Genomic DNA, 119139 nt, shown 5'->3' on the forward strand with positions numbered 1-119139 from the left:
AGAGAGACGGAGAGGAGAGAGAGAGAGAGAGAGAGAGAGAGAGACAGAGAGAGAGACAGAGAGAGAGAGAGAGAGAGAGAGAGAGAGAGAGAGAGAGAGACAGAGAGAGAGAGAGAGAGAGAGACAGAGAGAGAGACAGAGAGAGAGAGAGAGAGAGAGAGAGAGAGAGAGAGAGAGAGAGAGAGAGAGAGAGAGAGAGAGAGAGAGAGAGAGAGAGAGAGAGAGAGAGAGAGAGAGAGAGAGAGAGAGAGAGAGAGAGAGAGAGAGAGAGAGAGAGAGAGAGAGAGAGAGAGAGAGACAGCGAGAGAGAGAGAGAGACAGCGAGAGAGAGAGAGAGAGAGAGAGAGAGAGACAGAGAGAGACAGAGAGAGAGAGAGAGAGAGAGAGACAGAGAGAGAGAGAGAGAGAGAGACAGCGAGAGAGAGAGAGAGAGAGAGAGAGAGAGAGAGAGAGAGAGAGAGAGAGAGAGAGAGAGAGAGAGAGAGAGAGAGAGAGAGAGAGAGAGAGAGAGAGAGAGAGAGAGAGAGAGAGATGCAATGCAAACTGATTCAGAGTTCATATTATCAAAGTACTATTTTTCCTCTCCCAGTAGAGCATGCAACTTATTTGTCCTTTCGAGGTGAAAAGCGGACAGTCACCTTATTGGATAGCATTTACCCACAAGTCATTGCTTCTCCAATATGAAGCAGTACATTGGTTGTGCCAGTCAGTCATCTAGTTACCTCCTCAGTTCTGTTTATTCCTGTGTGGAACAGAAAGATCCTCTGCCTGCTTGGATATTCCTATGTGGAACAGAAAGGTCCTCTGCCTGCTTGGATATTCCTATGTGGAACAGAAAGGTCCTCTGCCTGCTTGGATATTCCTATGTGGAACAGAAAGGTCCTCTGCCTGCTTGGATATTCCTATGTGGAACAGAAAGGTCCTCTGCCTGCTTGGATATGATGTTTGTTAACAGTTCTTCATCTCCTCCTAAATCATAATTTTCTGCATGAATACCAATTGGTTCAAGTTACTGCACACCACTGTCGTAGTGCCAGTTACACTGTGCCAGCCTGCTCTGGGGGCAGAGGATAGGTCTACAGGCCCTAAATGATGCCAGTCTTGTGCCAAGCATGGTAGATCTCAGGCCAGACCCCCGGTCCTAAATCATGCCGGCCAGGCATGGTAGATCTCAGGCCCAGACCCTAGGGAGGAAGGAAGGGTCCAGGACCTAGATCATGATGGCCAGCCAGGGAGCGAGGAAGAGTCCAGGTCCTAGATCATGCCAGCCAGCCAGGGAGGGAGGAAGAGTCCAGGTCCTAGATCATGATGGCCAGCCAGGGAGGGAGGAAGAGTCCAGGTCCTAGATCATGCCAGCCAGCCAGGGAGGGAGGAAGAGTCCAGGTCCTAGATCATGATGGCCAGCCAGGGAGCGAGGAAGAGTCCAGGTCCTAGATCATGATGGCCAGCCAGGGAGGGAGGAAGAGTCCAGGTCCTAGATCATGATGGCCAGCCAGGGAGGGAGGAAGAGTCCAGGTCCTAGATCATGCCAGCCAGCCAGGGAGGGAGGAAGAGTCCAGGTCCTAGATCATGATGGCCAGCCAGGGAGGGAGGAAGAGTCCAGGTCCTAGATCATGGTGGCCAGCCAGGGAGGAAGGAAGAGTCCAGGTCCTAGATCATGGTGGCCAGCCAGGGAGGAAGGAAGAGTCCAGGTCCTAGATCATGATGGCCAGCCAGGGAGGAAGGAAGAGTCCAGGTCCTAGATCATGGTGGCCAGCCAGGGAGGAAGGAAGAGTCCAGGTCCTAGATCATGGTGGCCAGCCAGGGAGGAAGGAAGAGTCCAGGTCCTAGATCATGATGGCCAGCCAGGGAGGGAGGAAGAGTCCAGGTCCTAGATCATGCCAGCCAGCCAGGGAGGGAGGAAGAGTCCAATGGTTCCTAGGAGACACACGATGATAAACATCCACAGGAAGATACGGTCGATCACCATGGCAACGTACTTCCAGTCTTCCTTCACCTGGATGGAGAGGAGAGAGAGACATGAATGAATGGTAACACTTTATAGTTGATTTAGTGCAACGATCGTGATGGTTCAGTTGAACAATCTTTGTAATTAATGTTCTACAAAAAATAGCAGCTATCTGCAATATTAGTGCTACAAATACTACCCTGTTCAGCTGTGTTACTGTCTGTCATAACCAGTATACAGGTGGGCCGGCACCACCAAAAGGTTTTCAGGAACAGGGTGCTTATCTGGGTATCTAGACACTGTAGATTCTTGACATTTCAGAAATAGAAAGATCAAAAGGATCTGCATGTCATAACCACTCACACTAAAGTCTGGTCTGTTGTGTTACGCCATAAAATCACTCACACTGATACTACATCATAAATACTCACACTAAAGTCGGCGTCCTCTGCCCTCAGGTGGTCTGCAATGTAGTGCAGCCCCTCCAGAGCCCGTATCACGCTGGGAGACAAAGGGAAATCTATCCCTCTAGACTCTGACACCAAGTTAGCCGGTTGCTGGGTTGGGTTAACCCTTCTATTCACCCCTCCTCCTCCTCCTCCTCCTCCTCCGACCCCCCCATCCAGGCGGTTCTGGGGCTGCCCTGCCCCTGGGGGTGGATGGTTCTGCTGGGGCGGAGGGGTGGAGCCCGGAGGTCTGGGTGACGGAGGACGGAAGGAGAAGTAGGAGGTCAGCGCCCCCAGCTCCAGGTCCTCATAACAGGGGGTCCGTCCCCGGGGGTCCTCCCTGGTCCCCCCTCCGTCCCGGAGCCAGCTGGCTGAGGTGCTGAGGCAGGGAGGAGGGCCTAGGCCTGGGTGAAAGAAGGAATCAATTTGAGACATTTGAAATAGGGCCGGTTTCCAGGACACAGATTAAGTCTAGTCCTGGAATTAAAGACATGAGTGGTTGTTAGTGTAAGACTGAGCTCAATATGTGTCCGGGAAACGGGGCAATAGAGTTGGCTCAGCTATGGGAGTACATAGATTAAAATCAGAAAGAAAAAAAGCTGAAAAATACAGTCTAGTGATTTATTTCCATTGTGGTCCTTATTGCTACCAGGGCCCTATCCACAAAGCATCTCAGAAGAGGTCCTGGGAATCCTGTTAAAACCTGTTTTAACACAAAAAAAACACCAAGCTCAGAGTAGGTTTTAGGATGATGTTAAGACCAGTGGAGGTTGCTGAAGGGAGGACGGCTCATAATAATGGCTGGAACGGAGCAAATGGAATGGCATCAAACACCTGGAAACCATGTGTTTGATGTATTTGATACCATTCCACTGATTCCGCTCCAGCCATTACCACGAGCCCCGTCCTCCCCAATTAAGATGCCACCAACCCCCTGTGGTTGATCCTTGTAATCACGACAGTTTGAGGTACCGCAAAAGATGGTTATGACGCTCTATGACATTGTTGCAAATAATGGGGAATAACCAATCCCGATGAGGCATCGCCAGCTGCTCTAGAGCACTCAGATAACCACAGTGAATGTGACGGATCCTTCACCGTAGGGAAAACAGCATGACGCTGCCACTACCATGCTTCACCGTAGGGAAAACAGCATGACGCTGCCACTACCATGCTTCACCGTAGGGAAAACAGCATGACGCTGCCACTACCATGCTTCACCGTAGGGAAAACAGCATGAAGCTGCCACACCATGCTTCACCGTAGGGAAAAACATCCCCACAGCATGACGCTGCCACACCATGCTTCACCGTAGGGAAAAACATCCCCACAGTATGATACTGCCACTACCGTGCTTCACTGTAGGGATGGTGCCAGGTTTCCTCCAGACGTGACACTTGGCATTCCCATTCTTCTCTGCAGATCCTCTCAACCTCTGTCAGGTTGGATGGGGAGCGTCGCTGCACAGCTATTTTCAGGTCTCTCCAGAGATGTTAGATCGGGTTCAAGTCCGGGCTCTGGCTGGGCCACTCAAGGACATTCAGAGATTTGTCCCGAAGCCACTCCTGCATTGTCTTGGCTGTGTGCTTAGGGTCGTTGTCCTGTTGGAAGGTGAACCTTCGCCCCAGTCTGAGGTCCTGAGCACTCTGGAGCAGGTTTTTTCAAGGATCTCTCTGTCCTTTGCTCCGTTCATCTTTCCCTCGATCCTGACTAGTCTCCCAGTCCCTGCCGCTGAAAAACATCCCCATGATGCTTTCACCACCATGCTTCACCGTAGGGATGGTGCAAGGTTTCCTCCAGACATGACACATGGCATTCAGGCCAAAGAGTTCAATCTTGGTTTCATCAGACCAGAGAATCTTGTTTCTCATGGTCTGTTAGTCCTTTAGGTGCCTTTTGGCAAACTCCAAGCAGGCTGTCATGTGCCTTTTACTGAGGAGTGGCTTCCGTCTGGCCATTCTACCATAAAGGCCTTCTTGGTGGAGTGCTGCAGAGATGGTTGTCCTTCTGGAAGGTTCTCCCATCTCCACAGAGGACCTCTGGAGCTCTGTCAGAGTGACCATTGGGTTCTTGGTCACCTCCCTGACCAAGGCCCTTCTCCCCCGATTGCTCAGTTTGGCCGGGCGGCCAGCTCTAGGAAGAGTCTTGGTGGTTCCAAACTTCTTCCATAAAAGAAAGATGGAGGCCACTGTGTTCTTGGGGACCTTCAATGCTGCAGACATTTTTTTATACCCTTCCCCAGATCTGTGCCTCGACACAATCCTGTCTCGGTGCTCTACGGACAATTCCTTCGACCTCATGGTTTTTTGTTCTGACATGCACTGTCAACTGTGGGACCTTATACAGTCAGGTGTGTGCCTTTACAAATCATGTCCAATCAATTGAATTTACCACAAGTGGACTCCAATCAAGTTGTAGAAACATCTCAAGGATGATCAATGGGAACAGGATGCACCTGAGCTCAATTTCGAGTCTCATCGCAAAGGGTCTGAATACTTATGTAAATAAGGTATTTCTGTTTTTTATTTTGAATAAATTTGCAAACATTTCCAAAAACCTGTTTTTCGCTTTGTCATTATGGGGTATTGTTTGAATATTGATGAGGAAAAAAAGTAATTTAATCAATTTTAGAATAAGGCTGTAACGTAACAAAATGTGGAAAAAGTCAAGGGGTCTGAATACTTTCCGAATGCACTGTTGTGTGTTATTTTTTTTTTTACTGCAACTGTCAACCACAGGAGGACTCAGGAGCCCTCTCTCAATGAGTACTGCTTGCCTGCTGCTGATCATCAGATGGGGGAGGTAGCGGGGCCACGTGGGTAACTGGGGGGGGGGGCTGCCTTGATTGGGTAACCGATTAATAAAAAAAGTAATAAATAAACTGCATAATAAATACATGTGATTGGTCAATTGTGTGAGTCAGGGGCTGGGCCTAAGCCCATAGGGGGCCCAAGAGGCAAAACAATATTAATAAACAATTACATTATTATTATTATTGTTATTATATATTAAAAAAAAAGTGGATTAAGTTTTATCACAATCACATACAAGTAACTGACAAAATAAAGGAAACACCAACATAAAGTGTCTTAAAAGGGCGTTGGGCCACCACGAGCCAGAACCGCTTCAATGCACCTTGGCATAGATTCTACAAGTGGACCTAAATCATGCCAGGGAAATGCACCCCACACCCTTACATAACTTTGTATCCCTCGTTTACTCAAGAGTTTCCTTTATGTTGGCAGTTACCGGTTGCCTACAGTCGGGAAGGCCGCAATTTGTGCAGTTTAGGCAGCAGGCGCCAAATATACAGCTTGTTGCGTTGTGGCCATAGACCTATAATCCATAGAAGGGTTTTGGAACCTCTTACCCTGGCAATTTGAGTGTTAAACTCATGGGTACACTAGCAATGGCTGCCAGTCCTGACTGTTAAACTCATGGGTACACTAGCAATGGCTGCCAGTCCTGACTTGAATGGGAACTGCCATCTGCGGCTGTTGGTTTGCCTTTTGCAAATTTCAAAATAAAAATCGCAGGAAAAACATACAGTTTGGAAAAGCGAATGCTTACTGCTGAAAAGTGAAGACTATAGAATATTAATAACAAAATATTTTGCAACAATTCCTACATTTATGCCAACAGCAGCACTGGTTTTCAGAGTAGCTCATCTTGAGATTTGCCAAGAGGCGCCATCCCAGTGAGTAGTAGTGGTGGTTTCATCGTCATCATTAGGTGGAAATTACATTTGATTATATTTAATAGCCTACTGTAGCCTGTAATTTACACTGAACAACAATATAAATGCAACACGCAACAATTTCAAAGATTTTACTGAGGTACAGTTCATATAAGGAAATCAGTCAATTGAAATCAATTCATTAGGCCCTAATCTATGGATTTCACATGACTGGGAATACAGATACGCATCTGTTGGTCACAGATACCTTTAAAAAAAAAGGTAGGGGCATGGATCAGAAAACCTGCCTCATGCAGCGCGACACGTCAGGCTGTTGAAGTTCCTGGATATTGGCGGGGACTGGAACAGGCTGTCGTACACGTCGATCCAGAGCATCCCAAACATGCTCAATGGGTCACATGTCTGGTGAGTATGCAGGCCACAACTTGAGACATCTGTAGCATTGTGTTGTGTGACAAAAAGGTATTGTCTCCAGCACAAGGTGCACCTGTGTAATGATCATGCTGTTTAATCAGCTTCTTGTTATGCCACACCTGTCAGGTGGTTGGATTATCTTGGCAAAGGAGAAATGCTCACTTACAGGGATTTAAATAAATTTCTGTACAAAATTTGAGAGAAATAAGCTTTTTGTGCATATGGAATTTTTTGGGATCTTTTATTTCAGCTCATGAAACATGGGACCAACACTACATGCTGCGTTTATATTTTTGTTCAGTGTACTGTGTATATACAAGGAGTATAGAAAACATTAAGAACACCTGCTCTTTTCATGAAAGAGACTGATTGACTTATTGATGTCACTCGTTAAATCCACTTCAATCAGTATAGATGAACGGGAGGAGACAGGTTAAAGGATTTTTAAGCCATGAGACAATTGAGACATGGATTATGTGTGTGTGCCATTCAGAGGGTGAATGGGCAAGGCAAAATATTGAAGTGCCTTTGAACGGGGTATGGTAGTAGGTGCCAGGCGCACCGGTTTGTGTCAAGAACTGCAACGCTGTTGTATCAAGAATGGTCCACCACCCAAAGGAAATCCAGCCAACTCGACACAACTGTGGAAAGCGTTGGAGTCAACATGGGCCAGCATCCCTGTGGAACGCTTTCAACACCTTGTAGAGTCCATGACCCGACGAATTTAAGCTGTTCTGAACAAAACAAAGCCCTGGGGCCCATGATTTCTTAATCCGGCCCTGCTCGCCACCCTTCATCTACTCTAAATCGCTTTAGCGTGTAGCTTCAAAGAGACAACTTAAAATAATGTGATTATTTATTAGCCTAGTGGTTATAAGTACTTAGGCATATCATGTGAATTAGGCCTCACGTGAAATCATTTTCAAAAAGCGAGAGAAACTGATGCATGTAGGTGTAGATTATTTCTGGGTTGATCTATGGTGCAGGAACCACTGACTCGCTGACTTTTTCTACTATCAAGACTCCTGCTGGTAAAAATGTATGCACACATGACTGTAAGTCGCTTTGGATAAAAGCGTCTGCTAAACGGCATATTATTATTATATTATTATATAGGGAATAGGGTGCCATTTGGGACACAAAGTCTAGGGACGTATTTCCATTATGGTCCTCGCGATTATCACCACCTCACCTGGTGGTCTGGCGGTGATGGTCCGTCCCTGACGCCGTGCCACCGCTGCCCCCTGCTGGAGCAACAACAACCTGCATCTCCTTCCGTCCGGCGCCGGCCGCCTCATGAACAGCCACCTGGGGATCAGGTCCAGGAAGACAGAGTGGACCCAGCGAGGCATCTTATGGGTCCCCGGGGAGCGGTGGTGGACGTTGAGGACAAACACAGTGATGACGATGGAGAGAGTGACGAAGATCATGGTGAAGAGGAGGTACTCTCCAATCAGAGGGATGACCAGGGAGGTGGACGGGATGATCTCTGTGATGAGGAGCAGGAAGACGGTGAGGGAGAGGAGGACGGAGATACACAGGGTGATCTTCTCCCCACAGTCTGAAACAAGAAGGAGAAACAAATATACTTTATTTATTTAAATCAGAGAATGGAAATGTGTATTTTTGCTCACATTCCAACCCCCCAAAACACACACACACACACACACACACACACACACACACGTCAGCAACACTGGTCTATCAGTTTAGACCCCTTCTGTTTTTCTAAGGCTGAGCAGGCAGAGAGAGAAATTATCATAAGTTGTATTTTAGTTTAACCACAGAATATCATTTTTTCCCCTTCTATTTTGCAACTAAACAGAACGTTTTGTTACCATGAGAAAGTTTGCCTTTCCCAGGGGTAGGAGGTCTGGAGTAGGTTACTGCTGGCTCTGTTCTACCTGAATGTGATTTAGTCCCAGGTTTAAATCCGTCCCTGATTAGAGGGGAAGAATGAATAAAAGCAGTGGAACTGTCCACTGGGCAGACCACAGCATTTCAACGTGGAAATGTTGGTTGAGACGTTGATCAATGAGATTTCAACCTTTCTTCACCCACTCAAAAAGACAGCCAACAGTTTTTATTTTTGAAAACTATACTCAACTAATAATCAACTACATTTAAATATAGGTTGAGAACATATTGTGATCAAATTTGACCAAAACACACCATGAACTCAACAGGGATTATCACCAATCCATGAAGTGTGTTGATTCGATGTTTAGAAGTAGTTGCCATTTTGTGATGAAGGCTTCATTACATTGAATAAGGAGAAGAACCTGAGATTAGAACAGGAAAACAATCTGTATCAACCAGGACCTCTGATGTATGCACACTCTTGAAAAGCACCGTGATATGTAGAATACAACAACCTGATACGTAGAATACAGCACCCTGATACGTAGAATACAGCACCCTGATACGTAGAATACAGCACCCTGACACGTAGAATACAGCACCCTGATACGTAGAATACAGCACCCTGACACGTAGAATACAGCACCCTGATACGTAGAATACAGCACCCTGACACGTAGAATACAGCACCCTGATACGTAGAATACAGCACCCTGATACGTAGAATACAGCACCCTGATACGTAGAATACAGCACCCTGATACGTGGAATACAGCACCCTGACACGTAGAATACAGCACCCTGATATGTAGAATACAGCACCCTGATACGTAGAATACAGCACCCTGATACGTAGAATACAGCACCCTGATACGTAGAATACAGCACCCTGATACGTAGAATACAGCACCCTGATACGTGGAATACAGCACCCTGACACGTAGAATACAGCACCCTGATACGTGGAATACAACACCCTGATACGTGGAATACAGCACCCTGATACGTGGAATACAGCACCCTGATACGTGGAATACAGCACGCTGATACGTAGAATACAGCACCCTGATACGTAGAATACAGCACCCTGATACGTAGAATACAGCACCCTGATACGTAGAATACAGCACCCTGATACGTGGAATACAGCACCCTGACACGTAGAATACAGCACCCTGATACGTGGAATACAACACCCTGATACGTGGAATACAGCACCCAGATAATGTATGTAGAATACAATTCTACTCATGGTGCAGAATGTATCTTTCAGACTTAAGGTCTATACTACTGTTGGCTATTGTCATTCTGTGGAACACAATAAGAGGAGTAATGTGGAACAGCATTGTGGAAACCTTGTCAAATATGTTATGCAAAACATTTGTCAAAGTCAAGAATGGTTGAAATAAATGCATTGCACCACAAAAGAAGAACTCTTTCAGTGGAGGCTCCTCAGAGGAGGAAGGGGAGGACCATCCTTCTCAGTGAATTTCATAAAAATAAAACTATACAAAATATATTAAAGTCACCATATTCACGTCACACTGTTTTGCAATGAAGGTGTACAGTATCCTCAACGGCACTCTGTAGGGTAGCACCATGTTGTAGCTGGAGGACAGCTAGCTTCTGTCCTCCTCTGTGTACATTGACTTCAAAACAAAACCTAGGAGGCTCATCGTTCTCACCCCCTTCCATAGACTTACACAGTAATTATGACAACTTCTAGAGGACATCCTCCAACCTATCAGACCTTTTGCAGCATGAACTGACATGTTGTCCACCCAATCAAAGGATCAGAGAATGAATTTAGTACTGAAAGCATAAGCTACAGCTAGCTAGCACTACAGTGCATAACATGTGGTGAGTAGTTGACTCAAAGAGAAAGACAATAGTTGAACAGTTTTAAACAAATTCATTTCTTCAAAAATGAAGGAAGAGCAAGAGAGAGACAGAGAGGGAGAGAGACAGAGAGAGCAAGAGAGAGAGAGAGAGAGAGACAGAGAGACAGAGAGGGAGAGAGACAGAGAGAGCGAGAGAGACAGAGAGACAGAGAGACAGAGAGACAGAGAGAGCGAGAGAGAGAGAGAGCGAGCGAGAGAGAGACAGAGAGACAGAGAGACAGAGAGACAGAGAGACAGAGAGACAGAGAGACAGACAGACAGACAGACAGACAGACAGACAGACAGACAGACAGACAGACAGACAGACAGACATGAAGAGCGTCTGCAGGTTTTTGTTTTTTTCCATTCAATGAAAGACCTAGACAACCAGGTGAGGGGAGTTCTTTACTAATTAGTGACCTTAATTCATTAGTCAATCAAGAACAAGGGAGGAGCGAAAACCCTGCAGACACTCCGCCCCCTGTGGAATGAGTTTGACACATGCTGTTGGATGATTGTCCTAATATTTTCAGTAGCATGTTATTTTTCCAGTAGACCTAGTATATGATCTTTCTCTAATTTCAGCATCCTCAAGCCACTTTGAACAACATAGCCTATTGCCACTGAGAATGACCACAGCAGTCAATACTTTGCAAGTGGCTGACCGCTGATGCATTCGATCAAAAAAAAGAAAAACAGTGATGCTGGGGTAATAATTAAATAACCAACGTTCTAGTAACAGTCCATTCCGAATAATAGCCAATGTATGCTTGATCTGGAAATGCTATCCTGAGGCTCCGTATGGAGGGTGTGATGCAATTGCGAAGCCTCTGGAGGCTTGTGGAGGCCAAATCGAGCTCCATTCTGTGACGCCAAGCGCCTCCCAAATTCTGTAACAATGCGGAGGGCTTTGCATAGTTCCGCTTGGCTCTGCATTGACATGATTGGTTGACAGTAGGTGGGGGCGGTACATCCTGTATAAACACAAACTCACTTCCTTGATAACTTCCTTCACAATAGCTCTGCCCTGACGTCTGCGGAGGCATGATGTCAGATAGACCATGCATTAAGGCTTATGACACGAATATGACATGAATATATATTTTACATTTTAGTCATTTAGCAGGACGCTCTTATCCAGAGCGACTTACAGTTAGTGCATACATTTATGTATGAACCCACAACCCTGGCGTTGCAAGCGCCACGCTCTACCAACTGAGCTACACGGGCCATATATCAGTTAACAGTAGGCTATAACCACTGATTAATCGATTCAAGTTGGAATTTCAGCAATATAATAATGAATATGTTGATTTGAACGAGGGAGAAAGATCCCAGCTATATATAGGCTAGATGATGATGATGATGATGATGATGATGCATTGTTAGATAGGCCTACAGTGGATTGATGCATATAATTACTATTGGAGTGTATAATTGGTGTTTACATCAAATTTAATCAAATTTAATAAAAAATCGGAATATATGCTACAGTTGCAAGCAGAAGGCCTATCATGTAAGAGGAAGACACTTCTTTTGAACCTAAAATAAAATAAAATCGAATCAAAATTGTATGAGTAGACCCTCCTGCAGCTGAGAGGCTAAAAGGCGCTGCATGGTCAATCTGAGTCCTGCATTGACCATGCAGCATTTAAATAGTGATATGGCCTCTGCAGACGTCAGGGCATTCATACTTCTTGCGCTTTGAGGAGCAGCGCAGAGCTGTTGTGATGGAAGTTGGCAAGGAAGTGAGTTTGTGTTTATACAGGACCTCCCGCCCCCACCTACGGTCAACCAATCATGTCAATGTGGAACTATACGGAGCCCTCCGCATTGTTACAACATTTGGGAGGCACAAAGCGATGGTACAGAGCTCAATTTGGCCTCTGCAGGCTCCGCAATTGCGTCACACCCTCCATATGGAGTGTCCGACCACATTTTCTAATCAAGCATAAATTGGCTTTCATGGTATTATAATAGCCTGCAGATGAACAGACGTTAGTCAGGCGTTGGTATCACCACATGTAAGGCAGACGTTCAATGGTAGGCGACAGCGTAACAGTGTTGCTTTCCTCTCTCTCTCTCCTCGCCCCTACCTGGGCTTGAACCAGGGACCCTCTGCTCACATAGACAACAGTCACCCTCGAAGCACCGTTACCCGTCGCTCCACAAAAGCCGCGGCCCTTGCAGAGCAAGGGAAACAACTACTTCAAGGTCTCAGAGCGAGTGACGTCACCGATTGAAACGCTACTAGCGTGCACCGCTAACTAGCTAGCCTTTTCACACCGGTTACAACAGCATAAGACGCAGAGGTCACGCAGTCAGGGCCAAAGTAGTGGAAGACTGATGAGGTTTTAATGGGTGTAGGGTTAGTTGGTAGGGCAATCTTTTCACAAAGTGTAATGAATTAATACTACAGAATAGTAGGCTGATACACAGCCAACACAGCAGGTGGCAGCATGCACCTATAACATTTGTTTGCGAACTTCCATAATACCAAAGAAGAAGAAGAAGAAACAGAAGAGGAAGAAGAAGACTAGTGACAGATGGAACAATGAGAGAGATATTTCATGGATGTATAAATGTCAAACATCCGGTTGGCGTTTCCACTCACTACCAAACACTACCAAACATGGTGGTGAGATGAAGCCCAGTGCCGGCAGTGGGAGAAGATGGCGCAAAATGGTTTTGGCCGACATTCTGCTAATTTTTTCATCAATGAAACATTTTAACTCAATAAAGTTTTCTGTTTCCAAAACTAGAATCTGTTATGAATAGAGTGGACTAAGTTTAGTAAACTTTACCCTTTTCCAAATGTTCTAAAAAATTGCGTTGTTTAGAAAGACTACAAGGGCATATTTAGTTAATGCACATGCGCTCTTCACATAGTAGGCGTTCCCTAACGGAAATATGCAAATAAATGCTAGAACACACCAATAGGCTCTCGCTAACTCGTGCTTGGCTCTGCCCACCTCCTTGCATTGGAAACAACAGTCTGTGGTCTATTTTGGGTTAGTTATTAAAAATGTTCGCTTTAGTCAGGCGGTTATATGACGTTCAGCGGTAGGCGACGGTAGCCCATTCGGCTAATTATTGGCATTTTTTTTTTCCTCCACCTGCGATAGCTACAGTTTACCTGGGAGACAAGACAACTGGTGAACCTCGCCAGTTTCAAAGATATAGAAGAACACTGGCGCCTTCTAAACACAGTCCGCGAGACTTCCTTGTTTTGGATTTACTATTGCGCACTTTGAGCGTGTTCCTGATCTGATTATTTGCTGGTTGTGGATTACAAAACGGATCACGGATAAAGTTTCATGAGAGCGGACGCGTCTTCCAAACTCCGGTGAGATCCGTCCGTTTTTGCCGATAACGTTTTGATCATCCTATACTACTATTTTATGAGGAACTTATTATTTAAAAATGTGAAAATAATAATAGGGATGAATTGAACTGAATGAACTAAACAGAATATAAAAGGGAAAAGAAAGAAGACTGATAAATTATTAATTTCCTTGTTGGGCGAGTGCCAATTAACTAATATAGGCGAATGTGAACTTAACCAAAACAAAAACGATTAAATAAGGTTACTTGGTAATTAAAAAGGTTAATTTAATATTTAATGAGACTTGCGAAAGCAAAAGTCCCCACTTGAAATGATCAAAAACAATACAACTGTTTTTAGAAACCACATCAACCACATTTTCTGTCAACTTTTGAAAACAACGGAAATGTTGACCACTTTCCCAACAACTTACACAACTTAGTGTTTGAAATCTTGGTCCACTTTTCTGCTATTTAAATGTGAAATCGGAATATAAATAGTTTATACCATTCAAATGATGCAGATGTTTTAGTAACCACACTAATTACATTCATGTAGCTAACTTCCCACTGTTGAATTAACTGGCGTAGAACTTTCAGAAATGTCCACCATTCTATTACCCAGGCAATGTGACTGGACACAAAATCAACTACTTTGACCAATTTCCCAACAACTTACATAAAAACGCTTATAGGGTAATGACATCTTGATCTACTTATCTGCAGAACATATAAATATTAAAAAATCTAAATGATACAGATGTTGTATGAACCGAATCAACTACATTTTATCTCAACTTATAAAACCAACTGATATTATGACCACTTTCCCAACAACTTGGACAAAAACATCTTTTTATCTTTTTTTTTTAAAGAGCTGAAGCAAGTCCCACAATTGTATTTCATGTAAAATTACCATCTAGTTGTGTTTGTAAAAAATGATGCATTGAAATTCTGTTATTTGTGGGTTTTTGTTATTTTCTTATTTCTGAAGCATATAATTTGTGTTGAGCAACATGTTTGTGTTGAGTTTATTTAAACACATTATTTAATTGATAAATCACCTACTACATTCCTGTTGTTTTTTCGTGCTATAAATCCTCTTAATAAGTAATAATAATAAGCCATTTAGCAGACGCTTTTATCCAAAGCGACTTACAGTCATGCGTGCATACATTATTTTTTTTTGTGTATGGGTGGTCCCGGGGATCGAACCCACTACCTTCGCGTTACAAGCGCCGTGCTCTACCAGCAGAGCTACAGAGGACCACAAGTATATTAGGGGTGATTGTTATCGTGCGACATGACCCTTCAGTCAAGAAATGTACTAGAAGACAAATAATGCGAAGTCATCACAATGCATAGGTGTTCACACTGTTCTAACTGGTCATCATTACTGAAAGTTACACAAAAAGTAACATTTTTGCTTGTACTTCGAAGATATCATGGTGCTGTATAGAGACGTAATTGTAAATCCATTTGAATTCAATTACCTTTTGACAGCATGCCTTTTGATTTGAACAAAACTTTCCATACATATTTGCCCATTTGTAGAATTGATCAAAAAATGACTTTTTTGACATTTTACATTACATTTACATTTTAGTCATTTAGCAGACGCTCTTATCCAGAGCGACTTACAGGAGCATTTAGGGTTAAGTGCCTTGCTTAAGGGCACATCGACAGATTTTTCACCTAGTCGGCCCGGGGATTAGAACCAGCGACCTTTCGGTTACTGGCACAACGCTCTTACCCACTAAGCTACCTGCCACCCTTAGTGCCAAAACATTCAAGAGATAAAGATGCTCAAAGTTGACCCATTTCACATACCCCACCATACCATAAGATACCCATGTCTTCATCATGGATAAAATAAAAACGGTTGAGATTGATATGATTTAAAAGCTTACAAAACAGGGTTTTCAAACTATTCTATAATTTCTGGACAAAAATGTTTAAATGTGCTTGGTGGTATCACCTCAAGGCATACTATAAAAGCAGGCGACAGTGTGCCTTATTTGGCAATGGTCTCGGTAAGTGGAGTGTGCCAATATATTTAGCATGACGCTTCCTTGCCTATATATTTAGCATGATGCTTCCTTGCCTATATACAGTGGGGGAAAAAAAGTATTTAGTCAGCCACCAATTGTGCAAGTTCTCCCACTTAAAAAGATGAGAGAGGCCTGTAATTTTCATCATAGGTACACGTCAACCATGACAGACAAAATGAGGAAAAAAATCCAGAAATCACATTGTAGTATTTTTAATGAATTTATTTGCAAATTATGGTGGAAAATAAGTATTTGGTCAATAACAAAAGTTTCTCAATACTTTGTTAAATACCCTTTGTTGGCAATGACACAGGTCAAACGTTTTCTGTAAGTCTTCACAAGGTTTTCACACACTGTTGCTGATATTTTGGCCCATTCCTCCATGCAGATCTCCTCTAGAGCAGTGATGTTTTGGGGCTGTCGCTGGGCAACACAGACTTTCAACTCCCTCCAAAGATTTTCTATGGGGTTGAGATCTGGAGACTGGCTAGGCCACTCCAGGACCTTGAAATGCTTCTTACGAAGCCACTCCTTCGTTGCCCGGGCAGTGTGTTTGGGATCATTGTCATGCTGAAAGACCCAGCCACGTTTCATCTTCAATGCCCTTGCTGATGGAAGGAGGTTTTCACTCAAAATCTCACAATACATGGCCCCATTCATTCTTTCCTTTACACGGATCAGTCGTCCTGGTCCCTTTGCAGAAAAACAGCCCCAAAGCATGATGTTTCCACCCCCATGCTTCACAGTAGGTATGGTGTTCTTTGGATGCAACTCAGCATTCTTTGTCCTCCAAACACGACGGAGTTGAGTTTTTACCAAAAAGTTCTATTTTGGTTTCATCTGACCATATGACATTCTCCCAATCCTCTTCTGAATCATCCAAATGCACTCTAGCAAACTTCAGACGGGCCTGGACATGTACTGGCTTAAGCAGGGGGACACGTCTGGCACTGCAGGATTTGAGTCCCTGGCGGCGTAGTGTGTTAGTGATGGTAGGCTTTGTTACTTTGGTCCCAGCACTCTGCAGATCATTCACTAGGTCCCCCTGTGTGGTTCTGGGATTTTTGCTCACCGTTCTTGTGATCATTTTGACCCCACGGGGTGAGATCTTGCATGGAGCCCCAGATCGAGGGAGATTATCAGTGGTCTTGTATGTCTTCCATTTCCTAATAATTGCTCCCACAGTTGATTTCTTCAAAGCAAGCTGCTTACCTATTGCAGATTCAGTCTTCCCAGCCTGGTGCAGGTCTACAATTTTGTTTCTGGTGTCCTTTGACAGCTCTTTGGTCTTGGCCATAGTGGAGTTTGGAGTGTGACTGTTTGAGGTTGTGGACAGGTGTCTTTTATACTGATAACAAGTTCAAACAGGTGCCATTAATAGAGGTAACGAGTGGAGGACAGAGGAGCCTCTTAAAGAATAAGTTACAGGTCTGTGAGAGCCAGAAATCTTGCTTGTTTGTAGGTGACCAAATACTTATTTTCCACCATAATTTGCAAATAAATTCATTAAAAATCCTACAATGTGATTTTCTGGATATTTTTTTCTCAATTTGTCTGTCATAGTTGACGTGTACCTATGATGAAAATTACAGGCCTCTCATCTTTTTAAGTGGGAGAACTTGCACAATTGGTGGCTGACTAAATACTTTTTTTCCCCACTGTATGTAGCATGATGCTTCCTTGCCAATATATGTAGCATGATGCTTTCTTGCCTATATATGTAGCATGACGCTTCCTTGCCTATATATTTAGCATGATGCTTCCTTGCCTATATATTTAGCATGATGCTTCCTTGCCTATATATTTAGCATGATGCTTCCTTGCCTATATATGTAGCATGACGCTTCCTTGCCTATATATGTAGCATGACGCTTCCTTGCCTATATATGTAGCATGATGCTTCCTTGCCTATATATTTAGCATGATGCTTCCTTGCCTATATATGTAGCATGACGCTTCCTTGCCTATATATTTAGCATGATGCTTCCTTGCCTATATATTTAGCATGATGCTTCCTTGCCTATATATGTAGCATGATGCTTCCTTGCCAATATATTTAGCATGATGCTTCCTTGCCTATATATGTAGCATTATGCTTTCTTGCCTAGAAGACTGATGTTACACCAAATAAAAGGCAGTAAGGTACATTTCGGCATATGACCAAATTCTAAGTTTTTGCTTACCGTTTCATACACATCCATGTGCTTTTCCGAAGAAAAAAAACATGTTGGCTATGAGGATTATACGTTTATATTTGTAGCTACATCCATCATAACAAGAAATACACTGCCCTCTGTAATTATTGGGACTTCTTTTGGCTCTATACTCCAACATTTGGGATTTGAAATCAAACAATGACTATTAATAACCCCTCTTTTTAGGGCACCAAAAGTATTGGGCCAAATTCACTTATGTGTATTAAAGTAGTCAAAAGTTTAGTATTTGGTCCCATATTCCTAGCATGCAATGATTACACCAAGCTTGTGACTACAAACTTGTTGGATGCATTTACTGTTTGTTTTGGTTGTGTTTCAGATGATTTTGTGCCCAATAGAAATTAATGGTAAATAATGTATTGTCATTTTGGAGTCACTTTTATTGTAAATAAAAATGGAATGTTTCTAAACACCTCTACATTCATGTGGATGCTACCATGATTATGGATAATCCTGAATGACTCGTGAATAATGATGAGTGAGAAAGTTACAGACCCACAAAAATCATATCCCCAAGACATGCTAACCGCTCACCATTACAATAACAGGGTGTATGATATTTGTGCGTCTGTAACTTTCTCACTCGTCATTATTCACAATTAATTCAGGATTTATCCACTTGAACCTCCAGTCATTGTATCATTTCAAATACAAAGTGCTGGAGTACAGAGCCAAAAGATTACAAAATGCTTCACTGTCCCACTAATTACAGAGGACACCGGAGATAACCACTGTGACTGACTGGTAGCGCAGTCTGCTAAAATAGTTGGCTCATAGTTCTATGGTTGTGGGCTCATAGTTCTATGGTTGTGGGCTCATAGTTCTATGGTTGTGGGCTCATAGTTCTATGGTTGTGAGTTCTAATCACACATGGGATGGACTTTGTTCTTTTTCTCCAAATCCTTTATTTACAATACAGTGATCCCTCGCCACTTCGCGGTTCACTTATCGCGGATTCGCTATTTCGCGGATTTTCATAATGCATTTTTTTTTTTTTTTGGTGCATTGTGCTCTGCATTCTGATTCGCTAAAAACTCACTCCCGCTTCTTGTATCAAAACATGCTACGAATTGTGCTATCATTTTGTCGTCTCGTGCAGTTATGTGTACGTACATAAAACAGCTTGGCAAATTTACATTAAGTTGGCCAAATTATCTTGTAATTTCGAACATCTCCTAATGAAATGGGACCCTTTGATGAGCCGTTCGTTACAGTTCTCCAACGTAATCGATGGTGGCATGTCGGTGTACAAGGATCTTTTTGCAAAGAAGAAAAAAGAGCGACAACAGCTGCCTATCACTATGTTCTTCTCCCGAACAAACACACCTGCACCGCGGGCTTCAGAAGAAGAGAACACTGCAGAGCGCAGTCAGGATGCAGCGGCCCAGTCTGAAGAGCAGTGAAACGGCCTACACGTGAGTCACTGTATTTGTATACATGTAATAGTTGCTAATTGTAAAAAAAAAAAAGTTTTCTATTTCGCGGATTTCACTTATCGCGGGTCATTTTCGGAACGTAACCCCCGCGATAAACGAGGGATTACTGTATTCTAATTCTGCGAAGTTAAAGCATAGGCTACCTGTGAGAGGGGTCGCCCTGGTAGTAGTTGAGTTAATTTGATCAATGGAAAAAGAGCTACTGCGTATTTACTGCAATGCGGGATCGGATTGAATTCCTAATCTTAAATTGTTCAAGGTGATAATTGCACGTTTCTTCCCAACACAATACCGCTTTTAAAATGTGAGTCCACATATTAAATATGTTCTTTGCGCCCCGTGCGGGATTCAAATTTACAATCGCAAGTGGCAATAGATGTCAGGAATTTAGCACCTTGCTACTGTGAGCTAATTGTCCAGAGCCATATTTGCTGGCGATGCACATATCAGAGCGTACGCTTTAGTGAGGAAGTGTTGGGATCAGGTACAACTACATTCACCCACCCCCAAAATGAATATTTATGAGCAATTCGTCCCACCCACAACTTCTCACCTGAATGCATTTCTATAAAAATGTGAAGGGGTTGGGCAAAGGTTGAAATTGGGGGTTGAGAGTTTCCCTTAAATATGCACTTTGCAGAAATCACTCTGCTATTTCCTGGTTGCTAAAAATCGAATAGTTCGCCTAATTTCTCAGTTTGTGAAAACACAAGCAAGTATGGTGTAGAGAATCATTGTACCATCTAAACCGCTGTGAAATATTTTTCCCAAAACGAAAAATATTGTAATTTCAGCTGTTTGAAGCTGGTGTACAAAACCGAAAGTAAAAGACACAAAAATAAAACATAAGAACAGGAAGCATAGAAATAGCTCACATAGAACAGATCTACCGCTTCTTAAACTTGCTTTCAATGAGAATGACAGATCTATAACTCACATTTCTATGTGAATTTGGCCAGGTTGCCCAAAAAGTTACATACTGCAGGTATAAAAAAAAAACATGTATATATTTGAACCTTTAACATCAATTATCTAAAAACGAGTAAACTCAATCGTTTTTTTATATTCGTATATATTTTATATAGACCCTATTTTACATCATCTAAGGTTTTTTGTGTTGTGCCCGCCATCAGTTGAGACACAACATGCTCTTGAATACAGGGTGGGTGTCATGTTTGGGCTGATAAATGTACTAAAATGGGAATACAATTGAAATTTCAACTTTCAAAATGGTACCACAAAGAAGGCTGGAGGGCCACATATCTGATAATGTTGAATTGAATGGAAATATCAGTTTTAATTTATACTGTCAATCCATCATAGGAAACCTATTGAAACCATAGAAATATAGATAATAGAATATACATTAAGTTGACATTCGATGGTGGGTGGACCTGCGGTCATCTTTGTGGAAATAATTAGAAGTTACAATTTAAATTCCATAAAAATGTCAATGGTGTACCAGCTAAATTGAAGTGGTCTGAAGGGATAGATCCGTTCTATGAATTACATTTCTATGATTGAAATTACACCCACCCTGTATTGAAGAGCATAGTGAGTCTTAACCGATGGTGGGCACAACACAAAAACCTCAGATTATGTTTTACTACAACATATGCAAATATGAAAATCGGAGTTTATGCGTTTTTAGATAATACGTTAAAAGGTTTGAAAATGACATTATTGCATTTTTTCCTAGAAATAATAAAGTAGTTTGACAAAACAGTTTTTAAGCTTTTACATGATCGCAAACTCAACCGTTGATATTTTCCAGTGATGAAGACATGGCTATCTCATGGTGTGGTGGGGTATGTAAAATGGGTCTACTTCGAGCACCTTTAATCACCTGAATGTTTTGGCATTCATCTCCAAAAGGTCACTTTCTGACCACTTCTTCCATGGGCAAACATGTATGGAAAGTGTTGTTTAAATCAAAAGAGATGTTGTCAAAAAGTGATTGAATTCAAATGAATTTCCCCATAGGGTATTACTGCACAGAGATCACACAGACCGAGAGAGGTGTCATGGCTGTGGACAAACATAATAGACTTCTGATGGAACTAGTGATCACTGCTCTTCTCTTGACTGGTAAGTTACATAATGTTATGGGGGGAAAGGAACTAGTGATCACTGCTCTTCTCTTGACTGGTAAGTTACAGAATGTTATGGGGGGAAAGGAACTAGTGATCACTGCTCTTCTCTTGACTGGTAAGTTACAGAATGTTATGGGGGGAAAGGAACTAGTGATCACTGCTCTTTTCTTGACTGGTAAGTTACATAATGTTATGGGGGGAAAGGAACTAGTGGTCACTGCTCTTCTCTTGACTGGTAAGTTACATAATGTTATGGGGGGAAAGGAACTAGTGATCACTGCTCTTTTCTTGACTGGTAAGTTACAGAATGTTATGGGGGGAAAGGAACTAGTGATCACTGCTCTTTTCTTGACTGGTAAGTTACATAATGTTATGGGGGGAAAGGAACTAGTGATTACTGCTCTTCTCTTGACTGGTAAGTTACATAATGTTATGGGGGGAAAGGAACTAGTGATCACTGCTCTTCTCTTGACTGGTAAGTTACAGAATGTTATGGGGGGAAAGGAACTAGTGATCACTGCTCTTCTCTTGACTGGTAAGTTACATAATGTTATGGGGGGAAAGGAACTAGTGATCACTGCTCTTTTCTTGACTGGTAAGTTACAGAATGTTATGGGGGGAAAGGAACTAGTGATCACTGCTCTTCTCTTGACTGGTAAGTTACATAATGTTATGGGGGGAAAGGGGCTTAGACTGTCATTTCAACAACATCTCAAACACTTGAGTCATACATTCAACTCAACAGAGTGAGTTTCATTGTTCACTATAAGCACCTGTCATGGTTTTATTTGACTACAGTTCAGAATTTTATTTATTTAATTATGTATGTATTTAGTTAACACAGTATTTGTACAGTGGCTTGTGAAAGTATTCACCCCCCCTTGGCATTTTTCCTATTTTGTTGCCTTAAAACCTGGAATTAAAATTGATTTTTGGGGGGTTGTATCATTTGATTTACACAACATGCCTACCACTTTGAAGATGCAAAATATGTTTTCTTGTGAAACAAACAAGAAATAAGACAAAAAAACAGAACATGAGCGTGCATTAACTATTCACCCCCACAAAGTCAATACTTTGTAGAGCCACCTTTTGCAGCAATTACAGCTGCAAGTCTCTTGGGGTATGTCTCTATAAGCTTGGCACATCTAGCCACTGGGATTTTTGCCCATTCTTCAAGGCAAGACTGCTCCAGCTCCTTCAAGTTGGATGGATTCCGCTGGTGTACAGCAATCTTTAAGTCATACTACAGATTCTCAATTGGATTGAGGTCTGGGCTTTGACTAGGCCATTCCAAGACATTTGAATGTTTCCCCTTAAACCACTCAAGTGTTGCTTTAACAGTATGCTTAGGGTCATTGTCCTGCTGGAAGGTGAACCTCCGTCCCAGTCTCAAATCTCCAGAAGACTGAAACAGGTTTCCCTCAAGAATTTCCTTGTATTTAGCGCCATCCATCATTCCTTCAATTCTGACCAGTTTCCCAGTCCCTGCCGATGAAAAACATCCCCACAGCATGATGCTGCCACCACCATGGTTCACTGTGGGGATGGTGTTCTCAGGGTGATGAGAGGTGTTGGGTTTGCGCCAGACATAGCATTTTTCCTTTATGGCCGAAAAGCTCAATTTTAATCTAATCTGACCAGAGTACCTTCTTCCATATGTTTGGGGAGTCTCCCACATGCTTTTTGGCAAACACCAAACGGGTTTGCTTATTTCTTTCTTCAAGCAATGGCTTTTTTTCTGGCCACTCTTCCGTAAAGCCCAGCTCTGTGGAGTGTACGGCTTAAAGTGGTCCTATGGACAGATACTCCAATCTCCGCTATGGAGCTTTGCAGCTCCTTCAGGGTTATCTTTGGTGTCTTTGTTGCCTCTGATTAATAACCCTCCTTGCCTGGTCTGTGAGTTTTGGTGGGTGACCCTCTCTTGGCAGGTTTGTTGTGGTGCCATATTCTTTCCATTTTATAATAATGGATTTAATGGTGCTCTGTTGGATGTTCAAAGTTTCAGATATTATTTTATAACCCAACCCTGATCTTTACTTCTCCACAAACTTTGTCCCTGACCTGTTTGGAGAGCTCCTTGGTCTTCATGGTGCAGTTTGCTTGGTGGTGCCCTTGCTTAGTGGTGTTGCAGACTCTTGGGCCTTTCAGAACAGGTGTATATACAGTGGGGAGAACAAGTATTTGATACACTGCCGATTTCGCAGGTTTTCCTACTTACAAAGCATGTAGAGGTCTGTAATTGTTATCATAGGTACACTTCAACTGTGAGAGACGGAATCTAAAACAAAAATCCAGAAAATCACATTGTATGATTTTTAAGTAATTAATTTGCATTTTATTGCATGACATAAGTATTTGATCACCTACCAACCAGTAAGAATTCCAGCTCTCACAGACCTGTTAGTTTTTCTTTAAGAGGCGCTCCTGTTCTCCACTCATTACCTGTATTAACTGCACCTGTTTGAACTCGTTACCTGTATAAAAGACACCTGTCCACACTCTCAATCAAACAGACTCCAACCTCTCCACAATGGCCAAGACCAGAGAGCTGTGTAAGGACATCAGGGATAAAATTGTAGACCTGCACAAGGCTGGGATGGGCTACAGGACAATAGGCAAGCAGCTTGGTGAGAAGGCAACAACTGTTGGCGCAATTATTAGAAAATGGAAGAAGTTCAAGATGACGGTCAATCACCCTCTGTCTGGGGCTCCATGCAAGATCTCACCTCGTGGGGCATCAATGATCATGAGGAAGGTGAGGGATCAGCCCAGAACACGGCAGGACCTGGTCAATGACCTGAAGAGAGCTGGGACCACAGTCTCAAAGAAAACCATTAGTAACACACTACGCCGTCATGGATTAAAATCCTGCAGTGCACGCAAGGTCCACCTGCTCAAGCAAGCGCATGTCCAGGCCCGTCTGAAGTTTGCCAATGACCATCTGGATGATCCAGAGGAGGAATGGGAGAAGGTAATGTGGTCTGATGAGACAAAAATAGAGCTTTTTGGTCTAAACTCCACTCGCCGTGTTTGGAGGAAGAAGAAGGATGAGTACAACCCCAAGAACACCATCCCAACCAAGAAGCATGGAGGTGGAAACATCATTCTTTGGGGATGCTTTTCTGCAAAGGGGACAGGACGATTGCACCATATTGAGGGGAGGATGGATGGGGCCATGTATCGCGAGATCTTGGCCAACAACCTCCTTCCCTCAGTAAGAGCATTGAAGATGGGTCGATGCTGGGTCTTCCAGCATGACAACGACCCGAAACACACAGCCAGGACAACTGAGGAGTGGCTCCGTAAGAAGCATCTCAAGGTCCTGGAGTGGCCTAGCCAGTCTCCAGACCTGAACCCAATAGAAAATCTTTGGAGGGAGCTGAAAGTCTGTATTGCCCAGCGACAACCCCGAAACCTGAAGGATCTGGAGAAGGTCTGTATGGAGGAGTGGGCCAAAATCCCTGCTGCAGTGTGTGCAAACCTGGTCAAGACCTACAGGATACGTATGATCTCTGTAATTGCAAACAAAGGTTTCTGTACCAAATATTAAGTTCTGCTTTTCTGATGTATCAAATACTTACAGTGGGGAAAAAAGTATTTAGTCAGCCACCAATTGTGCAAGTTCTCCCACTTAAAAAGATGAGAGAGGCCTGTAATTTTCATCATAGGTACACGTCAACTATGACAGACAAAATGAGGAAAAAAAATCCAGAAAATCACATTGTAGGATTTTTTATGAATTTATTGGCAAATGATGGTGGAAAATAAGTATTTGGTCAATAACAAAAGTTTCTCAATACTTTGTTATGTACCCTTTGTTGGCAATGACACAGGTCAAACGTTTTCTGTAAGTCTTCACAAGGTTTTCACACACTGTTGCTGGTATTTTTGCCCATTCCTCCATGCAGATCTCCTCTAGAGCAGTGATGTTTTGGGGCTGTCGCTGGGCAACACGGACTTTCAACTCCCTCCAAAGATTTTCTATGGGGTTAAGATCTGGAGACTGGCTAGGCCACTCCAGGACCTTGAAATGCTTCTTACGAAGCCACTCCTTCGTTGTCCGGGCTGTGTGTTTGGGATCATTGTCATGCTGAAAGACCCAGCCATGTTTCATCTTCAATGCCCTTGCTGATGAAAGGAGGTTTTCACTCAAAATCTCACGATACATGGCCCCATTCATTCTTTCCTTTACACGGATCAGTCGTCCTGGTCCCTTTGCAGAAAAACAGCCCCAAAGCATGATGTTTCCACCCCCATGCTTCACAGTAGGTATGGTGTTCTTTGGATGCAACTCAGCATTCTTTGTCCTCCAAAAACGGCGAGTTGAGTTTTTACCAAAAAGTTCAATTTTGGTTTCATCTGACCATATGACATTCTCCCAATCCTCTTCTGGATCATCCAAATGCACTCTAGCAAACTTCAGACGGGCCTGGACATGTACTGGCTTAAGCAGGGGGACACGTCTCGCACTGCAGGATTTGAGTCCCTGGCGGCGTAGTGTGTTACTGATGGTAGGCTTTGTTACTTTGGTCCCAGCTCTCTGCAGGTCATTCACTAGGTCCCCCTGAGTGGTTCTGGAATTTTTGCTCACCGTTCTTGTGATCATTTTGACCCCATGGGGTGAGATCTTGCGTGGAGCCCCAGATCGAGGGAGATTATCAGTGGTCTTGTATGTCTTCCATTTCCTAATAATTGCTCCCACAGTTGATTTCTTCAAACCAAGCTGCTTACCTATTGCAGATTCAGTCTTCCCAGCCTGGTGCAGGTCTACAATTTTGTTTCTGGTGTCCTTTGACAGCTCTTTGGTCTTGGCCATAGTGGTGTTTGGAGTGTGACTGTTTGAGGTTGTGGACAGGTGTCTTTTATACTGATAACAAGTTCAAACAGGTGCCATTAATACAGGTAACGAGTGGAGGACAGAGGAGCCTCTTAAAGAAGAAGTTACAGGTTTGTGAGAGCCAGAAATCTTGCTTGTTTGTAGGTGACCAAATACTTATTTTCCACCATAATTTGCAAATAAATTCATTAAAAATCCTACAATGTGATATTCTGGATTTTTTTTTCTCATTTTGTCTGTCATAGTTGACGTGTACCTATGATGCAAATTACAGGCCTCTCTTATCTTTTTAAGTGGGAGAACATGCACAATTGGTGGCTGACTAAATACTTTTTTTCCCCACTGTATGTCATGCAATAAAATGCAAATGAATTACTTGAAAATCATACAATGTGATTTTCTGGATTTTTGTTTTAGATTCCGTCTCTCACAGTTGAAGTGAACCTATGATAAAAAATTACAGACCTCTACATGCTTTGTAAGTAGGAAAACCTGCAAAATCGGCAGTGTATCAAATACTTGTTCTCCCCACTGTATACTGAGATCATGTGACAGATCATGTGACACTTAGATTGCACACAGGTGGACTTTATTTGACTAATTATGTGACTTCTGAAGGTAATTGGTTGCACCAGATCTTATTTAGGGGCTTCATAGTAAAGGGGGTGAATACATATGCACGCACCACTTTTCCGTTATTTATATTTTAGAATTTTTTGAAATTAGTTATTTTTTTTCATTCCATTTCACCAATTTGGAGTATTTTGTGTGTGTCCATTACATGAAATGAAAATCCATTTAAATTACAGGTTGTAATGCAACAAAATAGGAAAAACGCCAAAGGGGGATTAATACTTTTGCAAGGCACTATATTTCAGCATGTAACTGTACAAAGGAAAAAAACGAAATGTGTACAAAAATAAACTTTTTCTATCCAGGTGTCAGTGGTGACTGTCTGTACTCCAATGTGGGAAATGATGTCAGTTTGCCGTGTGCCAACGTGGTTTATCCAAACTGCTCTTCAACTACATGGCTCTTTTGGAGATCTCCGCAGCCCATCACTGAGTTGGTTCGTGGAGGACAGATTAGAACAGAAACCTCGGCGAGAGCTGAGCGACTGAGGGTGGAGTCAGACTGCTCTCTCCACGTTCAGAATGTCAGAGCTGAGGATGCTGGACAATACCAGTGTCTACAATACCTCACAGAGGGTGGACCAGAACACGGAGAGGTCGCTTTTGTGAATCTGATTCTTCTAACCAGTGAGTATTACCGTTTCAACCCAGTGGGTTTTTAGTCAAAGGAATACTTTAATACATGTATTGCATGTAACGGTTAAGTTAAAATATCTTATTTTCTGTCTTAGTGTCATTGTCCACCCCAGTGATAGATCTAAAGCCTGATCGACCGGTGACCTTAAGGTGCGTTCAAACCACCTGGGCTGGAACTGGAAGCTGTTTCTTATATGATAGACTGAGCTGGGTGGATGAGGCCGGTACCGAGCTGCAGGGGGACTCCAGATACCAGCTCACAAAGACGACTGACTGTGACATCACTCTGACTGTGACTCTCCAGAGGAAAGACAACAACAGGAAGTGGAGGTGTCAGGCGGAGAACCATGGAGAAGTGAAGACCTTCCAGGACTTCACATTATCAGGTAGACGTTATCACATAGATATCTCCCATTTCATCATCAACTAGTCATAAAAATCAGCCTTTGACTGCAAAATGGGTTGTCCGTATTCCAGAGAAGGGTGGTGAGGGGAGGACGGGCTCATAATAATGACTGGAGTGGAATGTTATCAACATGGGAACCACACGTTTAATGTGTTTGATACCATTCCGTTCCAGCCATTACCGTGAGCGCCGTCCTCTTTATTTTAAGTGCCACCAGCCACCACTGATATTCACCTACTTTCTAATGTGACCAACAGGCCCAAGTCCTGCTCCCTCTGTGAAGCCAAATCCCACTTCTCCAGGTGCACTTGGTAAGATGTTATTTAGTAGATAGTCTGAACAACCAAAGTCTTCATTTATGCACAACTAGAAATTATCATGTTCAAAAAGGGGAAGCTTTTCTCAGCTCATGAACATCATTCAGGGATAAAAGGCGGCAGGTAGCTTAGTGGTTAAGAGCGTTGTGCCAGTAACCGAAAGGTCGCTGGTTCTAATTCACCGAGCCGACTAGGTGGAAAAATCTGTCGACGTGCCCTTGAGCAAGGCACTTAACCCTAATTGCTCCTGTAAGTCGCTCTGGATAAGAGCGTCTGCTAAATGACTAAAATGTAAAATGTAAAAGATTGTTGGTAATTAGCATCCTCTAGTGGCTGCTTTGTGTTAAACACCTTGCTTTACATTTTTCAGCTTTCAGACCTTCCTACTTCTCACTTAAAACAGTTTCTGTGTTGAATACATCAAGGTTTGTGTTTGATCACTGTCTGTCCTATTGTCCAGGTACCACTGACGGTGTCCAGTTATTTATCGACATAGTTGTCTTTGTGGCACAGACCATCATGGTGCCAGGTACCAGTAACGGTGTCCAGCTGTCCATCGACATAGTTGTCTTTGTGGCACTGACCGTCATGGTTGCCATAGTTACTATTTACAAAACCAGGAAGAACCGCCCACCAGCAGGTGAGAATAACAGGGATTGGTTCCTTTTTGAGCATTAGATAAATTACATTAACTGATTTATGTCCTTCAGATCTGTGAACCGAAATAGAATCAGGTCATAAATAGTCCTTTGACGTAATAATCTTGTCCATATAAACCCCTTTCAACAATTTCATCTTTAAAGGTCTTCTATAGAATGAGTGAATGGTCTGTCATGTTGTCTGATGTGCGTGTTGTTGTTTTGTTCTCTGTATAGAACTTAAAGAAAGCCTCCGGTATTGAGCTTCAGGTCTGGAGGAAAGACCCCATGTTCCCTACTCTTCTCCCAGTGCTGGACTAAGACTTCTAAACTGTCTGTAGCTTTATTGATCGAGTAAAATAGGATATAAATGTTTTTACAGTTGATGTCCATCTGATAGATTTTTATTTCGCTTTTTAACGTACCTTTTTTTCTTCTTGCGTGCAGTATGGATGCAGACATTTATTATGCCATGTTTGGTTGATGAAATAAACGTTTGGTTTTTAATTTCTGTCCATTGTGAATGGTCAGCTTAGAGAAATTCATTTGTTTTAATTGCATATAACATTTTATTGAATTTCTGTAACTGTTACTAACATAAACAAATAAATATACAATATGTATGTCAAATCTGGACTATTTTCAGTTGTAACAACCTGTGATGTTCCAACACCTCCACTAGATGGGGATGTTAGCTAAAATTGAAACAGTTTTGCTTCCGTTTCTCTTGCCCCAACCTAGGCACGAACCAGGGACCCTCTGAACACATTGAACAACAGTCACCAACAAAGCATCGTTACTTATCGCTCCAAAAAAGCTGCGGCTCTTGCAGAGCAAGGGAAACATCAAATACTTCATGGTCTGAGCGAGTGACGTCACCGATTGAAACACTAATAGCGTCACCGCTAACTAGATAGCCGTTTCACACCGGTAACATTCCGAATATTTACAGCTTCCCTCTATTAACCTACTTAGACCTACCTGAGACCAGGACCTACCTGAGGGGCGACAGAAGACCAGGACCTACCTGAGGGGAGATGGAAGACCAGGACCTACCTGAGGGGAGACCAGGGCCTACCTGAGGGGAGACCAGGGCCTACCTGAGGGGAGACCAGGACCTACCTGAGGGGAGACCAGGACCTACCTGAGGGGAGACCAGGACCTACCTGAGGGGAGACAGAAGACCAGGACCTACCTGAGGGGAGATGGAAGACCAGGGCCTACCTGAGGGGAGACCAGGGCCTACCTGAGGGGAGACCAGGGCCTACCTGAGGGGAGACCAGGGCCTACCTGAGGGGAGACCAGGGCCTACCTGAGGGGAGACCAGGACCTACCTGAGGGGAGACCAGGAGACCAGGACCTACCTGAGGGGAGACAGAAGACCAGGACCTACCTGAGGGGAGACCAGGAGACCAGGACCTACCTGAGGGGAGACCAGGACCTACCTGAGGGGAGACAGAAGACCAGGACCTACCTGAGGGGAGACCAGGACCTACCTGAGGGGAGACAGAAGACCAGGACCTACCTGAGGGGAGACCAGGACCTACCTGAGGGGAGACCAGGGCCTACCTGAGGGGAGACCAGGGCCTACCTGAGGGGAGACCAGGGCCTACCTGAGGGGAGACCAGGGCCTACCTGAGGGGAGACCAGGGCCTACCTGAGGGGAGACCAGGGCCTACCTGAGGGGAGACCAGGGCCTACCTGAGGGGAGACCAGGGCCTACCTGAGGGGAGACCAGGGCCTACCTGAGGGGAGATGGAAGACCAGGGCCTACCTGAGGGGAGATGGAAGACCAGGGCCTACCTGAGGGGAGATGGAAGACCAGGACCTACCTGAGGGGAGATGGAAGACCAGGACCTACATGAGGGGAGACAGAAGACCAGGACCTACCTGAGGGGAGACCAGGACCTACCTGAGGGGAGACAGAAGACCAGGACCTACCTGAGGGGAGACCAGGACCTACCTGAGGGGAGATGGAAGACCAGGACCTACCTGAGGGGAGACCAGGGCCTACCTGAGGGGAGACAGAAGACCAGGGCCTACCTGAGGGGAGACAGAAGACCAGGACCTACCTGAGGGGAGACAGGAGACCAGGACCTACCTGAGGGGAGACCAGGACCTACCTGAGGGGAGACAGAAGACCAGGACCTACCTGAGGGGAGACAGAAGACCAGGACCTACCTGAGGGGAGACCAGGACCTACCTGAGGGGAGACAGAAGACCAGGACCTACCTGAGGGGAGACAAGAGACCAGGACCTACCTGAGGGGAGACCAGGACTTACCTGAGGGGAGACAGAAGACCAGGACCTACCTGAGGGGAGACAGGAGACCAGGACCTACCTGAGGGGAGACCAGGACCTACCTGAAGGGAGATAGAAGACTAGGACGGTGAGACAGGAGATGAGCAGACAGGGGATGATCAGGTTGATGGTGTAGAAGAGAGGCAGCCGTCTGATGATGAAGAAGTATGTGATATCAGGGTAGATCTCATGACAGCAGTCGTACTTCTTGGTGTTGTATGTTCCCACTGCGTTGATGATGGCCCACTCCCCACTCTCCCAGTAGTTGTTCAGATCCACAGTGTTCTAGGGGATAGAGATCAACCGTCCCACTCTATAAAAGGCTTCATATGGCATACATAAAGGCATCACAAGAACTACATAGATGCTTCACAAGTCATCTATAAGCTTATATCATACTGTATAAATATAGTGGTTCAGATCCACAGTGTTCTAGGGGATAGTCAGACTCCTTCCCTTTTTCCACATTTTGTTACTTTAAAGCCTTATTCTAAAATGGATTAAATAATTGTTTTCCATCAATCTACACACAATACACCATAATGACAAGGCGACAACAGGTTTTTAGAAATGTTTGCTAATTTTCAGGTGCATCCTGTTTCCATTGATCATCCTTGAGATGTTTCTACAACTTGATTGGAGTCCACCTGTGTAAATTCAATTGATTGGACTTGGAAAGGCACACACCTGTTTATATAAGGTCCCACAGTTGACAGTGCATGTCAGAGCAAAAACCAAGCCATGAGGTCGAAGGAATTGTCCGTAGAGCTCCGAGACAGGCACAGATCTGGGAAATGGTACCAAAACATTTCTGCAGTATTGAAGGTCCCCAAGAACACAGTGGCCTCCACCATTCTTAAATGGAAGAAGTTTGGAACCACCAAGACTCTTCCTAGAGCTGGCCGCCCGGACAAACTGAGCAATCGGAGGAGAAGGGCCTTGGTCAGGGAGGTGACCAAGAACCCGATGGTCACTCTGACAGAGCTCCAGAGTTCCTCTGTGGAGATGGCAGAACCTTCCAGAAGGACAACCATCCTGCAGCACTCCACCAATCAGGCTGTTATGGTAGAGTGGCCAGACGGAAGCCACTCCTCAGTAAAAGGTACATGACAGCCCGCTTGGAGTTTGCCAAAAGGCACCTAAAGGACTCTCACACCATGAGAAACAAGATTCTCTTGTCTGATGAAACCAAGATTGAACTCTTTGGCCTGAATGCCAAGCGTCACCTCTGGAGGAAACCTGGCACCATCCCTACGGTGAAGCATGATGGTGGCAGCATCATGCTGTGGGGATGTTTTTTAGTGGCAGGGACTGGGAGACTAGTCAGGATCGAGGGAAAGATTAACGGAGCAAGGTACAGAGATATCCTTGATGAAAACCTGCTGCAGAGCGCTCAGGACCTCAGATCGACGACGACGATTTAATCAATTTTTACTGTCACTTTACTTGAGTCATTTTCTATTAAGGTATCTTTTTATTTTACTCAAGTATGACAAATGGGTACTTTTTCCACCTCTAGGTATAGCCTGCATGATGAGATTATTATTATTATTATTATTATTATTATTATTGACAAAAGAGCGAGATTTGTCAAACAGCAGCCAAGCATCAATGATCACGTCACCAGAATAAGACCCTCGAGTTTTATTGGAAAGGAGCATCAAGCTCATCACTGTGCACTTTCACCACCTTGTGAAGTTCATCATAATTTATTTCATCTGTAGCCTAATAAACTGCATGCTTTCCCGACGAGTCGTAGTGGGAGGACCACACGTCATCGCGTGACTCCCAAGTTTACTTTGATATGATGGTTATCATATCAATATTTGTACATAAGCCTTTCCACCGACATTTCTCACATAATTAATTTTACAGACACAAAGATCCCACCTTTTTTGTTTTGTTTACATTTGGAAAGTTTACCAAGAAATGTTCTGTTTCCGTCAGGCCTGTCATTAAACGTTTTATCCAACATGTACTTTACACGCAGTTTTTATGCATGTAAAGTGATAGCATATAAAAACTAAATTACGACAGCTGTGATGGAAACAGGAAGTTGCGGTACAATTTTATAAATGCAGACAGACAATTTGTTTGTTCGACATGGTGGGGTGTTTTTGTGTCGGTAAAATGTATTATGCGAGAAATTGCGGTGGAAATGCCTTTTATGCGCAAAAATTGATATAATAACCATCGAATCGAAGTAAACTTGGAGTCACGCAATGATATGTTGTGTGTGATGATACGGTATGGTCCTCCCACTACGACTCGGGAAAGAATGCAGTTTATTAGGTTACAGATGAAATAAGTTATGATGAACTTCACAGGGTGGTGAAAGTGCACGGTGATCTTGATGCTCCTTAACCAATAAATATTGAGGGTCTTATTCTGCTTACATGATGATCGATGCTTGACTGCCATTTGACAAATAAAAAAATTATTGCGATTATCCATAATCATGTCATCATGTAGACTATCCTACCGCACTGTATCTGCCAGCTGTTGGCTAGAGCGCACGTGCCAAGACCAGAGTGGGCAAATTTGCTATTTAACGCAACAGTTTTTGTGACAAAACTATCCGTAGAAAATGCGATGGAAACACATTGAACTTATTTGGTACTTGAAAACTTAAATGAAAAAAGTACATTATGTGTACACTACGTCATCACGCACTGATTTATAATCGACAAGTCTGTTTGGTGGAAACACCACTGGTGGGAAAATGGTCATTTTCTTTATGCGGATTCTAGAATATTAACATGAAAATCTGTCGCCAATTGGATGTAAACTAAAGCTACTGACAGCAATGGAGTTAGCAAAAACACAAAACAGATCTAGAACTACTGTATAAAAACTAAACACTGTACATACATCTTGTACAACACATTTACAACATTACTTGCTTGCTTGATTGATACAACCCCCCCATACCTCAATGCGTTCCAGGTCAATCTTAGCTTTATCGTAGGTCCAGGAGCCAAACTTCATCTTACAGTTCTGCTGGTCAAAGGGGAAGAAGGTGACGTCTATAGAACAGGAGGACTTATAGATGGCCGGGGGAACCCAGCGCACCTTCCCGTTGTGAAACAGGTGGGCCTTGGTCATGTGGGTCACGGCGAACTCACCGTCCGCACTGGAGGCAGAAGAGGAGAACAGAACAGAGGTTACTGAAGCAATTGTAAACGAAAGGGCGTGTTAAACTATTTTTTTTATTAGCACGGCTGTGTTGCTGTTGTAGATCAATGGCATCGTTACCAGCCAAACCCTCAGGTCGTTCGTTCGATTGGCACCGTTTGTTCTGGCAGGTTGCTGTGGGCAGGCACCGCTAGTGCTGCTGCTGACAGTGATAGCGCTGTCCGTGGTGCTGAATTTACTGCCTCGATCGTCTTGCTCATTAAGCAGAAATACACTACAGGCTACACTTGTAGCCTACTGCCGGACCAAATATCCAGAAAGGGGAATAATTGTAATCATAACACTGACTATTTATTTATAAAATCACCCACTACAAGCTTTTCCCCCTTTCTAGTTAATTCTAGCCAACTACACAGCTAACACAATTACTTCAAACTTCATTTCATTTTACCTGTTCTTCTATTGTCATGTCTTTGACATCTTTGTCTTTGACAGAAGACACACAAGACCACTGATAATCTCCCTCGATCTGGGGCTCCACGCAAGATCTCACCCCGTGGGGTCAAAATGATCACAAGAACGGTGAGTGGGGAAAAAAAGTATTTAGTCAGCCACCAATTGTGCAAGTTCTCCCACTTAAAAAGATGAGAGAGGTCTGTAATTTTCATCATAGGTACACGTCAACTATGACAGACAAATTGAGAAGAAAAAAAATCCAGAAAATCACATTGTAGGATTTTTTATGAATTTATTTGCAAATTATTGTGGAAAATAAGTATTTGGTCACCTACAAACAAGCAAGATTTCTGGCTCTCACAGACCTGTAACTTCTTCTTTAAGAGGCTCCTCTGTCCTCCACTCGTTACCTGTATTAATGGCACCTGTTTGAACTTGTTATCAGTATAAAAGACACCTGTCCACAACCTCAAACAGTCACACTCCAAACTCCACTATGGCCAAGACCAAAGAGCTGCCAAAGGACACCAGAAACAAAATTGTAGACCTGCACCAGGCTGGGAAGACTGAATCTGCAATAGGTAAGCAGCTTGGTTTGAAGAAATCAACTGTGGGAGCAATTATTAGGAAATGGAAGACACACAAGACCACTGATAATCTCCCTCGATCTGGGGCTCCACGCAAGATCTCACCCCGTGGGGTCAAAATGATCACAAGAACGGTGAGCAAAAAATCCCAGAACCACACAGGGGGACCTAGTGAATGACCTGCAGAGAGCTGGGACCAAAGTAACAAAGCCTACCATCAGTAACACACTACGCCGCCAGGGACTCAAATCCTGCTGTGCCAGACGTGTCCCCCTGCTTAAGCCAGTACATGTCCAGGCCCGTCTGAAGTTTGCTAGAGTGCATTTGGATGATCCAGAAGAGGATTGGGAGAATGTCATATGGTCAGATGAAACCAAAATAGAACTCTTTGGTAAAAACTCAACTCGTCGTGTTTGGAGGACAAAGAATGCTGAGTTGCATCCAAAGAACACCATACCTACTGTGAAGCATGGGGGTGGAAACATCATGCTTTGGGGCTGTTTTTCTGCAAATGGACCAGGACGACTGATCCGTGTAAAGGAAAGAATGAATGGGGCCATGTATCGTGAGATTTTGAGTGAAAACCTCCTTCCATCACACGTGGCTGGGTCTTTCAGCATGACAATGATCCCAAACACACTGCCCGGGCAACGAAGGAGTGGCTCCGTAAGAAGCATTTCAAGGTCCTGGAGTGGCCTAGCCAGTCTCCAGATCTCAACCCCATAGAAAATCTTTGGAGGGAGTTGAAAGTCCGTGTTGCCCAGCGACAGCCCTAAAACATCACTGCTCTAGAGGAGATCTGCATGGAGGAATGGGCCAAAATACCAGCAACAGTGTGTGAAAACCTTGTGAAGACTTACAGAGAACGTTTGACCTGTGTCATTGCCAACAAAGGGTATATAACAAAGTATTGAGAAACTTTTGTTATTGACCAAATACTTATTTTCCACCATAATTTGCAAATAAAATCATAAAAAATCCTACAATGTGATTTTCTGGATTTTTTTTCTCATTTTGTCTGTCATGGTTGACGTGTACCTATGATGAAAATTACAGGCCTCTCTCATCTTTTTAAGTGGGAGAACTTGCACAATTGGTGGCTGACTAAATACTTTTTTCCCCCCACTGTATATATCCAGAAACATTATGCTGATGTATGGTTTCGCCAGTATCGGAAAATGTTGTCTGTCTTGTCCTGACAAGTTCATATGGGCCGGTGGAGAGCGCTATTCAAACTTGAAACAATGCTGCAAAGGTCGTAGAGGCAGACGGCAACTTTTGTTCAATCCCTCGTTGTTGCTAAGCAATGGGTAATAATGCCTAGACGCGTTTTCCAGTGGAGATGAAGTGAATGAATTGCCTGGCTGGGCTGATGAGACAGTGGATTCTAAGTAGAACATAAAACAATTGCTGTTGTTGTTGTTGCATGTCTTAGAACGTTTCTCAACCAATAACAATGCTTGTTTGAACCAACCTGTTGTAGAAAGTTAGAGATGGTTTGTACAGTACAGGTGTTAAACATTGAATTATGGTAGCTATTAGATTAATAATCAAACCACGATAAAGATTGTTTTTAGATTATTTGTGAAACTATCAGGGCTAGCCAATACATAACTCTGTCAATCTGGTAAATAGTCCATTGTTTGCTAATTTAGCTCCCTCAATACTGTTAAAGCCACTTCCCAGCTAGCATATTTGGTTGTTTGGAAGTTGTGGGAACATACATTTTTGGTTTCCCATTGGTTCTGGGAATGAAGCCATACATTTTCTGACCGGTAAAACCGAAAAGTATTTCAAACATTTTGAGAACGGAAGTGAAAATGTTGCCTGTTCTGGGAAAGTTAATTTTGAAATAGAACCATAAGGAAGCCTGTAGGAAAACGTTATGCTGAAGTACTGAAATTCCAAAAAAAGTATGTTGTTTCTTAACGTTCTCTGAACTATTTGAGAACATTCCCAATCCAAACCAGTTGGAGAATGTTCCTACAACATTACCAAAATTGAAATGAAATGTTAAATCGAACTTTTAGGAAACATTCTGTTAAGGTAATGAAATACCAAGAAAATGTTATTTTGTCAAGTTCCTTAAAATGTGCTGAGAATGTTCCAAAGCCAAGCAACTATCCTGCACCATTCCCAGAACGTTGTGGGAAGGTTGTATGTAAAATAACTATAGGACAACCACGCTTTCACCAAGCCCTAAGAAACATATGGTTCTCAGAACGTTATGCGCTAGCTGGGATTTGAAATTTCAATGTGACAGGAACCTCATCAGCGCTTCACAAATTATTTATTTACACACACACAAAAAAAAAATGACTCAGAGACATTATTTTGGTAGCGCGTTATGATCCTCCAGGAACAATCTCCTGAACGTATCTCCTCTGTTGCAGTCTGTAATTGATCTCCTCCTCTGAAGTGCTACGATCATCCCCTGATCATGGCTTTAATATGCACTGCTAATAGCTGTCTCTGGAGACATAATGATAAGACTATCATTACATCTTTCTCGAATCCCACACGCATGCTCTCACACACACACACACCTTTTTAATTTCACTAACTGATAGTGATCATACAGAGGAGCTTGATGAGATGGAACCCAGTCATTAAACATTAGGAGTTTAATCTGAAACTTTTAGCCGTGAAAGTAGAATTAATTTAGGTGAGGAGAAAACTGTTAGGAGGGCTAAACATCAGGATAACATGGCAGTATATTACTGGGGAGGATCAGGATAACATGGTAGTATAGTACTGGGGAGGGCTAGGATCAGGATAACATGGCAGTATATTACTGGGGAGGATCAGGATAACATGGTAGTATAGTACTGGGGAGGGCTAGGATCAGGATAACATGGCAGTATATTACTGGGGAGAGCTAGGATCAGGATAACATGGCATTATATTACTGGGGAGGATCAGGATAACATGGCAGTATATTACTGGGGAGGACTAGGATCAGGATAACATGGCAGTATATTACTGGGGAGGATCAGGATAACATGGCAGTATATTACTGGGGAGGATCAGGATAACATGGCAGTATATTACTGGGGGTGGCTAGGATCAGGATAACATGGCAGTATATTACTGGGGAGGGCTAGGATCAGGATAACATGGCAGTATATTACTGGGGAGGGCTAGGATCAGGATAACATGGCAGTATATTACTGGGGAGGGCTAGGATCAGGATAGCATGGCAGTATATTACTGGGGAGGATCAGGATAACATGGCAGTATATTACTGGGGAGGATCAGGATAACATGGCAGTATATTACTGGGGAGGATCAGGATAACATGGCAGTATATTACTGGGGAGGGCTAGGATCAGGATAACATGGCAGTATATTACTGGGGAGGATCAGGATAACATGGCAGTATATTACTGGGGAGGATCAGGATAACATGGCAGTATATTACTGGGGAGGGCTAGGATCAGGATAACATGGCAGTATGTTACTGGGGAGGGCTAGGATCAGGATAACATGGCAGTATGTTACTGGGGAGGGCTAGGATCAGGATAACATGGCAGTATATTACTGGGGAGGACTAGGATCAGGATAACATGGCAGTATATTACTGGGGAGGATCAGGATAACATGGCAGTATATTACTGGGGAGGATCAGGATAACATGGCAGTATATTACTGGGGAGGGCTAGGATCAGGTGTCACGCTCTGGCTCCGGGACTTTGTATTTTGAGCCAGGGTGTGTTCGTTTTCGTTGTGTTCTGTTTTGGTTGGTTGTGTATTTGGTATGTTTCCTTATTTGGTCAATGACTCCCAATCGGAGGTAACGAGTGTCAGCTGTCGGCTCGTTATCTCTGATTGGGAGCCATATTTAAACTGTCTGTGTTCACCTTGTGTTTGTGGGATTTTGTTCGTGTGGTTTCTTGTTGTACCATAGACGTCACGGTTTCGTTGTTTTGTTCGTGTGTACGTTTAAATAAATAATATGTTCGCTACCAACGCTGCGCTTTGGTCCTACTTCATAGACGATCGTGACAGAAAATCCCACCACCAAAGGACCAAGCAGCGTGTCCAGGAGCCAAAGGTCTGGACATGGGAGGAGATTGTGGATGGAAAAGGGTCTTGGACTTGGGAGGAAATCCTGGATGGGATGGATCGACGGCCATGGAGTGAAACAGTGGAGAGGCGACAGAGAGGAGCAACGGCGTCAGCAGGGCCATCGTTGGAGGGACGAGAGGCAACCCCAAAACATTTTTTGGGGGGGGGCACATGGCTTGGGCGGCTGGGCAGCAGGAGGCTGCCACAGGGAGACGTAGAGAGAAGGCTACCGGATTACGGGAGCCATTGGCGAGTAGAGGGAGGGAAGTAGTTGAGGCACGGCGTGAGAGACTGAGGTGTGTTACCAGTCCGGTCCGGCCCGTTCCTGATCCCCGGTTAAGGCCAATGGTGTGTGTTCCCAGTACGGACCGGCATGTTCCTACTCCACGTACGAAGCCTACGGTGTGCGTTGCCAGCCCAGCCCGGCCTGTTCCTGCTCCACGTACGAAGCCTACGGTGTGCGTCGCCAGCCCAGCCCGGCCTGTTCCTGCTCCACGTACGAAGCCTACGGTGTGCGTCGCCAGCCCAGCCCGGCCTGTTCCTGCTCCACGTACAAAACCTACGGTGTGCGTCGCCAACCCAGCCCGGCCTGTTCCTGCTCCACGCACAAAACCTACGGTGTGCGTCGCCAGCCCAGCCCGGCCTGTTCCTGCTCCACGTACAAAACCTACGGTGTGCGTCGCCAGCCCAGCCCGGCCTGTTCCTGCTCCACGCACAAAACCTAAGATGTGCGTCGCCAGCCCAGCCCGGCCTGTTCCTGCTCCACGTACAAAACCTACGGTGTGCGTCGCCAGCCCAGCCCGGCCTGTTCCTGCTCCACGTACAAAACCTACGGTGTGCGTCGCCAGCCCAGCCCGGCCTGTTCCTGCTCCACGCACAAAACCTACGGTGTGCGTCGCCAGCCCAGCCCGGCCTGTTCCTGCTTTACGCACAAAGCCTACGGTGTGCGTCGCCAGCCCAGCCCGGCCTGTTCCTGCTCCACGTACAAAACCTACGGTGTGCGTCGCCAGCCCAGCCCGGCCTGTTCCTGCTCCACGCACAAAACCTACGGTGTGCGTCGCCAGCCCAGCCCGGCCTGTTCCTGCTTTACGCACAAAGCCTACGGTGTGCGTCGCCAGCCCAGCCCGGCCTGTTCCTGCTCCACGCACGAAGCCTACGGTGTGCGTCGCCAGCCCAGCCCGGCCTGTTCCTGCTCCACGTACGAAGCCTACGGTGCGCGTCGCCAGCCCGGCCCGGCCTGTTCCTGCCACTCGCACCAAACCTACGGTGCGCGTCGCCAGCCCGGCCCGGCCTGTTTCTGCCACTCGCACCAAACCTACGGTGCGCGTCGCCAGCCCGGCCCGGCCTGTTCCTGCCACTCGCACCAAACCTACGGTGCGCGTCGCCAGCCCGGTCCAGCCCGTTCCTGCTACTCGCACCAAGCCAGGGGTACGAGTCGTCGGCCTGGTCCAGCCCGTTACTGCTACTCGCACCAAGCCAAGGGTGCGAGTCGTCAGCCTGGTTCAGCTCGTCCCTGCTACTCGCACCAAGCCAAGGGTGCGAGCCGTCAGCCTGATCCAGCCCATTCCTGCTACTCGCACCAAGCCAGGGATGCGAGTCGTCAGCCTGGTGAGGCCCGTTCCGGCTCCACGCATCAAGCCTAGGGTGCGTATCGTCAGCCAGGTCCGGTCCGTTCCTGCCTCACGCGCCAAGCCAGGGGTGCGCGTCGTCAGTCCAGATCCTACCAGCTGGGTCAAATCGGACCGGGGGCGCTATGGGGGGATTGAAGTAGGGTGGTGGTCAAGCCCGGAGCCGGAGCCGCCTCCGAGGAGCAACACCCACCCAGCCCTCCCCTATTTTGGGGTTTTGAGGCGCGGTCGCAGTCCGCGCCTTTAGGGGGGGGTACTGTCACGCTCTGGCTCCGGGACTTTGTATTTTGAGCCAGGGTGTGTTCGTTTTCGTTGTGTTCTGTTTTGGTTGGTTGTGTATTTGGTATGTTTCCTTATTTGGTCAATGACTCCCAATCGGAGGTAACGAGTGTCAGCTGTCTGCTCGTTATCTCTGATTGGGAGCCATATTTAAACTGTCTGTGTTCACCTTGTGTTTGTGGGATTTTGTTCGTGTGGTTTCTTGTTGTACCATAGACGTCACGGTTTCGTTGTTTTGTTCGTGTATGCGTTTAAATAAATAATATGTTCGCTACCAACGCTGCGCTTTGGTCCTACTTCATAGACGATCGTGACATCAGGATAACATGGCAGTATATTACTGGGGAGGATCAGGATAACATGGCAGTATATTACTGGGGAGGATCAGGATAACATGGCAGTATATTACTGGGGAGGGCTAGGATCAGGATAACATGGCAGTATATTACTGGGGAGGACTAGGATCAGGATAACATGGCAGTATATTACTGGGGAGGGCTCGGATCAGGATAACATGGCAGTATACTACTGGGGAGGACTAGGATCAGGATAACATGGCAGTATATTACTGGGGAGGATCAGGATAACATGGCAGTATATTACTGGGGAGGGCTCGGATCAGGATAACATGGCAGTATATTACTGGGGAGGGCTAGGATCAGGATAACATGGCAGTATATTACTGGGGAGGGCTAGTATAACATGGCAGTATATTACTGGGGAGGGCTAGGATCAGGATAAGATGGCAGTATATTACTGGGGAGGGCTAGGATCAGGATAACATGGCAGTATATTTCTGGGGAGGACTAGGATCAGGATAACATGGCAGTATATTACTGGGGAGGATAAGGATAAAATGGCAGTATATTACTGGGGAGGACTAGGATCAGGATAACATGGCAGTATATTACTGGGGAGGGCTAGGATAACATGGCAGTATATTACTGGGGAGGGCTCGGATCAGGATAACATGGCAGTATATTACTGGGGAGGGCTAGGATCAGGATAACATGGCAGTATATTACTGGGGAGGGCTAGGATCAGGATAACATGGCAGTATATTACTGGGGAGGACTAGGATCAGGATAACATGGCAGTATATTACTGGGGAGGATCAGGATAACATGGCAGTATATTACTGGGGAGGGCTAGGATCAGGATAACATGGCAGTATATTACTGGGGAGGATCAGGATAACATGGCAGTATATTACTGGGGAGGGCTAGGAACAGGATAACATGGCAGTATATTACTGGGGAGGGCTAGGATCAGGATAACATGGCAGTATATTACTGGGGAGGACTAGGATAAGGATAACATGGCAGTATATTACTGGGGAGGGCTAGGATAACATGGCAGTATATTACTGGGGAGGGCTCGGATCAGGATAACATGGCAGTATATTACTGGGGAGGGCTAGGATCAGGATAACATGGCAGTATATTACTGGGGGAGGGCTATGATCAGGATAACATGGCAGTATATCACTGGGGAGGGCTAGGATCAGGATAACATGGCAGTATATTACTGGGGGTGGCTAGGATCAGGATAACATGGTAGTATATTACTGGGGAGGGCTCGGATCAGGATAACATGGCAGTATATCACTGGGGAGGATCAGGATAACATGGCAGTATATTACTGGGGAGGGCTCGGATCAGGATAACATGGCAGTATATTACTGGGGAGGGCTAGGATCAGGATAACATGGCAGTATATTACTGGGGAGGGCTAGTATAACATGGCAGTATATTACTGGGGAGGGCTAGGATCAGGATAACATGGCAGTATATTACTGGGGAGGGCTAGGATCAGGATAACATGGCAGTATATTTCTGGGGAGGACTAGGATCAGGAAAACATGGCAGTATATTACTGGGGTGGATCAGGATAACATGGCAGTATATTACTGGGGAGGGCTAGGATAACATGGCAGTATTTTACTGGGGAGGGCTCGGATCAGGATAACATGGCAGTATATTACTGGGGAGGGCTAGGATCAGGATAACATGGCAGTATATTACTGGGGAGGGCTAGGATAACATGGCAGTATATTACTGGGGAGGGCTCTGATCAGGATAACATGGCAGTATATTACTGGGGAGGGCTAGGTTCAGGATAACATGGCAGTATATTACTGGGGAGGGCTAGGATCAGGATAACATGGCAGTATATTACTGGGGAGGGCTAGGATCAGGATAACATGGCAGTATATTACTGGGGAGGACTATGATCAGGATAACATGGCAGTATATTACTGGGGGGTGGCTAGGATCAGGATAACATGGTAGTATATTACTGGGGAGGGCTCGGATCAGGATAACATGGCAGTATATTACTGGGGGAGGATCAGGATAACATGGCAGTATATTACTGGGGAGGACTAGGATCAGGATAACATGGCAGTATATTACAGGGAAGGGCTAGGATAACATGGCAGAATATTACTGGGGAGGATCAGGATAACATGGCAGTATATTACTGGGGAGGGCTAGGATCAGGATAACATGGCAGTATATTACTGGGGAGGGCTAGGATCAGGATAACATGGCAGTATCTTACTGGGGGTGGCTAGGATCAGGATAACATGGTAGTATATTACTGGGGAGGGCTCGGATAAGGATAACATGGCAGTATATTACTGGGGAGGACTAGGATCAGGATAACCTGGCAGTATATTACTGGGGAGGGCTAGGATAACATGGCAGTATATTACTGGGGAGGGCTCGGATCAGGATAACATGGCAGTATATTACTGGGGAGGGCTAGGATCAGGATAACATGGCAGTATATTACTGGGGAGGACTAGGATCAGGATAACATGGCAGTATATTACTGGGGAGGATCAGGATAACATGGCAGTATATTACTGGGGAGGGCTAGGATCAGGATAACATGGCAGTATATTACTGGGGAGGATCAGGATAACATGGCAGTATATTACTGGGGAGGGCTAGGAACAGGATAACATGGCAGTATATTACTGGGGAGGGCTAGGATCAGGATAACATGGCAGTATATTACTGGGGAGGACTAGGATCAGGATAACATGGCAGTATATTACTGGGGAGGGCTAGGATAACATGGCAGTATATTACTGGGGAGGGCTCGGATCAGGATAACATGGCAGTATATTACTGGGGAGGCTAGGATCAGGATAACATGGCAGTATATTACTGGGGAGGGCTAGGATCAGGATAACATGGCAGTATGTTACTGGGGAGGGCTAGGATCAGGATAACATGGCAGTATATTACTGGGGAGGACTAGGATCAGGATAACATGGCAGTATATTACTGGGGAGGATCAGGATAACATGGCAGTATATTACTGGGGAGGATCAGGATAACATGGCAGTATATTACTGGGGAGGGCTAGGATCAGGTGTCACGCTCTGGCTCCGGGACTTTGTATTTTGAGCCAGGGTGTGTTCGTTTTCGTTGTGTTCTGTTTTGGTTGGTTGTGTATTTGGTATGTTTCCTTATTTGGTCAATGACTCCCAATCGGAGGTAACGAGTGTCAGCTGTCGGCTCGTTATCTCTGATTGGGAGCCATATTTAAACTGTCTGTGTTCACCTTGTGTTTGTGGGATTTTGTTCGTGTGGTTTCTTGTTGTACCATAGACGTCACGGTTTCGTTGTTTTGTTCGTGTGTACGTTTAAATAAATAATATGTTCGCTACCAACGCTGCGCTTTGGTCCTACTTCATAGACGATCGTGACATCAGGATAACATGGCAGTATATTACTGGGGAGGATCAGGATAACATGGCAGTATATTACTGGGGAGGATCAGGATAACATGGCAGTATATTACTGGGGAGGGCTAGGATCAGGATAACATGGCAGTATATTACTGGGGAGGACTAGGATCAGGAAAACATGGCAGTATATTACTGGGGAGGGCTCGGATCAGGATAACATGGCAGTATATTACTGGGGAGGACTAGGATCAGGATAACATGGCAGTATATTACTGGGGAGGATCAGGATAACATGGCAGTATATTACTGGGGAGGGCTCGGATCAGGATAACATGGCAGTATATTACTGGGGAGGGCTAGGATCAGGATAACATGGCAGTATATTACTGGGGAGGGCTAGTATAACATGGCAGTATATTACTGGGGAGGGCTAGGATCAGGATAAGATGGCAGTATATTACTGGGGAGGGCTAGGATCAGGATAACATGGCAGTATATTACTGGGGAGGACTAGGATCAGGATAACATGGCAGTATATTACTGGGGAGGATAAGGATAAAATGGCAGTATATTACTGGGGAGGACTAGGATCAGGATAACATGGCAGTATATTACTGGGGAGGGCTAGGATAACATGGCAGTATATTACTGGGGAGGGCTCGGATCAGGATAACATGGCAGTATATTACTGGGGAGGGCTAGGATCAGGATAACATGGCAGTATATTACTGGGGAGGGCTAGGATCAGGATAACATGGCAGTATATTACTGGGGAGGACTAGGATCAGGATAACATGGCAGTATATTACTGGGGAGGACTAGGATCAGGATAACATGGCAGTATATTACTGGGGAGGATCAGGATAACATGGCAGTATATTACTGGGGAGGGCTAGGATCAGGATAACATGGCAGTATATTACTGGGGAGGATCAGGATAACATGGCAGTATATTACTGGGGAGGGCTAGGAACAGGATAACATGGCAGTATATTACTGGGGAGGGCTAGGATCAGGATAACATGGCAGTATATTACTGGGGAGGACTAGGATAAGGATAACATGGCAGTATATTACTGGGGAGGGCTAGGATAACATGGCAGTATATTACTGGGGAGGGCTCGGATCAGGATAACATGGCAGTATATTACTGGGGAGGGCTAGGATCAGGATAACATGGCAGTATATTACTGGGGAGGGCTATGATCAGGATAACATGGCAGTATATCACTGGGGAGGGCTAGGATCAGGATAACATGGCAGTATATTACTGGGGATGGCTAGGATCAGGATAACATGGTAGTATATTACTGGGGAGGGCTCGGATCAGGATAACATGGCAGTATATCACTGGGGAGGATCAGGATAACATGGCAGTATATTACTGGGGGAGGGCTCGGATCAGGATAACATGGCAGTATATTACCGGGGAGGGCTAGGATCAGGATAACATGGCAGTATATTACTGGAGAGGGCTAGGATCAGGATAACATGGCAGTATATTACTGGGGAGGGCTAGGATCAGGATAACATGGCGGTATATTACTGGGGAGGGCTAGGATCAGGATAACATGGCAGTATATTTCTGGGGGAGGACTAGGATCAGGATAACATGGCAGTATATTACTGGGGAGGATCAGGATAACATGGCAGTATATTACTGGGGAGGGCTAGGATAACATGGCAGTATTTTACTGGGGAGGGCTCGGATCAGGATAACATGGCAGTATATTACTGGGGAGGGCTAGGATCAGGATAACATGGCAGTATATTACTGGGGAGGGCTAGGATAACATGGCAGTATATTACTGGGGAGGGCTCGGATCAGGATAACATGGCAGTATATTACTGGGGACGGCTAGGTTCAGGATAACATGGCAGTATATTACTGGGGAGGGCTAGGATCAGGATAACATGGCAGTATATTACTGGGGAGGACTATGATCAGGATAACATGGCAGTATATTACTGGGGGTGGCTAGGATCAGGATAACATGGTAGTATATTACTGGGGAGGGCTCGGATCAGGATAACATGGCAGTATATTACTGGGGAGGATCAGGATAACATGGCAGTATATTACTGGGGAGGACTAGGATCAGGATAACATGGCAGTATATTACAGGGAAGGGCTAGGATAACATGGCAGAATATTACTGGGGAGGGCTAGGATCAGGATAAGATGGCAGTATATTACTGGGGAGGGCTAGGATCAGGATAACATGGCAGTATATTACTGGGGAGGACTAGGATAAGGATAACATGGCAGTATATTACTGGGGAGGATAAGGATAAAATGGCAGTATATTACTGGGGAGGACTAGGATCAGGATAACATGGCAGTATATTACTGGGGAGGGCTAGGATAACATGGCAGTATATTACTGGGGAGGGCTCGGATCAGGATAACATGGCAGTATATTACTGGGGAGGGCTAGGATCAGGATAACATGGCAGTATATTACTGGGGAGGGCTAGGATCAGGATAACATGGCAGTATATTACTGGGGAGGACTAGGATCAGGATAACATGGCAGTATATTACTGGGGAGGACTAGGATCAGGATAACATGGCAGTATATTACTGGGGAGGATCAGGATAACATGGCAGTATATTACTGGGGAGGGCTAGGATCAGGATAACATGGCAGTATATTACTGGGGAGGATCAGGATAACATGGCAGTATATTACTGGGGAGGGCTAGGAACAGGATAACATGGCAGTATATTACTGGGGAGGGCTAGGATCAGGATAACATGGCAGTATATTACTGGGGAGGACTAGGATAAGGATAACATGGCAGTATATTACTGGGGGAGGGCTAGGATAACATGGCAGTATATTACTGGGGAGGGCTCGGATCAGGATAACATGGCAGTATATTACTGGGGAGGGCTAGGATCAGGATAACATGGCAGTATATTACTGGGGAGGGCTATGATCAGGATAACATGGCAGTATATCACTGGGGAGGGCTAGGATCAGGATAACATGGCAGTATATTACTGGGGATGGCTAGGATCAGGATAACATGGTAGTATATTACTGGGGAGGGCTCGGATCAGGATAACATGGCAGTATATCACTGGGGAGGATCAGGATAACATGGCAGTATATTACTGGGGAGGGCTCGGATCAGGATAACATGGCAGTATATTACCGGGGAGGGCTAGGATCAGGATAACATGGCAGTATATTACTGGGGAGGGCTAGGATCAGGATAACATGGCAGTATATTACTGGGGAGGGCTAGGATCAGGATAACATGGCAGTATATTACTGGGGAGGGCTAGGATCAGGATAACATGGCAGTATATTTCTGGGGAGGACTAGGATCAGGATAACATGGCAGTATATTACTGGGGAGGATCAGGATAACATGGCAGTATATTACTGGGGAGGGCTAGGATAACATGGCAGTATTTTACTGGGGAGGGCTCGGATCAGGATAACATGGCAGTATATTACTGGGGAGGGCTAGGATCAGGATAACATGGCAGTATATTACTGGGGAGGGCTAGGATAACATGGCAGTATATTACTGGGGAGGGCTCGGATCAGGATAACATGGCAGTATATTACTGGGGACGGCTAGGTTCAGGATAACATGGCAGTATATTACTGGGGAGGGCTAGGATCAGGATAACATGGCAGTATATTACTGGGGAGGGCTATGATCAGGATAACATGGCAGTATATTACTGGGGGTGGCTAGGATCAGGATAACATGGTAGTATATTACTGGGGAGGGCTCGGATCAGGATAACATGGCAGTATATTACTGGGGAGGATCAGGATAACATGGCAGTATATTACTGGGGAGGACTAGGATCAGGATAACATGGCAGTATATTACAGGGAAGGGCTAGGATAACATGGCAGAATATTACTGGGGGAGGATCAGGATAACATGGCAGTATATTACTGGGGAGGGCTAGGATCAGGATAACTTGGCAGTATATTACTGGGGAGGGCTCGAATCAGGATAACATGGCAGTATATCACTGGGGAGGATCAGGATAACATGGCAGTATATTACTGGGGAGGGCTCGGATCAGGATAACATGGCAGTATATTACCGGGGAGGGCTAGGATCAGGATAACATGGCAGTATATTACTGGGGAGGGCTAGGATCAGGATAACATGGCAGTATATTACTGGGGAGGGCTAGGATCAGGATAACATGGCAGTATATTACTGGGGAGGGCTAGGATCAGGATAACATGGCAGTATATTTCTGGGGAGGACTAGGATCAGGATAACATGGCAGTATATTACTGGGGAGGATCAGGATAACATGGCAGTATATTACTGGGGAGGGCTAGGATAACATGGCAGTATTTTACTGGGGAGGGCTCGGATCAGGATAACATGGCAGTATATTACTGGGGAGGGCTAGGATCAGGATAACATGGCAGTATATTACTGGGGAGGACTAGGATAAGGATAACATGGCAGTATATTACTGGGGAGGGCTAGGATAACATGGCAGTATATTACTGGGGAGGGCTCGGATCAGGATAACATGGCAGTATATTACTGGGGAGGGCTAGGATCAGGATAACATGGCAGTATATTACTGGGGGAGGGCTATGATCAGGATAACATGGCAGTATATCACTGGGGAGGGCTAGGATCAGGATAACATGGCAGTATATTACTGGGGATGGCTAGGATCAGGATAACATGGTAGTATATTACTGGGGAGGGCTCGGATCAGGATAACATGGCAGTATATCACTGGGGAGGATCAGGATAACATGGCAGTATATTACTGGGGAGGGCTCGGATCAGGATAACATGGCAGTATATTACCGGGGAGGGCTAGGATCAGGATAACATGGCAGTATATTACTGGGGAGGGCTCGGATCAGGATAACATGGCAGTATATTACTGGGGAGGGCTAGGATCAGGATAACATGGCAGTATATTACTGGGGAGGGCTAGGATCAGGATAACATGGCAGTATATTACTGGGGAGGACTAGGATCAGGATAACATGGCAGTATATTACTGGGGAGGACTAGGATCAGGATAACATGGCAGTATATTACTGGGGAGGATCAGGATAACATGGCAGTATATTACTGGGGAGGGCTAGGATCAGGATAACATGGCAGTATATTACTGGGGAGGATCAGGATAACATGGCAGTATATTACTGGGGAGGGCTAGGAACAGGATAACATGGCAGTATATTACTGGGGAGGGCTAGGATCAGGATAACATGGCAGTATATTACTGGGGAGGACTAGGATAAGGATAACATGGCAGTATATTACTGGGGAGGGCTAGGATAACATGGCAGTATATTACTGGGGAGGGCTCGGATCAGGATAACATGGCAGTATATTACTGGGGAGGGCTAGGATCAGGATAACATGGCAGTATATTACTGGGGAGGGCTAGGATCAGGATAACATGGCAGTATATCACTGGGGAGGGCTAGGATCAGGATAACATGGCAGTATATTACTGGGGATGGCTAGGATCAGGATAACATGGTAGTATATTACGGGGAGGGCTCGGATCAGGATAACATGGCAGTATATCACTGGGGAGGATCAGGATAACATGGCAGTATATTACTGGGGAGGGCTCGGATCAGGATAACATGGCAGTATATTACCGGGGAGGGCTAGGATCAGGATAACATGGCAGTATATTACTGGGGAGGGCTAGGATCAGGATAACATGGCAGTATATTACTGGGGAGGGCTAGGATCAGGATAACATGGCAGTATATTACTGGGGAGGGCTAGGATCAGGATAACATGGCAGTATATTTCTGGGGAGGACTAGGATCAGGATAACATGGCAGTATATTACTGGGGAGGATCAGGATAACATGGCAGTATATTACTGGGGAGGGCTAGGATAACATGGCAGTATTTTACTGGGGAGGGCTCGGATCAGGATAACATGGCAGTATATTACTGGGGAGGGCTAGGATCAGGATAACATGGCAGTATATTACTGGGGAGGGCTAGGATAACATGGCAGTATATTACTGGGGAGGGCTCGGATCAGGATAACATGGCAGTATATTACTGGGGACGGCTAGGTTCAGGATAACATGGCAGTATATTACTGGGGAGGGCTAGGATCAGGATAACATGGCAGTATATTACTGGGGAGGGCTAGGATCAGGATAACATGGCAGTATATTACTGGGGAGGACTATGATCAGGATAACATGGCAGTATATTACTGGGGGTGGCTAGGATCAGGATAACATGGTAGTATATTACTGGGGAGGGCTCGGATCAGGATAACATGGCAGTATATTACTGGGGAGGATCAGGATAACATGGCAGTATATTACTGGGGAGGACTAGGATCAGGATAACATGGCAGTATATTACAGGGAAGGGCTAGGATAACATGGCAGAATATTACTGGGGAGGATCAGGATAACATGGCAGTATATTACTGGGGAGGGCTAGGATCAGGATAACTTGGCAGTATATTACTGGGGAGGGCTCGAATCAGGATAACATGGCAGTATATTACTGGGGAGGACTAGGATCAGGATAGCATGGCAGTATATTACTGGGGAGGGCTAGGATAACATGGCAGTATATTACTGGGGAGGACTAGGATAACATGGCAGTATATTACTGGGGAGGGCTCGGATCAGGATAACATGGCAGTATATTACTGGGGAGGGCTAGGATCAGGATAACATTGCAGTATATTACTGGGGAGTATCAGGATAACATGGCAGTATATTACTGGGGAGGGCTCGGATCAGGATAACATGGCAGTATATTACTGGGGAGGGCTAGGATCAGGATAACATGGAAGTATATTACTGGGGAGGGCTAGGATCAGGATAACATGGCAGTATATTACTGGGGAGGGCTAGGATCAGGATAACATGGCAGTATCTTACTGGGGGTGGCTAGGATCAGGATAACATGGTAGTATATTACTGGGGAGGGCTCGGATCAGGATAACATGGCAGTATATTACTGGGGAGGACTAGGATCAGGATAACCTGGCAGTATATTACTGGGGAGGGCTAGGATAACATGGCAGTATATTACTGGGGAGGGCTCGGATCAGGATAACATGGCAGTATATTACTGGGGAGGGCTAGGATCAGGATAACATGGCAGTATATTACTGGGGAGGACTAGGATCAGGATAACATGGCAGTATATTACTGGGGAGGATCAGGATAACATGGCAGTATATTACTGGGGAGGGCTAGGATCAGGATAACATGGCAGTATATTACTGGGGGAGGATCAGGATAACATGGCAGTATATTACTGGGGAGGGCTAGGAACAGGATAACATGGCAGTATATTACTGGGGAGGGCTCGGATCAGGATAACATGGCAGTATATTACTGGGGAGGGCTCGGATCAGGATAACATGGCAGTATATTACTGGGGAGGACTAGGATCAGGATAACCTGGCAGTATATTACTGGGGAGGGCTAGGATAACATGGCAGTATATTACTGGGGAGGGCTAGGATCAGGATAACATGGCAGTATATTACTGGGGAGGATCAGGATAACATGGCAGTATATTACTGGGGAGGGCTAGGAACAGGATAACATGGCAGTATATTACTGGGGAGGGCTAGGAACAGGATAACATGGCAGTATATTACTGGGGAGGGCTAGGATCAGGATAACATGTCAGTATATTACTGGGGAGGACTAGGATCAGGATAACATGGCAGTATATTACTGGGGAGGGCTAGGATAACATGGCAGTATATTACTGGGGAGGGCTCGGATCAGGATAACATGGCAGTATATTACTGGGGAGGGCTAGGATCAGGATAACATGGCAGTATATTACTGGGGAGGGCTATGATCAGGATAACATGGCAGTATGTTACTGGGGAGGGCTAGGATCAGGATAACATGGCAGTATATTACTGGGGAGGACTAGGATCAGGATAACATGGCAGTATATTACTGGGGAGGATCAGGATAACATGGCAGTATATTACTGGGGAGGATCAGGATAACATGGCAGTATATTACTGGGGAGGGCTAGGATCAGGTGTCACGCTCTGGCTCCGGGACTTTGTATTTTGAGCCAGGGTGTGTTCGTTTTCGTTGTGTTCTGTTTTGGTTGGTTGTGTATTTGGTATGTTTCCTTATTTGGTCAATGACTCCCAATCGGAGGTAACGAGTGTCAGCTGTCGGCTCGTTATCTCTGATTGGGAGCCATATTTAAACTGTCTGTGTTCACCTTGTGTTTGTGGGATTTTGTTCGGTGTGGTTTCTTGTTGTACCATAGACGTCACGGTTTCGTTGTTTTGTTCGTGTGTACGTTTAAATAAATAATATGTTCGCTACCAACGCTGCGCTTTGGTCCTACTTCATAGACGATCGTGACATCAGGATAACATGGCAGTATATTACTGGGGAGGATCAGGATAACATGGCAGTATATTACTGGGGAGGATCAGGATAACATGGCAGTATATTACTGGGGAGGGCTAGGATCAGGATAACATGGCAGTATATTACTGGGGAGGACTAGGATCAGGATAACATGGCAGTATATTACTGGGGAGGGCTCGGATCAGGATAACATGGCAGTATATTACTGGGGAGGACTAGGATCAGGATAACATGGCAGTATATTACTGGGGAGGATCAGGATAACATGGCAGTATATTACTGGGGAGGGCTCGGATCAGGATAACATGGCAGTATATTACTGGGGACGGCTAGGTTCAGGATAACATGGCAGTATATTACTGGGGAGGGCTAGGATCAGGATAACATGGCAGTATATTACTGGGGAGGGCTATGATCAGGATAACATGGCAGTATATTACTGGGGGTGGCTAGGATCAGGATAACATGGTAGTATATTACTGGGGAGGGCTCGGATCAGGATAACATGGCAGTATATTACTGGGGAGGATCAGGATAACATGGCAGTATATTACTGGGGAGGACTAGGATCAGGATAACATGGCAGTATATTACAGGGAAGGGCTAGGATAACATGGCAGAATATTACTGGGGAGGATCAGGATAACATGGCAGTATATTACTGGGGAGGGCTAGGATCAGGATAACTTGGCAGTATATTACTGGGGAGGGCTCGAATCAGGATAACATGGCAGTATATCACTGGGGAGGATCAGGATAACATGGCAGTATATTACTGGGGAGGGCTCGGATCAGGATAACATGGCAGTATATTACCGGGGAGGGCTAGGATCAGGATAACATGGCAGTATATTACTGGGGAGGGCTAGGATCAGGATAACATGGCAGTATATTACTGGGGAGGGCTAGGATCAGGATAACATGGCAGTATATTACTGGGGAGGGCTAGGATCAGGATAACATGGCAGTATATTTCTGGGGAGGACTAGGATCAGGATAACATGGCAGTATATTACTGGGGAGGATCAGGATAACATGGCAGTATATTACTGGGGAGGGCTAGGATAACATGGCAGTATTTTACTGGGGAGGGCTCGGATCAGGATAACATGGCAGTATATTACTGGGGAGGGCTAGGATCAGGATAACATGGCAGTATATTACTGGGGAGGACTAGGATAAGGATAACATGGCAGTATATTACTGGGGAGGGCTAGGATAACATGGCAGTATATTACTGGGGAGGGCTCGGATCAGGATAACATGGCAGTATATTACTGGGGAGGGCTAGGATCAGGATAACATGGCAGTATATTACTGGGGAGGGCTATGATCAGGATAACATGGCAGTATATCACTGGGGAGGGCTAGGATCAGGATAACATGGCAGTATATTACTGGGGATGGCTAGGATCAGGATAACATGGTAGTATATTACTGGGGGAGGGCTCGGATCAGGATAACATGGCAGTATATCACTGGGGAGGATCAGGATAACATGGCAGTATATTACTGGGGAGGGCTCGGATCAGGATAACATGGCAGTATATTACCGGGGAGGGCTAGGATCAGGATAACATGGCAGTATATTACTGGGGAGGGCTCGGATCAGGATAACATGGCAGTATATTACTGGGGAGGGCTAGGATCAGGATAACATGGCAGTATATTACTGGGGAGGGCTAGGATCAGGATAACATGGCAGTATATTACTGGGGAGGACTAGGATCAGGATAACATGGCAGTATATTACTGGGGAGGACTAGGATCAGGATAACATGGCAGTATATTACTGGGGAGGATCAGGATAACATGGCAGTATATTACTGGGGAGGGCTAGGATCAGGATAACATGGCAGTATATTACTGGGGAGGATCAGGATAACATGGCAGTATATTACTGGGGAGGGCTAGGAACAGGATAACATGGCAGTATATTACTGGGGAGGGCTAGGATCAGGATAACATGGCAGTATATTACTGGGGAGGACTAGGATAAGGATAACATGGCAGTATATTACTGGGGAGGGCTAGGATAACATGGCAGTATATTACTGGGGAGGGCTCGGATCAGGATAACATGGCAGTATATTACTGGGGAGGGCTAGGATCAGGATAACATGGCAGTATATTACTGGGGAGGGCTAGGATCAGGATAACATGGCAGTATATCACTGGGGAGGGCTAGGATCAGGATAACATGGCAGTATATTACTGGGGATGGCTAGGATCAGGATAACATGGTAGTATATTACTGGGGAGGGCTCGGATCAGGATAACATGGCAGTATATCACTGGGGAGGATCAGGATAACATGGCAGTATATTACTGGGGAGGGATCGGATCAGGATAACATGGCAGTATATTACCGGGGAGGGCTAGGATCAGGATAACATGGCAGTATATTACTGGGGAGGGCTAGGATCAGGATAACATGGCAGTATATTACTGGGGAGGGCTAGGATCAGGATAACATGGCAGTATATTACTGGGGAGGGCTAGGATCAGGATAACATGGCAGTATATTTCTGGGGAGGACTAGGATCAGGATAACATGGCAGTATATTACTGGGGAGGATCAGGATAACATGGCAGTATATTACTGGGGAGGGCTAGGATAACATGGCAGTATTTTACTGGGGAGGGCTCGGATCAGGATAACATGGCAGTATATTACTGGGGAGGGCTAGGATCAGGATAACATGGCAGTATATTACTGGGGAGGGCTAGGATAACATGGCAGTATATTACTGGGGAGGGCTCGGATCAGGATAACATGGCAGTATATTACTGGGGACGGCTAGGTTCAGGATAACATGGCAGTATATTACTGGGGAGGGCTAGGATCAGGATAACATGGCAGTATATTACTGGGGAGGGCTAGGATCAGGATAACATGGCAGTATATTACTGGGGAGGACTATGATCAGGATAACATGGCAGTATATTACTGGGGGTGGCTAGGATCAGGATAACATGGTAGTATATTACTGGGGAGGGCTCGGATCAGGATAACATGGCAGTATATTACTGGGGAGGATCAGGATAACATGGCAGTATATTACTGGGGAGGACTAGGATCAGGATAACATGGCAGTATATTACAGGGAAGGGCTAGGATAACATGGCAGAATATTACTGGGGAGGATCAGGATAACATGGCAGTATATTACTGGGGAGGGCTAGGATCAGGATAACTTGGCAGTATATTACTGGGGAGGGCTCGAATCAGGATAACATGGCAGTATATTACTGGGGAGGACTAGGATCAGGATAGCATGGCAGTATATTACTGGGGAGGGCTAGGATAACATGGCAGTATATTACTGGGGAGGACTAGGATAACATGGCAGTATATTACTGGGGAGGGCTCGGATCAGGATAACATGGCAGTATATTACTGGGGAGGGCTAGGATCAGGATAACATTGCAGTATATTACTGGGGAGTATCAGGATAACATGGCAGTATATTACTGGGGAGGGCTCGGATCAGGATAACATGGCAGTATATTACTGGGGAGGGCTAGGATCAGGATAACATGGAAGTATATTACTGGGGAGGGCTAGGATCAGGATAACATGGCAGTATATTACTGGGGAGGGCTAGGATCAGGATAACATGGCAGTATCTTACTGGGGGTGGCTAGGATCAGGATAACATGGTAGTATATTACTGGGGAGGGCTCGGATCAGGATAATATGGCAGTATATTACTGGGGAGGACTAGGATCAGGATAACCTGGCAGTATATTACTGGGGAGGGCTAGGATAACATGGCAGTATATTACTGGGGAGGGCTCGGATCAGGATAACATGGCAGTATATTACTGGGGAGGGCTAGGATCAGGATAACATGGCAGTATATTACTGGGGAGGACTAGGATCAGGATAACATGGCAGTATATTACTGGGGAGGATCAGGATAACATGGCAGTATATTACTGGGGAGGGCTAGGATCAGGATAACATGGCAGTATATTACTGGGGAGGATCAGGATAACATGGCAGTATATTACTGGGGAGGGCTAGGAACAGGATAACATGGCAGTATATTACTGGGGAGGGCTCGGATCAGGATAACATGGCAGTATATTACTGGGGAGGGCTCGGATCAGGATAACATGGCAGTATATTACTGGGGAGGACTAGGATCAGGATAACCTGGCAGTATATTACTGGGGAGGGCTAGGATAACATGGCAGTATATTACTGGGGAGGGCTAGGATCAGGATAACATGGCAGTATATTACTGGGGAGGATCAGGATAACATGGCAGTATATTACTGGGGAGGGCTAGGAACAGGATAACATGGCAGTATATTACTGGGGAGGGCTAGGAACAGGATAACATGGCAGTATATTACTGGGGAGGGCTAGGATCAGGATAACATGTCAGTATATTACTGGGGAGGACTAGGATCAGGATAACATGGCAGTATATTACTGGGGAGGGCTAGGATAACATGGCAGTATATTACTGGGGAGGGCTCGGATCAGGATAACATGGCAGTATATTACTGGGGAGGGCTAGGATCAGGATAACATGGCAGTATATTACTGGGGAGGGCTATGATCAGGATAACATGGCAGTATGTTACTGGGGAGGGCTAGGATCAGGATAACATGGCAGTATATTACTGGGGAGGACTAGGATCAGGATAACATGGCAGTATATTACTGGGGAGGATCAGGATAACATGGCAGTATATTACTGGGGAGGATCAGGATAACATGGCAGTATATTACTGGGGAGGGCTAGGATCAGGTGTCACGCTCTGGCTCCGGGACTTTGTATTTTGAGCCAGGGTGTGTCTGTTTCGTTGTGTTCTGTTTTGGTTGGTTGTGTATTTGGTATGTTTCCTTATTTGGTCAATGACTCCCAATCGGAGGTAACGAGTGTCAGCTGTCGGCTCGTTATCTCTGATTGGGAGCCATATTTAAACTGTCTGTGTTCACCTTGTGTTTGTGGGATTTTGTTCGTGTGGTTTCTTGTTGTACCATAGACGTCACGGTTTCGTTGTTTTGTTCGTGTGTACGTTTAAATAAATAATATGTTCGCTACCAACGCTGCGCTTTGGTCCTACTTCATAGACGATCGTGACATCAGGATAACATGGCAGTATATTACTGGGGAGGATCAGGATAACATGGCAGTATATTACTGGGGAGGATCAGGATAACATGGCAGTATATTACTGGGGAGGGCTAGGATCAGGATAACATGGCAGTATATTACTGGGGAGGACTAGGATCAGGATAACATGGCAGTATATTACTGGGGAGGGCTCGGATCAGGATAACATGGCAGTATATTACTGGGGAGGACTAGGATCAGGATAACATGGCAGTATATTACTGGGGAGGATCAGGATAACATGGCAGTATATTACTGGGGAGGGCTCGGATCAGGATAACATGGCAGTATATTACTGGGGAGGGCTAGGATCAGGATAAGATGGCAGTATATTACTGGGGAGGGCTAGGATCAGGATAACATGGCAGTATATTACTGGGGAGGACTAGGATCAGGATAACATGGCAGTATATTACTGGGGAGGATAAGGATAAAATGGCAGTATATTACTGGGGAGGACTAGGATCAGGATAACATGGCAGTATATTACTGGGGAGGGCTAGGATAACATGGCAGTATATTACTGGGGAGGGCTCGGATCAGGATAACATGGCAGTATATTACTGGGGAGGGCTAGGATCAGGATAACATGGCAGTATATTACTGGGGGAGGGCTAGGATCAGGATAACATGGCAGTATATTACTGGGGAGGACTAGGATCAGGATAACATGGCAGTATATTACTGGGGAGGATCAGGATAACATGGCAGTATATTACTGGGGAGGGCTAGGATCAGGATAACATGGCAGTATATTACTGGGGAGGATCAGGATAACATGGCAGTATATTACTGGGGAGGGCTAGGAACAGGATAACATGGCAGTATATTACTGGGGAGGGCTAGGATCAGGATAACATGGCAGTATATTACTGGGGAGGACTAGGATAAGGATAACATGGCAGTATATTACTGGGGAGGGCTAGGATAACATGGCAGTATATTACTGGGGAGGGCTCGGATCAGGATAACATGGAGTATATTACTGGGGAGGGCTAGGATCAGGATAACATGGCAGTATATTACTGGGGAGGGCTATGATCAGGATAACATGGCAGTATATCACTGGGGAGGGCTAGGATCAGGATAACATGGCAGTATATTACTGGGGGTGGCTAGGATCAGGATAACATGGTAGTATATTACTGGGGAGGGCTCGGATCAGGATAACATGGCAGTATATCACTGGGGAGGATCAGGATAACATGGCAGTATATTACTGGGGAGGGCTCGGATCAGGATAACATGGCAGTATATTACTGGGGAGGGCTAGGATCAGGATAACATGGCAGTATATTTCTGGGGAGGACTAGGATCAGGATAACATGGCAGTATATTACTGGGGAGGATCAGGATAACATGGCAGTATATTACTGGGGAGGGCTAGGATAACATGGCAGTATTTTACTGGGGAGGGCTCGGATCAGGATAACATGGCAGTATATTACTGGGGAGGGCTAGGATCAGGATAACATGGCAGTATATTACTGGGGAGGGCTAGGATAACATGGCAGTATATTACTGGGGAGGGCTCGGATCAGGATAACATGGCAGTATATTACTGGGGACGGCTAGGTTCAGGATAACATGGCAGTATATTACTGGGGAGGGCTAGGATCAGGATAACATGGCAGTATATTACTGGGGAGGGCTAGGATCAGGATAACATGGCAGTATATTACTGGGGAGGACTATGATCAGGATAACATGGCAGTATATTACTGGGGGTGGCTAGGATCAGGATAACATGGTAGTATATTACTGGGGAGGGCTCGGATCAGGATAACATGGCAGTATATTACTGGGGAGGATCAGGATAACATGGCAGTATATTACTGGGGAGGACTAGGATCAGGATAACATGGCAGTATATTACAGGGAAGGGCTAGGATAACATGGCAGAATATTACTGGGGAGGATCAGGATAACATGGCAGTATATTACTGGGGAGGGCTAGGATCAGGATAACTTGGCAGTATATTACTGGGGAGGGCTCGGATCAGGATAACATGGCAGTATATTACTGGGGAGGACTAGGATCAGGATAGCATGGCAGTATATTACTGGGGAGGGCTAGGATAACATGGCAGTATATTACTGGGGAGGACTAGGATAACATGGCAGTATATTACTGGGGAGGGCTCGGATCAGGATAACATGGCAGTATATTACTGGGGAGGGCTAGGATCAGGATAACATTGCAGTATATTACTGGGGAGTATCAGGATAACATGGCAGTATATTACTGGGGAGGGCTCGGATCAGGATAACATGGCAGTATATTACTGGGGAGGGCTAGGATCAGGATAACATGGAAGTATATTACTGGGGAGGGCTAGGATCAGGATAACATGGCAGTATATTACTGGGGAGGGCTAGGATCAGGATAACATGGCAGTATCTTACTGGGGGTGGCTAGGATCAGGATAACATGGTAGTATATTACTGGGGAGGGCTCGGATCAGGATAACATGGCAGTATATTACTGGGGAGGACTAGGATCAGGATAACCTGGCAGTATATTACTGGGGAGGGCTAGGATAACATGGCAGTATATTACTGGGGAGGGCTCGGATCAGGATAACATGGCAGTATATTACTGGGGAGGGCTAGGATCAGGATAACATGGCAGTATATTACTGGGGAGGACTAGGATCAGGATAACATGGCAGTATATTACTGGGGAGGATCAGGATAACATGGCAGTATATTACTGGGGAGGGCTAGGATCAGGATAACATGGCAGTATATTACTGGGGAGGATCAGGATAACATGGCAGTATATTACTGGGGAGGGCTAGGAACAGGATAACATGGCAGTATATTACTGGGGAGGGCTAGGATCAGGATAACATGGCAGTATATTACTGGGGAGGACTAGGATCAGGATAACATGGCAGTATATTACTGGGGAGGGCTAGGATAACATGGCAGTATATTACTGGGGAGGGCTCGGATCAGGATAACATGGCAGTATATTACTGGGGAGGGCTAGGATCAGGATAACATGGCAGTATATTACTGGGGAGGGCTATGATCAGGATAACATGGCAGTATATCACTGGGGAGGGCTAGGATCAGGATAAGATGGCAGTATATTACTGGGGATGGCTAGGATCAGGATAACATGGTAGTATATTACTGGGGAGGGCTCGGATCAGGATAACATGGCAGTATATTACTGGGGAGGATAAGGATAAAATGGCAGTATATTACTGGGGAGGACTAGGATCAGGATAACATGGCAGTATATTACTGGGGAGGGCTAGGATAACATGGCAGTATATTACTGGGGAGGGCTCGGATCAGGATAACATGGCAGTATATTACTGGGGAGGGCTAGGATCAGGATAACATGGCAGTATATTACTGGGGAGGGCTAGGATCAGGATAACATGGCAGTATATTACTGGGGAGGATCAGGATAACATGGCAGTATATTACTGGGGAGGGCTAGGAACAGGATAACATGGCAGTATATTACTGGGGAGGGCTAGGATCAGGATAACATGGCAGTATATTACTGGGGAGGACTAGGATAAGGATAACATGGCAGTATATTACTGGGGAGGGCTAGGATAACATGGCAGTATATTACTGGGGAGGGCTCGGATCAGGATAACATGGCAGTATATTACAGGGGAGGGCTAGGATCAGGATAACATGGCAGTATATTACTGGGGAGGGCTATGATCAGGATAACATGGCAGTATATCACTGGGGAGGGGTAGGATCAGGATAACATGGCAGTATATTACTGGGGGTGGCTAGGATCAGGATAACATGGTAGTATGTTTTCTGCCCCTCCCAAAAGATAACATTTGTGGATAATTGGCCCTCTTTCTGGGACTCACCCACAAACAGGATCAAGCCTGACCTGCTGAGGAGTGACGGACTCCATCCTAGCTGGAGGGGTGCTCTCCTCTTATCTACCAACATAGATAGGGCTCTAACTCCTCTAGCCCCACAGTGAAATAGGGTGCAGGCCAGGCAGCAGGCTGTTAGCCAACCTGCCAGCTTAGTGGAGTCTGCCAATAGCACAGTCAGTGTAGTCAGCTCAGCCATACCCATTGAGACTGTGTCTGTGCCTCGACCTAGGTTGGGCAAAACTAAACATGGCGGTGTTCACCCTAGCAATCTTATTAGGATAAAGACCTCCTCCATTCCTGCCATTATTGAAAGAGATTGTGATACCTCACATCTCAAAATAGGGTTACTTAATGTTAGATCCCTCACTTCAAAGGCAGTCATAGTCAATGAATTAATCACTGATCATAATCTTGATGTGATTGGCCTGACTGAAACATGGCTTAAGCCTGATGAATTTGCTGTGTTAAATGAGGCCTCACCTCCTGGTTACACTAGTGACCATATTCCCCGTGCATCCCGCAAAGGCGGAGGTGTTGCTAACATTTACGATAGCAAATTTCAATTTACAAAAAAAAAAATGGCGTTTTCATCTTTTGAGCTTCTAGTCATGAAATCTATGCAGCCTACTCAATCACTTTTTATAGCTACTGTTTACAGGCCTCCTGGGCCATATACAGCGTTCCTCTCTGAGTTTCCTGAATTCCTATCAGACCTTGTAGTCATAGCAGATCATATTCTAATTTTTGGTGATTTTAATATTCACATGGAGAAGTCCACAGACCCACTCCAAAAGTCTTTCGGAGCCATTATCGACTCAGTGGGTTTTGTCCAACATGTCTCTGGACCTACTCACTGCCACAGTCATACTCTGGACCTAGTTTTGTCCCATGGAATAAATGTTGTAGATCTTAATGTTTTTCCACAAAATCCTGGACTATCGGACCACCATTTTATTACGTTTGCAATCGCAACAAATAATCTGCTCAGACCCCAACCAAGGAGCATCAAAAGTCGTGCTATAAATTCTCAGACAACACAAAAATTCATTGATGCCCTTCCAGACTCCTTCTGCCTACCCAAGGACGTCAGAGGACAAAAATCAGTTAACCACTTAACTGAGGAACTCAATTTAACCTTGCGCAATACCCTAGATGCAGTTGCACCCCTAAAAACGAAAAACATTTGTCATAAGAAACTAGCTCCCTGGTATACAGAAAATACCCGAGCTTTGAAGCAAGCTTCCAGGAAATTGGAACGGAAATGGCGCCACACCAAACTGGAAGTCTTCCGACTAGCTTGGAAAGACAGTACCGTGCAGTACCGAAGAGCCCTCACTGCTGCTCGATCATCCTACTTTTCCAAATTAATCGAGGAAAATAAGAACAATCCAAAATTTCTTTTTGATACTGTTGCAAAGCTAACTAAAAAGCAGCATTCCCCAAGAGAGGATGGTTTTCACTTCAGCAGTGATAAATTCATGAACTTCTTTGCGGAAAAGATCATGACCATTAGAAAGCAAATTACGGACTCCTCTTTGAATCTGCGTATTCCTCCAGGGCTTAGCTGTCCTGGATCTGCACAGACTCTGCGAGGGCCTGGGATCGGGAGAGACACTTAAGTGTTTTAGTACTATATCTCTTGACACAATGATGAAAATAATCATGGCCTCTAAACCTTCAAGCTGCATACTGGACCCTATTCCTACTAAACTGCTAAAGGAGCTGCTTCCTGTGCTTGGCCCTCCTATGTTGAACATAATAAACAGCTCTCTATCCACCGGATGTGTACCAAACTCACTAAAAGTGGCAGTGATAAAGCCTCTCTTGAAAAAGCCAAACCTTGACCCGGAAAATATAAAAAACTATCGGCCTATATCGAATCTTCCATTCCTCTCAAAAATTTTAGAAAAAGCTGTTGCGCAGCAACTCACTGCCTTTCTGAAGACAAACAATGTATACGAAATGCTTCAGTCTGGTTTTAGACCCCATCATAGCACTGAGACTGCACTTGTGAAGGTGGTAAATGACCTTTTAATGGCGTCAGACCGAGGCTCTGCATCTGTCCTCGTGCTACTAGACCTTAGTGCTGCCTTTGACACCATCGATCACCACATTCTTTTGGAGAGACTGGAAACCCAAATTGGTCTACACGGACAAGTTCTGGCCTGGTTTAGATCCTACCTGTCGGAAAGATATCAGTTTGTCTCTGTGAATGGTCTGTCCTCCGACAAATCAACTGTACATTTCGGTGTTCCTCAAGGTTCCGTTTTAGGACCACTATTGTTTTCACTATATATTTTACCTCTTGGGGATGTTATTCGAAAACATAATGTTAACTTTCACTGCTATGCGGATGACACACAGCTGTACATTTCAATGAAGCATGGTGAAGCCCCAAAATTGCCCTCGCTAGAAGCCTGTGTTTCAGACATAAGGAAGTGGATGGCTGAAAACTTTTTACTTTTAAACTCGGACAAAACAGAGATGCTTGTTCTAGGTCCCAAGAAACAAAGAGATCTTCTGTTAAATCTGACAATTCATCTTGATGGTTGTAAAGTCGTCTCAAATAAAACTGTGAAGGACCTAGGCGTTACTCTTGACCCTGATCTCTCTTTTGACGAACATATCAAGACTGTTTCAAGGACAGCTTTTTTCCATCTACGTAACATTGCAAAAATCAGAAATTTTCTGTCCAAAAATGATGCAGAAAAATTAATCCATGCATTTGTTACTTCTAGGTTAGACTACTGCAATGCTCTATTTTCCGGCTACCCGGATAAAGCACTAAATAAACTTCAGTTAGTGCTAAATACGGCTGCTAGAATCCTGACTAGAACCAAGAAATTTGATCATATTACTCCAGTGCTAGCTTCCCTACACTGGCTTCCTGTTAAGGCAAGGGCTGATTTCAAGGTTTTACTGTTAACCTATAAAGCGTTACATGGGCTTGCTCCTACCTATCTTTCCGAGTTGGTCCTGCCGTACATACCAATACGTACGCTACGGTCACAAGACGCAGGCCTCCTAATTGTCCCTAGAATTTCTAAGCAAACAGCGGGAGGCAGGGCTTTCTCCTATAGATCTCCATTTTTATGGAACAGTCTGCCTACCCATGTGAGAGACGCAGACTCGGTCTCAACCTTTAAGTCTTTACTGAAGACTTATCTCTTCAGTAGGTCATATGATTGAGTGTAGTCTGGCCCAGGAGTGTGAAGGTGAACGGAAAGGCTGGAGCAACGAACAGCCCTTGCTGTCTCTGCCAGGCCGGTTCCCCTCTCCACTGGGGTTCTCTGCCTCTAACCCTGTTGCAGGGGCTGAGTCACTGGCTTGCTGGTGCTCTTTCATGCCGTCCCTGGGAGGGGTGCGTCACTTGAGTGGGTTGAGTTACTGACGTGATCTTCCTGTCTGGGTTGGCGCCCCCCTTGGTTTGTGCTGTGGTGGAGACCTCTGTGGGCTATACTCGGCCTTGTCTCAGGATTGTAAGTTGGTGGTTGGGGATATCCCTCTAGTGGTGCGGGGGCTGTGCTTTGGCGGAGTGGGTGGGGTTATATCCTTCCTGTTTGGCCCTGTCCGGGGGTTTCTTCGGATGGGGCCACAGTGTCTCCCGGACCGCTCCTGTCTCAGCCTCCAGTATTTATGCTGCAGTAGTTTATGTGTCGGGGGGCTGGGGTTAGTTGGTTATACCTGGAGTACTTCTCCTGTCTTATCCAGTGTCCTGTGTGAATTTAAGTATGCTCTCTCTAATTCTCTCGTTCTCTCTTTCTCTCTGAGAACCTGAGCCCTAGGACCATACGTCAGGACTACCGGGCATGATGACACCTTGCTGTCCCCAGTCCGCCTGGCCTTGCTGCTATTCCAGTTTCAACTGTTCTGCCTGCGGCTACGAAACCCCTACCTGTCCCAGACCTGCTGTTTTCAACTCTAAATGATCGGCTATGAAAAGCCAACTGAGAGACCTGAGCCCTAGGACCATACGTCGGGACTACCGGCCGTGGTGACTCCTTGCTGTCCCCAGTCCGCCTGGCCTTGCTGCTATTCCAGTTTAAACTGTTCTGCCTGCGGTTATGGAACCCCTACCTGTCCCAGACCTGCTGTTTTAAACTCTAATGATCGGCTATGAAAAGCCAACTGAGATTTATTCCTGATTATTATTTGACCATGCTTGTCACTTATGAACATTTTTGAACATCTTGGCATGGTTCTGTTATAATCTCCACCCGGCACAGCCAGAAGAGGACTGGCCACCCCTCATAGCCTGGTTCCTCTCTAGGTTTCTTCCTAGGTTTTGCCTTTCTAGGGAGTTTTTCCTAGCCACCGTGCTTCTACACCTGCATTACTAGCTGTTTGGGGTTTTAGGCTGGGTTTCTGTACAGCACTTCGAGATATTAGCTGATGTAAGAAGGGCTATATAAAATAAAATTGATTGATTGAGTATATTACTGGGGAGGGCTCGGATCAGGATAACATGGCAGTATATCACGGGGGAGGATCAGGATAACATGGCAGTATATTACTGGGGAGGGCTCGGATCAGGATAACATGGCAGTATATTACCGGGGAGGGCTAGGATCAGGATAACATGGCAGTATATTACTGGGGAGGGCTAGGATCAGGATAACATGGCAGTATATTACTGGGGAGGGCTAGGATCAGGATAACATGGCAGTATATTACTGGGGAGGGCTAGGATCAGGATAACATGGCAGTATATTTCTGGGGAGGACTAGGATCAGGATAACATGGCAGTATATTACTGGGGAGGATCAGGATAACATGGCAGTATATTACTGGGGAGGGCTAGGATAACATGGCAGTATTTTACTGGGGAGGGCTCGGATCAGGATAACATGGCAGTATATTACTGGGGAGGGCTAGGATCAGGATAACATGGCAGTATATTACTGGGGAGGGCTAGGATAACATGGCAGTATATTACTGGGGAGGGCTCGGATCAGGATAACATGGCAGTATATTACTGGGGACGGCTAGGTTCAGGATAACATGGCAGTATATTACTGGGGAGGGCTAGGATCAGGATAACATGGCAGTATATTACTGGGGAGGGCTAGGATCAGGATAACATGGCAGTATATTACTGGGGAGGACTATGATCAGGATAACATGGCAGTATATTACTGGGGGGGGCTAGGATCAGGATAACATGGTAGTATATTACTGGGGAGGGCTCGGATCAGGATAACATGGCAGTATATTACTGGGGAGGATCAGGATAACATGGCAGTATATTACTGGGGAGGACTAGGATCAGGATAACATGGCAGTATATTACAGGGAAGGGCTAGGATAACATGTCAGAATATTACTGGGGAGGATCAGGATAACATGGCAGTATATTACTGGGGAGGGCTAGGATCAGGATAACTTGGCAGTATATTACTGGGGAGGGCTCGGATCAGGATAACATGGCAGTATATTACTGGGGAGGACTAGGATCAGGATAGCATGGCAGTATATTACTGGGGAGGGCTAGGATAACATGGCAGTATATTACTGGGGGAGGACTAGGATAACATGGCAGTATATTACTGGGGAGGGCTCGGATCAGGATAACATGGCAGTATATTACTGGGGAGGGCTAGGATCAGGATAACATTGCAGTATATTACTGGGGAGTATCAGGATAACATGGCAGTATATTACTGGGGAGGGCTCGGATCAGGATAACATGGCAGTATATTACTGGGGAGGGCTAGGATCAGGATAACATGGAAGTATATTACTGGGGAGGGCTAGGATTAGGATAACATGGCAGTATATTACTGGGGAGGGCTAGGATCAGGATAACATGGCAGTATCTTACTGGGGGTGGCTAGGATCAGGATAACATGGTAGTATATTACTGGGGAGGGCTCGGATCAGGATAACATGGCAGTATATTACTGGGGAGGACTAGGATCAGGATAACCTGGCAGTATATTACTGGGGAGGGCTAGGATAACATGGCAGTATATTACTGGGGAGGGCTCGGATCAGGATAACATGGCAGTATATTACTGGGGAGGGCTAGGATCAGGATAACATGGCAGTATATTACTGGGGAGGACTAGGATCAGGATAACATGGCAGTATATTACTGGGGAGGATCAGGATAACATGGCAGTATATTACTGGGGAGGGCTAGGATCAGGATAACATGGCAGTATATTACTGGGGAGGATCAGGATAACATGGCAGTATATTACTGGGGAGGGCTAGGATCAGGATAACATGGCAGTATATTACTGGGGAGGGCTAGGATAACATGGCAGTATATTACTGGGGAGGGCTCGGATCAGGATAACATGGCAGTATATTACTGGGGAGGGCTAGGATCAGGATAACATGGCAGTATATTACTGGGGAGGGCTATGATCAGGATAACATGGCAGTATATCACTGGGGAGGGCTAGGATCAGGATAACATGGCAGTATATTACTGGGGAGGATCAGGATAACATGGCAGTATATTACTGGGGAGGGCTAGGATCAGGATAACATGGCAGTATATTACTGGGGAGGGCTAGGATAACATGGCAGTATATTACTGGGGAGGGCTCGGATCAGGATAACATGGCAGTATATTACTGGGGAGGGCTAGGATCAGGATAACATGGCAGTATATTACTGGGGAGGGCTATGATCAGGATAACATGGCAGTATATCACTGGGGAGGGCTAGGATCAGGATAACATGGCAGTATATTACTGGGGGTGGCTAGGATCAGGATAACATGGTAGTATATTACTGGGGAGGGCTCGGATCAGGATAACATGGCAGTATATTACTGGGGAGTATCAGGATAACATGGCAGTATATTACTGGGGAGGGCTCGGATCAGGATAACATGGCAGTATATTACTGGGGAGGGCTAGGATCAGGATAACATGGCAGTATATTACTGGGGAGGGCTAGTATAACATGGCAGTATATTAATGGGGAGGGCTAGGATCAGGATAACATGGCAGTATATTACTGGGGAGGGCTAGGATCAGGATAACATGGCAGTATATTTCTGGGGAGGACTAGGATCAGGATAACATGGCAGTATATTACTGGGGAGGATCAGGATAACATGGCAGTATATTACTGGGGAGGGCTAGGATAACATGGCAGTATTTTACTGGGGAGGGCTCGGATCAGGATAACATGGCAGTATATTACTGGGGAGGGCTAGGATCAGGATAACATGGCAGTATATTACTGGGGAGGGCTAGGATCAGGATAACATGGCAGTATATTACTGGGGAGGGCTAGGATCAGGATAACATGGCAGTATAATACTGGGGAGGGCTATGATCAGGATAACATGGCAGTATATTACCGGGGGTGGCTAGGATCAGGATAACATGGTAGTATATTACTGGGGAGGGCTCGGATCAGGATAACATGGCAGTATATTACTGGGGAGGATCAGGATAACATGGCAGTATATTACTGGGGAGGACTAGGATCAGGATAACATGGCAGTATATTACTGGGGAGGGCTAGGATAACATGGCATAATATTACTGGGGAGGATCAGGATAACATGGCAGTATATTACTGGGGAGGGCTAGGATCAGGATAACATGGCAGTATATTACTGGGGAGGGCTCGGATCAGGATAACATGGCAGTATATTACTGGGGAGGGCTAGGATCAGGATAGCATGGCAGTATATTACTGGGGAGGATCAGGATAACATGGCAGTATATTACTGGGGAGGGCTCGGATCAGGATAACATGGCAGTATATTACTGGGGAGGGCTAGGATAACATGGCAGTATATTACTGGGGAGGACTAGGATAACATGGCAGTATATTACTGGGTAGGGCTCGGATCAGGATAACATGGCAGTATATTACTGGGGAGGGCTAGGATCAGGATAACATGGCAGTATATTACTGGGGAGGGCTAGGATCAGGATACCATGGCAGTATATTACTGGGGAGGGCTATGATCAGGATAACATGGCAGTATATTACTGGGGGTGGCTAGGATCAGGATAACATGGTAGTATATTACTGGGGAGGGCTCGGATCAGGATAACATGGCAGTATATTACTGGGGAGGACTAGGATCAGGATAACATGGCAGTATATTACTGGGGAGGGCTAGGATAACATGGCAGAATATTACTGGGGAGGATCAGGATAACATGGCAGTATATTACTGGGGAGGGCTAGGATCAGGATAACATGGCAGTATATTACTGGGGAGGGCTCAGATCAGGATAACATGGCAGTATATTACTGGGGAGGGCTAGGATCAGGATAGCATGGCAGTATATTACTGGGGAGGATCAGGATAACATGGCAGTATATTACTGGGGACGGCTAGGATCAGGATAACATGGCAGTATATTACTGGGGAGTATCAGGATAACATGGCAGTATATTACTGGGGAGGGCTCGGATCAGGATAACATGGCAGTATATTACTGGGGAGGGCTAGGATCAGGATAACATGGCAGTATATTACTGGGGAGGGCTAGGATCAGGATAACATGGCAGTATATTACTGGGGAGGGCTAGGATCAGGATAACATGGCAGTATATTACTGGGGAGGATCAGGATAACATGGTAGTATATTACTGGGGAGGGCTCGGATCAGGATAACATGGCAGTATATTACTGGGGAGGACTAGGATCAGGATAACATGGCAGTATCTTACTGGGTAGGGCTAGGATAAAATGGCAGTATATTACTGGGGAGGGCTCGGATCAGGATAACATGGCAGTATATTACTGGGGAGGGCTAGGATCAGGATAACATGGCAGTATATTACTGGGGAGGACTAGGATCAGGATAACATGGCAGTATATTACTGGGGAGGATCAGGATAACATGGCAGTATATTACCGGGGAGGATCAGGATAACATGGCAGTATATTACTGGGGAGGGCTAGGATCAGGATAACATGGCAGTATATTACTGGGGAGGGCTAGGATCAGGATAACATGGCAGTATATTACTGGGGAGGACTAGGGTCAGGATAACATGGCAGTATATTACTGGGGAGGGCTAGGATAACATGGCAGTATATTACTGGGGAGGGCTCGGATCAGGATAACATGGCAGTATATTACTGGGGAGGGCTAGGATCAGGATAACATGGCAGTATATTACTGGGGAGGGCTATGATCAGGATAACATGGCAGTATATTACTGGGGAGGGCTAGGATCAGGATAACATGGTAGTATATTACTGGGGAGGGCTCGGATCAGGATAACATGGCAGTATATTACTGGGGAGGATCAGGATAACATGGCAGTATATTACTGGGGAGGGCTCGGATCAGGATAACATGGCAGTATATTACTGGGGGTGGCTAGGATCAGGATAACATGGCAATATATTACTGGGGAGGGCTAGGATCAGGATAACATGGCATTATATTACTGGGGAGGGCTAGGATCAGCATAACATGGCAGTATATTACTGGGGAGGGCTAGGATCAGCATAACATGGCAGTATATTACTGGGGAGGGCTAGGATCAGGATAACATGGCAGTATATTACTGGGGAGGGATAGGATCAGGATAACATGGCAGTATATTACTGGGGAGGGCTAAGATCAGGATAACATGGCAGTATATTACTGGGGAGGGCTAGGATCAGGATAACATGGCAGTATATTACTCGGGAGGATCAGGATAATATGGCAGTATATTACTGGGGAGGGCTAGGATCAGGATAACATGGCAGTATATTACTGGGGAGGGCTAGGATCAGGATAACATGGCAGTATATTACTGGGGAGGGCTAGGATCAGGATTACATGGCAGTATATTACTGGGGAGGGCTCGGATCAGGATAGCATGGCAGTATATTACTGGGGGTGGCTAGGATCAGGATAACATGGCAGTATATTACTGGGGATGGCTACAATCAGGACAACATGGCAGTATATTACTGGGGAGGGCTAGGATCAGGATAACATGGAAGTATATTACTGGGGTGGCTAGGATCAGGATAACATGGTAGTATATTACTGGGGAGGGTTCGGATCAGGATAACATGGCAGTATATTACTGGGGAGGATCAGGATAACATGGCAGTATATTACTGGGGAGGATCAGGATAACATGGCAGTATATTACTGGGGAGGGCTCGGATCAGGATAACATGGCAGTATATTACTGGGGAGGGCTAGGATCAGGATAACATGGCAGTATATTACTGGGGAGGGATAGGATCAGGATAACATGGCAGTATATTACTGGGGAGGGCTAAGATCAGGATAACATGGCAGTATATTACTGGGGAGGGCTAGGATCAGGATAACATGGCAGTATATTACTCGGGAGGATCAGGATAATATGGCAGTATATTACTGGGGAGGGCTAGGATCAGGATAACATGGCAGTATATTACTGGGGAGGGCTAGGATCAGGATAACATGGCAGTATATTACTGGGGAGGGCTAGGATCAGGATTACATGGCAGTATATTACTGGGGAGGGCTCGGATCAGGATAGCATGGCAGTATATTACTGGGGGTGGCTAGGATCAGGATAACATGGCAGTATATTACTGGGGATGGCTACAATCAGGACAACATGGCAGTATATTACTGGGGAGGGCTAGGATCAGGATAACATGGCAGTATATTACTGGGGAGGGCTAGGATCAGGATTACATGGCAGTATATTACTGGGGAGGGCTCGGATCAGGATAGCATGGCAGTATATTACTGGGGGTGGCTAGGATCAGGATAACATGGCAGTATATTACTGGGGAGGGCTACAATCAGGACAACATGGCAGTATATTACTGGGGAGGGCTAGGATCAGGATAACATGGAAGTATATTACTGGGGGTGGCTAGGATCAGGATAACATGGTAGTATATTACTGGGGAGGGTTCGGATCAGGATAACATGGCAGTATATTACTGGGGAGGATCAGGATAACATGGCAGTATATTACTGGGGAGGATCAGGATAACATGGCAGTATATTACTGGGGAGGGCTCGGATCAGGATAACATGGCAGTATATTACTGGGGAGGGCTAGGATCAGGATTACATGGCAGTATATAACTGGGGAGGGCTAGGATCAGGATAACATGGCAGTATATTACTGGGGAGGGCTAGGATCAGGATTACAAGTCAGTATATAACTGGGGAGGGCTAGGATCAGGATAACATGGCAGTATATTACTGGGGAGGATCAGGATAACATGGCAGTATATTACTGGGGAGGATCAGGATAACATGGCAGTATATTACTGGGGAGGGCTAGGATAACATGGCAGTATATTACTGGGGAGGGCTAGGATCAGGATAACATGGCAGTATATTACTGGGGAGGATCAGGATTACATGGCAGTATATTACTGGGGAGGATCAGGATAACATGGCAGTATATTACTGGGGAGGGCTAGGATCAGGATAACATGGCAGTATATTACTGTGGATGGCTAGGATCAGGATAGCATGGCAGTATATTACTGGGGAGGGCTAGGATCAGGATAACATGGCAGTATATTACTGGGGAGGATCAGGATAACATGGCAGTATATTACTGGGGAGGGCTAGGATAACATGGCAGTATATTACTGGGAAGGGCTAGGATCAGGATAACATGGCATTATATTACTGGGGGTGGCTAGGATCAGGATAGCATGGCAGTATATTACTGGGGAGGATCAGGATAACATGGCAGTATATTACTGGGGAGGATCAGGATAACATGGCAGTATATTACTGGGGAGGATCAGGATAACATGGCAGTATATTACTGGGGAGGATCAGGATAACATGGCAGTAGATTACTGGGGAGGATCAGGATAACATGGCAGTATATTACTGGGGAGGGCTAGGATCAGGATAACATGGCAGTATATTACTGGGGAGGATCAGGATAACATGGCAGTATATTACTGGGGAGGGCTCGGATCAGGATAACATGGCAGTATATTACTGGGGAGGGCTAGGATCAGGATTACATGGCAGTATATAACTGGGGAGGGCTAGGATCAGGATAACATGGCAGTATATTACTGGGGAGGGCTAGGATCAGGATTACATGGCAGTATATTACTGGGGAGGGCTAGGATCAGGATAACATGGCAGTATATTACTGGGGAGGATCAGGATAGCATGGCAGTATATTACTGGGGAGGATCAGGATAACATGGCAGTATATTACTGGGGAGGATCAGGATAACATGGCAGTATATTACTGGGGAGGATCAGGCTAACATGGCAGTATATTACTGGGGAGGTTCAGGATAACATGGCAGTATATTACTGGGGAGGATCAGGATAACATGGCAGTATATTACTGGGTAGGGCTAAGATAACATGGCAGTATATTACTGGGGAGGGCTAGGATCAGGATAACATGGCAGTATATTACTGGGGAGGATCAGGATAACATGGCAGTATATTACTAGGGAGGGCTCGGATCAGGATAACATGGCAGTATATTACTGGGGAGGGCTAGGATCAGGATTAACTGGCAGTATATAACTGGGGAGGGCTAGGATCAGGATAACATGGCAGTATATTACTGGGGAGGGCTAGGATCAGGATTACATGGCAGTATATTACTGGGAAGGGCTAGGATCAGGATAACATGGCAGTATATTACGGTGGCGGGGGGGCTAGGATCAGGATAACGTGGTCCTCTGTAGCTCAATTGGTAGATGGCATGGCGCTTGTAACGCCAGGGTAGTGGGTTCGATCCCCGGGACCACCCATACGTAAAAATGTATGCGCACATGACTGTAAGTCGCTATATTATAATATATTATAATATAGTTATTACATGGCAGTATATTACAGGGGGGGGGGGGAGGAGGCTAGGATCAGGATAACATGGCGGTACATTACTGTTTAAGATCAGATCTTTATCAAGAGTAGGCCTACAGCTGCGCTTCAATCATTAACACTAACAACAACAGGTATATTGACTCATATCATCTAGGTAATCGTCAGTGGTGTCATGCTCCAGAACACGTAGAAGGGATCACAGTCGTCATCTCATTGTTGCGGGAAATGACTTCTGAGAAACGGTAGCCTAGCGGTTTAGAGCATTGGGCCAGTAACTGAAAGGTTGCTGGATTGAATCCCTGAGCCGACTAGTTGAAGAATCTGTTGATGTGCCCTTGAGCAAGGCACTTAACCCTAATTGTGCCTGTAACTCACCCTGGATAAGAGCGTCTGCTAAATGACTAAAATGTCAACCATTCCTGATGTTAAGCTTATGATTCAGGAACCCAGTAGATGACAAACAAAAATCTGCTGTCACTCACTTGTTGTAGAGGACGATGTCTGGGACCCAGATTAGTTCTGACGGGACTCTGATGGAGGTGACGTTGTCATAGTCAGAAGGCCTCCAGCGTAGTTTGTAGTCATTCCACTCCTAAGAGGAGAACACACACACACGACGAGAAGTTGTTCAGTGCCCTGATCAGAAAGAGCCTATTCATCCTTAACAAATTAATTATCGTAATTCATACTGAAACACCTCAGTCACACACATGCTATACATACTGAATGTACTGAAACACCTCACCTGCTTCAGCCAGACGTTGGTCGTCATCATCTGATTCTTCTCGTCCTAGAGAGAGAGAGAGAGATCAGTCATGTGGTAGCTGGGTATAGTCCAGCATAATACAGTATGCAGTAGAGCCGGCTCTCCAACCCTGTTCCTGGAGAGCTACCCTCCTGTAGGTTTACACCAGGGCTCTCCAACCCTGTTCCTGGAGAGCTACCCTCCTGGAGGTTTACACCAGGGCTCTCCAACCCTGTTCCTGGAGAGCTACCCTCCTGTAGGTTTACACCAGGCCTCTCCAACCCTGTTCCTGGAGAGCTACCCTCCTGTAGGTTTACATCAGGGCTCTCCAACCCTGTTCCTGGAGAGCTACCCTCCTGTAGGTTTACACCAGGGCTCTCCAACCCTGTTCCTGGAGAGCTACCCTCCTGTAGGTTTACACCAGGGCTCTCCAACCCTGTTCCTGGAGAGCTACCCTCCTGTAGGTTTACGCCAGGGCTCTCCAACCCTGTTCCTGGAGAGCTACCCTCCTGTAGGTTTACACCAGGCCTCTCCAACCCTGTTCCTGGAGAGCTACCGTCATGTAGGTTTACACTCCAACCCCAGATTCAGCTTATCAATCAGCTAATTATTAGAATCAGGTGCGCTAGATTGGGGTTGGACTGAAAACCTACAGGACAGTAGCTCTCCAGGAACAGGGTTGGAGAGGCCTGGTGTAAACCTACAGGAGGGTAGCTCTCCAGGAACAGGGTTGGAGAGTCCTGGTGTAAACCTACAGGAGGGTAGCTGTAGAGGTTCTTATGACGGTCAAGGAAGGACCATAACATAGCCAGCAGCATTTCACTTTAATCTCCTGATGGATGGGAAGTCGCGCTCTCTCTCTCTCCCTCTGTCTCAGGGGCTGCAGTGTTCACGCAGGAATTGTGATGCGATAGGAAAGGTTGTTAAAAGTTGCTTCAAGGGCAGCAGTGTTCACGGAAGATTCGTGATGCAATAGGAAAGGTTTTTAAAGTGATTTGAAGTGCACAAGGTTGTCAAACATTAAAGTGTACACTGAGTGGACAAGACATTAGGAACACCATCCTAATATTGAGTTGCACCCTCTTTTGTCCTCAGAAAAGCCTCAATTCATAGGAGGCATGGCCTACAAGGTGTCAAAAAAGTTCCACAGGGATGCTGGCCCATGTTGACTCCAATGCGTCCCACAGTTGTGTCAAGTTGGCTGGATGTCCTTTGGGTGGTCTACCATTCTTGAAACACACGGGAAATTGTTGAGCGTGAAAAACCCAGCAGCGTTGCAGTTCTTGACACACTAAACTTTTACAGATGCACAATTGAGAGCATCCTGTCGGGCTGTATCACCGCCTGGTAAGGCAACTGCACCGCCCACAAACCCAGGGATCTACAGAGGGTGGTGCGGTCTGCCGAACGCATTACTGGGGGCAAACTACCCACCCTCCAAGACACCTACAGCACCCGATGTCACAGGAAGGCCAAAAAGATCATCAAGGACATCAACCACCCGAGCCACTGCCTGTTCACCCCGCTATCATCCAGAAGGCGAGGTCAGTACAGGTGCATCAAAGCTGGGACTGAGAGAATGAAAAACAGCTTCTATCTCAAGGCCATCAGACTGTTAAACAGTGGCGGCTGGCCGATAGAGGGCGCTAGGGCGCCGCCCCCTTAAATAAAATTATTTCTTTTTAAAAATAAAAAAATAAAAAAAATAATAATAATAATAAAAACATCAGTATGTCAATATTTGTGTGTTTGAAATATGGAATGCACACAGTAATATGTGTAAGATATGATAGAAAATCATATTCGCAACCTTTCCTCTGCCTGTCAAACGCCTCGTCAGCTCTGGGCGATACAGAAAGTGCCCCGAGGAGGCGGGTCTACGTAGCAGTTAAGCCAATTGCTAATTTAAGATATGAATGTATGACATAAAATGTAGCTAATCAGCGATTTTAATTCGAATCCAAGGAGGGCGATTATTTTATCGCCCCAAGCTCGCCCCTGATAAAATAAGGACCGGGCTCCAGTGGCGCCATTTTTACTAGACGACAATGGCGAACGCAAACGTTACTCCTCCAAGACCCAACCCTAACTCGGTGAAATCTCTCCTCCAAGATCCGTTTGAGAGGAGAACTTTGTCAGAGAAAGTTCGGGTGAAAGAGCTGGGCCCAGATCAACCTGACCTCTCAATCAGACAGCAGGCTAGCGAGAAAGGGAAGCAGTATATGCGCGGCTTCTCCCGTAGCTGGTACACCAGGAAGGCTTGGCTAGCTGGGTGCACTGATGCTAATGCTTTATTTTGCTTTCCGTGCTTGCTTTTTAAAACGACGGGGTCAGATTCAGCATGGACAGGTACCGGAGTGAGGGATATGAAGCACCTGTCAGAGAAGGTAAAGAAACATGAGAACACCAGGGCACACATGGACAACTCTGTAAAGCTAGCTGTATTAGGAAGGGTGAACATTGCTACGCAGCTGGATGACGGCCACAGGATTGCGGTGAGGAAACACAATGAGGAGGTGGATAAAAACAGGCACATTCTATCCAAAATTATCGATTGTGTGAAGTTCTGTGGGGCTTTTGAGTTGGCCTTGCGTGGGCACGAGGAGACTGACTCCTCGGACAACCCCGGCATTTTCCGGGGCTTAGTGGATTTTGTTGCCTCCTCGACAGTGTGCTGGAGGAGCACCTGAAGACAGCTACCGCTTTTTAAGGGCACGTCAAAGACGATACAGAACGAGCTGTTGGACTGTATGTTGTCAGTGCTTAAGGATTACATCCTGGAGGAAGTAAAGAGTGCTGATTTTATCGCCATTCAAGCTGACGAGACGACTGACGTTTCCACCCACTGCCAGTTGGTGCTTGTGATACGCTACATCGATGCTAAAAGTAACGTCCAAGAGCGTTTTTCGAGTTCATTTTGATCGAGAACGCAACCGCCGACACCATCGCTACAGCGCTGCTGGAGAGGCTCAGCACCATACTCTCACATGGACAAAAGGCCAAACTTATTGCCCAGGCTTACGACGGAGCAAGTGTGATGAGGGGAGCCACCGGCGGAGTGCAGCGTAAAATAGTGGATGTGTACGAAAATGCGCACTACGTCCACTGCTATGCACATCAGCTGAACCTCATCATGCAGCAGGCTACTTCACGCATCCCCAGGATCGGCACTTTCTTTTCCGACCTTGCAGGATTTTCTGCTTTCTTCTCCAGGTCTCCCAAGCGAACCACCGTGCTTGACGAAGTGGTTGCGCATAGACTCCCAGAGCCTCTACAACACGGTGGAACTTCCACAGTCGCGCTGTAAACACTGTGTACGAGTACAGGGATGACCTCCTAACGTGTTTCCAGACCATCAGAGACTCTGGGAACTTTGATGCCCCGACTGTCAGAGAGGCGGGGGGCTTTGTGAGGATGCTCGAAGACGAGGCTTTCTGTTTTTTCCTGGCACTGTTCCACAAGATCATGCCAAATGTGGACATGCTTTTCAGCCAGCTGCAGAAGAGGAACATCGACCCTGTCTTCATTAAAGCAATTGTCCAGAGGTTCACAGAAAGCATGCTAACAATCAGGTAAATAACTATATTTACTATTGGCTGATAAAGATGCTGTTAGAAAGATGAATAGTTCACTTACAACAGTTTAAAAGCCTAAATGTGTCTGGTCATCAAAGTGAGTGATTATCATAGAGCCGTCACAATTATATTTGTTTTAGTATTTTAAAAGGAAAGAGAAGACATTTACATTACATTTTAGTCATTTAGCAGACGCTCTTATCCAGAGCGACTTACAGTTAAGAGTGCATACATTTTTTTCATACTGGCCCCCGTGGGAAACGAACCCACAACCCTGGCGTTGCAAGCGCCATGCTCTACCAACTGAGCTACACGGGACCACATTAGTTTTGGCAAGATCTGAAAAAAGAAGTTGGTGGAGTGCAACCCTCAAACATTGAAGAATTACAGCAGTTTGCTGCTGAAGAATGGGCCAAATTGCCAGCAGAAAAGGTGCAGCAAGCTCATTGATGTCTACAATAAGCATATGTTGGCAGCTATCTTGGCCAAAAGCTGTGCAACCAAGTACTAGCTCCAGGGTGCCAATAATTTAGTCCATGACATTTGTCTATATTTTCTAAATTACAATTGTAAACTTAAGTTTACAGAAATATAATTAAAGGTGTGGAGACCCATTTTTTCCTCTCAAATTTCAACTGATTTTAGAAGAAATAGGGAATTATTTAAGAAAAGCCCAAGGGTGCCAATATATTTGGACACAACTGTATGCCTTCAGTCTAATTGGAATGTATGGCAGTAGAGTTGTTTGTATTTCTCCCTAACCAAAATGGCTGCCATTAGGATACCATTCAGGATTTTTTTTCACCTGTGTTACCACGACAATCACGCCAAATGAGCATTGCATTTGTGTGCTCCTTCAGTGTGAATGCGCAAATTTGATATGGGTCACATGTAAAACTGATACATAATTGATACAGATTTACGGTATGTTGCCTATATATTACTATATACCGGTATTGATGCACAGACCAGTTTGGGTTTTTACTTTACCTTCTATAACGGTATTTCAATGTTTGGTTTGTTAAATGTGGTAATGCCACTCCGCCATGTGTAACGTCCGTTTTTCTAGTTTACTCCGCAATTTGGGTCGTCTCTCTCCCTCTCTCACCAAGTACCACCCCGTCACTCAAGGAGCGCAGTTGTTGTTACTCGACCACGAGAACAAGTGTTTGTCCAAAAAGACACAATCAGACGTTGATAATAATGCAGGAAAGTACTACACAGTTTGTAATAATTATTCAGGTGTCCACCAGGTCAATTTCTAGAAGAGGCCTAGTTGTTATTGAAGATTAACTTTATTGCTAAGTGCACAGCAGAACAAAATTATGTTGCATCCCTCTCACAAATGTAATAGAAAAAGGCTTTAAAACGTAATAACATCAGTTAATTATGTACATCACAGGTTAAAAGCAGTTACTAGACATAGTTTGTGTGTATATACACACTATCTGTCTGTCTGTCTGTCTGTCTATATATATATATATATATATATATATATATATATATATATATATATATAAAAGTCACTGGTTGTGTGTTGAGGGGGAATTACAGTGAGCTAAGAAGTCTGATTGCAAGTTATCAAATTAAACTTTATTTTTGGACCCAGGGCCTCAATTCCCTCTTTGTGTGGGGACAGCGCATCTGACGAGCAGCAACAGCCCATCAAGCGACGGAGGATGCTGGGACCAGGAGAACAACAGAGGTTGGCTATAGAGGTAAGTTGTGATGTAATTGTCAGTGTTTCCCCATAGAACTTTTTTCAGGCCTGGTAGTATGTAGCCAAAACCCTGAACAATCAGCACCTTGGTAATCATATACTTGAGTTGGACATAGGCATGTGTCAGTCAGGATCACTTGCATCAAAATAGCTTAATTGCAAATTAAAGCTGATGATGTATCTTTTACAGGTATGTGATACCATCCTGAGTCATGCCAAAGAGAGGTTCTCCTTCACCCAGCACCTCATCAGCGCAACACTATTGCACGGAGAGTTGTTCCCACAACACAGTGTGAAGTTCCCCGATACAGCGCTTGAAACAACCGTGGAGGCGTACCCCATGTTGAACAAGGCCAAGCTCAAAACCGAACTGTCCCTCATCTATGAGAACAGTGAGTTCAAGGCTTGTAGTGGTGCAGTGCCCCTGTACCAGTTCTTCATGGAGAACAACCTTCAGAGCACTTTCACAGAGACTGCCAGCCTCCTCAAGATCCTCATCACCACACCCATGACAACTGCTGAGTCAGAAAGGTGCTTCTCTACACTGAAAAGGATCAAGACCTTCCTGAGAAACAGCATGACACAGGATCGCCTGAACGCTCTGGCCATGCTCTCCATGGAGAAGAAACTTGTCAGGGACATTCCTGACTTTAATCAAAGGGTCATTGAGAGGTTTGCCACTCAGAAGGACAGACGGGCAAAATTCCTGTACAAATAAGATGACAGACACACACACACAGAGCAGCTCTGGCCGCATGTTTCTTTGTATATAGTTGACCTTAGCATAAAAAATCCAGTTATATATGGTACTCTAGAAAGTCTTAATAGTGTCTTTGCTAATATTACTGTATATATGTTGTTTTGTATTAATTAATTGTTGCAGTTCTGGAGCACATTAACAATTAGTCACATTTAGTATGATCATAAAATACTGTATGCTATTCTTCCAGTCAAAGGTTTGAGTTCATCCACTTGATATCCATTTCTATATTATACATCCTTTTATACAGTGTAAGATTTCCTATAAACTTTATAATAATTTCATGTTATTGTCCACTTTCCACTCTGTTCTGACAGCATGCCTGTTGCGTTGCCTGTTTACTACCAATGGTAAAAAGTTCACTTTAAATGCAAATGAAAGGCTTGGGTTTGTGTAATATGTTTTTGTGTAAGAATGCCTCAACTTTTTAATATTGGCATTAAATAATTACTGAATGTTTCACTGAGCACTGCTGTCCTGCAGTTTGTGTTAAAATATATCGCGATGGTTACAGGAAAAAAAAAGTATGGCACAGCCCCACCGAGAATATTTTTCACCAGCCGCCACTGCTGTTAAATAGCCATCACTAGCACATTAGAGGCTGCTGCTGCCTATTGAAATCACTGGCCACTTTAAGAAATGGAACTAGTCATTTAAATAATGTTTACATATCTTGCACTACTCATCTCATATGTACAGTGGGGAAAAAAAGTATTTAGTCAGCCACCAATTGTGCAAGTTCTCCCACTTAAAAAGATGAGAGAGGCCTGTAATTTTCATCATAGGTACACGTCAACTATGACAGACAAAATGAGAAAAAAAATCCAGAAAATCACATTATAGGATTTTTAATGAATTTATTTGCAAATTATGGTGGAAAATAAGTATTTGGTCAATAACAAAAGTTTCTCAATACTTTGTTATATACCCTTTGTTGGCAATGACACAGGTCAAACGTTTTCTGTAAGTCTTCACAAGGTTTTCACACACTGTTGCTGATATTTTGGCCCATTCCTCCTTGCAGATCTCCTCTAGAGCAGTGATATTTTGGGGCTGTCGCTGGGCAACACGGACTTTCAACTCCCTCCAAAGATTTTCTATGGGGTTGAGATCTGGAGACTGGCTAGGCCACTCCAGGACCTTGAAATGCTTCTTACGAAGCCACTCCTTCGTTGCCCGGGCAGTGTGTTTGGGATCATTGTCATGCTGAAAGACCCAGCCACGTTTCATCTTCAATGCCCTTGCTGATGGAAGGAGGTTTTCACTCAAAATCTCACGATACATGGCCCCATTCATTCTTTCCTTTACACGGATCAGAAAAACAGCCCCAAAGCATGATGTTTCCACCCCCATGCTTCACAGTAGGTAAGGTGTTCTTTGGATGCAACTCAGCATTCTTTGTCCTCTAAACACGACGAGTTGAGTTTTTACCAAAAAGTTATATTTTGGTTTCATCTGACCATTTGACATTCTCCCAATCCTCTTCTGGATCATCCAAATGCACTCTAGCAAACTCCAGACGGGCCTGGACATGTACTGGCTTAAGCAGGGGGACACGTCTGGCACTGCAGGATTTGAGTCCCTGGCGGCGTAGTGTGTTACTGATGGTAGGCTTTGTTACATTTACATTTTAGTCATTTAGCAGACGCTCTTATCCAGAGCGACTTACAGTTAGTGAATACATATATATATATATTTTTTTTTATACTGGCCCCCCGTGGGAATTGAACCCACAACCCTGGCGTTGCAAACGCCATGCTCTATCAACTGAGCTACATCCCTGCCGGCCATTCCCTCCCCTACCCTGGACGACGCTGGGCCAATTGTGCGCCGCCCATGAGTCTCCCGGTCGCGGCCGGCTGCGACAGAGCCTGGATTCGAATCAGGATCTCTAGTGGCACAGTTAGCACTGCGATGCAGTGCCTTAGACCACTGCGCCACTCAGGAGTCCACTGTTACTTTGGTCCCAGCTCTCTGCAGGTCATTCACTAGGTCCCCCCCGTGTGGTTCTGGGATTTTTGCTCACCGTTCTTGTGATCATTTTGACCCCACGGGGTGAGATCTTGCGTGGAGCCCCAGATCGAAGGAGAGTATCAGTGGTCTTGTATGTCTTCCATTTCCTAATAATTGCTCCCACAGTTGATTTCTTCAAACCAAGCTGCTTACCTATTGCAGATTCAGTCTTCCCAGCCTGGTGCAGGTCTATAATTTTGTTTCTGGTGTCCTTTGACAGCTCTTTGGTCTTGGCCATAGTGGAGTTTGGAGTGTGACTGTTTGAGGTTGTGGACAGGTGTCTTTTATACTGATAACAAGTTCAAACAGGTGCCATTAATACAGGTAACGAGTGGAGGACAGAGGAGCCTCTTAAAGAAGAAGTTACAGGTCTGTGAGAGCAAGAAATCTTGCTTGTTTGTAGGTGACCAAATACTTATTTTCCACCATAATTTGCAAATAAATTCATTAAAAATCCTACAATGTGATTTTCTGGAAAAAAAAATCTCAATTTGTCTGTCATAGTTGACATGTACCTATGATGAAAATTACAGGCCTCTCTCGTCTTTTTAAGTGGGAGAACTTGCACAATTGGTGGCTGACTAAATACTTTTTTCCCCACTGTATATACTGTACTCTATTCTACTGTATCTTAGTCCATGCCGCTCTGTCATTGCTTGTCCATATGTAGATATTCTTAAATTCCATTCCTTACTAGATTTGTGTGTATAGGGTATATGTTGTGAAATTGTTAGATATTACTTGTTAGATATTACTGCACTGTTGGAGCTAGAAGCACAAGCATTTCGCTACACCCGCAGATCCAAGATGGCGTAGCAGTGCGGTCGTGGTTTTATTCATCGTCCCTGTGTAAATATCCCGTTTCTTGTTTTTTTTGTCTATTTTGTATATATTTCTCAATTTTACTTTTCATTCTTTAACTAAATATACTTTCCTGCAACCCGCTTCACCCAACGTGGAAAGGATTATATTATTTCTTTATAACTTTCATCAAGAACCTTAAGCTGAAACTAGTGTAGCTTCAACTGAATGGCTACTTGCTATTAGTCACCGTTAGCGTCTTCACCATTGTCCGTGGCCTACACTATCCACCAGCCAGCTCTAGCTCTAGCCTGGACAATTCGTCGGCCAGTCTGCACAGCGTGCTATCGACCCAGAGCTTATCTGACTTTCTGCCGGAATCACTGGACCCTAGCGCCGGATCATCGCAACCAGCTAGCTAGCTGCAACCTGTTGTTGGCTAATTACCATTGCCCCATAGCAAGCACCAGTTAGCCTTGAGCTAGCCTCAGGCCCATCTCCCGGCTATCTACCTCTCTGTCAACCGGACGGGACCTCCTAGTGTTGACACTGAGTCCCGCCGATCCAACACGACTGGTTTGCCGACGAAATCGTCTGATGTGGTTTCAACAGGCTTCCCGTTGCGACGACCACGAAGATCCATCTGCTAGCCCCGGCCCGCTAGCACACGCAAACTACAACTGTGCTCCCTGCTAGCTGTGCTGAAGCACCAATTTGAACTGCTCTCGGACTCACATATTGCTGTTCACTGGACCTTATGATCACTCAGCTGCACAGCTGATGGCTGCTGGACTGTTCCTTTACACGGTACCCTGTCCTGTTTATTCTGTTTAGCCTCAGCCCAAACTTTATCGCTATTACCAGTTGTTGTCTTAGCTCTCTCTAATAACACCTGTGATTGCTTTATGCCTCTCTCCCTTGTCAATATGCCTTGCCTATTGCTGTTTGGGTTAGTTCTTATTATACAATTTCACTGTAGAACCCCTAGTCCCTCTCAAACTGCCTCAAATAGTTCCTTTGTTCCACCCCCCATACACGCCGATACCGGCTCAATCGGTGCCTCCAGTGATGCTATCTCTTTCATTGTTACCCAACGCTTAGGTTTACCTCAACTGTACTCATATCCTTCCATATCCTTTTCTGTACATAATGCCCTGAATCTTTTCTACAACGCCCGGAGAACTGCCCCCTTTATTCTATGTACCCAACGCACTAGAAGACGAGTTCTTAAAGCCTTTAGTCGTATCCTTATTCTAGTCCTCCTCTGTTCCTCTGGTGATGTAGAGGCTAACCCAGGCCCTGCAGCCCCCAGTATCACTCCTACTCCCCAGGAGCTATCATTTGTTGACTTCTGTAACCGTAAAAGCCTTGGTTTTCTGCACGTAAATATCAGAAGCCTCCTTCCTAAGTTTGAGTTATTCACTGCGTTGGCACACTCCGCCAACCCTGATGTTCTAGCAGTGTCTGAATCCTGGCTTAGGAAGGCCACCAAAAATTCTGAAATTTCCATCCCCAACTATAACATTTTCCGTCTAGATAGAACTGCCAAAGGGGGTGGAGTTGCAATCTACTGTAGAGATAGCCTGCAGAGCTCTATCATACTATCCAGGTCTGTGCCCAAACAGTTTGAGCTTCTACTTCTAAAAATCCACCTTTCCAGAAATAAATCTCTCACTGTTGCCGCTTGCTACAGACCCCCCTCAGCCCCCAGCTGTGCCCTGGACACCATATGTGAATTGATTGCCCCCATCTATCCTCAGAGTTCGTACTGCTTGGTGACCTAAATTGGGATATGCTTAACACCCCGGCCATCCTACAATCTAAACTAGATGCCCTCAATCTCACACAAATTATCAACGAACCTACCAGGTACAACCCTAAATCCGTAAACATGGGTACCCTTATAGATATCATCCTGACTAACTTACCCTCTAAATACACCTCCGCTGTCTTCAACCAGGATCTCAGCGATCACTGCCTTATTGCCTGCGTCCGTAACGGGTCCGCGGTCAAACGACCACCCCTCATCACTGTCAAACGCTCCCAAAAACACTTCAGCGAGCAGGCTTTCCTAATTGACCTGGCCCAGGTATCCTGGATGGATATAGATCTCATTCCGTCAGTAGAGGATGCCTGGTTGTTCTTTAAAAGTAATTTCCTCTCAATCTTAAATAAACATGCCCCATTCAAAAAATACAGAACTAAGAACAGATATAGCCCCTGGTTCTCCTCAGACTTGACTGCCCTTGACCAGCACAAAAACATCCTGTGGCGTACTGCATTAGCATCAAATAGCCCCCGCGATATGCAACTTTTCAGGGAAGTTAGGAACCAATATACACAAGCAGTTAGGAAAGCAAAGGCTAACTTTCTCAAACAGAAATTTGCATCCTGTAGCACTAACTCCAAAAAGTTTTGGGACACTGTAAAGTCCATGGAGAATAAGAGCACTTCTCCCAGCTGCCCACTGCACTGAGGCTAGGAAACACTATCACCACCGATAAATCTACAATAATTGAGAATTTCAACAAGCATTTTTCTACGGCTGGCCATGCTTTCCACCTGGCTACCACTACCTCGGCCACCAGCTCTGCACCCTCCGCTGCAACTTGCCCATGCCCCCCCCGCTTCTCCTTCACACAAATCCAGACAGCTGATGTTCTGAAAGAGCTGCGAAATCTGGACCCCTACAAATCATCTGGGCTAGACAATCTGGACCCTTTCTTTCTAAAACTAGCCGCCGAAATTGTCTCAACCCCTATTAACTAGCCTGTTCAACCTCTTTCGTAACGTCTGAGATCCCCAGAGATTGGAAAGCTGCCGCGGTCATCCCCCTCTTCAAAGGGGGTGACACTCTAGATCCAAACTGTTACAGACCCATATCCATCCTGCCCTGCCTTTCAAAAGTTTTTGAAAGCCAAGTTAACAAACAGATCACCGACCATTTCGAATCCCACCGTACCTTCTCCGCTATGCAATCCGGTTTCCGAGCTGGTCATGGGTGCACTTCAGCCACGCTCAAGGTCCTAAACGATATTATAACCGCGATCGATAATAGACAGTACTGTGCAGCCGTTTTCATTGACCTGGCCAAGGCTTTCGACTCTGTCAACCACCGCATTCTTATTGGCAGACTAAATAGCCTTGGTTTCTCAAATGACTGCCTCGCCTGGTTCACCAACTACTTCTCAGATAGAGTTCAATGTGTCAAATCGGAGGGCCTGTTGTCTGGACCTATGGCAGTCTCTATGGGGGTGCCACAGGGTTCAATTCTTGGGCCGACTCTCTTCTCCGTGTATATCAATGATGTCGCTCTTGCTGCTGGTGACTCTCAGATCCACCTCTACGCAGACGACACCATTTTGTATACATCTGGCCCTTCATTGGACACTGTGTTAACAAACCTCCAAACGAGCTTCAATGCCATACAACACTCCTTCAGTAGCCTCCAACTGCTCTTAAACACTAGTAAAACTAAATGCATGCTCTTCAACCGAACGCTGCTTGCACCCGCCCACCCGACTAGAATCACTACTCTCGACGGGTCTGACCTAGAGTATGTGGACAACTACAAATACCTAGGTGTCTGGTTAGACTGTAAACTCTCCTTCCAGACTCACATGAAGAATCTCCAATCCAAAGTTAAATCTAGAATCGGTTTCCTATTTCGCAACAAAGCCTCCTTCACTCATGCTGCCAAACATGCCCTCGTAAAACTGACTATCCTACCGATCCTTGACTTCGCGATGTCATTTACAAAATAGCCTCCAACACTCTACTCAGCAAATTGGATGTAGTCTATCACAGTGCCATCCGTTTTGTCTCCAAAGCCCCATATACTACCCACCACTGTGACCTGTACGCTCTTGTTTGCTGGTCCTCACTACATATTCGTCGCCAAACCCACTGGCTCCAGGCCATCTATAAATCACTGCTAGGCAAATCCCCGCCTTATCTTAGCTCATTGGTCACCATAGCAACACCCACCCGTAGTATGCGCTCCAGCAGGTATATCTCACTGGTCATCCCCAAAGCCAACACCTCCTTTGGCCGCCATTCTTTCCAGTTCTCTGCTGCCAATGACTGGAACAAATTGCAAAAATCTCTGAAGCTGGAGACACTTATCTCCCTCACTAACTTTAAGCATCAGTTGTCAGAGCACCTTACCGATCACTGCACCTGTACACAGCCCATCTGAAATTAGCCCGCCCAACTACCTCATCCCTATATTGTTATTTATTTTGCTCATTTGTACCCCAGTATCTCTATTTGCACATAATCTCTTGCACATCTATCATTCCAGTGTTAATACTAATTGTAATTATTTTGCACTATAGCCTATTTATTGCCTTACCTCCATAACTTGCTACATTTGCACACACTGTATATATATATATTTTTTTTTCTGTTGTATTTTTGACTTTGTTTTGTTTTACCCCATATGTAACTCTGTGTTGTTGTTTTTATCGCACTGCTTTGCTTTATCTTGGCCAGGTCGCAGTTGTAAATGAGAACTTGTTCTCAACTGGCTTACCTGGTTAAATAAAGGTGAAATAAAAATAAATAAAATAGACTTGATTACTAACAATGATGAGACCGCCTACAGGGAGGAGGTGAGGGCTCTGGGAGTGTGGTGCCGGGAAAATAACCTCTCACTCAACGTCAACAAAACAAAAGGAGATGATCGTGGACTTCAGGAAAAAGCAGAGGATACACAATCCATGTCTCAAGGCTTAAAAATCATTGTTTAATCTGTCTACTCCCCTTCATCTACACTGATTTGAAATGGATTTAGCAAGTGACATCAAGAAGGGATCATAGCTTTCACCTCGATTCACCTGGTCAGTCTGTCATGGAAAGAGCAGGTGTTTCTAATGTTTTGTACACTCAGTGTGTACCTTTATAAATATACACTGAGAGAGAAGCACAAGGACACGAACTAGAGAGAGGAAGAGAGACTGAGAGACCGAGAGATTGAGAGTGTGAGAGAAAGTTTGTGTAACAGTGTAAAGTCAAACACCCGCCACTCTTAAACTGTGGCCATGCTTCTATGAAAGACTTGTCTGTAGTTACTGACTGAAGGATCGTGTGATTGGTTGAAGGCTGTAGTTACTGACTGAAGGATCGTGTGATTGGTTGAAGGCTGTAGTCATTGACTGAAGGATCGTGTGATTGGTTGTTTTTCACGCCTTTACTCTGCTCCTGACTGATGGAGATTTGTTTCAGTTCGCTGAAAGAGTTAATTTAGCAAAGTCTGTTTAGCAAGTTCAGAAAAACTTGCCAATTGAAGTAACTTTACCTGTGTAAATGGCCAAATGGTCAGAAGTAATACTAGGGTGTGATTTAGGACTCATTGGGTAACATTGTGAGATTTTTCAATGAATATACAGTGGCTTGCGAAAGTATTTACCCCCTTGGCATTTTTCCTATTTTTGTTGCCTTACAACCTGGAATTAAAAAGCATTTTTTGGGGGGGGCGTCTGAAGTTTGCCAATGACCATCTGGATGATCCAGAGGAGGAATGGGAGAAGGTCGTGTGGTCTGATGAGACAAAAATAGAGCTTTTTGGTCTAAACTCCACTCGCTGTGTTTGGAGGAAGAAGAAGGATGAGTACAACCTCAAGAACACCATCCCAACCGTGAAGCATGGAGGTGGAAACATCATTCTTTGGGGATGCTTTTCTGCAAAGGGGACAGGACGACTGCACCGTATTGAGGGGAGGATGGATGGGGCCATGTATCGTGAGATCTTGGCCAACAACCTCCTTCCCTCAGTAAGAGCATTGAAGATGGGTCGTGGCTGGGTCTTCCAGCATGACAACGACCCGAAACACACAGCCAGGGCAACTAAGGAGTGGCTCCGTAAGAAACATCTCAAGGTCCTGGAGTGGCCTAGCCAGTCTAGACCTGAACCCAATAGAAAATCTTTGGAGGGAGCTGAAAGTCTGTATTGCCCAGCGACAACCCCGAAACCTGAAGGATCTGGAGAAGGTCTGTATGGAGGAGTGGGCCAAAATCCCTGCTGCAGTGTGTGCAAACCTGGACAAGACCTACAGGAAACGTATGATCTCTGTAATTGAAAACAAAGGTTTCTGTTCCAAATATTAAGTTCTGCTTTTCTGATGTATCAAATACTTATGTCATGCAATAAAATGCAAATTAATTACTTAAAAATCATACAATGTGATGTTCTGGATTTTTGTTTTAGATTATGTCTCTCACAGTTGAAGTGTACCTATGATAAAAATTACAGACCTCTACATGATTTGTAAGTAGGAAAACCTGCAAAATCGGTAGTGTATCAAATACTTGTTCTCCCCACTGTATGTATATATATAAAAATAAAAGCCTCTTCTCCTCTCCATTCAATTGGTCTTTTTCTGTTTGTTACTGTTTTCCCTGTTTCTTCCTGGTCCTGTCAGTCACTACTCACCACATCAATGAGCTGTGCTATGGAGAGGCCGAACTTGACGATGACCACGTCTGAGATGTTGGGTATGGGTCTGGACCACTTGTTGTACCCGATGAAGAGCTTCTTGAAGAGCTCGTCCTCCGCATGCGAGTGTGTCTTCTCATGACAGCAAACTACAGAGGGGTCAGAGAGCAAAACCATTTTCTCAGACATAGGTAGAATTAAATCATAGATGTAGAATCTCTGAGTTTTATGCTTTAAGGAGCTTTGTCCCATTGTAATCTTTCTATTTCTAAGCTATAATATCTCTTTCATATTGCCAGATTTATAAAATGGTTATTATATTATATTATTTCAGATCCTACAAGTTGAAGGACAATTACCGTTTATCAAATAGAGCAAATATATAACAGGTATGGGATCATCAAATTAGTGATATGAGATAAAAATCTGTGTCTGTAAAATGAGAGTGAGAGAGAGAAATCCCCCCCCCACTTGTAGGCCTTCCTCATTTATGAATCAAACTGACTGTAGTTGTTAGTAGAGATGATTTACTGTAGGAGGCTTTAATCAAATTAACTCTGAGACAGTGTAGACAGATTTGAGAACGAGCTGACTGACTGACTTTTAAAACAAACGTTATTAAGAGCTGTCATTTTATTGTGAGGAACTGCAGTTTTATCCCCCCAAAAAATGCAGTTTTGTCCTCTGCTGTGTGAGTGACGCCATACACACACACTCACACATAATAATAATAATAATAATAATAATAATAATAATATGCCATTTAGCAGACACTTTTATCCAAAGCGACTTAGTCATGTGTGCATACATTTTTGTGTATGGGGTGGTCCCGGGGATTGAACCCACTACCCTGGCGTTACAAGCGCCGTGCTCTACCAATTGAGCTACAGAGGACCGCATTGAGCTGCAGAGGACCACATTGAGCTACAGAGGACCACATTGAGCTACAGAGGACTACATAGACACACTTTACAGTCGCTGCTGCTGCTCTGATTGCCGAGTCACTGGGCGCGTTCGAGTGGATCACTTTTGTCAAGTCAGAGACCATCGTTGGTCACCGCCTTTCAAAGTGTGTTGCATTATAGTTCTAAAAATTGTCTGACTTGCGACATGAACTTTTAAAAAATGTGATCAAAGGTCATGCAGTTTTTGATGAAGTCTCCTTCAAGCAGTAGCTACTCACCATCACCTGCATTGTGGGAGGCACTATGTAATTTTTTTATTTAACCTTTAATTTAACTAGGCAAGTCAGTTAAGAACAAATTCTTATTTACAATGACGGCCTACACCGGCCAAACCTGAACGACGCTGGGCCAATTGGGCGCCGCCCTATGGGACTCCCAATCACGGCCGGTTGTGATACAGCCTGGAATCGAACCAGGGGTTCTGTCAATCATTAGGGTGTTTTTGTTTGACCCACGCAAACGTGGCCAAAGAAGTGACTGAAACAGGAACCAACTTTGCCGCGAGTTATGATCAAATGCAACTCCCCCGACTTCACTCCCCGACTTTCGTCTACAGTCGGCTTAGTTAGGCTTACCACCTGAACACACATTATTGTTGTGTCATATGAATAGAACTTCCATACAGGAAGGAACTCTGCCTGCCCATCTGGCTTTCTCTCTCTCTCTCTCGTGCTCTCTCTCACTCTCTCTCGCGCTCTCTCTCTCTCTTCCTAAGGGATTACCATTGGTCCCTTCATCAACGTAATCATTCAATTACACATATCATGACTTCCTCCCAAATGGTACCCTATTCCCTTTCTAGAGCTATTATCCTCTGGTCTAAAGTAGTGCACTATATCGGGAATAGGGTTCTGGTCTAAAGTAGTGCACTATATCGGGAATAGGGTCTGAGCTATGAGCTAATCCATCCGTCTTAGTCAGACAAACAACCTATTGTTGAGCTGCCAGCAACCTGTCATTCAGGATGACACTGACTCCAAAACATAAACCATTTCTGTTCTCTTTTCAATTCAATGTGAATTCAATGAATATGAATGAATATCCTCATGACCTGACATGGCTTATTGCATAACACCTGACTGACCATTAAAGAACACCTGCTCGTTCCATGACATAGACTGACCAGGTGAATCCAGGTGAAAGCTATGATCCCTTCAAATCAAATTTTATTGGTCACATACAGATATTTAGCAGATGTTATTGTGAGTGTAGCGAAATGCTTGTGTTCCTAGCTCCAACAGTGCAGTAGTATATAAGAATTAAAAACAATACACAAATCTAAAAGCAAAAGAATGGAATTAAGAAATATATAAATATTAGGACGAAAGCTGTGTTCCCTTATTGATGTCAAGGCAGCAGCTATTCTTCCTGGGGTCCAAACATATTAAAACACTTACATATAAAACAAAATATAAAACAGTACATAATTTAACATTATTACACCACTACCTATCTACAATACAAAATGTTTAATACCACCATACAACAATATTACAATGTGTGCATATGCATGTGTCTGTACCTTTGTGTGTGTCTCTTCACAGTCCCCATTGTTCCATAAGGTGTATTTTTACCAGTTTTTTAAAATCTGATTCTATTGCTTGCATCAGTTACCTGATGTGGAATAGAGTTCCATGTAGTCATGGCTCTATGTAGTACTGTGCGCCTCCCATAGTCTGTTATGGACTTGGGGACTGTGAAGAGACCTCTGGTGGCATGTCTTGTGGGGTATGCATGGGTGTCCGAGCTGTATGCCAGTATTCCAAACACACAGCTCGGTGCATTCAGCTTGTCAACACCTCTTACAAAAACAAGCAGTGATGAAGTCAATCTCTCTTCCACTCTAAGCCAGGAGAGACTGACATGCATGTCATTAATGTTAGCTCTCTGTGTACTTTTAAGGGCCAGCCGTGCTGCCCTGTTCTGAGTCAACTGCAATTTTCCCAAGTCCCTCTTTGTGGCACCTGACCACACGACTAAACAGTAGTCCAGGTGCGACAAAACTAGGGCCTGTAGGACCTGCCTTGTTGATAGTGTTGTTAAGAAGGCAGAGCAGCGCTTAATTATGGACATACTTCTCCCCATCTTAGCTACTGTTGTATCAATATGCTTTGACCATGACAGTTTACAATCCAGGGTTACTCCAAGCAGTTTAGTCACCTCAACTTGCTCAATTTCCACAATATTCATTACGAGATATAGTTGAGGTTTAGGGTTCAGTGAACGATTTGACCCAAATACAATGCTTTTAGTTTTGGAAATATTTAGGACTAACTTATTCGTTGCCACCCATTCCAAAACTAACTGCAACTCTTTGTTAAGTGTTGCAGTTATTTCAGTTGCTGTTGTAGCTGACGTGTATAGTGTTGAGTCATCCACATACATAGACACACTGGCTTTACTCAAAGCCAGTGGCATGTCGTTAGTAAATGATGGAAAAAAGTAAAGGGGCCTAAACAGCTGCCCTGGGGAATTCCTGATTCTACCTGGATTAAGTTTGAGAGGCTTCCATTCTGTTAGAGAAGTAACTCTTTATCCACATTATAGCAGGGGGTGTAAAGCCATAACACATACGTTTTTCCAGCAGCAGACTATGATCGATAATGTCAAAAGCCGCACTGAAGTCTAACAAAACAGCCCCCACAATCTTTTTATCATCAATTTCTCTCAGCCAATCATCAGTCATTTGTGTACAGTGAGGGAAAAAAAGTATTTGATCCCCTGCTGATTTTGTACGTTTGCCCACTGACAAAGAAATGATCAGTCTATAATTTTAAATGGTAGGTTTATTTGAAAAGTGAGAGACAGAATAACAACAACAAAAATCCAGATAAACGCATGTCAAAAATGTTATAAATTGATTTGCATTTTAATGAGGGAAATAAGTATTTGACCCCTCTGCAAAACATGACTTAGTACTTGGTGGCAAAACCCTTGTTGGCAATTACAGATGTCAGACATTTCTTGTAGTTCGCCACCAGGTTTGCACACATCTCAGGAGGGATCTCACCCAAGATTTGACGGTACATGGCCCCGTCCATCGTCCCTTTGATGTGTTCAAGTTGCCCTGTCCCCTTAGCAGAAAACACCCCCAAAGCATAATGTTTCCACCTCCATGTTTGACGGTGGGGATGGTGTTCTTGGGGTCATAGACAGCATTCCTCCTCCTCCAAACACGGCGAGTTGAGTTGATGCCAAAGAGCTCGATTTTGGTCTCATCTGACCACAACACTTTCACCCAGTTCTACTCTGAATCATTCAGATGTTCGTTGGCAAACTTCAGACGGCCCTGTATATGTGCTTTCTTGAGCAGGGGGACCTTGTGGGCGCTGCAGCATTTCAGTCCTTCACGGCGTAATGTGTTACCAATTGTTTTCTTGGTGACTATGGTCCCAGCTGCCTTGAGATCATTGACAAGATCCTCCCGTGTAGTTCTGGGCTGATTCCTCACGATTCTCATGATCATTGCAACTCCACGAGGTGAGATCTTGCATGGAGCTCCAGGCCGAGGGAGATTGACAGTTCTTTTGTGTTTCTTCCATTTGCGAATAATCGCACCAACTATTGTCACCTTCTCACCAAGCTGCTTGGCGATGGTCTTGTAGCCCATTCCAGCCTTGTGTAGGTCTACAATCTTGTCCCTGACATCCTTGAAGAGCTATTTGGTCTTGGCCATGGTGGAGAGTTTGGAATTTGATTGATTGATTACTTCTGTGGACAGGTGTCTTTTATACAGGTAACAAACTGAGATTAGGAGCACTCCCTTTAAGAGTGTGCTCCTAATCTCAGCACGTTACCTGTATAAAAGACACCTGGGAGCCAGAAATCTTTCTGATTGAGAGGGGGTCAAATACTTATTTCACTCATTAAAATGTAAATAAATGTATAACATTTTTTACATGCGTTTTTCTGGATTTTTTGTTGTTGTTATTCTGTCTCGCACTGTTCAAATAAACCTACCATTAAAATTATAGACTGATCATTTCTTTGTCAGTGGGCAAACGTACAAAATCAGCAGGGGATCAAATACTTTTTTACCTCACTGTAAGTGCTGTGCTTGTTGAATGTCCTTCTCTATAAGCATGCTGAATGTTTGTTGTCAATTTCTTTACTGTAAAATAGCATTGTATCTGGTCAAACACATTTTTTTCCCAATAGTTTAAGGGTTGGTAACAGGCTGATTGGTCGACTATTTGAGCCAGTAAAGGGGGCTTTACTATTCTTAGGAAGCAGAATTACTTTTGCTTCCCTCCAAGCCTGAGGGCACACACATTCTAGTAGGCTTAAATTGAAAATATGGCAAATAGGTGTGGCAATATCGTCCACTATTATCCTCAGTAATTTTCCATCCAAGTTGTCAGACCCCGGTGGTTTGTCATTGTTAATAGACAACAATACTTTTCTCACTTCTTCCACACTCACTTCACAGAATTCAAAAGCTTGTTTTTCATAATTTGGTCAGATATCCTTGAATGTGTAGTGTCAGCAATTGTTGCTGGCATGTCATGCCTACGTTTGCTAATCTTGCCAATGAATAAATGATTAGTAATTGTAGTTGGCAATATCAGTTGGTTTTGTGATGAATGAGCCATCTGATTCAATGAATGATGGAGCTGAGTTTGCCTTTTGCAGCCCAAAATGTCATTTAAGGTGCTCTAAAGCTTTTTACTTTCATTCTTTGTCATTTATCCTTGTTTCATAATGTTGTTTCTTCTTCTTTTTATTCAGTTTAGTCACATGATTTCTCATGTGACTAAACGCAGCCAGACTTATTTGCCATTCCTTTTGCCTCATCCCTCTCAACCATACCATTTTTCAATTCCTCATCAATCCATGAGGATTTAACAGTTAACAGTGATTTTCTTAAATGGGTGCATGCTTATTTGTAACTGGAATAAGCAATTTCATAAATGTGTCAAGTGCAGTGTCTGTTTGCTCCTCATTACACGCCACGGACCAACATATATTCTTCAACAACATAGGAATCACTACAAAACGTATTGTATGACGTCTTACACACAATATTAGGCCCAGCCTTTGGAACTTTGGTTTTCCTAGATATGGCTACTATATTGTGATCACTACATCAAATGGATTTGGATACTGCTTTCAAACAAATCTCTGCAGCATTAGTAAAGATATGATCAATACATGTTGATGATTTAATTCCTGTACTGTTAAATCCACTTCAAATCAGTGTAGATGGAAGGGAGGAAACAGGTTAAATACGTTTTTTTTTTTTTTTCATGCTCAACAGTTTCCCGTGTGTATCAAGAATGGTTCACCACCCAAAGGACATCCAGCCAACTTGACAACTGTGGGAATCATTGGAGTCAACATGGGTCAGCATCCCTGTGGAACGCTTTGTAGAGTCCATGCCCAGACGAATTGAGGCTGTGCAGGGGTACCAGGTAGTTGAGGTAATTGAGGTAATACAGTATGTACATGTGGGTAAAAGTGACTAGGCTATCAGGAAATACAGTGCATTCGGATATATAATACAGTGCATCCCCCATAATGTCAAAGCAAAAACAGTGTTTTAGATATGTTAGCATTTACATACTGTTAGATTTCAGACCCTTTTACTCAGTACTTTGTTGAAGCACCTTTGGCAGCGATTACAGCCTTGAGTCTTGTTGGGTATGATGCTACAAGCTTGGCACACATGTATTTAAGGAGTTTCTCCCATTTTCTCTGCAGATCCTCTCAAGCTCTGTCAGGTTGGATGGGGAGCGTCACTACACAGCTATTTTCAGGTCTCTCCAGAGATGTTAGATCGGGTTCAAGTCTGGGCTCTGGCTGGGCCACTCAAGGACATTCAGAGACTTGTCCCGAAGCCAGTCCTGCGTTGTCTTGGCTGTGTGATTAGGGTCGTTGTCCTGTTGGAAGGTGAATCTTCGCCCCAGTCTGAGGTCCTGAGTGCTCTGGAGCAGGTTTTCATCAAGGATCTCTCTGTACTTTGCTCCGTTAATCTTTTGCTCGATCCTGACTAGTCTCCCAGTCCCTACTGCTGAAAAACATCCCCACAGCATGATGCTGCCACCACCATGCTTCACCGTAGGGATGGTATTGGCCAGAAGATGAGCAGTGCCTGGTTTCCTCCAGACGTGACACTTGGCATTCAGGCTAAATAGTTCAATCTTGGTTTCATCAGACCGGAGAATCTTGTTTCTCATGGTCTGAGAGTTCTTTAGGTGCCTTTTGGCAAACTCCAAGCGGGCTGTCATGTGCCTTTTACTGAGAAGTGGCTTCTGTCTGACCACTCTACCATAAAGGCCTGATTGGTGTAGTGCTGCAGAGATGGTTGTCCTTCTGGAAGGTTCTGCCGTCTCCACAGAGGAACTCTGAAGCTCTGTCAGAGTGACCATCGGGTTCTTGGTCACCTCCCTGACGAAGGCCCTTCTCCCCCAGTTTGGCCGAGCGGCCAGCTCTAGGAAGAGTCTTGGTGGTTCCAAACTTTTTCAATTTAAGAATGATTGAGGCCACTGTGTTCTTGGGGACCTTCAATGCTACATAAACATTTTGGTACCCTTCCACAGATCTGTGCTGCAACACAATCCTGTCTCAGAGCTCTACGGGCAACTCCTTCGACCTCATGGCTTGGTTTTTGCTCTGACAGGTGTGTGCCTTTCCAAATCATGTCCAATCAATTGAATTTACCACTGGTGGACTCCAATAATGTTGTAGAAACATCTCAAGGATGATCCATGGAAACAGGATGCACCTGAGCTCAATTCCGAGTCTCATAGCAAAGGGTCTGAATACTTATGGAAATAAGGTATATCTGTTTTTTATTTTTAATACATTTACAAACATTTCTAAAAACCTGTTTTCGCTTTGTCAGTTTGGGGTATTGTGTGTAGATTGATAAAAAAAAAAAAACGTCATCCATTTTAGAATAAGACTAACATAAACTGTGGAAAAAGTGAAGGGGTCTGAATACTTTTCCATTGTACTGTATTATAAACAGTGTGTGTGTTAGTGTAGTATGTGTGAATGTGTGTGTGGGTAGAGCCAGTGCAAGAGAGTCAGTGCAAAACAATTAAGATAAAGAAAGAAATAATAAAGGGGGTCAATGTAAATAGTCCAGGTAGCCATTTGATTAACTGTTCAGCAGTCTTATGGCTTCGGGGTAGAAGCTGTTCAGGTGCCTTTGTCACAGACTTGGCGCTCCGGAACCCCTTGCCATGCGATAGCAGAGAGCAGTCCATGACAATTTCTAGGGCCTTCCTCTGACACTGCCTGGTATAGAGGTTCTGGATTTGTTCAGCCTCTTGAGGGGGAAGAGGCGTTGTCATGCCCTCTTCATGACTGTGTTGGTGTGTTTGGACCATGATAGGTCCTTACTGATGTGGACACCGAGGAACTTGAAGCTCTCGACGAGGAACTTGAAGCTCTCGACCCACTCCACTACAGCCCCGTCGATGTGAATGGGGGCGTGTTCGGCCCTCTGTTTCCTCTAGTCCACGATAAGCTACTTTATCTTGCTGATGTTGAGGGAGAGGTTGTTGTCCTGGCACCACACTGCCAGGTCACTGACCTCCTCCCTATAGGCTGTCTCATCGTCGTCGGTGATCAGGCCTACCACCGTCGTGTCATCGGCAAACTTAATGATGGTGTTGGAGTCGTGCCTGGCCATGCAGTCATGGGTGAACAGGGAGTACAGGAGCGGACTGAGCACTCTCCCCTGAGGGGCCCCCGTGTTGAGGGTCAGCGTGGCAGATGTGTTGTTGCCTACCCTCACCACCTGGGGGCGGCTCGTCAGGAAGTCCAGGATTCAGTTGCAAAAGGGAGGTGTTTAGTCCCAGGGTCCTTAGCTTAGTGATGAGCTTGGAGGGCACTATGGTGTTGAACGCTGAGCTGTAGTCAAATGAACAGCATTCTCACGTAGGTGTTCCTCTTGTCCAGGTGGGAAAGGGTAATGTGGAGTGCAGTAGAGATTGCATCATCTGTGGATCTGTTGGGGCAGTATGCAAATTGGAGTGGGTCTAGGGTTTCTGGGATGATGGTGTTGATGTGAGCCATGACCATAATTTCAAAGCGTTTAATGGCTACAGATGTGAGTGCCACGGGGCAATAGTCATTTAGGCAGGTTACCTTGGCATTCTTAGGCACAGGGACTATGGTGGTTTGCTTGTTTTGGTATTACAGACTGCGTCAGAGGGTTTGAAAATGTCAGTGAAGATACTTGCCAGCTGATCAGTACATGCTCTGAGTACACGTCCTGGTAATCTGTCTGCCATGCTCTGAGTACACGTCCTGGTAATCTGTCTGCCATGCTCTGAGTACACGTCCTGGTAATCTGTCTGCCATGCTCTGAGTACACGTCCTGGTAATCTGTCTGCCATGCTCTGAGTACACGTCCTGGTAATCTGTCTTGTGTAAATGTTAACCTGTTTAAAAGGTCTTACTCACATCGGCTACGCAGTGCTTAATTTGAGCCGGATCCTGCCAGAACAGGATCCGGCACCTCTCCATTTTGGACTGTTTCGTTCCGGAACCTATTTGGCCGGATCCGGTACCTCTCGTGGCATGAAAAATCTTCACTTTTTTTGCAATGTAACAATTCTAATAAATGCCATCAAAGTTAATTCGTGTTCCTGTTCGTTCATTCTCCTGGTAGGCTCGCGTCACTGGGCAGCTCTCAGCTGGGTTTCCCTTTGTAATCCGTGATAGTTTGCAAGCCCTGCCACATCTGACGAGCATCAGAGCCGGTGTAGTAGGATTCGATCTTAGTCCTGTATTGACGTTTTGCCTGATTGATGATTTCTTATAAGCGTACGGGTTAGTGTCTGCCTCCTTGAAAGAGGCAGCTCTAGAATTTAGCTCTGTGTGGATGTTGCCTGTAATCCATGGCTTCTGGTTGGGATATGTACGTACGGTCACTGTGGGGGACGACGTCGTCGTTGCACTTATTAATGAAGCCGGTGTCTGATGTGGTAAACTCCTCGATGTCATCGGAAGGTGCTCCGAACATTTGGTATACTCAGTGTATATTAGCGTTCAGCTTTAACTGTTACAAACACTTTCCATTAGTCTATTTTTGAATCCTAATTGTGCTCTCATGTTCATAAGTGCATAGTGAATATTTTGAGAGGTGTTTTACGGTCTCTGGATAAATTGATGTCGATGAAGTGTCCATCATATAACAGTCACTAGCACCAGAACCCTTTAATAATACAAATTATAATATATGCCATTTAGCTTTTATCCAAAGTGAGCTACAGTCAAGTATGCATACATTTTAAGTGGTACCAGGGGTACTAAGCTAACATATGGAATTGTTTTAAGATGGTCATATCATGGATCATTTAGCTATTTGATTTTGAATTGTAGGACCCCTTTAGGTATAACAATTGTTTTAATTGTATTATTTGATAAAATATTGAATTTGCCCTTTAATATTATAGCCAATATAAAGGCATTGAATAACACATTCATAATTCAATTCAAATTCAAAATTTTTGTTGCCACAAAACTACCTCCATACTTCCATTTGTTTGTATGGGTTACCGTCAGACGAGTCCTGTGACACTTGTGGGGGTCGTAGAGCAAACCGGAGAGCACCATCATGTTTGTGAGAGTCTCACCTTTCCATATTGGGTCATATCAGTTTGTAGCTCAAAATGGTTCTGACGTTTTCGTGAGAAGACCAATTTTTGGTCTGACAAACACCACTGTAGATATCTCTAGCTTAAAGATGAACTATGCAGAAATCACTATTTCCTAGTTGCTAAAATTCTAAAAGTTTGCCTAATTACAGTTTGTGACAAAACAAGCAACTATAGTGTAGAGAATCGTTGTAGCATCTAAACCGCTGTGAAATATATTTTCCATAACCAAAAATATTGTATTTTCAGCTGGTGTACAAAACTGAAAGTAAAAGCAAAAATTACACTTAAAAACATAGAAATAGCACACATAAAACAGATCTACCGTTTCTTAGACTTGCTTTCAGATGACATACTGTATCTATAACTCACATTTCTACGTGAATTATGTTGGGTCGCCAAAATAATTACATATTGCAGCTTTAAATTGACCGATTTCGATGGGGATTTTTACAATTATGTTACTTAGATTGACGTACAGATGCGTCAATAGAATCTTAATTAAACACAGGGCCAAAGATATCGAAGAGGCCCATCCAGGTGCCATTAGAACTGGATATCGAAGAGGCCCATCCAGGTGCCATTGGAACTGGATATCGAAGAGGCCCATCCAGGTGCCATTGGAACTGGATATCGAAGAGGCCCATCCAGGTGCCATTGGAACTGGATATCGAAGAGGCCCATCCAGGTGCCATTGGAACTGGATATCGAAGAGGCCCATCCAGGTGCCATTGGAACTGGATATCGAAGAGGCCCATCCAGGTGCCATTGGAACTGGATATCGAAGAGGCCCATCCAGGTGCCATTGGAACTGGATATCGAAGAGGCCCATCCAGGTGCCATTGGAACTGGATATCGAAGAGGCCCATCCAGGTGCCATTGGAACTGGATATCGAAGAGGCCCATCCAGGTGCCATTGGAACTGCAACGCCGTTAACACAAGATCCTAAGGGCCAGTATTACATAGTTATAGGTTGTCGTGCTACCAAATGGGATGTGGTGCAGTTAAGGGTCCTGCTGAAATGAGCCTTCTGATTTGCTGCATCTGGCGCGGTGGTGTCCCCCCCGCCTCCCCCGGAGACACGCTATCTTAGCCAGGGCCATGCTGCCACTGCCTCCCCCGGAGACACGCTATCTTAGCCAGGGCCATGCTGCCACTGCCTCCCCCGGAGACACGCCATCTTAGCCAGGGCCATGCTGTTTGTGTTGCCTCCCCCGGAGACACGCTATCTTAGCCAGGGCCATGCTGTTTGTGCGGTGTTCTCCCGCACGCTATCTTAGCCAGGGCCATGCTGTTTGGCGCGGTGGTGTTCTCCCCACGCTATCTTAGCCAGGGCCATGCTGTTTGGCGCGGTGGTGTTCTCCCCACGCTATCTTAGCCAGGGCCATGCTGTTTGGCGCGGTGGTGTTCTCCCCACGCTATCTTAGCCAGGGCCATGCTGTTTGGCGCGGTGGTGTTCTCCCCACGCTATCTTAGCCAGGGCCATGCTGTTTGTGTTGCCTCCCCCGGAGACACGCTATCTTAGCCAGGGCCATGCTGTTTGGCGCGGTGGTGTTCTACCCACGCTATCTTAGCCAGGGCCATGCTGTTTGGCGCGGTGGTGTTCTCCCCACGCTATCTTAGCCAGGGCCATGCTGTTTGGCGCGGTGGTGTTCTCCCCACGCTATCTTAGCCAGGGCCATGCTGTTTGGCGCGGTGGTGTTCTCCCCACGCTATCTTAGCCAGGGCCGTGCTGTTTGGCGCGGTGGTGTTCTCCCCACGCTATCTTAGCCAGGGCCGTGCTGTTTGGCGCGGTGGTGTTCTCCCCACGCTATCTTAGCCAGGGCCGTGCTGTTTGGCGCGGTGGTGTTCTCCCCACGCTATCTTAGCCAGGGCCATGCTGTTTGGCGCGGTGGTGTTCTCCCCACGCTATCTTAGCCAGGGCCATGCTGTTTGGCGCGGTGGTGTTCTCCCCACGCTATCTTAGCCAGGGCCATGCTGTTTGGCGCGGTGGTGTTCTCCCCACGCTATCTTAGCCAGGGCCATGCTGTTTGTGTGTGTTTGTGTCATCACTATTACCGAGCTATGGGTCACTGTCCTCAGGATCAGTATTTCATTATTATCCACCTGTCTAAAGTAGGCCAGTCAGCAAAGCCAGTCAGCAAAACCAGCCAGTCTGTCAGTCAGCCAAGCAGTCAGCCAGTCAACCGGCCAGTCAGCCAGTCAGTCAGCCAGTCTGTCAGTCAGCCAAGCAGTCAGTCAGTCAGCCAGTCAGTCAGTCAGCCAGTCAGTCAGCCAGTCAACAGCCAGACAGGTGGAGAGCCAGCCTGCCAGTCAGTATTGCAGCCATTCAGCCAGCCAGTCAGTATTGCAGCCATTCAGCCAGCCAATCAGCCAGCCAGCCAGCCATTAAGCCAGTCAGCCATTCAGCCAGCCAGCCATTCAGCCAGCCAGCCATTCAGCCAGCCAGCCATTCAGCCAGCCAGCCATTCAGCCAGCCAGCCATTCAGCTAGTCAGCCATTCAGCCAGCCAGCCATTCAGCCAGCCAGCCATTCAGCCAGCCAGCCATTCAGCCAGCCAGCCATTCAGCCAGCCAGCCATTCAGCTAGCCAGCCATTCAGCCAGCCAGCCAGAGAGACATCCAGCAAGCCAGTCATTCAGCCAGCCAGCCATTCAGCCAGAGAGCCATTCAGCCAGCCAGTCATCTTGCCAGCCAGCCAACAAGCCAGACAGCCATTCAATCAGTCAGTCAGCCAACCAGCCAGCCAGCCAAAGAGCCAGCCAGCCAACCAGCCAAACAGTCAGCCAGTAACCCCTCAGCCTGCAGCCAGCCATCCAGCCAGCCTGCAGCCAGCCATCCAGCCAGCCTGCAGCCAGTCATCCAGCCAGGCCAGTGGAGGAAGGCCAGGGCAGAACCAGGAGAGTTTAGATGGGAAGCTACTGTGTCATTTCAAAGCTCTTAGTGACCTGTGGGCTGAATGTCCTCCACTAGGGTCTATTAAAGTCCTTATGAACAAATAACCTGGCTGAGGATCAGGAATGTGTTCAAACTGCTCGGACACTATTTCTGTACCCTGTAGATGGGATAGGGGGCAGAAGATGTTATAGTATTTCTGCACCCGGAATATGTTGCAAAAACAGATTTAGTCTACTACAGGGTTCACCAACTGGTGGCCCGCGGCATCATTTTGCCCACGGGTGGTTTTATTTGGCACCCCAAGTTATCTGTTTGACACAAAAGACTGTAAAAACACCAGGAAAATGAGCTCCAAGTGATTTTTAAATTAAGAAATCTGTTCCCAAGTATTCCCACGCATAATAGAGAGATGTGCTCATATACAAATGTAAGAAAGGTTTAAAATGATTCTGTTTTAATCAAACATTATATCTGTTTGGGCTTCGTGCAGTCAATTTGCAGTCTACTCATTATTTGTAATTATAAACTGGGTGGTTCGAGCCCTGAATGCTGATTGGCTGACAGCCGTGGTATGTCAATAGTTGATGATCCCTGGTCTACTATAATGTACATACCTTGAACTGTCCGGGCCCTGGTGCTAATTACCTTGAACTGTCCGGGCCCTGGTGCTAACCTGGGGCGGCAGGTAGCTTAGTGGTTCTAATCCCTGAGCCGACTAGGTGAAATAATCTGTCGATATGCCCTTGAGCAAGGCACTTAACCCTAATTGCTCCTGTAAGTCGCTCTGGATAAGAGCGTCTGCTAAAATGACTAAAATGTTAAAAAATAATAATAATACCTTGAACTGTCCGGCCGCTGGTTCTGCACACCTTGAACTGTCCGGGCCCTGGTGCTAATAACCTTGAACTGTCCGGGCCCTGGGGCTAATAACCTTGAACTGTCCGGGCCCTGGGGCTAATTACCTTGAACTGTCCGGGCCCTGGTGCTAATTACCTTGAACTGTCCGGGCCCTGGGGCTAATTACCTTGAACTGTCCGGGCCCTGGTGCTAATTACCTTGAACTGTCCGGGCCCTGGGGCTAATTACCTTGAACTGGCCGGGCCCTGGTGCTAGTAATAGTTGATGATCGCTGGTCTACCATAATGAAGGTGTTGCAACAATAGTAATGATCTAATTCTGGTGAAGCACCTTGCATCACATCACACTTCAATTACGTGCACACTTGAAGCTCCGCTGTGATTGCGCATCTGTCCGTCCGTCTGGAGTAGGACCGGCACGAGGCAGAGACTAGCGGAGACCAGATGCACCGGGTTGACAAAAAGCCCTCGAGCACCGGAGATCAAAGCGCCGTCTGTCAATGGAGACAAGAGAGGAGAAGAGATGACACCTCCGTTCCGCCTCAGGCTTGGATCTTTTGGGATCTTGGACACTGCCCAAATTGTTTGGCAAGGTAATTAGCACCAGGGCCCGGACAGTTCAAGGTAATTAGCACCAGGGCCCGGACAGTTCAAGGTATTTAGACGCAACGGCCGGACAGTTCATGTGTGATGTTTCAGAGAGTACCCCAGAGAGGCACCCTACCTGAACGAGTCAGCAACTTCTCGGGCCAAATGTGCTCTTCAAATAAAATCTAATTGTATTTATCACATGCTTGGTAAACAACAGGTGTAGACTAACAGTGAAATGCTTTCTTACGGCCCTGCCCTAGAATGCAAGGAGAGAAACAAAGAGAAATAATAGGAAAATAATAACACAATGAGTAACGATAACCTGGCTATATACAGGAAGTACCAGTACCGCGTCTATGATAACTTGGCTATATACAGGAAGTACCAGTACCGAGTCTATGTGCAAGGGTATGAGGTAATTGAGGTAGATACAGTGCCTTCAGATTGTATTCACACCCCTTGACTTTTTCCACATTTTGTTGTGTTACAGCCTGAATTTAAAATGGATTAAATTGAGATGTTGTATCACTGGCCTACACACAATACCCCATAATGTCAAAGTGGAATTATGTTTTTAGATTATTTTTTTAAACAAATTAATAAAAAATGAAAAGCTGAAATGTCTTGAGTCAATAACTATTCAACCCCTTTGTTATGGCAAGCTTAAATAAGTTCAGGACTAACAATTTCACATAATAAATTACATGGACTCACTGTGTGCAATAAGTGTTTAACATGATTTTTGAATGACTACCTCATCTCTGTACCCCACACATTCAATTATCTGTAAGGTCCCTCAGTCGAGCAGTGAATTTCAAACACAGATTCAACAACAAAGATCAGGGAGGTTTTCCAACGCCTCGCAAAGGCCGCCACCTATTGGTAGATGGGTTTAAAAAAAAAGCAGACACTGAATATCCCTTTGAGCATGGTGAAGTTATTAATAACACTTTGGATGGCGTATCAATACACCCAGTCACTACAAAGACACAGGCGTCCTTTCTAACTCAGTTGCTGGAGAGGAACGAAACAGCTCAGGGATTTCACCATGAGGCCAATGGTGACTTTAAAACAGTTACAGAGTTGAAGGGCTGTGATAGGAGCAAACTGAGGATGGATCAACAACATTGTAGTTACTCCACAATACTAACCTAAATGACAGAGTGAAAAGAAGGAAGCCTGTACAGAATAAAAATATTCCAAAACATGCATCCTGTTTGCAATAAGGCATTTAAGTAAAACTTAAAGAAATGTGACAAAGAAATGAACTTCATGCCCTGAATACAAAGCGTTATGTTTGGGGCAAATCCAACACAACACGTCACTGAGTACCACTCTTCATATTTTCAAGTATGGTGGTGACTGCATCATGTTATGGGTATGCTTGTCATTGGCAAGGGAGTTTTTAAGGATAAAAAGAAACATTATAGCGCTAAGCACAGGCAAAATCCTAGAGGAAAACCTGGTTCAGTCTGCTTTCCAACAGACACTGGGAGACCTATTCACCTTTCAGCAGGACAATAACCTAAAACACAAGGCCAAATATACACTGGAGTTGCTTACTAAGACAACATTGAATGTTCCTGAGTGGCCTAGTTACAGTTTTGACTTACAGCGGCATGAAAATCTATGGCAAGACTTGAAAATGGCTGTTTAGCAATGATCAAGAACCAACTTGACAGAGCTTGAAGACTTTATAAAATAATAATGGCCAAATGTTGCACAATCCAGGTGTGCAAAGCGCTTAGAGACTTAACCAGAAATACTCACAGCTGTCATCGCTGCCAAAGGTGATTCTAACATGTATTGACTAAGGGGTGTGAATACCTTTGTAAATGAGATATCTGTATTTAATTTTAAATACATTTGCAAACATTTAAAAAAACATGTTTTCACTTTTCCATTCTGGGGTATTGTGTGTAGATGGGTAAGGAAACATATTTAATCAATTTTGAATTCAGGCTGTAACACAACAAAATGTGGAATAAGTCAAGGGGTATGAATACTTTCTGATGGCACTGTATGTACATATACAGTGAGGAGAATAAGTATTTGATACACTGCCAATTTTGCAGGTTTTCCTACTTACAAAGCATGTAGAGGTCTGTAATTTTTATCATAGGTACACTTCAACTGTAAGAGACGGTATCTAAAACAAAAATCCAGAAAATCACAATGTATGATTTTTAAGTAATTAATTTGCATTTTATTGCATGACATAAGTATTTGATACATCAGAAAAGCAGAACTTAATATTTGGTACAGAAACCTTTGTTTGCAATTACAGAGATCATACGTTTCCTGTAGGTCTTGACCAGGTTTGCACACACTGCAGCAGGGATTTTGGCCCACTCCTCCATACAGACCTTCTCCAGATCCTTCAGGTTTCGAGGCTGTCGCTGGGCAATACGGACTTTCAGCTCCCTCCAAAGATTTTCTATTGGGTTCAGGTCTGGAGACTGGCTAGGCCACTCCAGGACCTTGAGATGCTTCTTACGGAGCCACTCCTTAGTTGCCCTGGCTGTGTGTTTCGGGTCGTTGTCATGCTGGAAGACCCAGCCACGACCCATCTTCAATGCTCTTACTGAGGGAAGGAGGTTGTTGGCCAAGATCTCGTGATACATGGCCCCATCCATCCTCCCCTCAATACGGTGCAGTCGTCCTGTCCCCTTTGCAGAAAAGCATCCCCAAAGAATGATGTTTCCACCTCCATGCTTCACGGTTGGGATGGTGTTCTTGGGGTTGTACTCATCCTTCTTCTTCCTCCAAACACGGCGAGTGGAGTTTAGATTCCATCTATCACAGTTGAAGTGTACCTATGATAAAAATTACAGACCTCTACATGCTTTGTAAGTAGGAAAACCTGCAAAATCGGCAGTGTATCAAATACTTGTTCTCCCCACTGTAGGTAGGGGTAAAGTGACTAGGCAACAGGGTAGATAATAGACAGTAGTGTATGTGGTGAGTCAAAAAGAGTCAATGCAGATAGTCCTGGTAGCTATTTGGCTAACTATTTAACTAACTATTTAGCAGTCTTATGGTTTGGGGGTATTAACTGTTTCAGGGTCCTGTTGGTTCCAGACTTGGTGCATTGGTACCGCTTGCCGTGCGGTAGCAGAGAGAACAGTCTATGACTTGGTTGGCTGAAGTCTTTGACCATTTTTAGAGCCTTCCTCTGACACCGCCTGGTATAGAAGTCCTGGATGGCAGGGAGCTCGGCCCCAGTGATGTACTGCGCCATACGCACTACCCTCTGTAGCGCCTTGCGGTCAGCTGTAGAATGTTTGAGGCTCTGAGGGTGTGACAAATATTTTCAGCCTCCTGAAGGGGAAGAGACGTTGTCGTACCTTCTTCACAACTGTGTTGGTGTGTGTGGACCATGATAATTCCTAAGTGATGTGGACACCGAGGAACTTGAAGCTCTCGACGCGCTCCACTACAGCCCTGTCGATGTGGATGGGGGCGTGCTCGGCCCTCCGTTTCCAGTCGTCCACAATCAGCTCCATTTTCTTGCTGACGTTGAGGGAGAGGCTGTTTGCCTGGCACCACACTGCCAGGTCACTGACCTCCTCCGTATAGGCTGTCTCATCGTTGTCGGTGATCAGGCCACTATGGTGTTGAATGCTGAGCTGTAATCAATGAAGAGCATTCTCACCTTGGTGTTCCTCTTGGAAGAATTCAGCTGACAGCTCTTCTACTCCTCCACTTTGAAGGTCACAAGACACAGCAGCCTGTCTGCCACATTTAGAGTAATGTGGCGGTATTAAACTGTAGCCCAAAGCTTTAACGATATAAATATGCAATTTAATGAATGAGAAAACAGTGTGGAGTGTAGTGCTAATGGCATTTAAAAGAGGCTACTGGATGGGCAAACACCTGCATGAGGAGGAAGTTATGGAGAAGGTGGGAAAATCCCAATTAGTTCGAGTGGTTTTGGAATAAAGCAACTGCACTGAGAGAGCACCGATTGTGGTAGGTAGGTAATTTGGTAAAATCAACAAACGGTCACGGTCATATTGGCAATGAATTGATTGATGAATAAACTGATATAAAGTTACAGAATATTTTGTTAGTGGCATGCCTTTAAGAATAGGCAATAGGCTAGGCTACAAGCAATTTCACACCTTGGTTCAAGAAAACAGCAACAACAACATGAATTCCCCGTTTCTCTTATATTGTGTCCAGACTTACCTTATCATACTGTCAGAAGGTAAGTCTTAGCCAAAAATAATAAATAAGAAAACGAACTTACTTGACTTACATAAGAAGAAACAACAGAGCATAGTGGTCCTCGCTGAGAACAGGTGGTTGAATAATTCAAGTTCCATATTTCACCCTGGTGAGTTATATGTTCTACTTCTTGCCAAAGCTTCTATCTACTTTGCTCTTCTCGAAAAAAGCATTGCTGTCGTTATATGATTATATCCTCTCCACAAAAGGTTATCTTGAATCTATGGCGACGTGGGGAGAACTCGGCTTCCGTGTCAGTTGTTGAGATGCCCTCTCCTCCTCCTGTGTCATCTTCAAGTGGAAGCTCTGCCTCCCTTCAGATACCTCACCTCATACTGGCGCTACATGGGCGGGGAGAGAGTGACGTTTACATCATGTGCTGTGCTCTTTAGAGATTAACATTAATTGAACTTGATTAAGTCACTTTTAAGGCAGTTGTTTCCAAAATGCTCTGTCTGTCCTCACCACCGTTTTCCGTCCATCTCGTGGTTCTGAAAAAAAAAACAAGAGGGCTTCGTGAATGAACACCTATTTTATGAAGTTTCTTAAGATATCTGGATACTTTTTTCCCGATAATTTTCTCACCACCACGCTCGTCTCATTTTACGCAATGACGGAGACAATTATCCAGGGAACAGTTACGCACGGATATTAAACACATTTCTAAGCAGAGCGAAATATTTGGACTCCATTCTCACGTCGATATGACAGTATAAATATTCAGAAATTCAATTCCATTGTCATTTCCAGTTTTAGTGGGGGTTTTTTCTGTTTCACCATGACAAACTCTACGAGCTCCTCTGGGAGGAGGAGATGTGAGGCACCGACTGACTACTTCTACTCCCGACCCTCTTTCTCTTTCTCTCTCTCCTCCTGACTTAGTGTATCTCCCCTGCTGCCCATATGGTAAGGGGTACTAGAGGAGGGACTAGAATGCGACTGTCTCCACAATGCCTCACCATTGCGTTACTATAAAACAGGTGCGTACTTTCAAAGAACAAGTAAAAAATAATAAAACAGAAGGCAACTAAAATCTCATTGCAGAATAGGCCTAACTGTCTACATTTTAAATGGAAGTTCATGAGGTTTTTGTACTTGGTGAGCTAGGCAGTTATGATGATATATTGTAGAGTCTATACCAAAATAAATCCAGTTTGAGCGTTTTTTTTCTTTCTTCTTTCTTCTTCTTCTGTTTCGCCATGACAAACATCTACGAGCTCCTCTGGGAGGAGGAAATGTGAGGCACCGACTGACTGCGTCTAATCCCGTCTAATGACTGACAGATAGAGCATAAGTTAGTTGATTGTAAACGCGGTGGGCTCACAGCGGAAGAAGTGCATATGGCTATGAGTTAGTTGTTGTTACTACAAGAGACAGCTAGAGGGCAGAGCGGGTATGAATAGGAGACGAAACACATATTACACACAAACAACTATCTTAGATACTTTATTTTCACAGCTGGATTAAACAAAACAAAAAATAACATAAACATATGGCCATATACTTAATGAATACACTATACCTTTATAATTTCATAATTACTAATATCGTTTCAGAATTCCCCTCCTGGATAAATCACTGCTGTCACTGACCTCAGACCAGGACTGTGTCCCAAATGGCACCCTATTCCCTATATAGTGCACTACTTTAGACCAGAGAATGGCACCCTATTCCCTATATAGTGCACTACTTTAGACCAGAGAATGGCACCCTATTCCCTATATAGTGCACTACTTTAGATCAGAGAATGGCACCCTATTCCCTATATAGTGCACTACTTTTGACCAGAGCCACAGGGCTGTACACAGGTCTGTGTGTTTCTAACTCCTTAACTGGAGGGGAAGGAGATGAATGATCTCATGTTGTCCCTTTAAACTCTTAAAGGGATGGGGTCAACGCAACGAACACCCTGGCCTCCCCTCCATCTCATGTTGTTCCTTTAAACTCTTAAAGGGATGGGGTCAACGCAACGAACCCCATCTCGGGAAGGACGGGGAACAAACACCCTGGCCTCCCTCCATCTCATGTTGTCCCTTGAACTTAAGGGACGGGATGAACGAACACCTGGCCTCCCCTCCATCTCATGTTGTCCCTTAAACTCTTAAAGGGACGGGGTCAATGCAACAAACACCCTGGCCTCCTCCATCTCTGTTGTCCCTTGAACTTAAAGGGACGAAAACACCCTGGCCTCCTCCATCTAGTGACACGGCCCCCCTCCATCTCATGTTGTTCCTTTAAACTCTTAAAGGGACGGGGTCAATGCAACAAACACCCTGGCCTCCCCTCCATCTCATGTTGTCCCTTGAACTCTTAAAGGGACGGGGTCAATGCAACAAACACCCTGGCCTCCCCTCCATGTCACGACAATGCTATTTTCCCTTTACAACATTATCCCCTGGAACCATACACAATCAATCAATCAATCAAATGTATTTATTTATAAAGCCCTTTTTACATCAGCAGATGTCACAAAGTGCTATACAGAAACCCAGCCTAAAACCCCAACAACAGTATCCCCTGGATCCATACACAACAGTATCCCAGTGGAACCATACACAACATTACCCCAGTGGAACCATACACAACATTACCCCAGTGGAACCATACACAACATTATCCCCTGGAACCATACACAACATTATCCCCTGGAACCATACACAACATTATCCCAGTGGAAACATACACAACATTATCCCAGTGGAACCATACACAACATTACCCCAGTGGAACCATACACAACATTACCCCAGTGGAACCATACACAACATTATCCCCTGGAACCATACACAACATTACCCCAGTGGAAACATACACAACATTATCCCAGTGGAAACATACACAACATTATCCCCTGGAACCATACACAACATTACCCCAGTGGAAACATACACAACATTATCCCCTGGAAACATACACAACATTATCCCAGTGGAACCATACACAACATTACCCCAGTGGAACCATACACAACATTACCCCAGTGGAACCATACACAACATTATCCCCTGGAACCATACACAACATTACCCCAGTGGAACCATACACAACATTACCCCAGTGGAACCATACACAACATTATCCCCTGGAACCATACACAACATTACCCCAGTGGAACCATACACAACATTATCCCCTGGAACCATACACAACATTATCCCAGTGGAACCATACACAACATTACCCCAGTGGAACCATACACAACATTACCCCAGTGGAACCATACACAACATTACCCCAGTGGAACCATACACAACATTATCCCAGTGGAAACATACACAACATTATCCCAGTGGAAGCCATCTATATAAAGCCCCATTGATCTTGTATACTTCAGGTCAGGGCTGTGTGTGGTTCAGTTGCAAATGGCACCCTATCCACTATGTAGTGCACTACTTTAGGCCAGAGAATGACACCCTATCTACTATGTAGTGCACTACTTTAGGCCAGAGAATGGCACCCTATCTACTATGTAGTGCACTACTTTTGACCCGGTTCCATAGGGCTCAAAAGTAGTACTATATAGGGTATAGGGTGCCATTCTCTGGCCTAAAGTAGTGCACTATATAGGGAATAGGGTGCCATTCTCTGGCCTAAAGTAGTGCACTATATAGGGAATAGGGTGCCATTCTCTGGTCTAAAGTAGTGCACTATATAGGGAATAGGGTGCCATTCTCTGGCCTAAAGTAGTGCACTATATAGGGAATAGGGTGCCATTCTCTGGCCTAAAGTAGTGCACTATATAGGGAATAGGGTGCCATTCTCTGGTCTAAAGTAGTGCACTATATAGGGAATAGGGTGCCATTCTCTGGCCTAAAGTAGTGCACTATATAGGGAATAGGGTGCCATTCTCTGGTCTAAAGTAGTGCACTATATAGGGAATAGGGTGCCATTCTCTGGCCTAAAGTAGTGCACTATATAGGGAATAGGGTGCCATTCTCTGGCCTAAAGTAGTGCTCTATATAGGGAATAGGGTGCCATTCTCTGGTCTAAAGTAGTGCACTATATAGGGAATAGGGTGCCATTCTCTGGTCTAAAGTAGTGCACTATATAGGGAATAGGGTGCCATTCTCTGGTCTAAAGTAGTGCACCATATAGGGAATAGGGTGCCATTCTCTGGTCTAAAGTAGTGCACTATATAGGGAATAGGGTGCCATTCTCTGGTCTAAAGTAGTGCACTATATAGGGAATAGGGTGTCATTCTCTGGTCTAAAGTAGTGCACTATATAGGGAATAGGGTGCCATTCTCTGGTCTAAAGTAGTGCACTATATAGGGAATAGGTGCCATTCTCTGGTCTAAAGTAGTGCACTATATAGGGAATAGGGTGTCATTCTCTGGTCTAAAGTAGTGCACTATATAGGGAATAGGGTGCCATTCTCTGGTCTAAAGTAGTGCACTATATAGGGAATAGGGTGCCATTCTCTGGTCTAAAGTAGTGCACTATATAGGAATAGGGTGCCATTCTCTGGTCTAAAGTAGTGCACTATATAGGGAATAGGGTGCCATTCTCTGGTCTAAAGTAGTGCACTATATAGGGAATAAGGTGCCATTCTCTGGTCTAAAGTAGTGCACTATATAGGGAATAGGGTGCCATTCTCTGGTCTAAAGTAGTGCACTATATAGGGAATAGGGTGCCATTCTCTGGTCTAAAGTAGTGCACTATATAGGGAATAGGGTACCATTCTCTGGTCTAAAGTAGTGCACTAAATAGGGAATAGGGTGCCATTCTCTGGTCAAAAGTAGTGCAATATAGGAATAGGGTACCATTCTTGTAAAGTAGTGCACTATATAGGGAATAGGGTGCCATTCTCTGGTCTAAAGTAGTGCACTATATAGGGAATAGGGTGCCATTTGGGACGCATCCTGTTTCCAACCCATTCAACGGGAGTGGGTTGTCGTTTGAACTCTGACAAGGAATGGGGGTCAAAGTCACTCATGCAACAATCACCTCAGCCTGGCTGCCCATTTCCTCACCAATTCACTGCATACAGTATATCTTTCTCTCACAGCATAACATACCCTCTCACATATAACCCATTGCACTCGTATACAATTTCCTTTATTTACAAATCACTTTTCTTTTCTAGCCTGGAATTAGCTGAATATCACCCTGTTTCACATGTGTCTTTTCACTGATAAACAAAAGTGAAACAGAGCGATATTCAGTGTGAATTCCAGGATATTGCTTTCCTAGCAAGAGAGGGAAAACCGCCAACCACTAAAAGCTGCCCTGAGCTTCTCCTGATCTCCATCCTTACCCTGGGACCAAGACAGACCAAGACAGACAGACAGACAGACAGACCAAGACAGACAGACAGACAGACAGTGGCGACCCGTCATTCAGGGCAGAACCCCACCTGTTTTGAGCCCCACCTGTTTAGCTTAAAAATATATACAGTACCAGTCAAAAGTTTGGACACACCTACTCATTCCAGGGTTTTTCTTTATTTTTACTATTTTCTACATTGTAGAATAATAGTGAAGACATCAAAACTATGAAATAACACATATGGAATCATGTAGTAACCAAATAAGTGTTAAACAAATCAAAATATATTTTATATTTGAGATTCTTCAAAGTAGCCACCCTTTGCCTTGATGACAGATTTGCACACTGGAATGAGTAGGTGTGTCCAAACTTTAGTTCTATTTTTTTTTGTTTTTAATCCCATCCTTCAGCTACCCTCAACCTCTCCCATCTCTGAAGACCATCCATTTCTTCTTGCCATATACTTTTCAACTGTGCTGTGATGTTTCACAAAAGTTCTGAACCTTTCTATTCTCATAGTTTCTACAGATTGTAAATTAAAGATAAACAATTTTGCCAAAAGTAGTATTATATTATTGATTGATTGACTATGACTTTTCAAATCACCCAGCTGTGCTATTTGCAGAGTTAGCTCCAGGTAAATGTTGCACTTCTTCACCATTCCTGAACCTTCAACCAAAAACAAGCTACATATTGATAGTACCAAAACAAATGATCTAATTATTGTCTCTTCGCAGCAAAACCTGCAGAGCTGGGATGGTTGTATCCCCCATATACAGCGCATTCGTAATGTATTTAGACCCCTTGACTTTTCCACATTTTGTTACGTTACAGCCTTATTATAAAATTGATTTAAAAAAAATAATCCTCATAAATCTACACAAAATACCCCATAATGACAAAGGTTTTTAGAAATGTTTGCAAAATGTATTACAAATTAAAAATAGAAATACCTCATGTACAATCAAGGGAGAAGGGCCATGGTCAGGGAGGTGACCAAGAACCTGATGGTCACTCGAGTTCCTTTATGGAGATGGGAGAACCTTCCAGAATGACAATCATCTATTTTTCCGTAGCAATTAAATCAGACATTCTTGTTGAGTATCTGATAATCTACAATTTTTATAGGAGTGTTAAAACATTGTTAATAACGGTGCTCTGAGTATATCAAAAAAGGTTTGGTATACTGGTATGCCATCCAGCCCTGGAGTTTTTTAAATGGACTGGATCTTTATATTTACCACCTGGGTCCTGTTTCAGTAGTAATGAAAATTCAACCTTCTTGTTGAGTATCTGATAATCTACCATTTTTATAGGAGTGATTAAAACATGTTAATAACGGACCTTTGAGTGTATCAGAACATATTTGATATACCTCAACTGGTATGCCATCCAGCCCTGGAGTTTTCCCGGACTTAAAGGCTTTAATTGCATCAAGAAGATCCTCCTCTGTAATTTGGCCTTCACATGAGTCTTTCTGTACAGCTGTTAATTTTACATTATTAATAGAAAATAAATCCATACAATTAACTTCGGTTAGTAGAGATGGAGGAGACTGAAACGAAAACGTATGCTGAAAGTACTTTGCTTCCACTTTCAAAATATTGTTTGGTGAATCATGGGTGACACCGTCATTTGTAACAAGTTTCAGTAAATTATTTTTGGTAGCACACCTGATCTTAATGAATGCTTGTTTCTTTTGAAATGGAGTCTGTTTGAATATACTAAAATTAACAGCTTTGTTTGCTAGTTCCATCCTGGTGGCACGGTGGACTAGAAAACAGAAGATTACAGGTTCGAATCTCACTGAAAAATAAATATGTTTTCATGATTAATGCCTAAGCGAATGAAGTCCAAAAAATTTAACCCCAAATAAGCTAGCAGTTTTATTGAAACATTAATTGAAAGATTTAAGGAAGTTATTCAAAAACCTCAAAATAACCTATACTTTCCGTTCTCAGTGCGTTAATAAAACCTCCCAGGAAAACTTTCAAGAAACCACAGTAAAAAGATCTCAGAACCTCCCTGCAACTTAAAAATAAACATTCCCAGAGCAAATGTTGACGTTCAGTTTTACTGGTCAGGAAACGTATGGCTTCATTCCCACAAGCAATGTGAAACCAAAAACATAGGTTCCCACAACGTTCAAGGAACCAAATGTGCTAGCTGGGTATAGTACACGACCAGAAAGAACATTCCTGTCAAGGTATCTGTTTAGTGCAGTCCTTATAGTACACAGAGCAGTAGAATCCTGCTGACCTCCAATTCCAGACAAGAGAGATGTATGTTTTGTTGAGAGACAAAGATGTTGAAGGTGGCATTAGTGGCTGGACCGGACAGTGGACCGGACAGTCAGCTCTTTCTGCTGCTGGGCAAAGGGAGAGAGGAAGGAGGGTGAAGTCTACAGAGAGATCTCCTTAGGGACATAGTCGATCAGATCCCCGCTAGCCGACACCCACATAGCGGTTGTTTTGGCGGTATCAGAGGTGAATGTGTTAGTTCTGTCAAATCGGTGAGCAGCTCCCGGAATGAAACCTAAAGCGGACATTTACATTACATTTACGTCATTTAGCAGACGCTCTTATCCAGAGCGACTTACAGTTAGTGCATACATTATTCTTTTTTATTTTCATACTGGCCCCCCGTGGGAATCGAACCCACAACCCTGGCGTTGCAAACGCCATGCTCTACCAACTGAGCTACCTCCCATTCACTCCCCTACCCTGGACGACGCTGGGCCAATTGTGCGCCGCCCCATTGGTCTCCCGGTTGCGGCCGGCTACAGCAGAGCCTGGATTCGAACCAGGATCTCTAGTGGCACAGCTAGCACTGCGATGCAGTGCCTTAGACCACTGCGCCACTCGGGAGACTTAGGACATTGCCACTGGCTGCACGGAGTCGCATTAAGAGCAATCCCATGCAGCCCTGTTTACAAGTTCAAACACTGGAATGTGAGATGTAATCTACACCTCCATTAGGCTGATAGGAATCCTCATTATTTAGTTGAATGATTTTCCTTTTTTGAGGGTCATTATTTCTATATAGCTACACTTTCTCCTTCTGAACTTCTAACGCGAGTGGGACGGGTGTGGCTTCGTGACACTGATCACAAGAGCAGCTGCTCACCGATTTGACAGCTCCAACGCAGTTAGTTACACCTCCAACACCGTCAAAACATGATCGATTGAATCTAGGCCTTAGTTGCCTGGTCCCAGAGCTGTTCGTGCTGCCAACTTCTATGATCAGGAGTTGGCGAGCCAGCACAAACAGATCTGGGACCAGGCTATCTTCGTTAGCAATGGACCAGGCTATTTCAAGAGTCTCTCAAGCGAGTTTTAGTCTTTTGACCTGTTTGGTGACGGAGGCTTGGAGGGTCTGAGACAAAGTATCCAGCCTCACAGCGATGTCTGCTGCTGCCTGGGGGAGGCCCTCAAACACCAGGGACTCCTCTTTGATTCTGACCAGGAGACAACACACTGGGTTAGCAGGGAGAGAGGGGATGAAGGAGAGAGGGGAGGAAGGAGAGAGAGGGG

At 45.0% G+C, this 119139-nt stretch overlaps 2 protein-coding genes across 4 annotated transcripts; one reads left to right on the top strand and one right to left on the bottom strand.

Moving 5' to 3' along the window:
• Positions 1-500: 500 nt before the first annotated feature.
• Positions 501-91364, bottom strand: LOC121552088 (neuronal acetylcholine receptor subunit alpha-2-like). Its single transcript, XM_045214816.1, has 8 exons — positions 91185-91364; positions 75883-75927; positions 75620-75729; positions 34067-34268; positions 31198-31420; positions 7698-8066; positions 2380-2798; positions 501-1996 (listed from the first exon to the last, which is right to left on the bottom strand). The coding sequence occupies exons 1-8, from the start codon at positions 91362-91364 to the stop codon at positions 1871-1873; spliced, it is 1674 nt and encodes a 557-aa protein (XP_045070751.1). The 3' UTR covers positions 501-1870.
• LOC121552087 lies at positions 13209-29377 on the top strand. 3 transcript variants are annotated; one of them, XM_041864792.2, is made up of 7 exons: positions 13209-13591; positions 21256-21360; positions 27144-27464; positions 27569-27859; positions 28137-28190; positions 28657-28836; positions 29072-29377. In XM_041864792.2, the coding sequence occupies exons 2-7, from the start codon at positions 21297-21299 to the stop codon at positions 29095-29097; spliced, it is 936 nt and encodes a 311-aa protein (XP_041720726.1). In that variant the 5' UTR covers positions 13209-13591; positions 21256-21296; the 3' UTR covers positions 29098-29377. The 3 variants fall into 3 exon arrangements, with proteins under 3 accessions (XP_041720726.1, XP_041720727.1, XP_041720725.1); XM_041864793.1 differs by lacking the exon at positions 13209-13591 and adding an exon at positions 19221-19251; XM_041864791.1 differs by lacking the exons at positions 13209-13591; positions 21256-21360 and adding an exon at positions 21409-22020.
• Positions 91365-119139: the final 27775 nt, after the last annotated feature.

The sequence above is a fragment of the Coregonus clupeaformis genome, unplaced genomic scaffold (genome assembly GCF_020615455.1).
Source record: "Coregonus clupeaformis isolate EN_2021a unplaced genomic scaffold, ASM2061545v1 scaf0320, whole genome shotgun sequence".
Lineage (NCBI taxonomy): Eukaryota > Metazoa > Chordata > Actinopteri > Salmoniformes > Salmonidae > Coregonus > Coregonus clupeaformis.

Coding starts and splice junctions, on each gene's coding strand:
- LOC121552087 (XM_041864791.1), top strand. CDS start 21,438: ATGGGGGGAAAGGAACTAGTGATCACTGCTCTTCTCTTGACTGGTAAG. Junction 22,021..27,143: donor CACTGCTCTTCTCTTGACTG/GTAAGTTACATA, acceptor TTTTCTATCCAG/GTGTCAGTGGTGACTGTCTG. Junction 27,465..27,568: donor GAATCTGATTCTTCTAACCA/GTGAGTATTACC, acceptor TTTCTGTCTTAG/TGTCATTGTCCACCCCAGTG.
- LOC121552088 (XM_045214816.1), bottom strand. CDS start 91,364: ATGGTTTTGCTCTCTGACCCCTCTGTAGTTTGCTGTCATGAGAAGACA. Junction 31,421..34,066: donor TTGACCTGGAACGCATTGAG/GTATGGGGGGGT, acceptor TCTATCCCCTAG/AACACTGTGGATCTGAACAA. Junction 1,997..2,379: donor CAGAGGACGCCGACTTTAGT/GTGAGTATTTAT, acceptor CTCTCCATCCAG/GTGAAGGAAGACTGGAAGTA.